The following is a 144,179-nucleotide window of genomic DNA, read 5'->3' as shown; positions in this document are numbered from 1 at the left end:
ACACCACGCGTAGCGGAATTAATAGGTGTCCACGATTTGTGATTGGAAAACATACCTTTGAGAATCAGTTTAGATAACTCTGAGAATCCAAGCTTTATCAAATCCGAAATCAACCCCTTGATCTTCTGTTATATTCCTTTAGAACATATTGGACGTTGTGTGGACAATGATCTACCAATCCTCTTCTTTCTCTCAAGATCATAAACGATTTCAGATCTACTTTTCTTGCCTCTTTTTCAGAACAATGAAAATAGTCAATTTCGGCCAGAGAGAAAGTATTCTATTTATAGGCTACAACAGGGACCATAAGGAGAAATTAGGGTTGGGCCTCCTGACGGGCTTGGGCTTCCCATGTTCGCCCCGAACACACGGCCCAAGTCCATCAACAAATGGCTTATTCCACTAAAGGCCATTGTTGCACTACCGCCCTAATCCCAAATTACGTGTCAGCGTTTATGGGTTCCATATTATATGCTCGTTGATCTCCCCGTGTTTAAGATATCGAATGTCCATTGATTAAGTCAAGTTACTGACAACTACATTAATCAACTTCTTACGTCCTTGAGTAGTACCACTTTCGACCTCATTGTCATATTGGAATAAATCCACCGTAGGGTTTACATGACAATTTTTTGAGCTCCTCAAGGGGACATCATCAACCCGACTTCTTGCGGGACCGCAGTTCCTTCTATAATCAAAAGACACCCTTACATACAATGTCATTACCCAATCCATCGAGTTTGTTGATTCACTAATGAATCTCACTCATTGATGATTTAAAGTAATGTACAATGCACGTAAGTGCCCGTTATTATATCCGGATTAGGAGGACAAGCATCCATAATAACAGAGGCGTTAGTTCTCTTATATAGTTAGTATAAGGAGAAACAATCTCACTTAGTCCTGTTCAATACACACAAAGTGTACTAGTGTAATCCTATAGTCAAGATAGACTAATACCAGATTATACTACAACCGTACTAATGGTTTGTTCAAAACCATCTAGGTTGTGAACGATTACTTATACTTTATAAGGTACTGATGATATGATCTTCTGTGTGTTCACACCATATCATCTACAACATAAAGTATTAGACTCATGCATATAACTAATAACATATATAATATGCATATCATTTGCCCATATGATTCTCATTCAAAAAATGAAGAATTAGAGTTAATACAAAAGTAATGTTTTTAGTATATAACCCTATCACCTTGTGATCTAGAAGCTTTGACTGGGTAGAGAAGGGATGAGATGATTGTGAGTTCAGGGTTGAACCGCCTGGTGGCTACCTATGTATCTCCTTGTTTATTTAGGAGTATCAAACCTATTTTGCATAGTTCCTATGAGCGAATCCCTATGGTTTATATAGGAAGAGCTACGAGAGTCTTAAGGTTAAGACTGTTCTCACCACTTGTGAGTTCCCTTCCATCTTTGGACTCTACATTCCTATTAGGATTCCTCTTCTTATGGAAGTCTGAATCTAGACCATATCTTATGAGAGGTAAGTTTCCTTATTGATCATAATGTCCCATCGTGTATGAGAAGATTATATCTAAAAGGTAACTCCTAAGATATGTCATCATGATTCCTTCCTTATCATCAGAGATCGCCATCTTCAGTTTCCTTCTGTTTAGGAACTGTCTATATCATTTCCTAACGACTTGGAGAACTGTCATACTTAGAGGCGGTCAGCCACGTGCCTAGCACATGTCCACTAAACACTCGTGCTAAGCACGAGATCACTTATTCACAAAATTGATCCAATGGTCCTTGTCTCATTCTGGACATTTATGGTCTTAGGTTATTTCCCATACATGTGTCATCTGTTTAATGACGGGAAATCCCCCTTATAGGTACCTTGTTCTTGTTTGAACTAATTGAATGTATTTTGTGGTTTGACATGATTTGTGAACCCTAAAGGTGGTTGATTTTGTGGATTAGTATTTCATTGAAAATTTGAGTGTTGCCTCCATGGTGCATTTGGTATATTGAAAGTACAAACTTCTTGTGGTTGAAGTGATGCTATGTTGTTGAGCAAGGGACAATGGGTAGATATGTGATTTAGATCGAGACAGAAAGTGCATGGTGCTATATCGATGTTCATGACTGGTTGGGGAGTATGTTCTTTTTGTTTGGTTTCAAGAGCATCTATCTTTCTTGTGAGAGTTTCGATTAGTGATTTCATCTTTGGATCGGATTTTACCTCAAAGATACCATTGGCTTTAGAAGTACTGGGTTGGGATGTTCTGGAATTGTTTGTGTCGCCCCAATAAGTATTCTTTTCTGCTTGGTCTTCAAGAAAGGTTAGAGCTTCTGTAGCACCTTTATCTAAAAAGTTTCCATTACTCATGATATCTAGTGTGACTTTGTGTTCTTAGAGAAGACCTTTGAAAAAACATTTGACAAGAGTGGATTTTTCTAGTTTATGGTGAGGACATGAATGGAGCAGTTTCGATTAGTGATTTCATCTTTGGATCGGATTTTACCTCAAAGATACCATTGGCTTTAGAAGTACTAGGTTGGGATGTTCTGAAATTGTTTGTGTCGCCCCAATAAGTACTCTTTTCTGCTTGGTCTTCAAGAAAGGTTAGAGCTTCTGTAGCACCTTTATCTAAAAAGTTTCCATTACTCATGATATCTAGTATGACTTTGTGTTCTTGGAGAAGACCTTTGAAAAAACATTAGACAATAGTGGATTTTTCTAGTTTATGGTGAGGACATGAATGGAGCAGGTCAGAGAATCTATCCCATGCTTCGGAGAATGTCTCACTTGGACTCTGTCTAAAAAACTGTATCTTGCTTACTATCTCCTCTATTTTCTTCGGTGGAAAGTACTTCTTCATAAAGGAGAACACTACCTTTTCCCATATATCGAAAGAATCGGGCATCTGCGATAGAAGCCATGGGTGGCTCTTGCCAGCTAGAGTGAAGGGAAACACTCTTAGTTTAACCTGAACATCAGAAACGACCAGATGATTGATCGTACTGCATACCTCATGTATCCGGCATATGTGTTCGTACGGTAACTCATGTTCAACACTGTGAAAGATGGGTAAGAGATTGAACATGTTTGGTGGGATGCGGAAATCACTATTGAGTTGTGTGAGTCGTATACAAGATGGAGGGCCATCTTGTAACGGTGTGTAGAAACTAGAAAGAGGCTCTTCAGCTTGAACTACTTCATCCGCCATCTAGTAGTTGGGGGGATAAGAAATAGGAGTATGTCGAGATCAACGTGCTCTCCTACGTGGGTAAGTTTTAAATGCACTAAGCTTTATATAGTCTGAGCGTAGTCTCATGCACGATTGCGAGACTATTTAGAATCTACTTATATGTGCACACAAATGTATTGGATGCTCAGACAACGAAATTCATTTGTAGGTTTGAAGTTTTTGAAAAGTTTGCATGCAATGTCTATAGTTTAGAAACTATGCCTTATTTGAATTTAACAGTGGGCACAAAACTAGGTTTTGGGAACTACACATGTCAAGGGAGAAGATCGCTACTTCACCAGATCAATCCAAGCATTAAGCCGGACCACTCCACTTGTTAAGATGATCTAGTGAAGTAGATGATCTAATGTAAAGATGGCTTAATGCTTTGATGATTATGTGATTAGCGTTAATGTAAAGACGAGACTGGAACATAAATCACATAATCATCCAAGCATGCTTAGTAATACATAAGTATCCTCTTACACTTTGTAGTGAGGAGGTTTAGAAATTACAGCCCAAAGTGTGCGTACACGACCCTTGGGGTGAAGACGACGTGGTAGGGTTGACGAAGTGTTTGGTGTCTTGCGTGTCTACCCACCATTCGAGCTTTTCCTTAAGGTTACAAGTTTAATCTAACTAAGACCCACAAGTCGGGTCGAAATGTGGCAAAGCCAATAAGATACAATTGGTTGCCTTCGTGGGCCTAAAACAAAGTTGCCTTCGTGGGCTTAAAACTATGAAAGCGGTAAACACAAAAATTTAACTACGTTTAGCTAATTAACTAATGATTAATTAAACAAAATACATAAAAACTTAGAAAGTATTCGTCAAAGATTTGAACTTCAACCCCAAAGTTGGGTTGAGATGCGCGAGCGTGATGTTACACTATTCGCCTCGCACATTCAACCGGTCCAAGTTGGTTGAATCTCCAACTCTTAGTAAGTAAACTTAAACCAAAAGACTAAACTTTCAAACTTAAACTATTTTGTATTTATCCTAATTAATTTTTTAGTATTTTAACTTAACTATATGATATTATCTTAATCTAATCATGCATAAACAATAATTAATAGAAAATAAAGCCTAAACATGCTACTAAACTAATTTTAATGTTTAACTTTACTGATGGATTACTAATTCATTTTAATTAATAAACATTTTTAAATTTTAAATTCATTTTTTAATTGAATTTTTGGTTTTGAAAACTCAAAACTTTGCAAATTTATCTACTTTTTATCTACTCACAGTTGAATTAAAAAGACTAGGGGGAATCAAAGTTGACTTACACATGAAGTCGAAATGATTGGTCGAGGTGCAGCGTGGAGTGAGCGATGTGCATCTGCGCTTTGTTTTACGTGGCGTGTGTCCGACATGTGGGCCGGCGTGTGTGTATGCGTGGCGCGTGGAGTAACAAAGCGCGGCGGCGGTTGAATTTTCTCCGTTTGCGCTCATTTTTCTCCAGCAGTTTCCGGTGATTCGTCTCATGCTATACTTGGGATCCATTTGCTCAGACGTGTATTGGAAATACGCGAAAAGAAACATCGGTAATGAAATGAAAGGAAAAAACTAAAAAAAAGAATTTGAAAATAAGATTGAGAAGAAGAGTTCAATGAGTGATTTTTTTCTCCATCTTCCTCTTTCCATTTGGATCCATGATGACAGCGCCATTTGACATGTTGAGAAAGTGGGATTAGGTTTTGTTGTTCATCTTAAATATTTTGTTTGGAAGAATGGATTGATGGTTGGAAAAATCTCTTTCTAAACTCTCTAAACTTTCTTTACTCTTGTTCTTGAAGTTTTAATGGTGGAAACACTATTTTTTTATCTAGAATGGGTTGAAATCTTGAATAAACTATTAATTTAATTGCAAAACATGTATGGAAATGGTGTTATGGATATCTTGCTCACAAAATTATACTCATTTGAACTTGTCAAATGAGTATGACTAGTATTTTAAGGATTGAATCAAAGATTAGAGAAGTAATGAAAACTTGTATTGAAGATAAGATTGAAAACTAGTATTGAAGATAATAAGAACTTGATTTAATCACTAAAGCTTGAAGAACATAAAATTGGAAAACAAGTAAATAACAAATTACACTATTAATTTAAAACATATTATCTACTCTTAATTACCAAAGATTAGCTCTAGAGTAATGTTCTTTCTCTACTACTTTGGTTTATATAGGACACCAATTACATATTTGCCCTTTCTTCGATCTAGAAACAACCTTTAAGCTTTGTGGGCTTTTGACTTTAGCCCATATAATTGAATTCTTGATTTGGCTTTAAGTCCTTGAGTCCATAGCTTTTAGTCCTGAGTCCTTGGGTCTTCAGCTCTTAGTCCTGAGTCTTTGAGAGTTGACTTTGACTTTTCGGCACTTTTGCTCTTAAGTTGGAATCTTCCCAAGCAGGGTAAATAGCAATCGTTTTTGCGCTAAAATGCACGTATTAGGAATATACATCCTAAATGGCTTGTATCCTGCAAAAGTTATAAGTTGTCTATTCATTAAGCATAAGAAGGGTATATTTGAAGCATTATAAAGGTAATAAAATGCACATTTGGGGCCTAATCAGTACACCCTACTGGTGCTACCATTTCCAAGCTCGTTTCTATGGTACTCTCTATCTTTTATTTTCATTTCATACTTTGGGGACAAATCATGATTTTATTTTGGGGTGATATAGAAACACCCTGTAAATGTTTAAGCACATATTAGGTTGTATATTACATATTCTTTTTCGTATAAAAAGTAGAAAATCATAAAAATAGTTTATACTATGCACTTAGGATAATGGTATTATTTCATTTTCCATGATGATATTAGTCTAGAAATCTCAAATAGCAATAGAATTAAGCGTAGTTCTTATAAACTTAGGTTAATATGTAGGTAATAGTCATTGCATCTTTTCATTAACATCTTCCATGAGCATGTAAGCGTGTACTTGCCAGTATTTTTCTGAGACCTAGGTTAGACTACTTAATTCTACATATCATGTGAGAATCTAGCCTAAAATCCTCATATGAGTGAGTATCTGAGTGATGACACAAAGGAGAAGTATAATATGAGTAGAGAGATCACACATCCACTTGCTTGATCATCATACCAATCCTAAACGAGAATTTAGGCCCTCTTTGGATCGATATAGCTAAAAATTCATACCTATAAGCAATCATCTGCTAGTTGCCCCACTGAGCCTTTCATTTAGCCTTTTCACAACCACAAATCCTTTACCCATCTTTAAAACCAATAAAAATAAAAATAAGTTTACCCATCTTAAATGAGTCTAAGAAATAGGATGAGTAAGGAAAATAAATAGAAAGACCTGTGGAAAACCAAATTTAGTTAGTTGCTTCAAAAAAGAAAAATAAAAGAAGTTTATATCTAAAGAAAATGATAGAAATAAAAAATATAAATATAAATAAAACAAAAACTCTAAAAAAAATAGAATAAAAGGAGTCAAAAAGTCATAATAAAAAGACTAGGGATAGAAACTAAGTATAGAAGCAAAGTAAGAACAAGGTTTTCTCTAGTTACATGTAATTGAAGACCCTATTATCTCAAACTTGTTTATTTGAATATCCATTCCGTTTCTTCTTAAACCATCACCTCAGCCCCGTATCACCTAATAAAGACATCTAGCTCAATTAAGATTAATTTGGTGTGATAGTAAGTGGTAGATGTGATTGATCGACCTCGGCTCCCTTGGACGTCACTGAGATTGTGAGGAAACGTGTGCCCACTACACACTGGAGTGAGCAAAACTTGAGTGGAAAAATCATAGGATTTTTGTCTTGACAAATTGTGAGAACCTACTTAAGGACGTTATTCCAAAAGTTTCAGAAACGGACCTGCCATTTCATTTCATAACATAGTTCATAGCATGCATGTGTATCTTTAGATGATTTGATTATTATGTGTGTATTAGCTTAGATTTCAAAAGAATTGTTCTTATTATATTATTATTAAGATGTATAGATATCTTAGATTAATTAGGAAATATTACTTTTATCTCTTAGTCGTTGTAGTATAAATGAATTTTGTAAGTATCTTCTTTGGAAAACTCTCATGAGGTTGTAACTCATCCACTAGGGAATTTCTAGTAGTTTAAGGCCTTATTGCATATGGTCAATGGAATCGCACTCTGCAAAACGAGATTAGTTAGGACCACATTTTTGGCCACTTATCTATTTTTATTTCTCATATTTGCTTAAGGACAAGCAAAATGCTGTTTGGGGATGGTGTGATAAGCACCCAAAAGTGTAGTTCAAACCCCTTAATAGTATTCTACTTAGGCCAATTATGTTTATAATAAACGGGAGTTAGTATTGTTTACGTGTTTTTGTGTATTTCAGGACTTGAAGCTGATTAGATGACTAAAAACACCATTTTTGTATGGAAAACGAGTCAAGATGATTGTTGAGGAAGTTCCACGTTTAAAGCCCAAGAATCATGAAGAAAAACCTTTTTCAAACCTAGTCAAAGTCAATTCGGGTAGAAAAAGAACAGAAAAGTCAACAAAACTTCAACAGGCCGTATCTTTGCACTTGGGCCTCAGAATTGGACCTACTTTATGTCAAAACAACCGGCTCGGAACCAATTTTCTAATGGACCCAGCATTGCTCAAATCAAAGATGTAAAAATGGATAAAAAGAGCACTGAAGTAATTTCCAGCAATTGTGGCCTCTTTAGACTTAACCTAATAGATTTTAATCTCACATTAGAGACCCAAAGTCCCCCTTTTTGGCCCATGCACAAAAATATAACTCGAACCCTCTCTTATATAAAGAGGGTTAAGGCTAAACACTCCTCTCTCCCTCCTCCTTACTCTTAATTAGTGTTCTCTCATTAGTTAGTTTAGCTTTTAGTTTTTAATTAGTGTTAGCATTGTAGCCTCCATTAGAACCTATCAATAAAAATCTTAGTTCTTTAATATTCAATTCAATTCTCTTAACATTATGTCTTCTATTGATTGTGTAGTTAGTATGATTCTGATGACACAAGGCTAAACCTCCATTAGAGGGGTTTATGAAGCCATGTGAGGATGATTAGTTCTTAATTTATTATTATTTTGCATAAAGAACTTCAAGTTATTCGTTGTGAGTGTTTAGAAATATAGCTCATCATAAGCGAGAAGTAGAGATTAGAAACCCCATCAAAGAGATTTGTGGGGGTGTTAATCTCTCTTGCTAGTTGGACAATGACTATAGAGATGTAGGTTGTTTACTAGGGATCAAAGAAAAGTGATTCGATGACTAACTAATAGCCAATCGAATCGCGTGGTGGATTAAATCTTCTCTATACCTTTTACCATTCATAAATCTACTATTTTTATATTATTACTCTCTCATAGTGAATTAGTTCAATTAATCTAGACAAGCATTTAAGTACGTACAAGCAAGAGTGAAACAAGCGCGACTACTCCTCTATATCAACATGATTTAGAGAGTATTATATCTACTGTTTTGACATCTTTATCTACTGTTTCTTCACCTTCAATTCACTGCCCTTCAATATATATTAAAATATTTCTCGTCAGTGAGTATATCATATCCACAAAAAATTATGGTTAAATTCATTTTCTAGATGAAGTTTTACCTAAGTACTTATTTTACGTTAACTTAAGTAGTTACTTTTTAGAGAATGACTATATATATATATATATATATATATTTGAATGAGCCTATAACACCCATATTTTTATTTTATTTTTATTTTAATATATATAATTTAAATAATAATAATAAAAGAGGATAAAAATAAAAGATAGACAAAACGTGGGGAGAGAGAAGGAGTTACAACCGAACCCTCTTTTGCTCCCTCTTTCCTATTCTTCTGGATTTTTCCCAAAAAAAATCCAGGGTATTGTGGTTTCTAATGGTCCTGGCTTCGGTGATTTACAGTGGCGTTTATCGACACTCCCATTACGTCTAGGCGGTTTAGGTATTTATTGTGCCACTGATGTATTTACATTTGCTTTTGTGGCCTCCCGCTGTCAGACTTATGAGCTTCAGAACCACATTCTTAGGAGTTGTGGCCCAGTACCTTTGGATGAGATTCTTGATGTTGCTAGCAGTGCATTGAGTCTTTGTCTACCCGATTTTGACCTCAGTTCTATGGCTGTGAGTGCTACCGTCCCTTCAAAACCACAAAAAGTTTTGGCGGAAGCGTTCTATGGTAAGATTGTTGCTGGTCTTGAGAGGGAGTTTGTGTTATCTGCTCGTCAGAAAGTAGTCATTGGATGCTTACAGTCAGAACATGCAAAGGATTTCCTACTTGCTATTTCGATGGAGGGACTTGGACAGCGTATGTCGCTGGTAGAGTATCGTTCTATTCTCCGGTACCATCTCATGATTCCTTTGTACTCTGATGGTGGTCTATGCCCTGTGTGCAAAAAGAGCAGACTAGATACTTTTGGAGACCATGCAGCACATTGTAGATATTTCCCAGGCTTCAAATACCGACATGATCATGTCAGAGATATTTTATGTGATGCATTTTGGAGGGGTCACAGTGAAGAAGGAGGCTCCTGTGAATTTTCTCACTGATCCGAATGAGGGGAGATCGACACTTTGGCCTGCAGATGTATTGATCTACAGTTGGTCTGAGGGGAGGCATGCGTGTGTTGATGTAACTGGAGCCTCTCTATTAGTAGGGCTTGGGAATGGAGTCTTTGAGGTGGGAGAAGCAGCTAATAGAGCAGCGGTAGGGAAAATTGAGAAACACGAGGAGGCTTGTGGAGCTAACCAGTATTGTTTCATTCCTTTCAGTTTTGACACCTTTGGTTTCTTGGCACAACAGTCTGTTGAGCTCCTTAAGAGATTGCAGAAAGTTATGGACTGCAACGTAATGACAGTTAGTTCTAACGAGTTTGTTTTTAGGAGGATAGGTTTTGCTATTCAGAAAGGACTTGCGGCGCAGCTTGTTGCATGTTTGTCCTAATTATTTGTAAAACTCGTTATCATTAATAATAATAATAATAATAATAATAATAATAATAAAAACATAGAGAAATGTACAGAAAAACAGAGAGAGAGATAGCTATTGCTTGAGAGTGCTTGAAAGAGAAACGGGTGGAGGAAGACAACACCTTACCGTTGGTTTTCGAGCTAACCGGTTATTTTGCTTTCACTAACGTTTTCGTTTTTCAACTAACTTCAGGTGAGTAGTACCTTATTATTTTTAAAATTTAATTGATTGGTTATTGATCATATGAATTATATTAGTGATGTATTGAATTTATTTATTGGAAATTTGAAGTGAAAAATTGTTATGTTGATCAAAGCCAAAAAAAAATGGTATATTGTGTTAAGTTACTGACGTTGAGATTTCTTTTGATATAAATGAGTTTATATGGTCGGTGGTGTCTGCATCACTTATTTGCTTTTGAAGTGGCTTACAGATATGAGAATAAACATTTGAAGTGTCTATGAATTAGAAATGGTATGTATGTATGCATGAGAACATATAGAAATTTGAGAACATATGAGAACATATGAGAACATATGAGAATTAGAAGTGTCTATGAATTAGAAATTTGAAGTCGTCGACCATATATGTATGTATGTATGAGAACTAAGTAGTTGAAACGTCTGTATGAATTATTTGCTACTAAAGTGTCTTATATGGTCGGCGATGATCTAAGGAATATTTGATTGTAACAACTTGTGCTAACCTTCATGATATTTAAAATATGAAATAAGTGGTGATGATTAAGTAGGAATATGTGGACTTAAATTATGTAAGTCCAAGCAGGAACTGTTTTGACTACCTAGGAGGTACACCTTAAATTGTTGCTCACCTAGTTATAATAAAGTTAAACTAAACTAAGTCAGACATTAATGTGCATGTGCCTTAACCGATATATTAGTTTTGAATCTCTTTAACTATTGGTTCTTGATCTTTTGTATAATGAACCTACCAGTCAGACTTATACAAGGCTATAAGCCTAACCTTTACATCGGTTTTAAACTTATCTCTTAACTTTCTTTTAGTATGAAGGACCTACCTGAGCAATGAACTCTTCTATTAAATTAGATAAGTATTTAAATGGGCCTACATTTAGTTCCAATATTGATGTTGTTTTGTTCCTATTCAAGTTAGGAATTTTGTCTGATTTGTAGATGATTTTCAGTGTCTTTAGAATTTGATATAAGTTTTGATTAAAGCATGTTAAATAAGTTTTAGCTGTCCTCTTTCAAACTCAAAAAGCCCCATAGCATTTCGGTTTATGTAGAAAGAGTTACACTCTTTGGAAGTTAGCACATCAGAATTTCTTACTGCAGAAATCAGGATATGTGTCTATTTTGGAACCGTGTTTTTACCTAGTTAGGGTCAGATTCAAACTCTAGCCAAAACATAAAAAAGTGAGTTTTCTAAGTCTTCTTTCCAACCCAATTGGACTCGATGCATTCCAAGGTCTATGGATATAGATAAATTTTATAGAAATTTGGGGTGTGACAGAGCCGAAATTTTCTATGCATGTTATTCATGGTGAGGAGATCATATCTACAAAAAAATCAGCCCTTAATTCAATTGGTAGGATGAGATATGGCTTTGTATGTTTTGGGAGTGGCTCTATCCCTCCCCATAGATATGATGTCCCCACCATGAATAACATGCCTACAAAATTTTGGCTCTGTCAAATATGTTTAACCTAATCAAATATTATTATGAAATCGGAAAATTCTGAACCATTAGATAAATGTTCAAAATTGAACACTAGTTTTCGCAAGGTTAGACATGAAAATTTGTAGGCATGCTATCTAGTGTGAGAACATCATATCCACAAAAAATCATCTCTTAATTCAATTTTGACACCTTATTTTGATATCCACAACTTACATAATGAACTAAGAGCTGATTTTCTGGAAATATGTTATCCATAAAATAGATATCATCTCCACAAAAATATCAAGACATTTGAACGTGTCTAACCTTGTCAAAAGTTGTGTTTAAGTCCGATATTTATCTAACAGTCCACAATTTTAGCAAATTGATTTAATAAAGCTAGACATATCCAATTAAGACAAGTTTTGGTGGAGATTCTATCCATGGGTAAGAAGATCTTCTCTACCAAAAATCTTCCCTTACTTTAATGTGCAAGTTCATTTTTAGGTTTTGGATGTCAAGATAAGGTGTCAAAATAAGATGCCAAGGTAGCCAATATATATATATATATATATATATATATATATATATATATATATATATATATATATATATATATATATATATATATATATATCCTTCTCTAAAAAATAACTACTTAAGTTAACTTTAAAAATTATAATAAGTACGTAAGTAAAACTTCACCTACAAAATAAATTCAAACCTATTTCTTTGTAGATATGATATACTCAATATTAAGATCATCTCTACAAAATTTCAGCTCATTTGGAAACCTCTAACATTTGCAAAAAACGATTACAAAAACTCAACATTTCTAGACCGTACCGTTAGATTTCTTTTTAAAGATGACAATATTTTTTATCTATGTTAGAGATTTCCAAATGAGTTGAAATTTTGGGAAGATAATCATTATGGTGAGTGCTTCATAACCACAAAAAAATTAGGTTTGAATTCATTTTGTAGATGAAGTTTTACGTACGTACTTATTTTAAGTTAACTTAAGTAGCTACTTGTAGACCCGTCCGTGCATACGCACCGGCTCTTTTGAAAACATTTATATTTTTTTTAGAAAATTGGAACTACCGTTTTAGTCGCTAACCCGTTTTAATTTTCTAACAAATTATTTTTAATTAAGTTTTAAAAATCCATTTTTTCAATTGGGAGAGACATTCTATTGTAATAGGAGAAGGATTCCGCTTTTGTTTTAATAGGAGAATAATTCCCGTTATGATAGGAGAGGAATTCCCATTGTAAAAAAGGATTTCCGTTTTCAAATAGGAGAGAAATTTATGTTTTAATAAGAGATGACGAGGAATTTTAATAGAGCTCGAAAAATACCCCTTGTGGGAGCTTTAATATTAAAACTAGTTTATAGGCCCCGTGCATACGTACCGGCTTTTTTGAAAATATTTAGATTTTTTTTAGAAAATTGGGACTACCATTTTAGTCGCTAATCCGTTTTAATTTTCTAACAAATTATTTTAATTAAGTTTTAAAAATCGGTTTTTTTAAATTGGGAGAAAGATCATGTTTTAATAGGAGAATAATTCCCGTTTTAATTAGATATGCTAAATTTTTCCTTTTCAATAAGGGACGAATTCCCATTTTAATAGGAGAATGATTCCCGCTTTAATTATAAGTGCTAGAATTTGTTTTAATAAGAGAGGAATTCCCGTTGTAAAAAAAGATTTCGGTTTTTCAAATAAGAGAGAAATTTCCGTTTTAATAGGAGATGACGTGGAATTTTAATAGAGCTCGAAAAATACCCCTTCTGGGAGCTTTAATATTAAGACTAGAAAGTAGGCCCGTACATATGCACTGGCTCTTTTGAAAATATATTCAACAATCATAACTATATACATATAGAAATTTTCTAACAAATCGTGATTCCCGTTTTAGTCGCTAACCTATTGTAATTTCATAACAAATTATTTTAATTAAGTTTTAAAAATCCGTTTTAATTTTCTAATAAATTATTTTAATTAAGTTTTATAAACCCATTTTTTAACCCCGTTTTAATAGTTGACTTAATTTAGAAATATGATTTCCGTTTTAATAGGAGAATGATTTTCGTTTTAATTAGATATGTTATATTTTTTCTTTTCAATAGGGAAGGAATTCCCGTTTTAATAGGAAAAAAATTCCAATTTTAATTAGAAGTGTTAGGATTTTTTTTTTTCTTCTAATAGATGAGAATTTATGTTTTAATAGAAAATTGATTCCCGTTTTAATTAGAAATGTCTAATAAATAGGAAAGAAATTCACGTTTTAATAGGAGATGATGATGTGAAATTTTAATAGAGTTCGAAAAATACCCTTGTGGGAGCTTTAATATGGGTTACCTTTAATATATATATATCGAGCAGGTTTTGTTTACCATATTTTTTATATCATAGTTTATACCATGCCCCACAACAAAATGAGTTAATTACTAATAATTTGTAGATATGATCTACTAACCATTGATAACATACTTTATTAGCTTATAACAAAGAGTTTCATACAATGAGTGCCCAAGAGATTTGGACGGTCATAGGAAAACTATATTACAACCCAGATCAATATTAGACTTTTCTACGTCAGCTAGTAGTGCGTGCTAAATCATGTCTCTGGGACAAAAGACAACTCTACAAGACTCAAAAGACTTTTGCATAGTGACCAACTCTAACAAAAGACTCTGTAATTGCCATGAAGTATCATCAGTAGACCCATTTACACCTTTCACCAAAGACTGGCAATCAGAACATACGATTACATTTTTTAATTCCTTCCTACAAGGCTCTTTGAAGTGCCCGTCACAATCATAAAGTGAGTGCATAAAGAATGAGTCGTGCACTGGCTACCGGTTCACATATGAGCGTAAGACCACAACTTGCCTGCGAAAATGATTACAAAGCCCGAAACCATAGTCAGACCTGAGTCCATAGTGTAAAACAAAGCCCAAACAATATTATTACCCATGGGCCAAACGCGGACAGTTGAATAACTAACCAAATAACAGTTTATACACACGTAACGAACTCTCTCAGTCGTTAAAGAGAAAAAGTGCATGTGGTGCAAAATCTTCAGCGCTTCTTTTCAACGGTCCCACTTTTTAACTTCAATGGAGATCCCCTCGAATCTCCCTTTTCTCTTCTCTTCACAAAAACATTCATTTCTTCACAACTTCACACCTCTTCTCTCATTGAGTTTTTTTTTTTAAAATGAGAGCTCTAAATTCAAGTTTCTTCTTACTTGATATCCACGCAACATGGCATTCATCCAATGAACTTCCCATTTCTTCCACTTTTTCTTATTTCCAAACAACCACTCATTTTCGTGGTCGTAAAGTTATCTCTTCTTCATCGTCTTCGATAAGAAGGCCTACTGATAGATTTTCTAATGGGAATGGAGTTGTTTCTAGTAGTGTTCAATCCCATTTACTACCAAAATTGAGTGGTGGGAAGGAGTTGGAGATTTTTCTTGAGTTGGTACCTTTGAGAATGAGGAATGAGTTGTTGGAGCATGATGAGATTGGGAATTTGATTGAGGTAGTTATGGATTTGGGGAGAAAGCCGATTGCGAGGTTTCCTTCGGGTGATTGGGTTGTTTCTGAACAGCCAGTTAGACTAGAAGATCTACGTCATGCGGTATCCAAGGTAACATTTGAGAAGATATATAAGAAGATAGGGACTGAATGACATTTTAATAGAGTTTGAAGAGAGGACTATTGTATAGGCAATTTGGAAAGTAAGCATTTTATATTGTTTAGATGTGCATAACTGTAGAAAGATAGAGACATATAAAAAGTTTTTAATAAGAAAAAAATACATAATTTATTTGGAAAGATGCAAATTTTGGTTGTAGTGGTGAGTTGATTATTGTAAACATGACCAATAAGGTAACTTTTGGCTGTGGATTGGGTGATTTATTAATGTGAAGGTATATGGTTTTTACAGGTTGGGGATTTTTCTGATGACAACCGTTCTGGTATTAATCATTCATTACACCGTATAAGTGCTATCCGGAATCGTAAAATGCAAATAATTGGGCTTACTTGTCGGTTTGGTCGAGCTGTATCTGGAAGTGCTGAGATGATAGCTGACTTGATTGAGGGTGGAGGTTCCATCTTAGTCATAGGACCTCCTGGGGTTGGTAAAACAACCTTGATCAGGTACACATTCTTTCCAGCATTTCGGAAGTGTGAACTGTGGAGTTAGTTGTTGTTAGTTGTGTGTTAAATTTCACTGTATTCTGGAATTATCAGTGTTTTCTGTAAAAAGGATATGCATGTTTTGCTTATGCCTGATGTAGGGATGTGTATCATGGAGTTCCTTCTCATCTCCGAGTGACCTGTGTCACATGTGAAGTTTGCATCATACAAACTTTTGTAGTTTAAAGTTTAAACAGTTGGATATACCGATAACAAAAAGAAACAAAGAATTGGAGAGGTAGCTTCTTAATAAAACACAGAACAACTGATTATTACCATTTTGAAGGAATTCTTGTAACATTTCATACTAGATGGGTTTTACTTGACGGACTAGGAATTCTGTTTCTAAAGATTCCAAACTTATTTAAATAACCTGTTTTTGTTTCGTTTTGTTTTTCTCAAAAAATTTCAATCCCATTTTTCTTGTTTTCAAACATAATCTGATTTTACCTCCTGAAGCATCTTTGGACGACAGAGCATGTTTCTTACAATGTAACAATCGCATAACAATAACAGCTTTAAATGTGTGGATCCGTCCTGATGGACACCCTTATACATAAAGTAGCTTCACCTTTTGTTTCATTGGATCTCTATGAAAATTGGTACTTAACAGTTAGTGTTCTTTCATACTTCTTTCTTTTAGGATTTCAAACCAACTTTGACTTTCTTCTTAAGAAGGGAAATTCACTATGTTGATAAACATAACAGAGCCTTGTCTTTTGCAGAGAGATAGCTAGAATGTTGGCAGATGAACACATGAAACGTGTGATAATTGTAGATACCTCGAATGAAATTGGCGGTGATGGAGATGTCCCCCATTCAGGAATTGGCCGTGCAAGGCGAATGCAAGTTCCAAATGTCGATATGCAGCATAATGTGAGCCTTGAACTTATTTTTTTTGTCTTGCATTGCCGAAACTATAAGTACTCGAAAATTTAGAGTCATATATTTCAAAAAAAAAAAAATCCCTAAGGAATATAATGTTTGTACAGGTTATGATTGAAGCAGTTGAAAATCACATGCCAGAAACCATAATCATTGATGAAATAGGTACTGAACTTGAAGCATTAGCAGCCAGTACTATAGCTCAAAGAGGCGTTCAACTGGTTGGGACAGCACATGGAATGACTATTGAAAACATAATAAAGAATCCCTCCCTTCAGATTCTTGTTGGTGGCATAGAGGTGCTAAGCAATATCCTTAATTTTTTACTCTCTTACTTCTGTATAATTGTTAAATCTGCCTCATTTTATAATTTTAAAATATTGAGATATGCTAATTTTTTCTTGGATTGTGCCCATTGTGGAGCTTTGATGTATAGCATTGGTTAGTTGTTCGAAAAAACACGGATGCTTCTGGCTAAGTTTGCTCTTAAGGTTGGGGCATCACTGGCTACTGAACCTAGCTTTTTCTCTGGTCAAGCTTTGAGTTATATCGAGATGATCTTATCAGAACGAATAAAAATGACAATGTATATTCTATTTGCATGTTATGCCTAAAGTCGATTGCAAGAGTGGTATCATGAAAGTTACCTACTACTTGTAATGGCTTTGTATACCAGTAGGACTGTTACATGCATCAGCTTCCTATTGTTAGAAGTTACCATTGGATTTAAGGCACAAAACTGATCCAACCAATTATAACTCTATCGTATTTAGATTACCATAACTTGAGATTTTTGCAGAGCTTGTCTTTTGTTATTTATTTATTTTTTTATTGAAAGAGCCATGTCTTTTAATGTGAATGCTCAGTTGAAAATAGAAAATTTGTTTGGACACTTTGCTGATCCTTCCATTAGATTACTTATTTATTGAAATGGATATTGTGCTTACGTTGTCAAGAAAAGAGATGTTATTTTTATGACAATCACATACGTAGCCTAATTTGATCTTCCGCTCCTTTCAATCATATCTGGCAGAGTGTAACACTTGGTGATGATGAAGCGAGGAAAAGGAAAGTGCAGAAAACAATTCTTGAGAGAAAAGGGCCTCCTGCATTCAACTGTGCCATTGAGATGATATCTAAGACTGAATGCCGTGTCCATCACAGATTAGATGCAACAGTGGATGCTATTCTGGCAGGTAATTGAACCTTGAAATATATTTATTTGCGTTGTCTCGTAATATCAAAGTTTTTGTCTACCTGTTGATCTTTATTAAAACTTCCCCCAACAGGAAAGTTCCCTCTATTCGAAGTCCGTCGCATGGATATCCAAGATAAGGATTCTGTGACCTCCACTCTGCCTCCTAAAAAGCATATACTAGAAGAGTCTGTGATCATTGACAATAACGAATATGATACTAGAGTGGAGCCTATTGGAGATGCAAAGGAGTATCCTGCTAGACGTGCAAAAGAATGGGGTACTCCTAAACCTGAGAGGGGGAGAACTTCACCAGTTTGTGTGTACACTTACAAGGTGAGCTGTTCTTTTTCCCTGACCTTTTAATTCATATTTGAAGGGGAGACGAAGAAGATGGTCAACACTCAATTGCACTTGAAGTGGAATTGTTGGCGTGGAGTGTCTACCAATCTATTTTATGTGATAAAAGTTAACAATTTTTTTAAATTTCCCCATGCATTAGCTTTCACTCAAATGACTTCTATCCCATTGGTTATGTTTACTGTTAGATATTGGAAGCTGATCTACTACAAGTAGCAGAAGTAATGGGTCTGGAGGATGATATAGATGTCACTGATGACATCGGAACAGCTAATGCAATTCTAGCATCAAGTTCTGAGCTGAAGCAAAACCGCTGGATTCGCAGTGCAGCCAAATTTCATCAATTGCCAATATTTGTGATCAAGGTATTTTTTGTATTTTTCATTGACTATAATTGTGCACACTTTAGCTAGAATTTACTGAACCATTTTGTTCTTTAAACTGCAGTCAAACACCATGGCTCACATGGTCAAGGCAGTTCGCATGATTCTTGGAATGGAATCATTTGGTTCTCATTCGAGCCGATCACTCGGTCACTCTGCGACGGACATTGAAATTGGAGATGATGCTCCACAGAGTAAGCCCTCATTGGAAGAAATTGACGCTTTAGAGGTACTTAATCCGTATGGTTTTCCAATTTTTCCTTTTCGTTCCATATTGTTAATTGTGGACATAAAATTCAGCTACTCCTAGTTGGTACATATATACTTTTCTATGCCATATAGTGCTGTTCAAGCAAATTTTTGGGTACCAGAGATTGCATGATTCTAAGGGGCATTATTTGAATATTCATTATGTGTGCCTCAAAATGGTTATGCTATTTGCTCAAGCGGACCTACTTGAATATAGCAATCTATGCGAAGAAATTCCATATGCTGGTGGATACTGGCAGCAGATTGCCATAACAGACTTGAAGTCCGACTCGGTATTATATGACATGACGGATACCATTTATGATGCACACGTATTTGCAATTTACTGTCACAGCAGTTTTACAATTTGTCTGAATTTATGAGACTATATCCTGCTTAGCTTTAAATTTCATATGGAACTATTAAAACTCATTCCAAAACATTTGGCTTTCCTTTAGGAGGTTCGACTTGCGATTGAGTACATTGTAATTCCCGGTGGAGAACCAGTTGAACTTCTTCCAAGACGTTCTGAAATAATTGCTCGACAAATTGAACTTGTGGAGAGTTATCAATTGGCTACAGAGAAGTCTGGTACTGAGTTGAATCCCAGGTTACAGATTCTTCCTCTAAGATTAAGCAAGAAGATTTCTTCAGTTAAAACTTCTGGATCAGGTTCTCAAAGACGAAGAGAACTGAGCTTGGACTCTGACTCTTCAACCATTGGAGGCGGAGGTACTAGTGTTGCTCGGTTACCATTTCTTCCTGATTAGTCATGCCCCCTATTGTAATGTGTATCAGAAATCAAAAGTACAAAAAAAAACTGTAGAGTCAACCTTTTGTTAATTCATATGTACCCCATGTACAGTCATGTAAATTCTGATGTGAATTATATCATCTCGTCAAGTAAAAAAATTATAAAATTATATCCATTGCCTAACTCAAAAAAAAAAACATGGGGAGATTACGAGTCCATTTTTGCTGCAATTTCGGTAATGGTTAGTTTGCTTCCCGCCCAATAGAGGCATGACACGTGTCCAAGCTAACTAAACAAAAAGTGTTTAAAAAATTGGAACCGTTCTGAGTTTGTTTTCTTCCTATTATGCCCTCTCCTTCTCCTTCCCCTATCCCGTACAAAATAAAACACTGTAGGAAAACTTTTATAAAACTCCCACTTGCAGCTTCATCTAGCCAACCTGTCATGTGATAGAAACCAAAAGAAAAGCTTACCACCACGTTTTCTTCTCTTCTAGATAGTCTTCTCCCTTCATTATCATTCTTTTAAAGAAAATTTAAACAAAAGACAACAATCTCCAACAACAACAATGTTTTCTTCTTTCATGCCTGCCTACATTTCAAAGCTAATTGGTTTCTTGTACAGACGGTAATTGAAAACCACTTAGACCGGTTCCTTGTTTTGGGTCATCGACTCTGCCACGTGTATGTTTTACACGGGTAATTAAAATAGGAAACTTTGGGGTTTTTAGGGACGGAATTTGCATTTGTTTTTAAACACTTTTTGTTTAGTTAGCTTGGACACGTGTCATGCCTCTATTGGGCGGGAAGCAAACTAACCATTACCAGATTCCTCATCTTGTCGTCTGCGTGTCCTTCTCGTTTTCTACTCCTGCCACGCGATACTGCCTCAGTAACTTAAATACGAAGCCCATTTCAAAGCCCACCGGGCTAAAGTTTGGGCCATTTGCGGGCTTATGTATCACACGTTGCTTCTCTGGCAAGAATTGAAAACGAGAACAACGGTTTAAAGGTAAGCAGATTTCGAAAAAGTAAACCATTTATCACCACTCGTATTCGTAACAACCACAGACTTCTAAGCTCAGTAATGTACTATTAGTTTTTGGTTTGCAGAGATTGAAAGAATTGCATAACGAGGAAGAATCTACGGTAGGCCGGGAAAATGCTTCGCTTGAGTGTTTAGACTGGTGGATGATCTGGTTTTCAATATGCGTTTTTGTTGGATAACAGAACGAACCCCGATGACTGGTTCTTCATTTTTCTGCCTACTCAGACAGTACTTATGCCTATAATGGTTTTTCATTACGTGGTGCCACTAGAATCTAATTTTTTCTATATGTCAGTCTCATTTATCTTTTCCGATGCTTCTAGGGTGTTTGAGAAAGGAGGAGTTAAGCTTGTATGGGTAGTGGCGACTTTGTCAGAGGTGCAAGTGTGGATTATGTGGAGGAGTTAATCCGCTCTGCTTTTGTAATCAGTTTTATCTTATTTGTAGTTTTTTTTTTGTTCCAAACTTTTGTTTTGGGCTATCTACTCAGTGTCATATCTACAGACACAACATTTTTAGATACTAGGTATTAGGCAATTAGCTATAGCTGAAAAAAAAATAGCTTAAATTTAGTGCATTATGATGACTAAAGGCTTCCTTCCAGTTTCCATGTACCTGGTCTAGTAAGAACTATATACCAGTACTTCAATGCAACCAATGTATATACCCACACTATTTGTCCTCCTTCATTCAAGGCATAGGTCTCCCCTTGGTTTGGTCGGGTTTATCACGCAGATCCTCCACACCAAATTGAGATACGTATTGAAGTTCCCCATATATTTTTTTGACGTCACTTGCAATTATTGCAAGCTTCAACTTGCACTTGCCAAAGGGAACCCATTTGAACAATAATAACTTGTGCCAAGCTATAGTTCTTGATTCTATCAAGAGTGTGCAAGCTCGGCCATCTTCTTATGATAAACTGTTGTGGAATCCCGCTTCAAATGAGAATTTTTTAGTAAAGTCTGTCTATGATTTTATTTGTTCTCTTAACAGGTCACAAGGTCAATGCTCAACTAATCCACAAAATAAGGATCTGCTGGGAATATGGAAACTCAAAATTTCAGCAAGAGTGAAACTTTTCTTATGGAAACTTGCCAAAAAACTACTGCCCACTGGTAGTGCTTTGGTGGAACATCACATCAATGTGGAGAATTTTTGCATTTTTTGCAATGATCGACCGGAAGATTTGGATCATTTGTTCTTTGAATGCCCTTGGAGCAAAAGACTCTGGTTTTCTTCTTGGCTCGGGCTCAGAGAGTGGAGCTTTTATGTCTCAAAGATGGTTTAACTTTTTTAAAGGCAGAGATAGTTTTTCTGAGAATGTTTCCCTCACTACACCAAAACAGCCTTTTTGTGATGCCAAAATGGCGTCACAAATAATTTTAGTGACACCATTTTACCGTCACAGTTTAGCGTCATTTTGTTTTGTGACGACATTTTAGCGTCACTATTATTTGTGATGTCATTTTGGCGTCACTAATTAGTGACGGCGTTTTGGCGTGACAAATATTTGTGATGGCATTTTGACGCCACTATTATTCGTGACGTCATTTTGGCGTCATTAATTAGTGACAGCGTTTTGGCGTGACAAATATTTGTGACGGCATTTTGGCATCACTATTATTTGTGACATCATTTTGGCGTTACAAATAATAGTGACGCCAAAGTAACGTCAGAAAATATTCAACGTCACAAATTTTGTGACGTCGTTTTGGGATCACTAAATATATTTTAGAAATTAAAAAATAATAATAATAATTGTTTGCTATACATACACCTTACAGTTTTGCACCCTATAAAAGAACTCATTCAAAACACAATCCACTCTATAGAATACAAAAGTACACCATTAATCCCATTCAAGAAGATATAATATTTATTCCATCCCTTTCAAAATTATGAAGTCGATCACTTGCAAGACTAAGTACTTAAATTTCCCAATCGAAACTACTATGTTACATTACATTGTGTTTACAACTAGCTACCTAGAAAGAAAGTCTTGTTAGAAAGTGCCCAAGTTGTTGCAATAAAGACCACCTCCATTCTTCAAGACAAGACAAACCAATGCCACATGTTTTGCTTGTTTCATTTAACAAAGTTTAGATAGACTGATCTACTTAAATTATAACGAGAGATAGTTTAGTTCTGACATATTTTACACTAAAGATAGTCAAAACATACTAAACATAGAACTTCTAGGTTTGAAGACGCAACAAAAACCGGTGTTAAAGGCAATGTCATAACGTTTTCACAATTGATTTACACTGGTGAATGCATGGAAGTATTGGTAAGCACAAGGAACCATAAGTTACACGAGAAAAAGAAACAAAGATTTTTCAAACCTGAACTTAAAATATATAAAAACAGTCCACCCCTTATCTCCACATCTTCATGGCCTTGCACATTAACCCTGTAGTTCCCCATCCTTAGAGTCTCAGTTATCACCTATGAAGTAAACATACATTTAAGGTGTCGATAAGTGATAATGAATTGGGATATATATAATACTAATAGGCCAAAAACTTATTTACTTTAATAAATTAACCCATATTATGAGAATCTGTACACATGTGCACACCATCTAGACATTAATATAGATGTTGTGTATAATCAGCCAAGATACTTTGATTTTAATATGGGTATGAGGCATCAATTTTCAGGTTTAATCATAATAACACACGATCAACTATGTGTTTTAGTGAAGTAACACACGCTTGACTATGTTTTAGTGAAGTAAGAGTTCATCTATTCTTATATCTTGTGTAAATGGCAAAGACACATAAGTAGTCAGTCTAGCGCAAAGGTTCTCACTGTTCGATCTTAACACTTTTTCAGTTAATATATATCAAACCCGGGTTCTTGACAATCAATTGTAATGACATCAATACCATTCAAAGCTATAAGCATTACTAAAAGAAAATCATAAGATAATGAGTAAAATAAACTCACCTTCATCTCAAGGTCCTTCAATGCTAATGCATATAGCTTGAGTGAAAGGAATATAAACCAAACTGCTCATCAACTTCACTTTCCAAATTCAAACCTTTCTCATCCTAACTTTTTATTCCAGAAATGTAAATTGACTTTAGCTTTCCTACCCTTCTTCAGTTGCCTATAGGACAAAGCAGAAAGAGCAATTATTTGCCCCTCAATTGTAACGCCCCAAGTCAAATAAATATTTCGAAACGTTAATAAGACTACGTTCAATATTAATAATTTAAAATCAACGATAAATCATCATATTTTTTTTTTCTACAAAAAATCTGCCAGAGTTTCCTTTGTATTTTCAACATTTCATATACCTAAAACCTGTCATAACCTGAAAATCAAAATAACCTAATATTCATATATCAACCCTTCCAAGTTATATATAACTTTACATAGTTTGAAAACCAAAACATATCTATATACAACGCGAACCAAATATATACAACCCCATCAAAACATATACACAACACCTTCCAAAAGATAAAGTACTGACTACACTACAAACATATACATTCTTCAATCTTGTAATCATAACTCAATAATATAGCAAACTACACCATCAACTAACTTCGATCTCTAAAACCAATACCATACATAGCCAATCATTCTACAACACAACCAAGCTATCACACGCATCACATCAAAATATCATACAATATATATTTTTCATAAATGACTAAGAGAAGTAATATCCACCTACCTTCTACTCGCAACTGAAACCCAAGCCTCAGTTAACTCGCAACCACTAGTTCTCTTCCATTCCAAACCACTGAAATAAATATTGGTAACTTATATTAATCATTTAGTCGTCATACTCTAAACTAACAAGAATACTATAGTTTCTAAGCGTAATACCAAACACTACTACACTATACATGATTTAAAATTCATCGACGACAATCGAAATCAACTCCATTGTTACTGTTCATATCCTCAATTCAATATAATCAACTAACATCAACTAACTGATAAGTGCTCAAAAAGTGATATTTAACCCTCGATTATGCCTCTTGTTTAGCCATCTTAGTAGACTAATAGTGTTTGTAAGTTATGTTTTAAGATTCTACAGGTGAAAAAAGAGAGTTTTGTAGAATATTAGAGAAAAAGGAGTAAAACGGAGCAATTCGGAGCATTAAGGATCACATGGGAGGCCCGTGGAAAATCATAGAGAAGGCCAAGGAATTGGAGCTATTAAAGATGCGACTTAGACCTATTTTAAAGCCTATTTGGAAGCCCAAGGCTAAAGGATTCGTTGCTTTAACCAAAGCCCGCAAAAAAGGAAGAACACGAAGAACGAGAAGAAGAAGAGTCGATTTCTATTCACCAATCATTGGAGACCCATCTAGCAGTATTGTTTTTCCAGAGATAGAATCTAACCAGTTTGAGCTTAGAGCATCAGTAATCTCTATGCTTCCAAAGTTCAATGGTTCAGACAATGTTCAACCATATGTTCACATGAACAAATTTCTATCAGTTCTCAGAACTTTCAAGAACCAGAATATCAAAGATGAGAGTATCAAGTTGATTCTTTTTCCACTCTCACTCGAAGGTAAAGCCTCTGAATGGTTAACTACACAGCTGATCAATTCAATAGATAACTGGGAGAAGTTGAGAACAAAGTTTATGAACAAGTTCTACCCACCCCAGAAGACAAATGCCATGCAACAAGCTGATAAGAGCCCAAAACTGTAGTTTTAACCCTGTAACAGTCATACTATTAGACCAATTATGTGAGTAATAATTAAGAGTTAACACTGATTATGTGTTTTTATGCATTTCAGGCTTCAAAGTCCATTATGTGCAGAAATGTACCACTTTAGCGAGATAAAGGGGCAAAGGTCGGTTACTAAGGAGTTCCGTGATTAAAGGTCAAGATTCAAGAAGATAAAGCCTTTCTAAAGCCCGGTCAAAAGATGAAAAGTCGACGCGTTAAAAACAAACACACAAGTCGCCAGAACTTCCGGGCGCCGTATCTTTGGACTCGGACCTCGGAATGGGGCCTACCTTATGTCAAAACGACCGCTCGGAAAGAGCTTTCCAATGGTCCAAGCCTTGACCCAATCAGAGGAGCAAAAGTGGACGAAAAGTCTGTTGAAGCCAACTACAATGAAGAGGCCTTTTTTTTGATCGAAAGAATTGGGTTTTGGGCCCGATTCTCTCGCCCAAAATATGGCTCCAAGCCCATGCACGATTTTGGATCTGAATGTATAAAACCAAAGCTTCACTCTTTGTTAATGGTAGATAGTTAGACCTAGATTAAAGATTAGATTAGTAGCCTCCATTAATTAATTCTAGATCTAGTTTTCCTTAGATTTAATTAGTTTAATTTAATTAGTTTCATATCTTGTTTTTATTTAATTCCTTGAATGATTGTTCGTCATTTAATTAGATAAATAAAATAGTTATTATTATTCAATTTTGATTTTTGTCATTTGCATTTATAGATCTAGTTTAAATTCTTGTTCTTATTTCATTCTTAGTTAATTAATTAGATTTCAATTATTGTTTAATTTAGATTAGTAAAGTTAGAATTTTGATATGATGTGTAGTTATAATTCAATGGGAAATGATGGGTTGATGATTCGAGGCTAAAACCTCCATTAGAGGGGTTGATGAAGCTTTGATGAAAACTTAGTGGTATAGTGTAGAAGCATTGTAGAATCTATTCCACTCTAGAAGGTCGTGATTCGCCATGAGAATGGGTGGACGACCTCACATGCTAGTTAGTATTTGGTAGAAATGCCATGAACACTAGGGATTAGAACTCGAAATTCTTGCCGTAAGAACGTAAGAATCGAGATACAAGAACCTATGCTAGGTTATCAAGTTGGATCCGAGGTGGATTCAATTCCCCTCTAATCCTTTATCTAGATTCAAAAACAATCATATTTCCATAGCATTCATATTTTAAATTCAAATAATCAATTTCATATTGCATCGTAGTATAATTCCCCCTCGTAAAGCTCTCATTAGACTTAAAACCGATTAGTTAACTAGAAAACATCACATGCTAGAGAACTAGAAGTGGAATGAACTTGTTACTCCACTCTATTTCGATAGATTTGAGAGTAGAAACTTTGATAAATATAGACACGTAAATAGTTTTAGTTTTACTTGCGTTTGTAAGTTTAATCGCTTTATTTTGTAGGTAAAACTATTATTTTTACGTTTATCACAAGCTATCAGCAATTTCAAAGGAAAAGTGACTGAAGAATATCATCAAAGCTGGGAGAAATTCAATAATCTGCTAGTCTCATGTCCACATCATGGATACGACAAGAGCACACTGGCTCATTTTTTCTATGGAGGACTCTCGATGATGAACAAGCAGATGATACCGTCAATGCACAAAGGCAAGTTTACATCAATGGATGGAGAGGAAGCTTACAACTTTCTTGAGAATTTAGCTGAAGAAACACAATAGTGGACTACTAGCAACGAGGATGTCGCTAGCATGGAGGGGGAGCCAAAGCAATTTGGTTACCAAGCACATGAACAAATCGATCAAGAACTGAAGTCTACATTGGCCACCGCCACCAAAGATTGAAACTTTGAGTAAGAAATTCAATCAGTTCTCTATGAATCCCTCCAAGATCAACAAGTCTCAAGCTAAATCTCTCCCAGTCATGCAAGCTAGCCGATATTGTGAAGTTTGTTCAGACACTTCCTATGCAACTTTAGAATGTCCTGGTTACTGTCAACATGTATCAGTTGGAGAGTACAATGTGAACTCATTTTAGAGGCCCAACCAAGGTGGTAATAACTTTCAAGGCAATTATTGGAGACAAAACACTTGACCCCCGGTTCTCAAGATCAAAGTTATATTCCACAGACAAGTCAAGCTTCACAGTTGGTCTCTCAACAACAATTATACGCTCAACAGAATTCCAATACAAGTGGAGAGTTAGTGCCTGATTCTAGGAGAAATTATGCCGCACCTGCCAACCTGGAGAATGCAATTACTTTGCTATCACAGAAAAATCAGAATTTTGAAAGTGTTCTAGAGCTTCTTGCACAGTCTCAGCTCAATCTCTAGCAATTTCAGGCAAGTCAATGTTCTAGAATGGAGTCTCTAGAGGCTAAGGTTGACCAACTCACCACTGCTTTGTCTGTAAAGACACAAGCCACTCAACCTAGCTTATTGGAACCAATATTGAAGAGTGAAGATGTATGCCACATTGGGACAACTTCTAGTACTGATCACTTCCATGATCATGTCAGCTCAGTTACTACTCTCAGATTAGGATTGAAAATAGACAACAAGGTTGACTTACCTTCTCATGATGACATTGCTACAGAGCAATCGGTCAAGATTTCAAATGAAGTTCAAAAGGAAATGGGGGAAATCCTTTCCACTCCCATTTGTCAAGATGACCAAGATAAGATATGCAAGAATGCCAAAGAGAGAGAAGAGCGGACACATGCTGATGTGTTTGTACCAAAGGCACCTTTTCCTATGTTTTTGCTCAAAGCAAAAAGGACAAGCAATTTTTAGAGATGAAGGAGGCATTTGAGAAAGATAACAGCAATATCCCCTTTCTTAAAGCGATCAAGCAGTTGCCATCATTTGCCAAATTCTTGAAGGATGCATGCAACATAAAGAGAAGTACTCATGTTCCAAAGCGAGCATTTCTAGTTTGGACAAACAACATCTATTATCCATCGCCAAGCTCCAAATAAGCTCAAAGATCCGTGAAGTCCTACAATATCATGCAAGATAGGAGAAAAATTCACGGGTAATGCTCTTTTAGACCTTGGTGCTAGTGTTAATCTCTTGCCATATCATGTGTACCAAGCGTTGGGCCTGGAGAACCTAAAGCCTACAAAAGTCAAATTAAAGTTAGCTGACCATTCTACCAAGATTCCCAGCGGCATAGTTGAGGATGTTCTTGTTCAAGTAGCTGATTTCTACTATCCAGTGGATTTCATTGTGATAGACACCTAGGAGGCCTTTGATAAAATTCCAATTATTCTAGGCCGACCTTTCCTCGCTACCGCAAAAGCTTTGATAAATTGTCACAATGGTGAAATAAAGATCAACTTTTGTAAGATGTCGATGGACATAAATATCTTTCACCTGTTGCATAAAGATTGTGATGACACCAAAGGTGAAGAGGTGTACTTCCTTGATAGCATGATACAAGAATTCGTCCCATTCGAAGATACAATTGAAAGTGCTCAATCTACAAAAAACTGTGATGAACCTGAGACCCCACCACAGAGGCGTTGCTAGCCATGTTCTTGGAATCTCTGCAGAAAATTCAGGATTTAAGTGAGCAGAATGGAAAATGGACAGAGAGAGTATCATACCTTGAGAAGATGAACTCTACATTTTAGGATGAACAAATGGACTTCTTCCCGTAAAAAATCGGTTGCTAGAGAATCACCTTTTAAAGAAGTTTTGGAAAAACAAATGTAATCTAGAAATTGAAATGAGTCTTCTAAAGCGAAAAGTAGACCATATTGATAAGAAGCATTGCCTTGTTGAAGCCTCTTCTACACCATCATTAATGCGAACGAGAGAAGTATGTGAACCAGTCTACCGCCCACCTTGAGCGCAGTTAGCCAGACATCCATTATCATCACTGTGGTGGTAAAGGGCACATCAGATACTATTGTCCTGTTAGAAAGAAAGATTTTCGTCAATCTTCTACACAGAGGAACCATAAGGCCTATCACACAATCATCAGACCTGAAATATTTCAAGGTAGAGAAGCAACTTCATCAGCAATCTTTCCAGCATATCAAGGAGTATTATTGACAACCCACAAGGTGAGACCTCCTCATCCTCCAAACATTCGTCAGATTTGGGTAAGAAAATCTGATCTCCTCACTCCAAATTGATAATGCATGATATATAGTCTTAGGGATCTGACTTAAAAAGACCTAACTAAAAAAAGTAATAATAATAATAATAAAAATCTAGGTAAAAGGAAATGTTCTTATTTTTGAAATTAATTTTGATATTCGGCATCAATGGTGACATCTTCCCTTTTTCTCATTCATTTCATTTACTTAATTTCTATACATTGAGGACAATGCATATGTTAAGTTGGGAGAGGGTGTACTTGAGAAATAAATTTCGAAAAATAGTTTTCAAAAACAAAAATATTTTTGTTTCTATATCAGTAGCATGAGAAAAATGAATTTTAATGATGAGTCTGGGATATAGATTTTATACTGCTTAGTGTTGAGTTTGATAGATAGTTGATATTATTGATTTCATTACCGCTTAGACTATTTATTATGCTCGGACATAGTTCTTGTTGATAGAATTCTTTATTAAGGCACCACCACCATAGTACTTGGTCAGTTTTGTGTACTTTTGCTAGAAGAGAGATTTAAACCCCTAGTAAACTGGAAGTAGAATTTTTAGACTTAGCCCGTGAGACTTGAGCTTTATACCCATTATTTGGAAAGTTCTTACGAAAAATCCGAGTCTTAGTGACTCAACATCTTTCAGTTATTTATGTCGTTGTAACATAGTCTCATTATTTGTTGATTTGGTTAATCACGAAGTGACATCAACTGGGGAGATATCCATTAGGTCTTGTAGTCTATTCGAACAGAGTATCATACTGATAAGTCAAGTAGTGAACCCATTCAGCCTTTATCCCACCTAGTAGGACCATCATATTAAACCCTTTTGAGCCTTACAATAAGCCATTTTCTTTCATAAAACCCTTTACCCTTTACCCAACTCCAGACAAGGAGTATAGCCAAAATATTTATCAGCCATACCCATATGTTTCTGAGAATGCGAGGGGCATAAAGAGGAAGAAAGAGCACAAAAGGAAGATTACAAGGAAATAACAGAGAGATACAATGAAGACCATCATTCTGTTCTAAGCAAAAGAAGCTAGTGGAAAACAAGCATATCCAGCACTAATCAAGGATATACCACTGAGCTAATAGAAAAAAAAAAAAAAAAAAAAGAATGGATGGAAAAGCTAAGACAAAGGAAGAATTTTATCTGCAATACAAAATTTGAAGAAATCTTCCAAAGAATGAAGCAAAACCCTTAGTGTTTTTCAGAAACAACCTTAGAATCCTTTTTATCTTTCCTTCATAAACCAATACCCAAGCCAAGTTACAACCCATGACTTATTACTACAGTATGGTACAAAGTCTATAATAGGTGAGAGGATGCTAAAGTGAAGGACCCGACACTTCATATGTGATTGACATTCTTTCCATGAGACTACTTTTATTCAGAAGTCTGTTTTTCAAGGTAGTATGTGGGATGTTCGTATGCATTATTCTTTTCCCCACATACATGAGGTAAAATAGTAGACCATCTTCTGAGAGATTTTTTTCTGAGAGTATGACCGGTGAGGATTGAAAGTCGAGATTATCTACCTATGGTAAACTAGGGATTCCGTTTCTTGGATAGGAGAGTATAGGAGATTGACTAAGTACACACATAAGCCTTGATTAAGAATTTTGTCAATTTTTACTATCTCCCATCACAATTTATGAGTCTTTGTAGCAATGTAGTTAGCAATGGAGACTGTCTGTTGGAGTAAGCACTAAGTGGATAAGAAATTTCTCTCTCTGAAAAATACTATCATTCTTGAACATGTTATTGATTGATTTTGTAGGTATATCACCTGAAAACCCTCACGAGACTATAACTCGTCCTTTTTGGGGAACTTAAATGTTTAAAGCCTTGTTGCATATGGTAAATGCAATCGCGATGCTTGTGAAAATGAGTTAGGATTTTATTTTTGTTATTAGGATGTGATTTTGATCATTTATCTATTTTTTTATCTTATTTGCTAAGAGACTAGCAAAAGGCTAGTTGGGAGTTGTGATAAGTGCTCAAAAAGTGCTTATTTAACCCTCGATTATGCCGCTTGTTTAGCCATCTTAATGGACTAATAGTGTTTGTAAGTTATGTTTTAAGATTCTACAGGTGAAAAAGAGAGTTTTGTAGAATATTAGAGAAAAAGGGGGTAAAACGCAAAGAATTCTTCAAGATTAAGGATCACATGTGAGGCCCGTGGACAATCATGGAGAAGGCCAAGGAATTGGAGCTATTAAAGATGCGACTTGGACCTATTTTAAAGCCTATTTGGAAGCCCAAGGCTAAAAAATTTGTTGCTTGGACCAAAGCCCGCAAAAAAATTATATGAGGCACTTAGGTCCTCTATTTATAGAGGTTACAATGAGCTCTAGAAGTATTCCAAACCGTCATTTGTTTCCTAATACAAATAGACTTCTTTCAGAGTCCAACTTTGTCTCCAAAACTGAGAAGAAATTGGTTACAGTGTCGATCCATGCGTCTGGACGCACTAACACAATAAAAATTACAACTAATTAGCTTCAAATTTGTGTTTATACAAATACCTAACAAAAATCCATGAAAAATCATGTCTAAACACTTAAAAACTAAAGAATTTTGTACGGTTCTCATAGCATAATGATAGGGTAGTGTTTAAATCATAAATTTCTACTCAAAATTCGTCACCCAAATCAATACCAAAACCACCCTAATTACTTAGAGAACTCAATTCAATCATTTCTAAACAAAACCCTCTAAATTTTGTTTGAAATCGCAACTTTTCTTTGAATTTTGAATTTGCTCTATTTTAAAACTAAAAACTCTGTTTCTGTAAAAGGTTTTATGTTTATCTACTAAAACTATTAAACAAATAACATATTTATTATAAAGCCCCCCCTTTGTTTCAACTTAAACAAATAAGCCTTGCATCATTATATTAACAACTAATATCAATAGTAATTAATATTAATTCACTCCTAAACCTTGCATCACTACAACAACCATATCCAGCAAGAGGCAATCTAATTCTCAAATGATGTCTCTTAGCTCTGCCTTCGTGGAGACAAATGACTACATATCTTCTTCCATTTCTCTGAGTTTTTGTTCTTGCTGCGTGAAAGATGCTACGACAGTCTTATGCAAAACCTCGAGTTCCTGAGTCAATCTGGACTGGAAACTACGGACTAGAGTCATGTTTCCATCTTCCAATTTATCCTTGTGCTCTACACAAACCGCATAGTGAAAGTAAAAAGTTTAATTCTAGTGCAGTAAGAACTACACAATAATTTAGGAACATGGATACAAACCAATTTTTTAAAATAATCCAGATATATCGGATGCTGCATTTTCTAGTTCCGATCGGAGTTCAAAAGCTCGCTCAATCAATGCTTTCTCTGAAAAATAAACATCACTTTAGCAAATATAAGTATTATAATACAGGATACAGACATTTGATAGGTAAGACTAATGGCTCAAGTATAATACGTTAAGTACATAAAATAATTTCCCTTCCTCCCCCCACCCCCCTCCAATATAGACCTTGGGAGTTGGAATACGTCTATTTTCCCTGGCCGGCATAGATATATGCAGGACATAATAAGAACAACTTCACAAGTACTTCAATTTCGTTTAGATCACCTGATTTGAAGAGATTGGAGATCAAAAACTCCTTTTCTTTAATTGTTAAGTTCGCCTGTCGATATCTCTCTTCTAAATCAAACAGTGAATGTTCAGTGTTTTCAAGTTTTTTCTACAAAAACATACAGAGATAAAATTTCAATTTCTTGCATGAATGAAATATGAGATAAAGAAGGCAATCATGCATAACCATACAACCGTCACCTGAGTTTTTTCGAGTTTTTCACTTAATTCAGTAGTCAACACTTGCTGAGCGTTGTGAAGCTCATGAATCCCCGTTAGTTGTTGTCAAAAAAAAAAAAAAAAAAGGGGTCAAATCTCCACAAGCATGACTCCCAAGAAAGAAATGACATGAATATAGTTGAATTTAGAAACTCCAGATTGTACCTTGTCCTTTGACTCTAAATCCATTTCCATACGTTCTATTTTCTCAGCAATAGCCTAGATAACAAGTTAAAATCACTATGGTTGTGCAGATATAACATGAGAGACACTAATTACTACAAGGAAAAAGTCAAACCTTCTTTTCAGCTTCTTCCCCTGTATATAAATCAAGTAACGATCCCTTGATATATATCGGATATATAAATCCATTTTTTGATAAATGAAATATCATTTTCTCTCGATATATATCGGAAATATATTGCATTTATATTTTAAAATGGTCAAAAGTATACCTCTGATAAGAAAACATAATGCACAATTGTATGCTTCACAGCCTACATTCACAGAAACTTGATTTTTCAGAACACCGGAACGTGAAATATTTTCAGAACCAGCCAGATTAAGCTTTCCACACTTGATGAGCTCTTCCCACTCAGGCGTGCACTCTTTAATGTGGATTGTAATAGAAAATGTTGACTGAGAACATGCTCAAAAAAATATTCAATGCATTACTTTGTTTTGTCCTCAACCCTCACCCAATCACAATAAAAGACCACTTCATGGAATGTTGTGTAGTCCAACTCCAAAATTTGCTTGATAACCCCATACCACATGGTTTTTGAGTCAACCGGATTTTTATATTTCCTACTTGTCGTAAATGAGGTAATAGCCTTCATGCAAACACCACTATCTTGAGTCACAACAGTATCATCATGAGACTTAGTAGCAAAGACAAATCCATTAATGCAATATTTCTTATATGATTTAGCCTTGTGCATTGGCCCTTTAACTAACTGCCACAAGTCGCCTTGCGTGCCTTTAGCCTTCTACAACTATACAACAAAGAAAAAGATAATTAACAAAAAATCAACAAAACTAAAAGGCTCACCCTAGCTTAGCTACTATAAATGCAAAGTAAGAGAATACCTTAACGTATAACCAGACAATGAATTCTGCACTACCAAAAAAACGGGTTTACCCGAGAGACGCCATATAGAATAACCGACGGCTTCTGTGTGTAGGAAGTTCCCTCAAGATTTTGTCCGGCCGGGTATAATTTGGCCATCCGTCGGGTATAATATGGGCATCTCCCTGGTACCCAACGGTTCTACGAGAGTTATTAACTCGCTGGCATATCTCTTACAAATACCGTGCCCAACCAAACTAATTTCACTTCCTACCTAAAATATTTGGTAAAACTAAAAGAACAAAAAAACCCCCTAAAATTGTTATCCCTCTCTCACTCACGCTTGTTGTAGCCACTTCATCGCTCTCTCTTTCCCACTCCAAAAGGTACACCCACTCTATCCAATCTCAAAATGTCAATAATTCTCCCTCCCTCCAATTGGCCATCCGACATATGAAATTAGATTCATTATTTTTCAGAAATCTAGGGTTTTCACCCCTTTTATTTTTGTTTCGTAATTTCCGTTCATTTCAATCCAAATTTTTAGAAAATTTCGATATTGAAACCGATTTTTGAAAATTTCCGCTCGAGCTTCAATTTGTAAAAATGGTTTACATTTGTGAAGACGAGATTCGGTACACGATTTCAGTCTAGGAAATTGAAGATAAGAACTGGTACGGTTATTATTTTCATTTTTATTGCCTAATGTTTATATTATTTCTACTACAAATGATGTTAGTGTTAATTCTGAGAATGATTGTTCCAAACCGATTGTTTTAGTTACTAATGGTGATGGTATTGGTGCTATTGGACTTACTGTTCTTGTCGAGGCATTGGTTGGAGTGGGGCTTTTTAATGTTCATGTCTACATTCCTCAATTGTGGGTTTTCTTATGTTTTGTTTGATTTTATTTGTTTTTAGTATTTTGGGTTTTCAGTTGCTATTGATTTGATGCGCTGATCTATCGTTTGAAACAATGTAATGCGCTTATAGTAGGGAACTTCACCTCTGAATTGGTTCCCATCACCCAAAATTTCAACAGTTTTGTCAGTTTGTCGAGTACTTTTCAAGGTTTTTAATTTTTGATTTTGTGTGGTTTACAAAATTTGATAACAATGATGCCTCCGAATTTAATCGATGTAGGGAGCCATCACGAAGAGAATGATAGCAATAGAGGAAATGGCGTGCATGGATGTGCTTTGCGTTGATAAAACTAGAACTTTGACCCCGAACAAGCTCTCTCAAGAGACGTAAATCTTATTGAGGTTAGACGGATAATACTGGCGGTGGTTTGTTCTTTTCTAACCCCGACATAATGCTCGAATATAGACCGATAGATCTGCATGATATTCTTTTGTTCAGATTTTTCTTGAAGTCGTGTTAAAGGAAGTTGTGGATTTGGTACTTGTTTATCTCTTCTTTTCATGTAAAGTACATTTTTTGGTTTTTTGATGAGTTTTGTGATGTTTTGAGTGCAGGAAAACATACCCATTGAAGAAGTATTTGAGAATTTGAGATGTAGTAAAGATGGTTTAACAAGTCTTTGGTCTTTGAAAAGAGATTAGTCATTTTTGTCATAACAAGTTAGAGGAAAAGAAGGTTTGTTTCATTGACACTCTCCTATATGCCATTTGTTTTATTCATTTTTCTTCAAAATTTGATCTTTATTTCATTTCTATGTGTTTATAGGAAAGTAAGTTTTTGAAGTTATTAGGCTTCATGTGGAACCCTTTGTCTTGGGTCATGGAAGGAAGCAAATGCAATTATGGCTATAGCACTAGCAAATGGAGGGGTGAGCTTAAATTATGTGTTTTATGAAGTTGTTTGTTTGTTTTATGTGATTTTGTTCTCGATTTTTAAGAATTGTGTTGCAGGGAAAGCCTCCCTCGACCGGCGGGATTTTGTAGGGATTATTACTCTACTTGTTATTAACTCAATGATTAGCTTCATTGAGGAAAATAATGCCGAAAATGTCAGCCGCAGCCTCTTATGGCCGCGCCTAGCCCCTAAGGCTAAGGTACTAGATTGAACAGATTTTGCTTATACGTGTTTTCTGTTTTGCATTTAGTTGTTTTCTTCAATCGACCGCTTTTAATTTTAAAAATTTGCATCTAATAATTATAGCTGTTGTTTAGAATCTATTTTAAAGAAGTTATGAACACCATTGGTTTTAAAAGGCTTTTTCAAAATCCGCTTTTGAAAGTAGTTTTCAAGCTTTTGGAAGCCGACTTTAGTTGTTTGGAGTTGGTATAGTTTTCAGTATTATGCCTAATGATGAGAAATTGAGTGTTGGGTTTAGATAAAGAATAAACTAGAATTTGAGTGATGGGGTCATTTAGGTGAAAATAATGATATTTTAGGCTTGATAGTAGTAAGTCAGTGATATTCTAAGTGAAGAGTAAAAATAATAAGTTGAGTGATGTTTTTCGAATTTGTTTCATTTCCATGTGGTATCTAAAATTGTTATGGGTTCATGAAACTAAAATAGGTACTTCGAGATGGAAAGTGGAACGAAGAAGATGCAGCAATTCTTGTTCCCCGGAGATGTCATCGATATAAAACTTAGAGACATAGTACCAGCCGATGCTCGTCTCCTCGAGGGAGACCCATTAAAAATTGACCAGGTGACTCTACTATCTAATGATCATCCCTTTTTAAAACTCATTATGCAATCGAGAATACTCCTCCACCCTCTTAAAATTCTGATATGTTCTCCTTTTGAATTTTCAGTCTTCTAACAGGGAGTCCCTTCCTCAGAACAAAGGGCCCAGGAGATGGTGTTTACTCGCCTCTACATGCAAACAAGGTGAGCTTGAAGTCATTTGTGATCGCCATCGGTGTTCATACCTTCTTCGAAAAAGTTTCCACCATCTTGTTGTAGACTCCACAAATCAAGTTGGCCATTTCCAAAAGGTAAGTAATACGTAAAAAAAAAATTTTTGTTGAAGTGATTTATCTATATTCCTATTCACTTTTCTCGTGCTAGTTTTATATCCTCAGATATACACTACTTCTTAGGTCTTAACCGCTATTGGGAACTTCTGCATATGTTCCATTGCCATGGGAATGATTATAGAGATCATCGCCATGTATCCCATACAAGACCGAAGTATCGCCCAGAATTGACAACCTCTTGGTGTCGCTTATCGAGGAATTCCCATTGCAATGCCGACAGCTTTGTCGCCACAATGGCAATTGGTTCCCATCGCCTAGCTCAACAGTTTGTCATAGTACTTTTCAAGGTTTTTAATTTTGATTTTGTGTGGTTTACAAAATTTGATAACAAAGTTGATACCTCCTCGAATTTAACTAATGCAGGGAGCCATCACGAAGAGAATGACAAAGAATAGAGGAAATGGCGGGCATGGATGTGCTTTGCGTTGATAAAATTGGAACTTTGACCCCGAACAAGCTCTCAAGAGACGTAAATCTAATTGAGGTTAGACGGATAATACTACCGGGTTTGCTCTTTTTCTAACCTAACATACGCTCGAATATAGACTGATAGATCCGCATGATATTCTTTTGTTCAGATTTTCATGAAAGGAGTAGACCCGTGATAAGCGCCGTTCTAATGGCAGCCATAGCTTCTCGTGTGGAGAATCGGGATGCAATAGACGCCTATTATAGTTGGAATGTCGGGCCGATCCAAAGGAGGTAAGTGGACGAAACCATCTTATTGTGAAAAAGATTTTTATTTTTATTTTAAAATTTTATTTGTAGTTTATTACCTCCTCGTTCTTTTCCCCATATTTTCTTTTGGTCGACTTGTCCCTTTCTCCTCCCTCGCCAATAGGTGCGAAATGGTATTCGTGAGATTCACTTCCTTTCATTCAATCCTACGCACAAGCGAACAACTTTAACTTATATTAACAAAGGAAGGAAAAATGCATCGTGTCGGTAAAGTGGGGTGCACTGAAAGGTAAAATTCGCCTACCCACGATTTATTTTGGCTCTATATTGTTATTTTTGATTTTGTGATTTTTGATTTTTTTGTGATTTTCTTCACTATCCGGATCAATTACTTGATTTTATTTATTTATTTTTGTTCTTTTTTTTTTACTTGTGTCGTGATCGGTTGGCAATAGCAAAGGAAACAGTCGCCATCCGGGAATGGGAATGAATATGTACCCTTCATCCGCTTTCTACTAGGTCGAACAAGGATGAATCAATTGCAGCCTTGCCTATTGATGATCTAATAGAGAAAGTTGATGGCTTTGTTTGGTGTCTTCCCCGGTATGGTTCACTATCATCGATAAGGTGTCAAATTGTCTTATGGGGCTTAAAGTTTGCGTCTCATTGCATTTTATATATTGTTTTAGAGCACAAATATGAGATTGTGAAATGCTTGCAAGCGAGGAAACATATATATGGAATGACCGGTGATGGAGTGAATGATGCTCCCCTGCCTTAAGAAGGTCGACATTGGAATAGCAATCGCCGATTCAACCGATGCGGTCGTAGTGTGCTTCCGACATTGTCCCGACGAACCTCGCCTAAGTGTCATCATCATCGATGTATTGACCCGAAGAGAGCAATCTTCGGAGGATGAAAAACTATACGGTGATTTTTTATTCTGTTCATGGTCTAGTATGGATTAGCTATACTTTACATTTATCCTTTCGCCTGCAATTTGATTGCCGTTTTTTGTTTTTTTTTTTGGATAGTAAATGAAATGAAAACTAGATCATGTTTTGTGTTTTCTTTTCTTGATAACGTTTTTAGTGGTTGCAGATATATGCAGTTTCCATCACAATTCATATTGTGGTAAGCTTCCTAGTAGTCTTAGGGTTATTCACTTGCATCATTTGAAAGTAATCGTAATCCGGGAAAAGAGTAGGCATACTAGATAGGAGTCTTTTAGATTTCTATCATCAAGTTATACGGTTCTTGCCTTCTCACCCTGATTTTCATTTGACAGTTTGGTTTCATGTTGCTCGCTCTTCTGTGGAAGTTTGATTTTCCACCTTTCATGGTGCTCATCATTGCAATCATGTGTCATGTGTTGACAATTGAGCATTGCCAGATGGATTGGAGAAATGGCATATTAGGCAAGGCTCAACAGGAAAGGCGATTTCTAGTCGATTTACTTTCATTCATAAGAAATTATGTTTCCCTCCATGATTAGTAGGTAGATTTCTATTAGAGGCATATCAAATACCTCTCCCGGAGACGCTACTAGTAATCTTGTGATAGTCAAGGATCTAGTGGCCAATGTCGAGATCCAAGCTGGTTAGACATTCAATGGTGGCGCTATTATGTGCTTTTTTACAAATGACCAGTCCTAATTTTGAATTTCAGCAGGTTGCTAAACAATTGGTGCTTAGTCATTGCTAGGGTACTAGAGATTACTAGGACTGGTTGCTAGACAGATGGTGTGGTGCTGATTTTTGGTTTCTGAAGGAAGTAATATGTATACTTAGTGAACGACATGTCTTATTCTTGTTTTTTTTTTTATGAACACATTGTTTCTTTATGAATACATTAGCGTTTGTAGCATTTGAGTAGGAACTTGCAAGAATGTAATTGGTGCAGGAAAGAATGTAATGTTGGGATACCTGAAACAATTATTATAAGAAATATATATTTTTTTAAATAAAGAACTAATACCCGACGGATAAAAAACGCCTAATAGCAAACTACCCGACGCCTAGTAGCCGCATATCCGACGGCGGTGATAGTCGGTCTAACCGACGGTTCATAACAAATAACTATCCGACGGTTTTAACAAAGAGGAATATCCGACGGTTTTAGCGGCAGAATATCCGACGGTCTTTGACAAAGCAAAGAACTATCCGGACGGTTTTTGATAGCCGGCATATCCAACGGTTATTAACAGTAGGAATGTCCGTCGGCAAAGATCTTCAACCCCGATGGCCTGTTTTGACCAATAAATACAATTGGAAGCCTATGCCGACCGAGCATTTTCCGATGGCCTTGCGGCAGTTTTGGTCTGTCGGGTAATACCTTTCGCGACAGCCATAGTCAGTCGGGTAAAGTCGTTCTTTTTGTAGTGCTGTCTGAATCTCCACTTCTGACTTCGCTATTTCTTTTCCTCTACCACAAGTAGTGGGCTGCAAGTTCTGATACTCACTGCAATTCATTCATGGAAGTCCATACATGATTCTTCATAAATTACCAAAAATATGAAATTCCAAAACCAGAATGAACAACCCACCTGTAAAATTCATCGAAGTCTTTCAACTTGTAATAAAAAAAATAAGCCATCTTCGTATTTGTATGCACTGTGCCGTTTCTAGCATCACAACTTTGAAGTCAAGCAAAGGCCCTTCATCAATGAAATAGCCATTTTCGTCAAGGTAGCGTTTATGAGTCAATTTTTATTTCCTCCACGCGGCATGTACTCCATGGCATATCGGACAGATTCATAAAATATATAGGACTCCACAATTGACCCTTCAACATATCATTTATTGCTAGGTATGCTTTTACACTCTTTCATCGCTTTATTAGTATTAAGAAATTCAGAAAGTGACATGTTAGTGCAGTTAAAGCTTATCTTTATATAACAAATTGAACTAATATATAAGACACATAGTTGACTTACTGCTCAAAAGGATACATCCACCTAGGCCACACAACTCCACAAACCAACGCATCATCGGCTAGATGAACCATCAAATGGATACTAATATCAAAAAAAGATGGTGGAAGATACTTCTCCAGGACACACAACGCTTCTACAATCATGAATTTGGCACCTTCCATATCCTTACGACTTAAAACCTTTGAGCACAAGAATCTGAAGAATAAGCTTATCTGGTGTAAGGCTCTTCGCAAGTCGCGGTTTTTCAAAAAAGCATGTTGAGCAACATAGGCAACCCATATTGCATTATAAAATGATGGTCATGAGACTACATTGTGATTAAAGAAGGTGGGTTGGAACCGACAATGTTGCTCAGGTTAGACGGAAAACCCGAAGGAAGCTTCAAGTCTTTCAAAATTTGGAAGAAATGTATTTTCTCATCAGCATCTAAGAGGTAGGAGGCTTTTGGTTTTTTATGTTTATCGGTATTTAAGTCTTCTTGCATCCACACACTACTACGGATGCCCTTCATCTTCAAATCCTCTCTAGCAACGACTGTATCCTTTTATTTATTCACATTTAGGATCAGGTTCAATATATGTTCAGAAACATTTTTCTCATCATGCATCACATCAACACAATGTCAAACTTCATGACTTGGCCAATATTCCAGTTCAAAGAAGATGGACCTCCTATAAAAAGCCCCTGTAACTTTAACACCAGTGTTGTTGTTGTTGTCGTCGTCATCATCATCATCATTAGCAACATTTACACTCCCATCAACTCTTAACCGTTTGGAACCTTTTTGGATCTTACCAGGTACATATTTAACGCGGGTTAGCATTTTGTCAATATCTGTTCCTTTAAGATGTGTTGGAGGAAGGTTATGCTCTTGCTCTCCATTGAAGTGCTTACTATACTTGGAGATAGAGAGTGTTAGAATTGCTTACTATACATAACTTGAATTCAAAAAGTTAGCCAATATTTAAAGTGTTTATTATACCTAAACAGGTGATCCGGATCAAGAAACAAGCGGTAGATTGTGTACACAATCTTCTTACTACAAGGTAGACGCTTTGACGGGGTGTTGTCACCACAAACAGGACATGCTTTATAACCATGTGTCACATAACCAGATAAGTTTCCAAAAGCCAAAAAATCGTGTATCCCCCACATTAACATAGCTCTCAGAGTAAAGTGTTCCCTCTTGTGCATGTCATACGCAGGGATTCCTTCCATCCAGAGTTGTTTCAACTCATCAAATAGTGCTTCAAGGAAAACATCAATGTTTGTAGTTGGCGCCTTTGGTCCAGGTATCAACAAAGACATCATTTGAAAGTCGGATTTCATACATAATGAAGGTGGGAGATTGTATGGCACTAGTATGGCAGGCCAACAACTGTAGCCAGTTGATTGAATACTACGAGGATTGATGATAACCATAAAAAGATAGTTTTACTCACAAATAAAGCGATGAAACTCTAAACGCAAGTAAAATTATAAATTGTTCTGATACTAAGCTTATCAAAGATATTTGTTTTCTATTCTCGATCCTATTGACGTAGAGTTGGAATAAAAGATTCGTTCCACTCCTAGTTCTTTAGTATTAAAGTTTTCTATAATTGATGGTCTATCCAAGGTCAATGAGAGAATTACGAAGGGAATTTATACTACGATGTGAATTCAAATAACAAGATATGAATAACAGAATGATAGAATGCTAAGAGTTGAATCTAGATAAAGAATTAGGGGAATTTGATTCTACCTTGAATCCAACTTAATAAACTAACATAGATTTGTTGTAAACCAATTCTTACGTTCTCACGGTAAGAATTGGTCGTTCTAATCCCTAATTATACATGACATTTCTACCAATTCATAACTAGCATGTGAGGTCGTCCACCCATTCTCATGGCGAATCAACGACCTTCTAGAGTGGAATATATTCTTACAATGATTCTCTGCTACACAATCAAGTTTTCATCAAGGCTTCATCAAACCCCTCTAATGGAGGTTTAGCCTTGATTCATCAAACTATCATTTCCAATTGAATTAAAACTAGACATAATATAAAGATTTGAACTTTACTAATTTAACTACTCAAGAATTGAAATCCAAATTAATAACTAGGAAATGAATAACAAACAATAATTGAAATTAGATCTAAACAAATTTAAATGACAAAAATGGAAATTAACAAGAACTACTATTTTATTTATCTAATGAATGAAGAACAATGATTCAAATAATTAATCTAAAACAAGGAATGAAACTAATTAATTACTAATTGGAATTCAAAAAACTAGATCTACAAGCTATTCTAATGGCTACTTTCTATTCTAAGCTATCTAACTATATATTTATTAAGTGCTAAGTCTTGTTTTATGTAAAGAAGGAGACTAGATCCACAATTTCGTGTATGGGCTGAGGTCTCATGTTTTGGGCTGGAAAATCGAGCCCAAAGCCCAATTTCTTCAGTCCACAGAGCCCGTTTCAGCTGATTTTGACTTCAGGAGACTTTTCGTCCACTTTTGCTCCTCTGATTGGATCAAGGCTTGAACCATTGAAAAGCTCTTTTCGAGCCGGTCGTTTTGACGTAAGGTACGCTCAAATTCGAGGCCTGAATCCAAAGATATAGTCTTCGGAAGTTCTACTAACTTGTGCATTGTTTCTGCCCGTGTTGACTTTTCAGCTTTTGACCGGGCGTTATAAAGACTTTGTCTCCTTGAATCTTGGCCTTTATCACAGAACTTCTTAGCAACCAACCCTTTGCTCCTTTATAGCGCCAAAGTGGCACATTTCTACACATAATTGAGTTCCATGCCTGAAATGCATAAAAGCAATCTTTATCAGCCATACCTATATGTTTTTGAGAATACAAGGGGCACAAGGAGGAAGAAAGACCACAAAAGAAAGATTACAAGGAAATATCAGAGAGATACAATGAAGACCATCATTCTGTTCACTACAGTATGGTACAAAGTCTAGAATAGGTGAGAGGATGCTAAAGTGAAGGACCCGACACTTCATATGTGATTGACATTCTTTCCATGAGACTACTTTAATTCATAAGTCTATTTTTCAAGGTAGTATGTGGGATGTTCGTATGCATTATTCTTTTCCCCACATACATGAGGTAAAATAGTAGACCATCTTCTGAGAGATTCTTTGTTGAGAGTATGACCGGTGATGATTGAAAGTCGAGATTTTCTGTCTAAAGGTAAACTAGGGATTCCGTTTCTTGGATAGGAGAGTATAGGAGATTGACTAAGTACACACATAAGCCTTGATCGGGAATTTTGTCAATTTTTACTATCTCCCATCATAATCTATGAGTCTTTGCAAAAGAATGTAGTTAGCAATGGAGACTGCCTATTGAGTAAGCACTAAGTGGGTAAGAATTTCTCTCTCTCAAAAATACTATCATTCTTGAACATGCTATTGATTGATTTTGTGGGTATATCACCTGAAAACCCTCACGAGACTATAACTCGTCCTTTTTTGGGAACTTAAAGGTTTAAAGTCTTATTGCATATGGTAAATACAATCACGATGCCTGCGAAAGTGAGTTAGGATTTTATTTTTTAGGATGTAATTTTGATCACTTATCTATTTTTTTATCTTATTTGCTAAGAGACTAGCAAAAGGCTAGTTGAGAGTTGTGATAAGTGCTCAAAAAGTGCAATTTAACCCTCAATTTTGCCTCTTGTTTAACCATCTTAGTGGACTAATAGTGTTTGTAAGTTATGTTTTAAGATTTTACAGGTGAAAGAGAGTTTTGTGGACTATTAGAGAAAAAGGGGTAAAATGGAGCAATTCGGAGCATTAAGGATCACATGGGAAGCCCGTGGACAATCATGGAGAAGGCCAAGGAATTGAAGCTATTAAAGATGCGACTTGGACCTATTTTAAAGCTTATTTGGAAGCCCAAGGCAAAAAGATTCATTTCTTGGACCAAAACCCGCAAAAGAGGAAAGAAAAATAGACCAAAGGTGGAAAAATAGAGTCTCGTGTTTGAGACGTGACCCGTGCGTTTGGGATGCATAGATCGAGCTTCCAGACGCTTGATTAAGTCTGGGACACATGAATAGTGCGTCCGGACGCATGAATCGACACTGTAGCCAATTCCTTCTCAGTTTTGGAGATGAAGTTGGACTCTGAAAGAAGTCTATTTGTATTAGGAAACAAATGACGGTTTGGAATGCTTCTAGAGCTCATTGTAACCCCTATAAATAGAGGACATAAGTGCCTCATGTAAATTACCAATTCAGTAAATTACCAATTCACTTATATTCTTGTCTCCAGAACTTGATGCAGAGAGAGATTAATAATAAAAGATCGGTTTTAACTAGCTGAGTCTTAATAAATTAGTCTTTCTAGTCTTATGTTCTTCGACTCCTCTTCTTCTCGTTCTTCGTGTTCTTCCTTCTATATGGAAGGCTAATCTTCTCCTTCAAGGGAGGAGATGAAGCCGCTGCTTAAGGTTTAATGATTCTTCCGGTTCATGATGTTCTTCAATCAAAGTTAGTTCTTTATGTTTTTAGTTATTAGTTCCATTGCCCACACCAGGGGGATGGAAGTATAGATTAAGGTTTTATTTATTATAATTGAATATCATGCTAGTTTAGGGTTTTATTTATTGCAATTGAATATTTGCTAGTAACATGCTTTTATTTATTGCAATTGAATATAATGCTAGAATAGAGTTTTATTTATTGTAATTGAATATTATACTATTATTCTCTACTTTTCTTCTAATTGTGTAGTGTTTTAGAGTAAAGGAAGTATTTCTTGTGTTTGCCTTAGATGGTAATTCATTGAATAGCTGCCCAAGCTCACATAAAAGGAAAGAAGATACTAGTAACATGAACATAGGAACAACCTTAGGTAGAGTTAATTGTTTAACGATGTTTCACCCAAAAAGGCATCGGCACTCGCTCGATTACCCGATTGTAGTCTACTTGGAGAACAACATGAAGCAAAAAGTCATTGAATCAAAAGCATTGGTGGATTTGAATCTCTTCAATCAATCTCTCTCATATTCTCTCCCTATTTCCAATTCTTAGCTTTAGTATAAGTTTAGTTAGTTTAGTTTAGTTTAGCATTAGAATCTAAAATCTCTACAATTATAGTTTTTAATCCCTCAAACCCCCTTTCCAGTCCTGTCCTTCATATAAACATACACTTAAAAGTGGAACGATACCCTACTCATCCTTTACTTATTGATGGATAATTAGGTTTTGATACGCTTCTATTTGTTCAACGACCATCATCTATCTACATCACCCATACACCATCTACATACACAAAAGGAGTGAGTGTCACCCACGCCCAACTTCCAGTATCGCAGATTTTCCTTTTGTCAAAAGAGAGCGCGCCCGCCCTCTAACATAAGCCATTCTGAGCGCACCCACGCCCTGACCTCAACATACCTCTAATTCTTTTTTTTTTTTTTCGGGGGTTTTCTATAGTCACTTCTAGGAGTTCAATAGTGTATTTGTTTGCTATGAAATCTCCTCAAATCGTACCGGAGCAATCTTTTGAAGAATTGCTCGGGAGTGACACCTATGGGTACTGGTTCTGCGACTTGATTGTGTAGTTAGGATGGCAGCCTCTAATGGTAAGTGCTGATGAAACTTGTTCTCCTGCACTTACTACTTATTTCTATGATCATTGTAAGTTCTTTTATCGACTGGATGGGGAACAAATGTTCTCTGTCACCATTGATGATGTAACAATGGATTTAAGCAAGTTTTTGTTGGCCTTTGCTATTGGACTTTCTATGTATGCTGCGCAAAACTCATGGGGCTATATGGTTGATAATATGTTCATCTACAACTATGAGTATTTGCATGAGACCTATAGGGCGGGGATTTTTCATGTAGAGGACCAAGGGAAATATAACGTAGCCCTTGGTAGCTTGCCCCTTAACATGGGCACTATTATGTTATTTATCATACTGAATATCTTAGGGAAATGGCATTTTTCTTCTGTGAATAACGTCACTTGTGACGTCTTCCTTGCTCTAGCTAAGGGATGTATGCTCTATGACATTCCCCAGACCTTAGTGTCTAGTTTAGCACAAGCCCATAGTATGAAGCATAAGTACCTTCTTATGCCTATCTTGGTTTGCCGCATAATACTATATTTCCTTCTTGAGTTCTGTACCCATTTCACGGATTGGGTTAGGGTTGACATTGTGAGACCCACCAATTGCATTATATGCTCTTTCCGTGCGATGATTTGGCCGGGGTGGAGTCTATAACCTAATTGGGTTGCACCTTACACCTCATCCGACCAAGTGGCACTTAATAGGTTAGCAAAGGTAGATGATAAATGGCGTGAGACCTGGCAAATTATCATGGCTTGGCAGGACGCAAAGGAACCTCACTTCTTTATAGAAGAGGAGGACAACGTTTAGTGCTGGATATGAGGTAAGTTTTACTTTCTATTAGTGTCTGCTTATGTCTCGAAAGCAATTTAATTTTTGTTATTCCCATAACGGGTGGAACTCATATAGAGTTGTGTCTATTTTTCTTTACCTATATTAGTAAGTTTTGAATTTGTTTTGCAGGTGTTCTAAAATTTTCATGCGTTTCTATGGTATTTTCTATCCTTCTTATTTCTATACTTTGAGGACAAAGCATGTTTTTGTTTGGGGGTGGGGTGTCATAAAACATAATTTAAAGTATTAGGATATATATATATATATATATATATATATATATATATATATATATATATATATATATATATATATATAACATGCACTTGTTTTCTAGTAAAAAAAATTAAAATAATATAAATAGTAAATATTTATACTATGCATTTAGGAATATTGGTATTGTTTCTTTTTCTGTAATGATAGTAGTCTAGAAGTTTCACGTTAGTTCTTAAATTAGAATAGTTTTTAGAAACTTAGATTAATATGTAGGTAATAGTCATTGCATATTTCCATAAATATATTGCATGAGCATCTATGTTTGTATTGGCAACAAGTTTCTGAAATCTAGGCTAGAATACTTATTCTACAAATCCTGTGAGAATATAGCCTAAAAGCCTTATATGAGTGAAATATTTGAGTAATGAGACAAGGGAGAAGTAAATTCTGAATAGAGAAATCACATGTCCACTTGCTTGATCACTATACCATATCCTAAACGAGAATTTAGGCCATTTTTTGGATCGATATAGTCAAAAATTCAAACCTATATTAAATCATTTTTCGCTAGTCGCCCCTCTGAGCCTTTTTTTTAGCCTTTTCATAAACCACAAATTCTTTACCCTTTTACAAAAAAAAAATATAAATAAATAAAATCAGCCTACCCATTTTTTAACGAGTCTGAGAATAGAGATGAAATAAAGAAAAGAAAGAGAAAGACCTGTGGAAAACTAAGAATTTGTTAATTGCTTCAAATAAGAAAAGAAAATAAAGTTTCCTTCCAAAGAAAAGAAAAAATAAATAAATAAAATAAAAGTTAGAACTCCAAAAACAGAATCAAAGGAGTCAAAAGCCAAAAGAAAAAGAAAAAAATGGCTAAAGATGGAAACAAAGTGTAGAAGCAAAGTAAGAACACGGTTTTCTCTAGTTACATATTTTGAAGATCCTATTATCTCAGACTTGTCCTTTTGAATATCCATTTCCTTCCTTCTTAAACCATTACCTAATCCCCGCAACACCTAATAAAGACCTCTAGCTCAATTAGGAATAGCTTAGTATGATAGTAAGTGGCAGATGTGTTTGATCGACTTCGACTTCCTTATACGTCATTAAGTTTATGAGGAAAAGTATGTCCACTACGCACTGGAGTGAGCAAAACTTGAGTGGAAAAATCAGAGTATTTTTGTCTTGACATATTTGTGAGGACCTACTTAAGGACATTATTCCAAAGTTTCAGAAATAGACCTATTATTGCATTTCATAGCATAGTTCATTATATATATATTTATCCGTAGATGATTGATTATTATGCACGTATTAGCTTAGGTTTCAAATTGATTATTCTTTATTCATTGCTAGTGAGATGGATAGATATCTGAGAATAAATAAGGAAACAGTAATTTTATTTCTTAGTCGTGATAGTATAAATGAAGTTTGTGAGTAACTTCTCTATAAAACTCTCACGAGGCTATAACTCGTCCACTAGGAAATTCCTAGTGGTTTAAGGCCTTATTGCATATGGTCAATGCAATCGCACTCGGCGAAACGAGATTAGTTATAACTCCATTTTTGGTCACTTATTTTAATTTCTCATCTTTGCTTGAAGACAAGCAAAATGCTGTTTGGGTGGTTTGATAAGAGCCCAAAACTATAGTTTTAACCCCTTAATAACATTACATATAGACCAATTATGTTTATAATAAATAAGAGTTAGTACTCTTTACATACTTTTGTGTATTTCAGGTTTTAGAATCAATTATTTGAAGAAATATATCACTTTTGCAAGAGAAAGGAGCAAAGGTTGGTTGTTAAGAAGTTCTATGGTTAAAGCCCAAGTTTCAAGGAGAAAAATCATTTTTAAAGCACAATCAAAGTCAACACAGCAGAAATAGAGCATAAAAGTCAATAGAACTTCTGCAGGCCGTATCTTTGGACTCAAACCCTCGAATTGGGCCTATTATATATCAAAACGACCGGCTCAAAAAGAGTTTTCTAATAGACCAGGCTTTGATCTAATCAGAGGAGTGAAAGTGGATGAAAATTCTGTTATAGTAATTTCCAGCAGAGAATCCCTTTTTAGACTTAAGTAATTAGGTTTTATTTAATAGCCCAAAACATAGCTCAAAACCCATGCATGAAATTACAAACCTAGCCCTGTCCTATATAAAGAGGACTAAGGCAAAACTCTAACTCTAACCCTCATTAGTTTAGTTTTAATTTGAACTCCTCTCCTACCTCTTGTCTCTTAGTTTTTCTCTTTAGTAAACCTCGTTTATGTTTTATTAGCCTAGCTACCATTAATTCAATTCAAGTTATTTTTAATAAAGTAGTTCTTTCATTATGTCTTCTTCTTTCTATTATTTATTCCATGATAATCCCATGATTCATAGCTAAACCTCCATTAAAGTGGTTTTATTGAAGCTTTGATGAAGACTTGATGTGTTAGTATAGAATCATTATTTTTAAGAGTTTCAATTCTAGAGGGTAGTTTGTTTACCATGAGAATGGGTTTAAACTTCCTCTCATGCTAATTATTAGTTTGTTAGAGATGCCATGAATAATTAGGGATAAAAAGACCTAACCTTTATGTTGAACCTTGTGTGAAAGCATAAAGATTAAGGTTGTAATAAAAATCTATACTAGCATGTTAGGGATTAATCAAGGTGGATATCAAATCTCCCTAATTCCTTCTTTATATTCACACCTTAGTATTAAATTTCCATAGTTAATTTAGAATATCTTTAATATTAGTTCTCACCATATTAGTTCTATTATAATTATTACTCTCATCATATTGTTGAATTGTTTAAATTAGTGAAACTATTATGTTCTAAGCAACTAGTAGTGGAACAAATTCTTACTCGAGTTATTGCATGATAATCGAGAGTAGAACTTTGATAACAATTGAGTAAAGCATAGTTTTTATTTCTGCCGAGTTTAATTAGCATAACTAGGGTAAAAGTTAGTTTTTAGTATTATCACCAGACTTCTTGGGAACAACGTGTACTGGAGTTACCCAAACACTATCAGAGATAGGGTAAATAATACTTGCATCAAGTAACCTTAAAACTTCCTCCCTTACCACATCCTTTATGGTGGGGTTTAGACGAGGTTGCGGTTCACGCAAAATTTTTGCATTTTCTTCAAGATGTATGCGATGGGTTCACACATTAGGTCAATGCCCTTAATGTCATCGAGATACCATCCAATTCAATAGCAGAACATTATTTTTGAATGACATTAATTAAATGGGATTCCTAATCGTCAGTCAATTGTGATGATATGATAATTGGGTGACTACCATCAAGATCAAGATGTACGTACTTTAAATATGAAGGAATAGGTTTTAAGTCAGGCGTGGGAGGAGTGGGTATCAAAGATTCTTGAGGAAAGTCGTCTTCCATAGAGAAAACATATTGATGTTCGTCCAAATCGCCGACAGCACGTGATAAGAGCCTAAAACTATAGTTTTAACCCCTTAACAATATTACTTTTTGACCAATTATGTGATTAATAAGTAGGAGTTAGTATTGTTATCATGTTCTTACGTATTTCAGGCAGTGGAGTCGAATATGTGCAGAAATGCGCCCCTTTTGCGAGATAATGGAGCAAAGGTTGGTTGTTAAGAAGTTCATTGATTAAAAACCAAGATCCAAGGAAAAAAAGCTCATTTAAAGACTAGTCAAAGCTTAAAATTCAAAGTCAACGCGTGCAGAAATAGCGCACAAAAGTCAGCAGAACTTCCGGAAGCCGTATCTTTGAACTCATACCTCAGAATTGGGCCTACCTTATGTCAAAACGACCGGCTTGGAACGAACTTTCTAATGGTCCAAACCATGACCAAATAAGAAGATCAAAAGTGGACGAAAAAGCTATTGAAGTCAAATCTAATTGAAAACCCCTCTGTGGATTGAAGAAATTGGGTTTTAGGCTCGATTTTTCGGCCCAAAACATGGCTCCTCAGCCCATGCACGAAAAAAAATGGAACTAGTCTCCTCCATTTTAAGACACAAGACTTAGCTCTGAAGCATCTAGTTTTTTTAGTTAGCCATTATCCAATAACTTGTTTTTAGATCTAGTTTTTTACTCGATAGAATTATTTTTCCATTCCAATAGATTTGTTAGAACAAAGAATGAATATTATTTAGAATCATATTTAGTTTTATAAGAAATTATTAGTTTTCATTTCAATTTAGTTTAGTGATTCAATTCTTATTTAGTTTAGTTGTCTTAAATTCATAATTAGTTGTCTTCATTGATAATTAGTTAATTATCATCTTAGTTCTAATTTAGTTTTAAATCTTGTTTTAATTCATTTGGAATCATTATTATTATTGTTCAATTAGATTTATAAGTTAATCATTTCTTCAATAATGGGTTGTTCTATGTGTTCTTGTGTTAGAAATGATAGTATAATAATTCAAGGCTAAAACCTCCATTAGAGGGGTTTGAAGAAGCTTTGATGAAAACTTGATTGTTGTTAGTGAAGAATAGTTCGTATTATTTTATTCCATTCTAGAAAGTAATTAGTTCACCATAAGAATGAGTTTGATTGCTTCACATACTAGTTGTTAGTTGGTAGAGATTACCATGAACAATTAGGGATTAGAAACACCCAATTGTTATGTGGAAGCATTGCAATTCGAATTACGATAATTCTTCGTTAGTAAATTAAGTCGAGTTAAGGTGGAATCAAATTCCCCTAATTCTTTATCTAGATTCGAACCTTAGTATTTTAATTGCCATCTTATTATTTAGAACATTTTGATTACGTTATTTCCCATCGTTGTTAGTATAATTATATAATCTGTACTCTCATTGACTTTGATAGAACTGATAATCTTAGTTAACGTAAATTCTAAAGAACTAGGAGTGGAACGAACTTTCTATTCAACTATATTGCAATAGCATTGAGAGTAGAAAACTTTGAATATTAAGCGTAAATCAGTTTTAGTTTTACTTGCGTTTGAGTCTCGTTGATTATGCTTAGGTAAAACGATCGTTTTATATTATATGAAATGGCACCGCTGTCATCTTAGTTATGTTTAGAATTGTTTTCATTAGTATTGTTAGTCTTCCCAAAGTCCCATTAAACCCACCCACCCTTGTTTGGTTCTAACCGTGATTGTCTGGTTCAGAAAAACAAAATCCAAGAACAAGCCTGAGCGCGCCCCGTGCCCATACAAGGCAAAGTTTGAGCGCCACCTGCGCTAAAGTGCCTGAACTCGAGTTGGACCTGAGCACGATGATAACTATAAAATGAGTAGTTTACCTACGAAATGAACTACGAATCCAAAACGTAAGTAAACTAAACTTGAACTTTTACGTGTCTATTATCAAAGCTTCTACTCTCAATGCGAATTGCACTAAATGGAGTACGAAGTTCGTTCCACTCCTAGTTCCCTAGCATGGATTGTTTTCTAAGTCTAACTAGCCACTCTTAAGTCAATGAGAGCTTTACTTAAATATTATACTACTGCATACTTAATTAAGATGATTACTAGAAATTAACTACAAAATGCTATGGAAATACTATTGTTTGACTCTAGATAAAGGAATTGAGGGAATCAATCCACCTCGAATCCAACTTAATGACCTAGTACAGATTGTGGTATCTCGATTCTTACGCTTTCACCTGCAAGAATTCCTCGTCTAATCCCTAGTGTTCATGGCATTTCTACCAAGTACTAACTAGCATGTGAGGTCAGCCCACCCATTCTCATGGCTAAAACGCCGACCTTCTAGAGTGGAATAGATGCTACAACGCTTCTATACTAAACAACTAAGGTTTCATCAAGGCTTCATCAACCCCTCTAATGGAGGTTTAGCCTTGAGTCATCAATCTAACATTTACCATTGAATCTAAACTAAACATAATGTGAGAATTTGAGAATTACTTAATTTAGCAATAATGAATCTAATTTAATGGCCGGAATAAAACAATGACAAGAATTGAATTTAGATCTAAAATGGAAATGACAAATTCAACTTGATAAAAAATACTACTTTATTTATCTAATCTATCAAGAACAATGATTCAAGGATTTAATCTAAAACAAGAATTTAAATGGAACTAAAACTTAATTTAATTAATAAAACTAGATCTATAATTCTATATCTTAATTTAGGTCTAACTAGCTACCATTAACAAAGAGCTAAGCTTTTGTTTTTATACATCCAGATCCAAAATTCGTGCATGGGCTTGAGCCATGGGTTGGGCCAGCTGAGAATCGTGCCCAAAACCCAATTCTTTCAAATTCAAAAAGGCCTCTTCAGCTGCAGTTAGCTTCCACAGACTTTTCGTCCACTTCTGCTCCTCTGATTGGGTCAAGGCTTGACCATTGCAAAGCTCTTTCCGAGCCGGTCGTTTTGACATAAGGTAGGCCTCAATCCGAGGTCTGAGTCCAAAGATATGGCATTCGAAGTTCTCACGACTTTTGCTCCTTTATCTCGCTAAAGTGGCACATTTCAAAGATAATGGACTTTGAAGCCTCGAAATGCATAAAACACGTAATCAGTATTAACTCTTACTTATTATTCACATAATTGGTCTAACAAAGATGATTATTAAGGGTTAAAACTACAGTTTTGGGCTCTTATCAAACCACCCCCCAACAAAGATTTTGCTTGTCCTCAAGCAAATATGAGAAATTGTAATAAGTGACCAAAAATGGAGTTCTACCTAATCTCGCTTTTGACTGAGCGATTGCATTGACCATATGCAACAAAGGCCTTTAAACCACTAGGAATTCCTAGTGGACGAAGTTATAGCCTCGTGAGAGTTTTCCAAAGAAGGTACTCACAAACTTCATCTATACTACAACGACTAAGAAATAAAACTATTGTTTTCCCTTCATGCTCAACTATCTATACATCTCTATAGCAATTACATAAGAATAACAAGAAAAAACCCTAAGTTAATATATGCATAATAATCAATCATCTACAATAAACATATAACAATGAGTAATACTATGAAATGTTTAGCGTGTTTGTTTCTCAGAACTCCTAATAGCTGCCCTTAAGTAGTCCTCACATAAATGTCAAGACAAAACCTCTCTCGATTTTTCCACTCAAGTTTTCATATCTCCAGCAAGGGCACACTTTACCTTACAATCTCAATGACAACAAGGAAGTTCGGGTCAATCAAACACATCCGCCACTTACTATCACACTAACCTATTCCTAATCGAGCTGTGAGGTCTTTATTAGGTGTCATGGGATTAGAGATGGTTTTAAGAAGGAAGGAAATGGATATTCAAAAGGACAAGTCCGAGATAATAGAGTCTTCATATTATGTAACTTAGAGAAAACCTTGTTATTTTACTTTTTTGCTTCTACACTTTGTTTCCATCCTTAGCCATTTTTTTTTTTTTTTTTCTTTCGGGCTTTTGAATTTTTTATTCTATTTTTGGAGTTTTTTTTTATTTTATTTTTTTTTTTTTTGATGGAAACTTTTTTCTTTTATTTTCCTCAAGCAATTAACTAATTTTTGTTTACACGTGTTTTTCTCTTCTTCTTCTTCACTCATTCTATTCTCGACTTATTCTAAATCGGGTAGGTTGATTTATTATTTTTTTTTTTTTTTTTGTTTTGTTTTTGTAAATGGGTAAAGGAATTGTGGGTTTATGGAAGGCTAAAGAAAAAAGGCTCAGAGTGGCGACTTAGCGAAAAATAATTCATAGGTTTGAATTTCTCGCTATATCGATCCAAAGAGCGCCTAAATTCTCGCTTTTAGATATGGTTTAGTGATCAAGCAAGTGGACGGTGGATTTCTATCCGATTTTACTTCTCCCTTTGTGTCATTTCTCAAATGTTTCACTCATATAAAGCTTTTAGGCTATATTCTCACAGATTTGTAGAATAAGTACTCTAGCCTAGATTTCAAAACTTATCGCCAAACAATCATAGATACTCATGTAATATATTTATAGATAGATGCAAAGATTATTACCTACATATTAACCTAAGTTTCTAACTATTATTCCGATGCAAAAGCTATGAGACTTCTAGATTGTTAAAAGCATGGAGAAAGAAAACAATACCAATATTCCTAAGTGTATAGCATACTTTTTTATTTATATTTTGAATTTTTGAAATTTTAACTAGAAAACAAGTGCATATTATACATATCTATATCCTAACAGATGCCTTAATTACACGAAGTTTCTATGCCCCCAAAACAAAAAGCATGCTTTGTCCTCAAAGCATTTAAATAAAGAGGGTAGAAAAATACCATGGAAACGCTGCGGAAATTCTCGAAACATCCGCAAAACAACGTTAGAACATACTAATATAGGAAATAAAAACCGACGCGAACACTATAAGAGTTCCACCCATTATGGGGTTAATGACTTAAATTGCTTCGGGACATAAACGCATTACTAACTTAACTAAAAACTTACCTCGCACCCCAAAGATTTACTCGCCATCCTCCTCTTCTATATGAGGTTCTTTCGATCCCGCCATGCCATAACAACTTGCCACGCCTTACGCCGTATCATCAACTAATGCTAACCTCTCTAGTGATATTTGGTCCGATGGGTGTAAGGAGCAACCAAATGTGGTTGACTCGCCATCCCGCCAAGTCATGGTTCTAATGATCGTATTTCATTACGATTGGTAGGTCTCATGATTTCGACTTTTTCCAACTGCGGTAATCGCGGTACGTAATACGGGTAGGCAAGCGCGATAAGCGGCAAAACAAAACAGCATAAGAAGGTACTTATGCCTCAAGGTATGGCCTCGCCTAACGTAGCAACTAAAACTCTGAATGTCATACCGACGACGCCCCTCGCCTAAAGCAAGGAAAACGCCACCAAATGTATTATCGGCGTATAAACCGCCGTTTCTAGAATGTTCATCATGATTTAACAACATGGTCAGGCCTACATTCAGTGATAGGCTACTCGTATGCATGTTATATTGGTCTTGGTCCATGATAATGAAATACCCTCCCCCATAATACTCATGGAAATAGGCATATTCATATAGGTATGAAGTTATCCGGCCATATATCCCCACGCGGTGCATGTGGTCGTAATGGCAATCCCAAACCAAAGCTATCAAGTGCTTATCGAATTCCATAGTCGCATCATCAATAGTAAGGGAAAACTTTTGTTCTCCTTCTTGGGTACAAAAGAAAGTAATATTATTATAAAAGAATTCAGTTAGCTTAGGTGAAAAAGAATCGCCATCACTCACCGTAAGATGTCGCCATCCTAATTGCAAGATCCGGCCACGAACGATGCTCCATAGGTATAAGTTCCCATCAAGTCTTCAAAAGACTGTCTCAGAATGACTATAGGTGGTGTCATCTCAACACTACTTTGTAGAATAGCCGCTAAAACCTGAAGAACCTCGAAAAATCTAAAATTTCGTGGTTTATCGGAGAGGCGCTGGCCGCTTATCTTGATAGAGCGCTGGGCGCGCTTTTGGTTTTGAATTATTAGTTTTTTAGCGCGTCGCTTTTACTCGGTATGGGCGCCTGCTAAATTTTCGATTTAGTGTTTGAGCGCTGAAGTCGCGCTTACTTGCGCTGGCGCGCCGAAAGTGATTTTTCAGTTTACGTAAAGTAGGGCGAAGTCGCTTTTGAAGCTGGCGCCGCCGCGGAGTGCGTAAATTGAGTTTCTAAGAAAACAAGAAAAAACAAGAAAAAGGGGTCGGAGGAAAAGTGAAAGATGATCGGGGGGTGTAGCTGGTCAGGAGTGTAGTATGATGGAAGTTTAAATAGGTTCGGGTTTCCAAAACGAATCTAAGTTGCCAAATTGTTTTAAGGCCATTTCCTAAATAGGAAACCGCCAAACCCAAAACGAAACTAACCATGTCTTTGATTTCCTAACAACCCCGGTATCTTTTAAACTTGGTTTAGAATAGTAACTTCTAAACTCTCCTATATATCATACTACCACTACAAAAAATCATAGATATGCCGATATCGGGCCTAATTTCAACTTTTACTCCAAGACAACCTTTCGAAAGATGATCAAAATAAATTATATTAAAATAATATGGAATCCAAATAATCTAAAACAAACAACTTAATATTCAAATCTAACTATCAAGTAAAATTCCACTACAAAACAATAAAGACAATGAAATAAAAGGACATTAATCGATGGTGCACACCTAGGCGCGGTGGAAGAAGATGGTCCCCGATGGAGATCGGCTCAGGGTGTCGAATGGTTTGAGCCATCTGGCCTCAAGGGCGACGACGCCATGCCTCTCGACTCAACCGAGACAGACTCATCAACGAGTGGCATGCGTCCGAAAGCATCTCTATCCCGAACAAGCGCCAGGGCTTCCATCTCGCCTTTGGCATATCGATACCGGGCTTGGTGATTCTTGTGGATAACCTCCAAGTTAAACATTATATCTTGTCAATTCTTTACGAAAGCATTTCAACCGGCCCCCCCAAGGTCCGCTTTGCTTATCATGGGCGTAATTTGTCTATGTCTCATATCTTCACAGATATTATAATCGTGATCGCGAAAACCAGTTTGCAAAGATTATCATTCGGGCCTAAATTAGAAGTATGACTATCAAAATTATCCTCAACCAACCATGTCATATCTTCCCTTCATTATCCGGACTCAACTTCCTTCTCTCGCAGACAACGCCAAGTCTTTTGAATGCATTCTTTATAAATACTTTTGCATTAGAAGGCAATTTGATCTTAATAGAGCAGATCTAGCTTAACGGCTCTAAATGAGAGCATAATCTTAGTGATCAATACGGGAAGAGGCGCCAGGCTCTTTCCCACTCTCTAATCACATTCAAAATTAAATCAAGGATGCAGAAATTATACTCCTTCGCTTGCAAATTCCGTGAACGCGCATTAATCAAGTCCGATGTCGCCGACTTTGTCTCTCCCGAGGACGCTTTTACCAATCCACCGAAGCTACCACCGATTAGTTCTCGTGGTAGTCCGCTTAACGAATGAGATATCGATTGTATTCACCCTCTATGACCGTGATCTTTCATCAAAACAGAACCGCAGATTCTTGATTCCCCGAATGGTCGATCTAGGTCAAGTTACGTGGGTGATTCCTAATAGCTCACCAACAACCGCCTCGTGAACTTCCTTCCGCCCCTCGCTATCCTAATGAAAATCCTATTTCCTCCACTTCTCGCTTTTATAAAACTGTTCTACCAATTCATAGTGATAGAAATCCTCTCAATCAATACCACAAACCGCTCCAATGTCTCTTTAACATCTCCTCACATATAAAATGGCGCTAAACCGCTTAAACAAACGCTTTTCCGCAGAATTCTACGCCGCTGCCATTGAAGCTATTTACTGATTTGGGGTTTGTAGATGGTGGTGGATGCGAAGTTTGATGAAAACTAACCAAACCAACAAAGGTGGTTATGGTAGGTTCGGGCGCAGTTCAAACTCGAATTGGTCAGTGGTTTCGATGGTGGATCGGTTGAGATTGTGGAAGATTGGTGTCGAGTTTCTATTATGGGCGGGGTGGTGTTTCTATTATGGATATATTCTATTATTTATTATTATTATTTTTTTTTTTATTTTTAGGTTGCTGTGGTTTTGATTTATACTTTGTGTCAAGCCGGCCGAGAGGTTAAGATCGCGATCCGTTTTGAGTGGTACTGGCGCTGCCAGATAGAGCGCGAGTCGCCTTTTGGATTTTTCGACTTACAGAGTATGAGCTGGTCGCGCTTGATTGCATGGGCCGCCCAGTTTGTATAAGCCGGTGAAGGCCCAAGCCCAATTGTATTTTTTCGACTTTGTCGATTTTAAATGCAATTTCAAACTAGATTTCCGCTTCGCTATCGGTCCGATTCTTTGCGAATGAGATATGGAAATGATCAGAGAGAATTTCCAATCCAATGATCCATAAAACACTCGATTCCAACCGGGGTGACGAATAAGATAGTGGAAAACGCCAGAGAGCGCGGCTTGACGTAAGTTATGCTAACTAATGAACACTAAATTTGATAACGCCAACCCAAAATGAACTATACTAATGGACCTAAACAACACAACTAGAAAGTTCGAAGCAATCCGATGGAAAGACTGATTTCCACCCCCAAACAAATTTTAACCACAAAATTTGTTTACAACGTAATCGCTTTTAAAGTCGATTCCCAAGACTTGTTGATTGCTATGTCTATGATTTTTATGAATTTTAATTTATTTTATTTGTTTACTATAAGAAACACTTAAAAATAATAAATACATAATTCACTCCATAGAGGAACATGACTCAAAAATCGAAAAAACATGCTAAAGTGGAAAACGGAATTATGTGAACTGTGGACTTAGATCCGTGATTTACATGCCCACACACTCCATAAGGAGGGCCCGGTTAATCATTAATGGTGTACTTATCAAGATAATGAAAATGAAAGTAAGTACACCAAATGACAAGGTCAGTCCCTCATAGATGTGGTCCCAGAAAAGGACTTCCTCCACATCGTGGACAAAAGTTCGCGGAAAATGTTTTAACCGCTGACCATTAACTTGAAAGGTACATCGTTGTCATCGATTTACTAAGGTAATTGCCCCGTAGGGGTGACTTCAAGAACTTAAAAAGGACCGCACTTAACGGGTTTTAGTTTCCGGGAAAATATGTAGACGGAGTTGTAAAGCAAAACCTTTGTCCGACCACAAACTCTTTGCTAAGATATGCTTATCATGAACACGCTTCATGTTGGCTTTATAATCCTTCATGAGATCGTAAGAATCGCCAAGGATTTCTTCAAGCTCATTTAATTGTAACTTGGCGCTTGACACTACCATCAATATTGAAGTTAAGGCTTTTTATAGCCCACAGAGCACGTGCTCTAATTCGACGGGCAAATGACATGGTTTCCCAAATACAAGTCTAAAGGGAGACATACCCATAGAGTTTTGAAAGCAGCTCTATATGCCCATAAGGCATCCGATAGACGCTTCACTCAGCCTTTCCTATCGGGTTTATCGTTGTTTCTAAAAATCTTTTGATTTCCTATTAGAAACTTCTACTTGTCCGCTAGTTTGTGGATGATAAGGAGTTGCTATTTTACGTGTAACTCCATACTTTTTAACTAGGGATGCCACAACTCAAGCAAAATGTGTTCCACCATCACTAATGATGGCTTTAGGAATGCCAAACCGACTGAAAATATATTCTTTAATAAAAATACAACGGTCTTATGGTCATTGCTACGCACAAGCTATGGCCTCTATCCATTTAGATTACGAGTCCACTTAACCAGGATATAAATATAACCGTGGGAAACAGGGAAGGGCCCATGAAATCAATACCCCAAACATCGAAAAATTTCTACTATCAAGATTGATTTAAAGGCATCATATTACGCCAGGATTCCAAGTTGTTGGCAAATCCATCACACGCCTTGCAATGCACTTCAAGCATCCTTAAAAAGGGTAGGCCAATAAAACTCCATTATCAAGAACTTTTAGCGGCTGTTTTCATTCCGCTAAAGTGGCCACCACACTCTTTGTCATGGGCGTAACGATAGATTTCATTATATTCCCACCGGGAATGCAACGAATTTAATAATCTGATCCGCTAGACAATACTTAAAAGGGTGGCTCATCCCAATAGTATAACTCGACTCGCCAAGAATTTCTTTACGCTCATTTCTTGACCAATTATGAGGCATAACATCAGCCGCTAAATAATTTTACACGGCGTCCGCATACCATGGTGATGAAAAAATAGCATACGATGTTCATCGTGAAAAGAGTCGTATGGACTCGTAATCACTACTATCGCCATTTGTAAGTTCAGATAAGTGGCTCAAGAACACGCTTTTCACTCCCTTTTGTCCTTTTTATTTCTAATGTGAACTCTGCGCAGAGAAGAATCCATCGATTAACTGGCTAGCATCCTTCTTGCAAAGAAGGAATAAGCCATCAAAGCAAACCAAGTTTTCAAAACAAATCATTTTTTTTTAAATTCATTTTGAAAACAATGGAAAACAAAACATTTTTATCTACGAACAAGAAACACCACAAATGATTGAATAACAAGTGAAGGTGGGGAATGAGTTACCGACAAGAAGATGAGCATGAGGACGACCATAGGGTAGAAGTACGATCAAACTTGGCACCTATGAATTAGATGATATTCTTTTCCCTTTGATTGCTTGACCTTCACAAAGTAGTGAACGACACCCAAAAACTTTCTTCCAAAATAGATAGAGCATAAAGCATAGGACCAATCTTCTAAAGACAACTTCCTCATACATCGTAATCACTAGTAGTGAATCCTCTAATGCCTTCCATTTTTTTCTTTTCATTCCCGAAAGTACCTCAACTTCTAGGAGATATAGTGGACTTAGAGATCAAGAGCAGACTTTCATAGGACTATAATGTAGGCTTAGGTGATGGGCTCATAAAGAAGGGATAGGATCAAAAATTATTTTGGAGTAGAACTTGTCATATAAAAGGGATGAGTAATTGGAATGATGGTAGTGAGATGATGATAATCTGATCCCAAATCTCAAATGAAACTACCCCTTGTTTAGGTTTTCCATTTTGGACCGGTGTTGATTATTTTATGCAACTCTAAGCATTTTGAGTTCGGGGGAGTTTTTTTTTAGAATTTTCTTCAACATCTTCTTAGGATAAATAACATGGGGGTGATTGTTTCGTGATCAAAGATGGATGGAATGATGCCCTTGGACTATGACAAGTTCTATAAGAGTGGGTATGGGTAATCTATGGGTAGGCTAAGGATTTATTGAGGCTTCATTCCTAAAAAGATATGGGCTTATATTATGGGAAACAAAAGAATATGCTAAGGCTCAAATGGGCTTCAATCGGGAATATATGATATTAGGTGGGCTTATGAGGCTAAAAACAAAACGATCAAAGATGGCATGTTCCATCATCTCTCTAAGATTTCCACTATACTCTTCGTCTTAAAATAAACAAAGTTGGGTAAAAAGTAGTACCTCTTTAATTGGTCGACATTGGTAGGATTTTCCATGTAGAATCTTCATAGTGAATGGACATTCACTGTTGGGTTTGAACTTTCTGGTTCATTGATTCCACTCTAGTTTGGATCCGCTTGCTCAACTTTACTTGCAACAATCTGTCTCTATTGGTATCTAAGTCCCAGTAGAAAATCAATGCCCTCCTTCATATATCTCGGCTCTCAAGAATGTTGATCGTAGATGAACTCCTCTCAGCATTCTACTCTTTGATGTAGTCAGATTCGAGTCAGTTAACTTCTTTGATAGATAGCTCTCATATCTTCGATCGAGGCTAATGATGCAATATGGAATTTGCCCTCTCCACGGTAAGGGGGCTGGTGGTTTGATTGGGTAAATAGTCGTTGATTGATGGAATGCAGAATATTCCCCTTAACTTCAATAGGGTAGTTGATCAAATGATGTTGTGGAGTTTTGCCCTCTCCACAAGGGTAAATGCATAATGCTGAATGCTGATGTTGATGTTGATGTTGGTGATCTTAGACATTTGAAAAATCTTCTCAAACATAACCGCTGAACTTTCTCCCTCCTCAATCTCTTCTTCTCGGTGAGTGATTCTCTCATCTTCGAACAATGAAAATCATGTACCACCTTAAGACAATAGATTGGCATAGATATGATCAACACTTCTATGGATTCCTTCAGCAATTTGATCGGGCTTCAACGCCGAGGGGGATCAAGGTTATACCAATCTACACATAATGTGGTTCATCCTCATGGTGCCAAGGTTAATGGTCTTTGTCTCCACAATGACTAGTGTCTATCAATCCTCGATGCTCATGAGAAAGAATGGACTCAAAGAAGGCTTCATTGTCCATTCCTTCTTCATCGTTGGGGAAGGGATCATAATAATCCGCACAAGTCATTCAATCATCTTGCACTAAGGCAAGCGGGTAAATCGTATATGTGGGATTTTTGAAACTTATATATATATATATATATATATATATATATATATATATATATATATATATATATATATATATATATATATATATAAATTTAATTTTTTTGGGTTTTTGAAATATCATGATTTTTTTAAATTTTGGAAATATTTGAATTTTTTTGGATTTTTGAAATATTTGAATTTTTTTTTTTTTTTTTTGAAATATTACTATATACAAAAGGAGTTAGAACAAAAAGTTTCACGGCCTTTGAGCCCTATCAGATCATCCGGTGGCTCAACCGGAGTAATATGATGGCTGGGGATTGGATCAATAATGACTTGCGTTCCCCAATCATCATAGTCTCCATCAATGGAAAGATCCTCATCAAAATCTAAGGTCTCTAAAAACCTTTCCCAAATCTTATATTGCATCTGGGAGTCAGAAAGTGGCATGTTCTCAACATCTACTGGAACTAGGTCAACAATAGATTCCATATTCAACAAATCATCCAAATCAAGTATGGTCTGAGGGTCCAATTGGACCTGATAAGGTGTGATAGTCTTGTCCCCTGGGTCAAATCCTAACCCTGGGGAACTGGCTAAAGTAAAAGATGGAGTATAGTCCATACCTGACGAGGAGGATGTCGATCCAACCTCATTTATCCAACTAAACTGCCTAGCCTCCTGATCCAACCTAAGCTGGCGATATCCTGAATAGGAATTAATATCTAGCTCTGAAATAGTAATTTCTGAGTTTGGATCTGGGTCATCGTCTTCGCCCCAAAATATGTCAGAATCAATAATAGCCTCAATCTCTGCCCCTAGATTAGGTAGAGCCAATCCGAGACAATTCACCGTGGCACTAGAATTGATAAACAATTCTGACAGTCCTTCCACAACCTCCTCAGTATATCCTAGCCCTTTTCGATCATCTTAACTAGGAATCTGTAGTGATTCTAAGATGTCATTTTGGTTTTTTCCCAATCCAAGTCCTGGAAAATAGTTCTACTTACGAACCGAAATATCTTGGGATTTCCATTGCAAAGCGGGTAGGAGCTTCTCCTTGTCGGTGCTCTAAACTCCACAATCCCTAATGGTTCCTCGTGTAGTTACACTTTCCTTCAATCATTGGTATTACCTTATGCTCTTTCCCCGAAAGTCCCGATCATCCCAATTACGGTGATGCGGATAATCTTCCCTTGCCATAAAAACTTGAGCTTTACGTGAAGTGTAGATGGAATTGCCGCCCGGCCTGTGTAGACATGGTATGCCCAAAAGGAAATTTTAATTAGCCTCGATGTCCATAGCCAAGAATGTGACTTTGAACGTGACTGGACCTATTTAGACGTCAGTTGTGAACTTGCCAAGGACTTCTCTTCTCTGATTATCAAACCCATGAACTGCTCTAGTTGTATCCTTAGTGAAAGTGAAGTCTTCCGGCATGATTCCAATGGCTTTCGCAGAATTGACCGGGCAGATATTTAAACCGGATCCGTTCTCAATCAGTACAAATGGCACCTTATGGTTGTTGCAATGCACCGTAATAGTCAATGCTTTCGTGTAGGTTATTCCATCTGCGGTCAAATCATCATCATAAAATATTATGGAGTTTGTCTTCTTGAGGGAAGCGACTGTACATGCCAAATCGTTCGGCTGGATAGAAGCTGGAACATGAGCTTGGTTCAAGGCTTGAAGAACTGCTTGCCTATGTTGGGGTTATATCATGAGTAAACCCCATATGGAAATGTTGGACTTGGTTTTCTGCAATTGTTGGATTACTTCATTACTATCCTGCTTCTCTGGTTCAGTAGACATGGGCGGGTCAGGCTGTTGGGCCAAAACCTGATCCTTCTGTAAGTGTCGTGGCTTGTATATCCTTCCTCCTCTTGTCAAACCGTGAGTCTCAACACATTCCTCTGTCAAACTAGGTTCTAATTGCTTCAACTGATGTAGTGAGATTGCCGAGTCATCTTCACTTTTCTCGTGCTCAATCAACTTCTTCTCTAGAACCTCCTGTTATTGTGACTCTTAGCTAGCACAACCCGGACCTTAGGGATTATGATAGGAGTTGGGATTACCCGTTGTTGAGTTGGATTATGGCCGAATCCACGGGTCCTTGAGGTTCACCCAACTTGTGATACAGCGGATTGAGATGTATTCAAAGGGTTTACCCATTTAAATATGAGGCCTCTGCATCATAAAGGATTTGAGATGCTCTCTAGTTAACCTAAACGGCTTTTGAATATGTGGAGTATGTTGAAATGGTGTCACCACCTCATTTAGTTGGATGCCCCTAGGTTTTATTTGCCCAATGCATTCTCTAACTGCATCATGAAGATTGACTGGCCTTGTGGTGCTAACACTGGACTCTTGCTTGATAAGAGTAATAAAAGAAGCTGGATCTTTAGTCTTGACCGGCTCTAATGTGTGAACTCCCCCATTATGTTATGGCAATGGATTTGTTGTCACATTCAGAGTACCAAGATGTGAAACATTAATTCTTCCCGAATCAATCAAATCCTGGATCATATGTTTAATAGCACCGCACTTCTCTGTAGGATGTCCTGGAGATTGATGAAAATCACAGTGTTTTGAAGTATCATACCAAAGATGGGAATCGGATTTGGAGGAGGCGTGGGTCGCACAATAGTGTAACTAGGCCTTCTTTGGATCAAAACCTTGAGAATGACCCGACAATGGGTACGGTAGCTCTGGAACTCACCTCGGTGCTTAGGGAACCCTCTATTTTGACATCCTTGTTATCTTGGAGGATATGCAATTTGATTGGAAGAAGGGTTGTTTGCCACCTCCGACCGAATTTGGCGTATGTGGGCTGAAATTTGAACTTATCACGGCAAACCACATTGGCTTCTTTGTTGTTCACTATTATCGTGGGAGGCTTCTTCTTCCTGTTGGTTAGATCCACGTAGGCGTTGAAATGATGGGAGAAATATTGCCAGATGATAACCTATCTTTAATTTGTGATCCAACGCAACTAAGGCTTGATATGTCGATGATAACTAGCACTTAGCACGGTCGATACTCTTGGTTCAAACTCTTCATAACCATCCTAATTTGCTCCTGCTCCATGGGCCTATCAATGATTTGGGCCGCTTTTGTCCTCCATCTTGTAATATACTCGGTAAAGCTTTCATTCAGACCTTGCTTCAAAGCTTCAAGTTGCCTTTGGCCCATTTGGATAACAAGTTGTTGGAGAAGTGAGCTCTGGCGTTTTACCGATTCGAGGCCAAGTCTTAATTTTTTTGTTTAAGATTCATCCACCAAATAAGGGATGCACCCTTAAGACTCCTCCGGAATAGTTGAACCATTAGTTCCGCTAGATTCCCATCGGTTGTAGATAACTTGCATACATACAAATGTGGGCCTTTAGACAACCGGGTTTCCTCATATCGCTCCATCTTTGGAAATTCAATCCATGTGGTACTCTACTCTGTGGATATGGACACAGATTATCAAGGTCCAAGTCTTCACCTTTCATCTTGGTCATTGCTTCTTTCAATTTCTTAATCTCCTCCATTACGGGGTCAACCTGTGGTTGGATTGGGTTTTGCACTTGGTATTGGGGGTTCATGTAGAATAGTGGTTGTGGAGTTTGTGGGAAATAGGTTAGGGTTGGTAACATGAATGGGTTGGACATCATGGTTGTAGTTGGAATTTTGTTTAGGCTTTAAAAAGTTTGATGAGTGGATGGTTGAGGCATGTAGGTTGGGTTATCCTAAGGAAAAAATTAGGACGGAGTATAGGTTGGCATAGGAACATGCAATTGGGTTGATCTATGTGTAGCATACGGAGTGAGTAATGAGGTTAGTAGAATGATAGGGTTAGGACTAACCATGGGGGTAGTCGCGATACCGTTGTTGTGGTTGACCCGGACTTGGAGTTATTGCAAAACCTGTGATATCATCTTGAGAAACATCTTTTCCATCACCTTCTCCATTAATTCCTCTTGACTGGTAGGGGTTGATGATTCGCGAGAGTCGTTTGTTTGAGGAGTTCAGATGTTTAGCGATAAAATTTGTCCCTCGGATGGAGGTGCTAGTGGAGAACTTCCTTATGGCACATACATCCGCGTGATGAAGATATAGGTGGTAGCGATAACTCTTGAGAAGAACCGTGCGGTAGATTCTCCATTTCAATCAGCTTTGTTAATGGCTGCACGAGATAACATTAACCCTGGTCTTCTATTCATACTAGCTTCGGATAAGCCTTCTTCTTTCCTATCTTAACCAAACACCTCAAAGAAAATGTAAGTCCGACTCTCTAGGGATCTCCCCAAGAAAGTCGCTAAAAACATGTAAAATGCAAAAAATGTGTACCTAGGTCTATGCATTTTAGAGTCGCCAAGAACTTTATTAAGGAAAAGTTGAGTAAAACCTATGTGAAGGACTAGCCCTCGAAACTAGATGATTATTGGGTTTGGGAGTCAAGGTACGATGTGGGAAGGTGTTAGGCACCCACACTCGCCTCATAAAACCAACATTACTTCTATTGAGGTGTAAAGTTTTGAGATAGGAGAACAAAGAAAGCTTGAAAATTAACCTACCAAGTTGGATGATCTTCACTAAATTATTTAAAGACTAATAACTATATGCTATATAAAACTAAAAAATAACCTAATATGCAATGTTAAATGAAACAAAAGAAAAGAAAAAATATCACCTTGTTTGGAATGTTGCCTCATACTTGATTGTAGATTGATTGACCGATTGTTGATCTTGATTGATTGTTGATGAATGATGATGATGAATTTGATTTTGAATTGAAAACTTTGATTTTGGATTGAGGCGTGATTTGGGAGAATAAACAACTTTTGGTGAAGTGGAGCTTACGCTTTCGAGGATTGAACTAAGAGAAAAAGAGACTCAAGATGAAGAACACGAAGAACTTCATTAGAAAACCTCAAAGTTGAAATTTTAGCTTTAACTCAAGATTAAACTAAAGAAATTATACCTTAAAATAATGAACTAGAAAAGAAAAAAAGCAGAACAACACTTTCGAAGAGAAGACTACTAGGCTATTAGCTCTGAATAACTAGTTTCAAATTATTAACTCCGAAATACTAGCTCCAGATGATCCTTTTGTGGGTGAAAGAGACCTATATTTATAGATTTTTGGGATGGATTTCAATATAGTAATGAGTTTGATCCAATGGCTGAGTATTGATTAAGAAAAATCCAATGGCTTGATATTTTTTTGGTTACACCTCCTAAATCTGGTCCTTGATTCAAAAGGTGGGATAAGTGGTGCGATCTTGGCCCTTAGTTTTTGGATCTTTTAGATGGATTAGGGAAAAAAATCAAACCCTACACGTCCTCAATGAGCCCATAATCCATGGTTTCCAAACATGGCTCCAAAATAGCATATTCTCTAGAATATTCTTGATTTTTGGGATCAAATCAAACAAACAAGGAAGGTTCTCTAGGTTTTTGGAGGCTTGAGAATGGTCTAGAAACCCTAATGAAAAGATTTGACACGAGCTGGATCCACAGCCCACGAGCGCGGGTCCAAAATCCACAAAAAAAGCCCATTTTGACCATATTTTCAATGCTTTGCAAATTTCCTTTAACCGGTCAAAATTAGGCAAACTCTTCTTCATAAAAGTTGTTCATGAATCTATTAGGAAGGCCCATGAACTCTTAAAAATACCCTTGGGTAGAAATCTTACTCCAAAAATATATTGCACCTAATTATCATACAATAATCTGGTCGAAACCTGGATAGGGTAAGATTAGGGTTTTTGAAATCCAAAAGGAGCCTAGGCAAGCTTGCACTCATTTCGAAGGATTTTTCAAGGGGAATTCAAATATGAAATAATCTCATCCAAAGAAAGAGTGAAAAAAAAATTGGGTTCCAAAGGGTTACAGGGGCATTTTAGTCATTTTCAGCTCAAAACTCAGAAAGCAACGAAACTTCAGCCATAGCTATAACATGATGAGAAGAGTCTAAAGACGCTAAAAGAAGATGAAAAGAAAGAATTTTGATGTAGAAATGAAGACTCTAGAAAGCAAATCACCTTATATGATCAAATTTAATTCAAGGCAAAATCGTGAATGAATTATGCCTGGGGTGCAAAAATGGGGTGTCTACAGAAAGCATATAGGAATTCTAAATTCATTCAGGTAGTTAGAATTCCATTCCTAGTTCATTTTTAGTATAGTTTTAGAAAGCTTGTATTAGTTTTTAATGGAGTCTTCTCCACTTATGTAAAACTTCTTTTCTTGAATAAAATCTTCTTTATTTCACTGTAGTTCTCTTCATTCACCTCTTGTAGTTATAAATCTTTCATGATCATGAGCTAAATCCTCACTTGTAGAGGGTTATTGAAGCTCATGTGAGGGAAAGCTCCATTAATTGAGTCTTTCATTGTTTTAGGTTTTCATAAGCTTATTGTCACATCAAACTCCAAAATAGTTGATGATGATAATTAACAAGCTATGACTTGTTAGGTTCTCCTAAAGATAGGGTAATTTAACAACTCCTTGTGCTAGTCTTCTTCTTGGTTTGTCTATGAACCTAAGACAAAATGAAGAGATGCAATGGAAATTGCTACATTAATAGAGAATAAATCCTTATTGGGTGGATTTAACTCTCCACATCTCTCTCTCTCTCTCTTTCTCTTGTTAGTATTTTCATTTAATCAATCTTTGTATGTAATTACTTGCATTTCAAGCAATCAATTAGTTTAAAGTAGTTTAAAATCAATATCAAACATAAATCATTCTCTCACCATAATCCTCTAATGAGTAGTCCAGTAATTTGATTAATATGCTCAAGTGTGTAGGCATGTGAACAAAAATCTTACTCGAATTGTACTGGCCTCAACATGAATTGAGAGTAAGGTCTTGACGTAAGTGTATGTTAGTGTCTGTTTTGAGTCACATCATACATACTCAAATTTGCACTTATCAATGGTCAAGATTTCAGGAATAAATATCGAAATGTCAAATCCAAGGGACAAAATATCTATGGCATAGGAACATTTACACTTTAATTAACGGCATAAATTCTAAAACAAAATGTTGGAGAATAATGTGAATTGGGATTTTAGGATGTCAATGAAATACTTGCTTTCGAATGTGAATCACCTAAAGTATCGCATGTATTGACATTTTAGATAATATGAACACTTTATTTGTATACACGATAAAGCTAACAATGCAGTCTACCCACACAGTGGGCAAGGAAGGATTGTGTTCTCTCTTGGATAATGCATATTTTTTCAATTCTTAAAAGGACCAAGGACGACAATTGCACTCTATGTAATGGTTAGAACTTAAAATGCTTTTAGTTAATTATGTGTGCTCTTAATATAGAACGAAATAGTGATTTGGAAGAAAGAGAATAGGAAATCTCGATTAGTAGAGAATTGAGGTGAAGAAGAAATTAATATAAGAGATTTAGATGAACAAGAACAATAAGTAAAAAAAATATGAAGTTTTAGAGTAGAAAGATAGATAATAAGCGAAGACAACTTAATTGAGAGAATTCTTGATTGTAATTCAATTCATAATAATCATAATGGGTTGGTTCACAAAATACTAGATAAGCCATATTTATAGATATGGTTTCTTGGACTCTAAACAATACAAAATATAAACTAATACTAATTCTAATTTGACACAAATTAATAAATAACTTAACTACTAATAATAGTAATCTAGAATCATATCGAACATAGGTACGGTATTCTATCCTACATCATTCTCCTCTTCTTTGAAACAACGGCCCCTCGAGTTGAAAATTATATTAGAGAAAAAACACACTGCGTGTTTAGAAACTAGGTTCCCCATGATATTTTTCTTTGAAAGAACTCGCCCTTGAGTTATGCATGGGAATTATGAGAACTTCATTTCCAAAATCCTTTAAAATTATGTCTCCTAGAGCTTTCCATCTCTTCTTCCCGACATCTTTTCTTTTCCTTCCAGGACAGTTTTCCATAAAGTTCAGAACACACTGGAAGTGGAATTTTGAAGTTTTGAATTTGAAATTGTGATCTTCCAAACAACTTCTTGATATTACCACTAGTAACAACCAATTTGTTGCAGTATTCAACAAATGGGTCTTCAAATTCATGATGTTTCGGTACAACTTCAACCATTGTAGTCTCCTCCTCTTTAAAAGAACTTGTATTCGAATTGTCTTCATGAGGTGAATCTCCTTGTCTATCAATATCCACTTCAAAAATTTTATTCTCAACAAAGTTTTGATTTTCAATAAAGAAATTATGGACATCTTCCTTAGCTTCAACAATGACTGCAATGATATATTTGGTGGGTGGAGGAATTGGGTGAGGAGGGGTTAAGGTTTTGGGTTGGAAATTTCGGTGGTGATGTAGGTGACATAGGTATTGGTATTGGTGGTGGTGTAGGCAATATAGGTGTTGAAATTGGTAGTGGTGTAGGCAATATGGGGAGTTGATATTGGTGGTGGTGTGGATAATATGGGTTTTAATATTGGTGTTGGTATTGGTTGTGGTGTAGGTAATAGGGGTGGAAGTGTTTGGGGAAGCGGCGGTAAAGGCTTAAATATACTAGGATTTTCAACTCTAGGAAGAAAAACACACCTTAACATATTTTTCATGCAATGCCAACAATAAATAAAATTATATCAATTATTGTTCATGTTAGTCCGAGCATGATATACTTCTCTAACAAGAAGTTTATCAACAAAAATTGTTTTGGATTTATCTGTATATCTATGCTTTGAAAAGTATTAGGGTGAACTAGTGTTACCCCCCCTACTAGATGAGCCAATTAGGATTTCCCCCCCACTAGATGGGAAATTAGGGTCTCCCCCCCAAATGCACACAAAAAAAAATTGGTCAACCCAATTTGACTTTTTTTTTGTGTGTATTTAGGGGAGACCCTAATTTCCCATCTAGGGGATCCTAATTAATATTGGTTAACCCAAAGTATTATTCAACTAAGTGAATCTAATAATCAATATGATATTAACCTTCAAAGTATGAAAGCTTGAATTTTGGATGGAGTTGAAAACCATTGCATTGATCTTCCTTGAATTTTGCATGATCAGGAACAAGATCTCTATGAAGACAAGGTTTAGTTACAAGAGCATTAAAAATCATAACTTCACCCTTAGAGTACCATAAATCAGGGTGTGATAATAAGGAGTGGGTAGAAGAACTCATCTTTATTTGTTTTTCTTGACAAACTCAAAATTTGTCTAATTCTGACACCTTAGACAAAAACTGATGTTTCTTTTTACTCCGATATCCAAACGTGTATCCCTTTCTTTTAGAGACTAGATTCAACAAGCTTCGTATTTATATATGGCTTGCAATCTAATTCAAAGTATTCTGATCTGGACACTTTTTCAAAGATGACGCTTTTTTTTTGGTGAAGGGGTGGAGGATGATCAGCTCTCAAATGTGTGTTTTATGATTTTATCACATTTACATTACTGCATTACATCCCGTATTACGCATAATGAAAATACAACTCAAAGCTTTTACTGTCTTTTTTAAGTTACAGGCTATTTCAAATCACTTATCATAAAAGCTGGATTTTAGTGCCAAAAGGTGCCTTATTGACGCTTATTATGAAAACTCAAGCTGCTATGAAAAAGTGTTGAAAAAGTCAAAGTCAAAGTCAAAATTAAAGTCAAAGGTCAAAGGTCAAGGACTCAAAACCAAATAACTGAAAGTCACGTCCTTAACTCAGAAGACTAGAGATTGACGGTCTTGCTACAAAAGATGACTTGCTCAAAAACCTAGCTTGCTCAAGAAGATATGAAAAAGCAAAAGGAAAAGCATAAAGCAACATAGTGAGGTGTCTTAATTGTAGAAGGAGACGGCAAATCAGTCTTTGGCAAAAGGTGTAATATAAAAGCCAAAAAGTAGGAGGATAGAAGGCACCTAGACTTAATCTATGGTCATGTAAGAGTAGAGTAGATTTTAATTTCAAGTTCTTTATATTTTCAAGTTTTATTGCTTTATTTACTTTTTGTTCTTCAATTCAACTTTTCAATTCAAGTTTGTTCTTCAATCTTCAATACAAGTTTACATTCAAGTTTGTCATTCAATCAAGTCAATACAAGTTTCATTCATCAATCCAAGTTTTTTCATTCAAGTTTTAGTCAAGTTTTAATACAAGTCATGAACTTTAAGGATACTACTTTTTTTCACCTTCATAAACTCTCATTAATCCATCTCTAAAAATCTATGGTGAACCTCATCAAACTAAACTTTGAACTTACCACAATACAACTAACTTCAGGATGACCTAAATTTTTATGTGAGTTGAAAGTGAAAGTGAAAGTGGCGATTTGATGATAAAAAAAAATGATGGTGATGAGGTGGTGGGGAAATAAACTTAGGGTGTTGATTGATCGCTTTGTAGATGGGAATCGAGAAAGTGTGGCTCTGATACCAACTAATATATAACAAAATAGTAATTTGGAAGAAAGAGAACAGGAAATCTCGATTAGTAGAGAAGTGAAGAAGAAAAATAAGAGATTTAGATCGACGAACAAGAACAATAAGTAAGAAGAAGATCGATGAAGTTTTAGAATAAAATGATAGATAATAAACAAAGATAATTCTTGATTGTAATTCAATTCATAATAATCATAATGAGTTAGTTCACAAAATACTAAAGAAACCATATTTATTGGACTCTAAGCAATACAAAATAGAAACTAATACCAATTCTAATTTGACACAAATTAAGAAATAACTTAACTACTAATAATAGTATTCTAGAATCATCTAGAACATAGGTTATCTATCCTACATCAGCTCTTTGATCATGTATCACCATATGTGGCTGCAATTGCAGGTTGAGTTTGAACTTTGGACAGAGGTTTGACTGATTTTCTGGTCTGGTCTAGTCTAGTCTAGTCCAAGTACCATTGATACACTACTAAAAAAACAAGTTTTCGCCGCAGTCAGAACCGGTGGCTAAAAGTCTAAATTTCGTGGCAAGAAGCTTTTTGCCACAGGAAAACATTTAGCCACGCCCGAGGCAGTACAAGGTGTGGAAAGAAGTTTTTGGCCACGACATTGTGCCACCGCGGCAAAAGAGTAGACATGTTGCCGCGGTCATGCCGCTGCTAAATGTTTATTAAATTTGAATTAATTATTTCGATTTTAAATATCAAAATACATTTTGCCGCAGTGGTGGCCGCTACAAAAGGATGCCTAATTGCCACAACAGACCGCGGCAAGAAATGTTGCTTCAATTACTCACTAAATTTTGTTTTGGCAAGAATCGGTCGGCAAAGAAGTGTTGCTTCACTTTCTTTTTTTTTTCTTTGCATTTTTTTTTTTTTTTTTTTTTTTTTTTTTAAACAAAATTTAGCATAAACAAACCAGACCATACCAACATAAAATTACGATAGTGAATACAAAGTCAAATTTCATTCCACATTGAAACAAGTAATTATGAAACATAAAAAACCACAAAATAACTTCACTAAAAATCCAACAATTTTTTCCTTATATTCTTAAGAGTAATTAGTCTAGCAAAAAACATAAAAAACCACAAAATAACTTCACTAAAAATCCATCATGAAGTACAAAAGTCAACCAAGTACAACCCTAGCTACTATATATCCAGCCAATAGTACGTTTGGACCAAAATAAAAAAAATCCCCGTGATGTCGAAACTGATCGTGCATATGCAGCCCTACAATATTTAGCCCAGCCTCCTTGATCATCAATTCTGCAAAAACAAAAGGGATACACATGAAAGAGGGGGAATTAGCCATCTGTTAGACAATTAAATGGAAGAAGAAGATTAACTTTCGAAATGTCTATGAAACAAAGTTCTGTAGATCAGTGGTTTACAAGGCACAAGTAGAAAAGAAACATCCATAGACAAGAAAGCATGTTTACATACCTGACTTATACCGCCTTCGCAAAATTGGCCATTTGTTACCATATATCTTCTGAGCCTACACATACCAATCAATGATTAGATTGTAGCCATGTCCAACATGTATCAAGCCATGAACAGAAAAAAAAATAATAAGATATATAAACTAGTGGCTTTAACTCATATTCCCTTTCTTTGCTCGAGAGCATTTGGTCCCCTGTACAAAGCTTACATTAGAACCAACACACATTCTGAATGATAATCAATAGGGTGATATCTAGTGCAAAATGAAGAAATGAATTTCTCAAAATTCAGATATGTTGCCCAAAAAAATAATGCCCCAGTTTAACTTTTATATATTCAAATTTCAAAAATGCATCCACTAGAAGGCAAAAGAACATAGGCATCAGTGCATCACATATGAAAAAAGAATTTGAATTACCAATAATTAAGTCGAGACATAAGAGGATTATTCTAACGTCTCTAAACAGTCCAAGTCGTCTGACAAAATAAGACCAAAATATAGTGATCATGATATAGTGATCATGATAAAGAAGGTAATGATCATGATAAAGAGCTACTTGCCTTAAAGAGTTAAAGGAATGAGATATCAAAAACAAGCCTCATTTGAGCTAGTGTTGCTTAAGTTCAGTGCCATTCCACCTGAGCTACTTGCCATATATGTGTGTGTGATAAAACTTCAACATCCTCACTACTTAAAAAAATTCTAAAAAAGAAAGTAGTTGCCTAGCATAGTGCAAGCCCAAGGTAGACAACTGCTTCCTGTGGACCAAGATCCCCATCCATGAGAATCCAACGCCCATGAAAATCCCTTATGTGTAGACCTGGTCTATCTGACTTGACAATAGTTATCAAGTTTTTATTAGCTTGATGTTCATGGTCAGAAAACATAGCCAAATGTCCATCTTCTTGTGCTGCTAGACTATGGTGTTGTGCTCCCTGATATGGTGATGGTCTCAAATGACAGCAAACTAACAAGACTGAAGAAGAAATTTCCTGAACTTTAAGGGGCACATTATAAAGTATTCCCGTGAAGCAGACAGACCTGACAATTCGATGCATACTTCTTAACAAAAAGGATAAACATGAAAGAGGGGGAATTGATAAAACTTAAAATAGGATTAGACATATAAACAGGAAACAAGCAAGGGACATATGACAAAGGACAGGACAGATGACAAGTTAAGGATTGGCTTACTTAATTGGAAGAAAGACGCGAACGAGTTGTAGTCATCTCCAAGAGCTTTTGCATTAGTCGTGCGTCCATGTCCGCATCTCGTGCATTGAATTGTCTCTTCATCTCATCCATTTCATGTTGCCTTTGCTCATCTTTATCCTGTGCTTGCCTCCTCATCTCTTCAATCTCACGTTGTCTTTCCTCCTCCTTTTCTTCCGCTACTCTTTTCATTTCAACCACCTGGTTTTCCAAGTCATTCACCCGATTGTCCGAAGATAATCGGGAGCCAAAGTAGTTGGTTGGTGTTACACCTCGTCCCCTCAACCTCACACGTCCATGCCGCTCTGGAGGCATCACTTCCCTATAAATCTCATTTGTGAGAGGTAGTTGTGTCCCATGTTCATCTCTACCTGCTAGGTGATTCATTTTCTCCTACATATTCCAGGAAAAAGATACACATACTATATTAAATACAACCGAGTAGGATATTCAAGTTGAAGCAATTACTAAGATCAAACTGATACATACAATGTAATCTCTTGATTGACCATCAAGAGCGTCATGCATTTTTTAACTTGTGTGAGTCCTCACAAAAAGATCTCCGAGGGAAGGGGGTGCTCCATGCTCCTCACTCTAACCAAACATAAAGAAATTTACTAATTATTACTAATCTAATTCAATACCATATTAGGAATATAAAAATAATAAGCATGCGTACCATTATCTCTTCAAACTGAGGAAAACTTATTCTTCCAGCAGCGTGCTTCGCTATTTGCTTAGCACGATTAGCCTTGTTACGTTCAGAAATGGCCTACACATAATACATAATGCATACGAATTGAACTTAGTTAGTATTGTACTATGTAAAAATATATAAGTTAAATGTTACACTTTCTCTTACTTGCTGCTCCGGAGTATCCCAAAACTCCACAAGCTGAACCCACTCTTGTTATGATAGTTGGTGTGGCCTATGGCTTACACGCTCTTCATATGTGGTGTAGGGGGTATAAAATTTCCTTTTCCATTTACTCTTTTTGTTTCTGAATTCGTCTAAGGAAATTGGACCCAAAGTGGGCTCTTTCCGGGTCTCATCAAGTTCCCATGAATCCTAAAATGAGAGACAAAAAGCTTAAGCAATGCTGCATTATGTATATACTACGAGGAATCATATTTCTACTAAGAAATGAAACAAACAATGTTTTTCTATTAACAAGTATGTGCAGCAACTCCAAAAGTCCATACCTTAATGTTATCCCATAACCACTGTTTGTGGCCTACATCTTGGAGTTCCTAATTTTTTGTCCAGTTAAATCAACGTGACGTTGCCATTAATACTCCAATAGATTCAGAGAACAAGCTTGGATGTTTTCGAGGCCCCACTGGTTGTTTGTCTTTCCATAGCAATTCCAACTTTGAGCCATTTGGTTGGTCAAATACCTTAGGAAGGGTAGACGTGCCTCTAACCCACGTTCCAGCTGTCCACATATGCCCCACATTAATTACACGTCAAGCAATAATGAAATTGATCGAAGGTCAACGTAAATTTAAACTTACCGCCACCACTCGATCTTTTTTGAGTCGTTTTACCATTGCACTGTCTAAATCGTCACAAAAAGCAATTCGTCAAATTAAATCCATCAAGGAAGACAGTAGAAACTGATATATATATATGACATTGTTTAGTGATACCATCTTGAATTGTTAGTAAAAAGTTACAAAAAAAAGGTCACTACTGAAAAATATTTGTATATATATGACATCATAGGTGACAAGAAACAAAGCAAACTAAAATCACATAATAACCACTCCCAAAACAAAAAACAACATAAAAAAATGCAAACTACATATAATCTTCGTCACTGTAATCAATGATGTCTTCATCACAATCACTATCATTGATGAAGTCTTCATCAACGTCAACGACATCTTCATCAACAGTATTTGCAACAACTTCTACTCCATCAATCTCACTCCTAGTCCAACCGTTAATGTCGTGTGTGTTGTCAACTATGTTATCTACATCTTGTTGCATGCAAGACATATTATCTTGAGTCGGCTCAACTACTGAACCCATATCATACAAGTCCCTTGGAAGAGTCTTCAACACAACTCGTCAATTATCGTCCAAATTATCCTGGAGATAAAAAAACCTGTTCAGCTTGAGATGCTAGAATAAATGGTTCATTTGTAGCTAAGCTTCGTGTAAAGTTCAGAGTAGTGAAACCATATTCATCTACTTTTATTCCTGCGTGAGTCATAACATCCCACCAATCACATTTGAACATAAGCACTCTATTCTCATTGCAATAATGCAACTCAACTATGTTATTCAGCACACCATAATAACCAACACTACCAGTCACCAGATTCATGTCTTTCGCATTTGCAAAGCTCGATGTTTCTACCGATACAAAAACTCCACTATTCTGAGTTTTTCTTCAAGACTCACGAACTTTTGTGTGAAATCTATACCCACTTGCAATACAACCCATGAAACAGGAAGCAAATCGACTGGGACCATATGCTAAACTAAGAAGTTGCTCGCTGACCAACTCCCCATCCTTTTTCATTTGTTGGACCTATTCAAATAAGAAGAAATAAAGTTAATATACGCATGGATACATCTTATTAGTTTAATACCTATACATATTTGACTTTGAATTAAAAGAATGTTGAACTGCTAGATGGTACATCGACTTGAAAGAATAAAGCAAAATAAGAAGAGGAGCAGTCCAACTAAAAATCCTAACAGGGGGGGGGTGGGGGTGTTGCAGAAAATTTATAACATATGTTTTACTAATAATTTACAAAAATATATAGGATGCCCCGTCACTGGTGAGAGGTGGTGCAGTGAAGACAGTTGATCACGATATAGTAGGGTATGTCTGCTCCAGTCGATGACCTACCGTTTGCTTTGCTAAGCAATACGCCTAAGAGAAAAAAGATAGGTGGTGCCCCTCTTCTCCGCATGTGGTGCTCTTCTTTGAACCTAAATGGATGGAGGTTAGGAACCAATACAATATGGTGCTGAATGCTGAAAGGTTGAACCAGGGGATTGAATCAGCTATATGTTTGAAACAAATGTGGATCCGAGGTCTTGGCCTACGAAAAATTCAGCTCCAACTTTCAAGCAGAGTTCCAATTGAAGCCAAGAAAACAAACTCATAAATATTAATATGTTTCAGATACTGGGCCACCGACCTCGAAAAAAATATTAGTGAACTTTCACAGAGGTGACTGTTTTACTAAGTCGATTTTAAGAACCTATAGTTAATGAAGCATGAAATGAAGCAAGCATTATTAAAATTTTGTACAAGCTGACCAACAATAAATCTGATTCCCCCCTCCTTCCTTACAAAAGAAAGTATGTTGATACAAGAAAATGAAGTTTTCTAGACAAGTACAGATGAGGTTGGTATTTTGATTTTTCTCATCTCACATGCTAGTAAGAGTGTAAGACAGTGAGCAACTCGTCTCACGAGCTAGTAAGACGGTTAGCAAAGCTTACTGGGACCTAATTCTCATTAACCATTGCAAGTAAAGCTGAAGTGACTCTGAAATTCGCATGCGAAAAGATCCTTCTCAAAATAGTGTCGCCAACAGACTGATAAACATAAACACACCTTTTATCAAAAATAAATAACATAAATGCACCACACGAAAGTAGTTCTACAGAAAACCAATAAATCAAAGTCGAACAATATAAATGTAATAGGAACTCAAAATCAATCAGTTAATGCAAATTCAAGATAATTTTTTCATATTTCAGCCATATAGTTTAACAATCTCTTACAAGGGAAAACTATGAGAACCACAACTGATTAAAAGTTTACTTGAAAAAAACGTTAAATATCCATAAAAAAACATAGATAACCACCTCACCTCATCTTCGATGAACTACAACAACAACAAGAAACTCCCACCTCTGATTACAATAAACTTAAATCTCATTCAGTAAAGAATCATTCCTTGCGACCTTCAAACCCGGAACACATAAGCTTCTTCTCCCTCTTTGCAATTTTCTCTGCATCTTCTTATCATTTTAGCTCTCGGCCAATATTCCCGCACCTTTTTTCAGCTGTTTTTTCAATCCTAACTTTATCTCTACTCTCAACTCTCACCTTCCTAAACACTTTTTGCCATTCTTTATTTATTTTTCTCATTAATAATTAGCATTGGAAGAAGCGGTTGTTAACCGGAATTTAAGCTATCAAGAAGCAGTTCAATAACTGGAGTGCTTTTTAAGCTAAATAACTATGAGAAGTCTATTTAGAAAATTCTCAATGTTCAATCTGCAGGTATATCGCACCATCAATTGAGTTAATTCAATCACCCATTTCCTCGGCTTTCTGTGTGGAACACCCTCACCGAGATGTCTAATAGTAGGCTACTTTAAGCAATATTAAGCAATGCATATATATGAAATAAATATGGACGAATAATGGAAATGGATGGAAGCTAGCAGTTATGATCTTAGGATGGGGTTGAAAGCTAAGATGACCATTAAATCCTCAATCTTCGCCTCACAATATCCCATTCCAATACTGTTATGCTCTTCTTTGAACCTGCTAAGCTAACATATGTTTTACTAATAATTTACAGAAATATATAGGATTCCCCGTCACTAATGAGAGGTGGTGCAGTGAAGACAGTTGATCACGATATAGCAAGGTCTGACGATTCTGGTGCGACAACACCCCCCGACCTAGGGCCGGTTTAAGTCGCTGACTTGAGTGCTCAGTTGCACCTAAAGACTTATGGTCACTCGTATCCGCCTACCCGCCGGTAAGGCTCCCAAAATCTTGGGGCTTCCTGGCCTGTATAGGTTGTCAATCTATACAGACATAGCTGGAGGTGATCAAGAAGCGGGAGGATCTCAACTTAAAAACTTAGACTGCTAGTAATGAACCACGTCTTTCGTATTCATTCCTAACGTCAGGGGCTGCAGTGTACAAATAACTCTGCAAAATCTACATAGACAAACAGACTACCTAGCAATAACAGCCCGCTATGCTATACAGCCTAAAGGTTACATAGAGAAGACCCCACGCAAACGGTTGGCTCCTAGCCAACTCCTGCTTGTCAGAATACAAGTGTAATCACTACATTGCCGGTATCGAAACCGACAGACTGCTCCCCTTTCTTCCTCCCTATAATGCACTACCGGTATCGAAACCGAAACCGACAGAAGCGACTTCCTGATGGCACCTACTTCAAGCTTATCCTTATCAGTCTAACTCTCCTTTCTGTCTGTCACTGATCTACACTACTTGACTTGCGACTTGAGCTAGCAGACTGAGCTTTAGCTTGAGCGAGGCAAACATTAACAGCATCTTGAATTAATGATCGATATTTATTAATAAATAAATAAATAAAAACTACATTAACAACATCTATTTTACTAATAATTTACAGAAATATACATAAACTGATATACGTACACAATCTAACTACGTACATACAACTAACACTTACTTGATTTTCAAACCATTTACCAAATCGTTCATTATGAATACGGTCCACACTCCTAGCACTTGACCGCCGCCCGAGCTCATCCCTAATCACTTGTTTGTGCTTCCTATACAAAATATTGTTTCATTTATAATGAGTATATATGACAGGTTTATAAATAAAATTTCTTTTAATAAATGAACGATTTCAATAAGGTGGACTTACTCAACAAACGGTACCACTTCCTCACAATTGATTAGCACATACAAACGAGCTTGTTCCCACTCATCTTCTATTATAGTCCGAAACGTTCCTTTCCCTAAAGCATGACTGTTTCCTGAAAATATAGAAAACTTTCCATCTGGTCCAACAACTTGGATCTCTTCATTCCTCCCTGGCCGGTTGAACTTAGTCTCAATCCCATCATTTAAGTATCTTGAGCAGAAAGTTAAACATTCATCAGCAAGATACCCTTCAGCAATAGATCCCTCTGGTCTGCTTTTATTACGAACATACTTCTTCAAGGTGTATAAGTACCTGAATAAATATAAAATATAAACAAAATTTTAACAAAATACATACAAGTGAGTAACCATTCCTATTATCTTATATACTGACCTTTCAATTGGGTACATCCAACGATAGTACACGGGTCCAGTGAGCTTAGCTTGACCAGCTAAATGAATAGGCAAGTGCACCATAACATCAAAAAATGATGGAGGAAAGATCATTTCCATTTTACATAGTGTGACAGCAATCTGATGCTCAAGACGTTCCAACTCTGCAACCCATAATACTTTCGAACATAATTGCTTGTAGAAATTAGAGAGCTCAACAAGAACTAATGTAACTTCCTTAGGTAAGATTCCACGTATTGCAACTGGAAGAAGTTGTTGCATTAGAACATGCCAATCATGGCTTTTTAGGCCAGGTACTTTGCATTCTTTCACTTGAACATGACGCGAGATATTTGATGAAAAATTATCTGGAACTTTAATACCTTTCAAGAATTGGCAAAGCTTTCTCTTCTCAGTCAAGGACAAGGTATAGGGCGCAGGGGGGATATAGTATTTGTTACCCTCTTTAGCTATTGGATGAAGTGACTTTCGCATACCCATTAACACCAAATCTTGCCTTGACTTCAAGTTATCCTTTGATTTCTTCTCTAAATTCAGCAATGTCCCAAGCCAGCTCTCACCGTTGTTCTTTTCAATGTGCATGACATCTAGATTATGAAGTACACGAAGGTGTTTCCAATAAGGGAGATCAAAAAATGCACTGATCTTCTTCCAATTATGTGGTAGATAATTATCATCTCGACTTCTCTTCTGCCCAACCTTATCATACTCTGCCTTACCAAATGTGATTTGGTCGTACCCATCTAATTGAGCAAGAACATCACTTCCAGTAAAGGGACTTGGGGCAACTCCCATTTCATTATTGTTATCAAAAGAACTTTTATTCTTTCGATATCTATGATCAAGTGGCAAGAATTTACGGCTTCCCATATAACAAAACTTTTTCCCATTTTGCAACCATTTTGAGCAAGTCTCCTCATGGCATGAGGGACATGCAAGTTTTCCTTTAGTGCTCCATCCAGACAAATTAGCAAATGCTGGGAAGTCATTAATAGTCCACAAGACAGCTGCATGCATTTTAAAATTTTGTTTTGAAGAAGCATCATACGTCTCAACTCCCTTTTCCCACAACTCCTTTAACTCATCAATTAATGGTTGCAAGTACACGTCAATGTTATTTCCAGGACTGCTAGGGCCAGGAATTAGCAATGCCATGAAAAGAAAAGGTTGCTTCATACACATCCATGGCGGCAGATTATACGGAATGCATACAACAGGCCAAGTGCTATGAATAGAACTAAGACTACCGAAAGGATTGAAACCATCACTAGCGATACCGAGTCTAACATTGCGAGATTCTAAACCAAATGAAGGATATCTTATGTCTAGACTTTTCCATTCCTTGGAATCAGCTGGATGCCTCAAAGCACCATCTTTTGTACGATCATCTGCATGCCATCTCATATCTTTAGAAGTTTTTTAGCACATAAATAATCTTTGAAGTCTTGGCTTTATGGGAAAGTATCGCAAAACGTTAGCAACCTTTTTCTTAGGTTTTGCATATGAACTAACTCCGTTCTCTGTACACTCCAATGAAGTCATGATCCATCTTGACTCACCACATATATCACATTTATCCTTGTCCATGACCAGTTTATTATCCTTCCAATACAACATACAATCATTTGGACATGCATCTATCTTAATGCACTCCATCCCAAGATCCCAAAGTTGTTTTTTTTATTCATAATGATTCTTGGGCATATTGATGTCATCTGGAAGTGAATCATTCAATACCTCAAGCAACACGTCGAACGAATGATTACTCCAGCCATTAAGACACTTTACATGAAGCAATCGTACTAGGAAAGACAATTTTGAACTCTTAGTACATCCCGGGTACAAGGGTGTATCTGCTTCCTTCAACAACTTGTAAAACTTTTGTGCTTCTTCATTTGGCTCATCCGTACGAGTGTCGCTGGAACTAGACTCATTTGAATTCAGACCAGGTGGTATGTCATTGTCTATACCAACCATGTTCTGAAATCCTAATGCATTTTGCAACATTGCATGCATATCATCACCCTCATTGGACTCGGTATTCACCTGCCCACTCTCCCCATGCTTTGTCCAACGCACATAACTCCGTAGTATACCCCGATTCTTTATATGATGTTCCACTACATTTTTAGGCCATATCAAAAGATTAATGCATCTAACACATGGGCAGTAAATCTCACCACTGAGTTCCTCGACTCGATTATTCCAAGCAAACTCAATAAATTTCTCACAACCAAGTATATACCTATGACTACATTTTCCCACAGTCGGATCCATCCAACTTTTATCCATTAAGTAGCCAGTACCGAACAAGAACTACATGAAAAAAAATAAATAAGACAATAGCTTGTTCACCAAGAATATCATATCCTACATTAAGTAACAACAAAAAAAATGCTTAGGCACAGGAAAATGATCAAACACAAGAACTCATAAAGATGGCAAGAACAGGACCACTACCTAATCAGTAAACCAAAACACTAGAAAAGGTTCTTATTATTACATGTTCTAATTCCTTATATCCTCTTCTCTTTAACCAAATCCCAAAACCTATTGAAAAGTTGGTTTCTACTAATAATCGATTTGAATAAAGAATATACTCAAAAATCTATTCAATGAACTGAAAAAGCCTCACAAATTCAATTATGTAAAGGCTTGGTACTTGCTATTTTTCTTTCTCAGGCACTCGCATTCATGGCGAGGTGAGATCGGGGGTGAACTAATATCTAGGCGTCCTGGTACATACGTCGTTTTCTAACAAACTAATAGACAACATCAGTTAAGCATGTGATAACCATAAACATACCTAAGTACCTAACCAATACTCAACTAAAGTGAGTGAGCACTAGAAGTAACAAGAAAGTAGATTTAACTATCATAACCCAAGAAGCTAGATTTCACACCACCAAACCAACAACCACAAAAGAAATCATTCCATTTAGGACAAAATGACATTATGCTACTGAAATTTTCTAAATATGCCATCAACACCTAGACGCCTAGATGGTATAGTATAAAAATTATGTTAGACAACAAGCTACACAAATAACACAATGATATAAATTAATTATGTAACTTACTCTAACAAAGAAACTAGCTGGATTCCTCTCTATTGTTCAGTGCCCAAACACACAACATTTGGATAATAGAATTTCAGTTGGACTCAAAACCAATTGAGGCCCCAAAAAAGGACTGAATGTCTATGAAGTTTGATAATAGGAAGCTTACCAGACAAGCTAGTTTAACATAGATGCTCTACTTAAGGATAATAATCATAATATACAAGAGCCAAAAATACTAAGATATTCTAGAGGTGATAGAAGTTCAGAATGCACCATCTCTGCCTAACCGGAACAATTGACGTTAGTACTAATAGTAAAGAAATTAAAGATAAAAACAATTCAACATTCGAGCACTATGCAAAAGTGATAAAATTGACACAAAGCAAGGATATATGAATAGCTAAGGGTTCTTTCCTAAAAAAATGTACTTGAGCGCAAACGAAATCGCAAAGAACAAAGAGCAAAACGATATAGATATAATTCTCATCTAAATGACCGACATCAATTTAAATATAACTAGCATGCAATCACTCACACTTGCTGACATTAACCCAACTTCATTAAACATTCAAAGTATATAATTATGATCTAGGCATACAATTTGTACAAACATAACTAAATTAAACTTTCCAATTTGACAACAAAAATCATCTATATAGAAAAACGAATATAGGAGGGTTAAAAATCATCTACAACAAGCTAATCTAATAATATAAATGCACAAGGTATGAACTTTACCCGCTAATCAAATAAAGGCTAAAGTTTTAAACTTACAAAGTCATACTTTTTACCCACATATAACATAGAAAGGATTAGAAACTCATATATACATCCAGTTTATGGAAAGATTGAATGTTACATATCTACAAACACAGTAAACAAAGGGATCTATATAAGACTGCAAGTTAATTTAATTACTTTTTCTACATGATTTAGATTTGAAATAATGAACCACAAAACAATTTTTCTTAGGACTTTCTAATAATTTATTATATTCAATACCCAAAACATCAATTAAGAATTGTTAACAGGAAACAAAGAATTATTATACCTGAGAAGCAACGAAGAAGGATGCAGAAGTGAAGGAGCCGGAAGCAGTGAAGGAGTTTCGGGGTTCAATTATGATTTCTATTTTTGTTATATTTCAGAAGTTTTGGGGTTCAATTTTTTCACCAAAATAAAAGGAGGGAAAGAATAAAACAGACCGCGGGAATGTGTTTTCTTCACGTTTTTTTTCTTTCAAAAAATAAATATTGCTAACTTAAAAAGCTTCTTGCCACCATCGTCACAAAATGCCCACTTGAAGTCGCGGCCAATACCCACTCGTGGCAAAAGGTATGACTTAAAGCCACGGTCAAATTGAATTGGTTGCAAGAAAGCAGCTTTTTTGTCACGGAAAGGCACAGTCGAGGCAAAAGGGAACCTCTTGCCACCAATTCTATTTGTCATGGCAAAAAGTGGGAACTAGCCACGACCACACTGGCCGAGGCAAAATGTTGAACGCTAAAAGTCACTTTTTTAGTAGTTGTATATGTATATATATTCCGTTAATCAGGCTTCCAATATATCAGAGGATGTAAATTTTTTAGGCATCCAAATTCCAAGATACACATTGCTCAGAAAGGCAGCAGCAATACATTTTCGGAAATGGGACTAACAACCAAAGCCGTGGACACCATTATCCATTCATTTTACATTATCTTCATACGATGCTGTTATTGACTAAATTTGTTCATGCAATCTCAGCCAAACGCTTAATTTGGTTATTATTAGCCCATGCTAATCGCATTCTGCTCACCCACCCCTATATAATGGGATACCACCAAAGTCACCTTTCATTTTTTTCTCCCCCATGCATATCATGTATGCAATTCAATTCTCATGATATCCAAACACAACGCATTCCAGAGTATATATATCTTTATCTTTTTTCGTTTACTTTTGAAGCAGTTCCCTTCTCGTACACATTTTTGTTTTAAATAGTCATTTAACCGCATAAGTTTGGATCAATGAACATTTCCCATCTAGCTTCGTTCTAATCCGCAACGCTTTGTAGCTTCCCTTCACGTGTCTGACTCTATTCATATTTCCTAATTGCACAAACATATTACAGCAATGACTAGTGGTGGTGGTGGCGGCCCCGGTATGGAGGTAGGAAGTTTTGTAGCACATCTGTTCAAAGGCCGTTGGTTCATGGTCTTTGCGTCATTCCTTATAATGTCCATGGCAGGTGCAACTTATCTCTTTGGAGTATATTCCAAAGAAATAAAAAAGACCCTCAATTACAACCAGGAAACTCTTAATTTGATAGGCTTCTTTAAGGACTTAGGTGCCAGTATAGGTGTTTTATCTGGTCTAATAGGTGAGGTTACACCACCATGGTTTGTCCTCACCGTTGGAGCTGCATTGAACTTTACAGGATACTTCATGATATGGCTTGCAGTAACCGGCAGAATACCCAAACCACAGGTGTGGCATATGTGCCTCTACATTTGCCTTGGTGCTAATTCTCAGAATTTTGCCAATACTGGTTCACTTGTTACTTGCGTAAAGAATTTCCCTATGAGCCGAGGCATTATGTTGGGTCTTTTGAAGGGGTTTGTTGGCCTTAGTGGTGCTATCTTGACGCAACTTTACCTCGCTATCTATGGTAATGACGCCAAATCTCTCATCCTCCTCATTGGCTGGCTCCCTGCTTTTGTTTCACTCTTCTTTGTCTATACGATTAGAACATTGAAGGTCGTTATGCAACCGAACGAGAGGAATGTCTTTTATAAGTTCCTCTATGTATCACTCGCACTAGCTACGTTTCTCATGGTTGTCACTATAACTCAAAAACATGTCAAATTCACCCATGTAGGCTACATTGTAACGTCGACGGTTGTGTGTGTCCTGTTATTTCTCCCTCTAGTCGTATCAGTCAAAGAAGAATTTTCTTTATGGAACCTCAAGAAACAACAAACTAGTTACCCAGCTAAAGTAGTTGTGGTAGGACATCCAGATATGCAATCAAAACCAGCACCATTGCCGCATCACGAATCCACCCAATTAAAAGAGAGAGCCAAAACTCCTTGCTTTGCTAGCATGTTCAGAAGGCCAGATAGAGGTGAAGATTACACAATCTTACAGGCTCTTTTTAGCATTGATATGTTGATTATCTTCTCTGCTACCTTCTGTGGACTTGGTACTAGCCTAACAGCTATAGATAATTTAGGACAAATTGGAGAGTCAATGGGATATGATACTCTTACTGTCAGCACATTTACGTCGCTTGTAAGTATTTGGAATTACTGTGGAAGAGTCTTTGCTGGATTTGTCTCTGAGACCCTTGTATCGGAAAAAGGATTTCCCCGTCCCCTTATGATGACAATTTTTCTTGTCTTATCCTGTATCAGTTACCTCCTCATTGCCTTCCCAATTCCAGGTTCTCTCTACTTCTCTTCCATCCTCATGGGCTTCTCTTATGGTGCGCAATTAACATTGCTTTTTACCATCATATCTGAGTTGTTTGGCCTAAAGTATTATGCAACATTGTTCAATTGTGGCCAATTAGCGAGCCCTGTCGGATCTTATGTATTCAATGTGAAGGTTACTGGGGTCCTTTATGACAAAGAGGCATTGAAGCAACACGCACTTAAAGGAATTCTTGCTAAAGCAGGGCATGATGTGACCTGCATGGGGAAGCAATGTTTCAGAGTATCATTCATAGTACTAGCTACTGCAGCAGGCGTTGGTGCTCTTGTTTCCTTCATTTTAGTTTTGAGAACGCGCGCGTATTACAAAAGTGACATCTATAAGAAGTTCAAAGAAGAGGCAAAGGAAGCAGAAAAAGAAATGGCTGAGCACCAGGGCTGATGAGAGTGACTGAGTGGATGAAACAGGCCTGAGAATCCAAACTCGGAGAGTAAAAGGAAAACAAAGTGCTCTGATCATTGTAATATTCAAAATTTTCTTTCCTGTAGGAGATACTCTCTGCTTTTTGTGTTTTTCTTGTGTATGTAAAAAAAAAAAAACCCCATATATATATTCTTGTGTATTTCATGTGGAGTATACGTTCTGTGGCTGCATTGTTTGACGTACTCCATTGCAGAGTTTGTTTTTCCACATTTCATCAAAGGTACCTTCATTGAGCTTCGCTCGATATATGTTGCATTTGTTATAGATGCTTCAGATTGATTTTTGTAGGTCATGACAAGCTGCCGTGGGCGTAAATGCCCTGCCACTGAATTTCCGTTAAATGTTTGTCAGGCATGGCTCCTAATTAAGTTGCTGATATGAAGTATGGTTCGTGGTATAACAAATGTTTATCGTAATCACACATTAACACCTCACGCACATCTCATATTTACACCAGTTAAATGTAAATACTCTGGTATTACGCAGGACTCAATTCCCAAGGAACATATCGATCAAGCGTGTATTTTTGGGGAGGATGATCTCGATGCTAGGTTAAACCTTGACATTGGCAAATTAAAGTTAAGAAAAGGTTTGTTTACTACAACACAAAACGTGATTACTTGCTATAGAATCTAAAATTTTCAGATTACCATATTGTATTTATGGTCTAAATGATAATAAATACAATTAAGCTTATATTGGTTTTAGGTCTACCATTAAAGGTTTAATTAGGCCCCTTCTGTTTGAACCTTCAGGGTGTTCAAGGTTGGTAACGAACAACTAAAAGGGCAACTTCTAGAATCAAAATCAAAATATACCTACAGTAGAAAAAGAAAACAAAGTGCTGCATAGAAAATACATCAAATTGGAGTTGTACATGTTGCGCAGTTATGTCCAATATTACCACAACGACTACAACGTAAAGGTCGTACATGACGGCGTTGAGTTGATGGTGGCGATGTCAGGTTTTCTTCTATCGCAGACTCATCAAAACTCTGCTCAAGATTCTTATCAGCAACCCCCATTTCACCACCATGTATTTCTTCCAGCGCCTTCTGTCGAGCAATCCAAGCTTTCTGATATGACACTGTTGCTCCATGTTCATGCAGCATATCCTTTACTATGTCTACCGGAGAATAGGATTCGTTCTCAGCTAAACGATCTTTAATTCTATCTTTTATCCAATTACTAGTCTCTAAAGGACGTTTAATTTTCTCCCTCTTCTTCCTACTCATGCATGTATGGTTTAGCTCAACATCTTTAACTTTGAGCTTCATACCATTCCTTTTAGTCTTAAGGTACACATGCCATGAACAATTCTTCTTATAACAATCAGCTTTAAGTGCATAATTTTCATCCACATCATACTTCAATGCAAAATTATGATCATTATTACCCGCAAAATCTTCAATATACTGGCGAAAATGATTTACATTTTCAAAAGTCTTGCCAATAGCTAATTCAGACAAATCATTATCACTAGATGAAGTAACGTAATCAGCTCTAATATCCTCCTCGTGTTGCATAACCGGACTATGATCATTACCTCTAGCTCGTTTCGATGAACTAGACCCACCATGACTATGACTATAATTCGATTGTTGCATAACAAAATTTGTACCTTCCTCAATAGACGTAACAAAAACTTCCAAATTCTCAAAATTCTCATTCTTTTCAAACAACATTTGTAAAGACTTATCATTAAAAATATCAATAACATATTTCGAATTAAGCATAAGAACTGACCTTAAATCGAAATTTTCCGAAATGCCCCATTGACTAGCAATTTGTTTACGCAATTCGACTAATGTAATATTTGGTGACACAAATAATAACCGTGACGCACCACCTATATACTCAAATTCTTCTAATCTACCTCCATATCGAACCACAATTATTTTGGACTCCATAAATAACGAGAGCACAAAAATAATTGAATTTGTTTATTTAGTAATAATGTAGTGAAAATGAATAGTACTCTAATAACTAACTTTGTATATATATAGTCCAACACTAACTCAAAACGGCTACATTTGACCAACGGTAAAATGAAAAGCCCAAATACCGAAATATGCACTTTTGAGACACTTCAAAAAAAAGTTTACACACTCAGCATTTCTCGAGATGCGTATTTGTCTTTTTGCAACGGGTAAAATTCCCGGGAAATTTAAAAACTCATTAACTATTTTATTTGAATTTCCCGCTTTATTCAATTTTGTTAAACCTCTTTCTTCATTATCTGTTTTAAGTCTAGATTACTATGAGGATACGAAAAAAAGCTTGAAAATGGATCATGATTTGTATTTTTCGTTTCTTTTTGATAGATTAAGTGATAAAAGAGAACTGACCCAAGTTCATTCTCAGCTTATTGTGTCAGGATTGAAAGAAAGTAAATTTTTAGCCACTAAATTTATTCATGTTAGTGTAAATATGGGTGAAATTGATTATGCTAGGAGAGTGTTTGATGAAATATCTGAACCAAATGTGTTTCTTTGGAATGCGATTATTAGAGGGTATTCTAGGCATAATTTGTTTAATGAGGGTCTTGAAATGTATATGAGAATGCAAGTGGAAGGGGTTAGTCCAGATAGGTTTACTCTTCCTTATGTGTTGAAAGCTTGTAGTGGGGTGTATGGAAATGCGATGGGGCGAGCGGTTCATGGGCAGATATTTAGACATGCGTTTGAAGTTGATGTGTTTGTGCAGAATGGGCTAGTTGCTTTATATGCTAAATGTGGGGAAATTGAAAAGGCAAGAGCTGTTTTTGATCGGTTGTATGGTAGAACAATAGTTTCTTGGACTTCGATCATTTCGGGTTATGCACAGAATGGGCAACCAGTAGAAGCTTTGAGAATTTTTAGTGAGATGAGAAAATTGGACATGAAACCTGACTGGATTGCTCTTGTGAGTGTTATCAAGGCGTATAGTGATGTTGAGGATTTGGAACAAGGAAAATCAGTCCATAGTTATGTGATAAAAGTGGGGCTTGAATTAGAATGTGATTTGCTCATTGCACTTACAGCTATGTATGCAAAAAGTGGGGGTATCTTGTTTGCAAAACTGTTGTTTGATCAGATTGAGATGCCAAATGTGATTCTATGGAATGCCATGATATCCGGTTATGCAAAAAATGGTAATGCCGATGAAGCTATAGAACTCTTCCGGAGAATGATCTTGAAAAATGGTAGACCTGATTCAATTACAGTACGATCTGCCATCATAGCATGTGCCCAGATAGGGTCGCTGGATTTAGCTAGATGGATGTATAACTATATTAATAGGAGTGAGTATCGAAATGATATATTGGTCAATACAGCACTCATTGACATGTATGCTAAATGTGGAAGTGTGGACTGTGCACGAAGCGTATTTGAGCGCACGTCAAATAAAGATGTAGTATTGTGGAGTGCCATGATTGTTGGATATGGGTTACATGGTCGAGGTCATGAAGCCATTGATCTTTTTCATAAAATGAAGCAGGCAGGAATGGAACCAAATGATGTAACCTTTGTTGGGCTTCTCTTGGCGTGCAATCATTCGGGGCTTGTAGAAGAAGGATGGGAATACTTTCATTGCATGAGGAGAGATCATGGGATTGAACCTAGGCACCAGCATTATGCTTGTGTAGTTGATCTTCTTGGTCGTGCTGGATATCTGGACAAGGCCTTTAATTTTATCATGAAAATGCCCATGGAACCAGGTATAACAGTGTGGGGTGCACTCTTGAGTGCATGCAAAAACTATCGTAATGTTCCATTGGGAGAATATGCAGCAGAACATGTTTTCTCTCTAGATCCATATAATGCAGGGCATTATGTGCAACTATCAAATCTTTATGCTTCAGTTCGAAGATGGGATGGTGTATCAAAGGTTCGGGTATTAATGAGAGAAAAGGGGCTGAGCAAAGATCTTGGGTACAGTTTGATTGAGATCAGCGGTAAACTCCAGGCCTTCCGTGTGGGAGACAAGTCACACCCTAGATCTAAGGAGATCTTTGAAGAGATGGAGAGTTTGGAGAGAAGGTTGAAGGAGGCGGGGTTTATTCCAAACACGGATTCCGTCTTGCATGACTTGAACAGTGAAGATAAGGAGGTCACCCTTTGCAATCACAGTGAGAGGTTAGCTATTGCTTTTGGGCTTATTAGCACACCCCCTGGGACCGCTCTTAGAATAACAAAGAACCTTCGTGCATGTGTGAACTGTCACTCAGCAACAAAGCTAATAACTAAGCTTGTTGAGAGAGAGATTGTTGTCAGGGATGCAAATCGTTTTCACCATTTCAAGGATGGATTTTGTTCTTGTGGAGACTACTGGTAAACAGCAGTTTCAATCATTTGCATTATATTGTAAGGTTGAAAAACTTTGTACTACTAGATTAAACAGAGATAAACAGAAAGAAAGTTTCTTTCAATGGATACAGAGCGGGAAGCAGAAGCTTCAAAATGCCTTGTATTCAAGGAACAGTTTTTTGTTATACTCTCTTTTAATTAATTTGTAAATTACTCTCCTTTTTCGATGTGTGAATTTTAGTAACTTGGATACCTCAAATCACTAGATGAAACAATAATGTACGTTCCAACAGGAAACAGAACTCCGAACAAACAAACACGCCTATGATCCTATCAAGTGGACAAGTGGTGATTCCAGCCTTATCATAAGTAGTAATCTGTCAACACTGCATGTCGGATAACTGAGGGACAGTAGTTCTGTATATATCTTGCAGATGCACCGGCAGTGAATTTAACTTCATGGGAGACATGCATGGGATATTCTCTTGCTCCTGGTACTACTGCAGACTTTTCTCCATCCCTGCAAAAAATCTCAGTGGCACATTGACTCTGTTAAATGCTTCTACAGCAGCGGTAGAGTCTGCTTTCAAACCATAGATGTTGCCACCTATTTTCAGCTGGAATGGTCATAGACTTCACCAATGCCGCTGAAAACTCCTCAAGTTCCACGTATAAATTCCTGAAAAAAATTCCCATCCTTGCATTTCCAGGATCCCCAAAGAAAGAGCCATCGTAATTCGTCTTAATCTCACGCATGTGTGGAGGATATCAACTATTCATGGGATGACCATGTATACCGAAGTGCAGCAAGCCGTATCAGGAAGATTAACCAGGTGCTTCCCGCCATTAATCAGTGGCATTCTCTGCATAATCTCCGTGGTATAAAAATTAGCAGGGAACACCATACTGAATGATAATCTATGCTTATTATCTCCCTGGACCAAATATGATTTTAAATATGGTAAATCCATTCTTGCTCTGAAGATACACAGATGTGAAGGCATCATCTGTGACGCTATTGTTCTTTTCAGATGGCCGTCCCTTGATGACACAGATTTAGAATATTGTAAATTCAGGACAGTGTGCCAATGTCCAAGAATCTGGTATAGGCTGCAGTAGGAATGTAGGATGATTAGAGGTTGTTTCAAGGGGAAAAAATAGCTTGGTGCTCTGCAATCATTCGATCATCAGTAAAACAAGGTTCAGTCTAAGAAATTCAAATCTAGTATAGCTAATAAACATCTACGACTCAATGGACCATCTAAATCGTATTTATGTGACCTGATGTCGAACAATAAAGTAAAGGTGTTTTAGCTGAGCTGTGAGGAAAATTATGTAACCAAATTATGTCAGACACTCGGGCCTGTGAAAAACACATCATCAGAACACTGCCATAGTAACAAATTTGAGATGACATGCCACTGTAGTTCGACAGTGTTAATTCTCAAAGTGAGCATAACAACTTGCTCATAAAGAATTGCGTTCTATTGGATGTAAAAAAGAGATAAAAAATTCGGTCCAAATAAGATACACTCTACGCTGTATAATTCGTTCAGGATTATCTTTCTTTGAGATTTAAGTTTGTGTTGCGGTCAAGGAGCTAGTCACAATGCCCTTAAAATGTACCAGGTCAAAATGATGAGAAAATTCCTTTGGCATAGCAGATGGGGCGCCCTGACAGATATATTACCATGTCAGAGTGTCTTCCATAGTTCCATGTTGTGTGCTAATCAATTGGACCCAGGCACTCAGAGTTAGCCAGCCTTTAGGAAGAGAAGATACTCTAAGATAGGTCCGTAAGTTTCTGAAATGGAATTCCCACCAGAAAGGGGACATGATTAACTACAATTGCACTACACACTTCTTGCTCTCTCTTTTTTCCCTCGTCTTCTTATTCTTATCCTAACTTGAGAAAGACTTGTGAAGTCTATTAGTCTTATCTTTCAAGTTTCACCAGAGATGTCAAAATCAACTCGACCGATATCTATTGCATCTGGACCTATTAATTAAGCAACCACCTCATGATAACAGAGATTACTTGAGGACCAATTCTAGCTTACAGGAATGAAACTAGTAAAAAAAAACAGGCCGAGGACCACTTTTGAGAAGTCACGCAATGTACCACAATGAACTTCTTAAGACGGGCTGTGCCTAATTAATGGTTATCTTCTTAAGACTGATTCCAGCCGCACTTATTTAAGCATGAAATTAATATTACGGCAAGGCATTTCAAGAAGGAATCATGCATGCCTCTAAACCATATAAATTTTCACTAAAATGTCTAATATTTTGGACGAAGTTCTTACTTATCCTGCAGGTACAAGCATCCAGCTTGCACGATCGCGTATTAGCTCAATTCTCATCTAATCTTCAAACCGAAATGCTAATCCTTCTTTAAGTCGTAAAGAATTACAAACAGACAGGTAGACAGGTGGTCCTACCAGCACAAGTAATCAAGTATTTTGGTCCATCATATAAAGTCTAAAATACCAAGCCCTCCAATTCTCCAAACCGAAAAAAAATAATTATAAAAAAAGCTCTCTCACCATTTCTCCTTTTCTCTCTTTTCTCCATAAACACGTATTCCCTAATTAACTACGCAACTTATTTTGCAGCATCATTCATCAAGTTTACCTGTGTGGAGACTGATTAGCTATATTTTTTTTGAGAGCAAATGAATTTGTGTGCCAGAGATACACATTACAAAAGCAGCACCATAAAGGCGACAGTTTATATCAAAGTCAAATCTGTCCTTGCTCTATAAATAATTCTACTCCTAGATTAAAAGCCAAGGAAAAAGGAAAAGATGCATTTAAGTCCATTTTCCTCATCTGAAATTTCATCTTTGCCATTGATATGTGTTTATGGATGAAATGATTATTTTGAGACTTTGATAAACTATACATACCGATTCATGAAATAATTGCATTGGTATTCTCAAATATCAATAAAATGTTTTTTTCCAAGAAAATATATAAGGGTATGAAGTTTTCTTTTGGAATTGGAATTGAAAATATAATTCCAAAACTTCCAATTTCAAATGCTTAAAATTTTTAAATATATAGATATCTCAAGTTTTACTCCGTATGCAAATTTTCAATTCTTTAATTGTGGGGTTTCACTTCAGGGCAGAAATTTTTGTCAAAAAGATGACTCTTAATTTTCATAAATATATTCTAAATTCCACCTTAAATTTTTAGTTGCTAAACACACCTTACGTGATTGCTACAATTTTGGTAATACTTAATTTGCTTCCGGCCAAAGAAGTAGATGCCACGTGTACAACCAATAAAACAAAAGCTGGTACTATTTTGTATGAATATTCTCCCCATTTTGCCCTCTCCTCTCACAACCCACCAATCCACCACCACCTCTTTTATTCTTCTTCATCTCTTTTTATCTATGTTAAGTATGTTTCCAAATCAATTAAATTATCGATTCAAACAAAACGACCTACGACTTCATTTGCCTACTCCATCAGATTATAGATTGTGAAAAACTTATCGGAATTGCAACAATAGTGATGTTTAGTCAATGAGTTGTTCTATACTTCTATTTAATAAAATAATTGAAAAGAGAGAGGGGTATGAAAAAATGGGTGGTGTTGGATTGGTGGGTTGAGATGGAGGTAGAAGAAGAGGGTATTTTTATAGTAGTGGGTTGGATTTGATAATTAGAGAGAGAAAGAAAAATGGTGGTGGAAAGAGAGGGCAAAAGAGGAAAAATTGTAATTAAGAACAGTAACCCATTTTTGTTTTACTTTTTGTACTGAGCATACAAATATTGCATAAAAAATAAGCAAAAATGAGCCCTGCGTCAGCTGCGTGATTATAAAAGAATCTATAACTTCTCATCTCCAATCACATCCAACTCTAGTCATTTAATGTGACACCAATATTATCCAAAAAAAATAATAATAATTATTTGTCTAATTATTTTGCATGTATTAGTGTCTGAAAGTAGATAAACAAAATTAACCTACAGAAAATCTACTTGTCACAGCTAACCTCATCTTTTCACAAAAACGATACTATATCCTCCTCATCCATATTCCTCGAGATTCACAAATCTAAATTTATAGAATCAATAAACGGTCAGAAACTAATTAATCAGTTATCCTAAATTAAACAAAAATTAATTAATCATTTATTATTTCTTATCTAATAAAAATCTGTTCTTCCCCATTTCATTCTCTCTCTGTTTTTTTTTTGCCATCCTCATTTCTCAAAAATCCCATGAATCAATCGTCGTCGAAAACCAACTTTATTTGATCCATTCATTCCAGTCAACAATATAAAATTCCCAGCAGATGATTTCTTCTTCTCTAAAATCAATCCGGACATTTCGGCAATCTGTTTCTTTAAAAAAGGAGCTACCTTTTTTGCCATTGGTATTATTTTTCCAATTCTACACTGTTTTAGACATTCGAGATCACTTTTTACAACAATTAAAGGTCTAATAATAAATGTGTACCTTTTAATTTCTTGTTTTATGTACTAGTTTGTTAGAATTTTAAGGTTTGGGCTATAATTTGAAGAAGGGGGTAATGTTTAACAAGATAATAAAACGTGGGCATAGAAAAATATCAAAAGCAGATGCAAATGAAGCAGCTGTTTTTGGATTTGGGCCACCTGGTTATAGGAATTCATCTGGGTCAGTTTCGACATCAAATGTTACTGTAAATCACGCTTCACGAACCACACCCATTGCACCTACTGGTCACAATTCACCTACTGGTCACAATTCATCCAACCAAGCTTTGATTGCTACTAGTCCCCCTGGTATTGTTGAGACATTGCCTTTATTTAGAGATGTGGCTGTATCTGATCGACATAATTTGTTTATTCGTAAGTTACAAATATGTTGCATTTTATTTGATTTTTCGGAGACGTTGAGATTAGTAAGAGAGAAAGAGACTAAAAGACAGACATTACTTGAACTTGTTGATTTGGTGCAGTCTAGTTCTGGGAAATTAAGCGAAATATGTCAAGAGGAATTGATAAGGATGGTATCGATTAATATATTCCGGTGTCTGCCACCGGCTTCACATGAAAATACGGGGTCTGAAGTTACTGACCCGGAAGAAGATGACCCGTATCTTGATCCATCGTGGCCACATTTGCAGCTTGTATATGAACTACTTCTTAGATATATTGTGTCGTCGGATACTCACACTAAAATTATAAAACGGTATATTGACCATTCGTTTGTGTTGAAACTACTTGATCTTTTTGATTCTGAGGATCCGCGTGAGAGGGAGTATTTGAAGACGATACTGCATAGAATCTATGGGAAGTTCATGGTACACCGTCCGTTTATAAGAAAAGCGATAAATAATATATTTTATCGGTTCATATTTGAGACTGAGAGGCATAGTGGAATCAGTGAACTGTTGGAGATTTTGGGGAGCATTATAAATGGATTTGCCCTTCCAATGAAAGAGGAACATAAACTGTTTCTTGTGCGGGCTCTTATTCCACTTCACAAGCCTAAATCTATTGGTTTGTATCATCAGCAGCTGACATATTGCATTACCCAGTTTGTCGAGAAGGATTATAAGTTGGCAGACATTGTAATAAGGGGATTATTGAAGTACTGGCCAGTCACTAACTGTCAGAAAGAGGTTCTTTTTCTTGGTGAACTAGAAGAAGTGCTGGAGGCAACACAGTCTGCAGAATTTCAACGTTGTATGGTTCCTCTCTTCAGACAGATTGGGCGATGCCTCAATAGTTCTCATTTTCAGGTTCGAGCCATCTCTAACATAGATACTGCATTTACTGTGAACTTGTATATGTTTGTGTGATCTTTGAAGCATCGTACCTAGTTCGCATTTGGAAATTCATAGTTGAGGGTTCAAACTCAAGAGTACTGTAAACTCGAGAAATTCAGCATATCATAACCCGGGTTCATCAAAAGATGTATGTGTAAATAATAACCAAGTGCATGACCATTTGTGTTTATGTCTTCATCATCATAATTCATGATGTGTAAATAAGGATGTCCAGCAGCTTATCGTTAAATGCAAGTCACTTGTGTGGGATTGGGTGTCAGTTTACCGATTTGTTGGGGAAGATCTTGTATTTAGGTGGGATTCTGTGATTGAGGCTTAGCCTATGTATGCTTGTACTATTTGTAGTGTGAACCTCTCACACTGCGTCACTATTATTAATATAATATAAAATGTTGTTTTACTGATAAAAAAAAATCATCATCATAGTTCATGACAAAGAAAATTTCGAAGCATGATTTAGCTGTTAAATTTTTCTTTGGTTTAGTGTGCCCTGTTTCATTACGTGATTCCATTTTCTTTAGAACGAGCAATTAATTCTATTACTGTAACTGAAATCTTAGATTTCTCCTTTTCTGTGATTCTCCATGGTTTTAATCTAGGAATTCCTACAAAAAAGGCATAACATTGAATGACACTTTGTTGCTATTGTTTACTGAAGCAATATATTCTCCTCTAGCAATCCTTTAATAGATCAAATGGAAATCTATAGACCTATTTTTCGTGTTAGCTCATTGATGGAAATATTTTCTTGAGTCTTGACCCTCAATCGACGTGGGCTTCCTATGTTGTTGTAGAGCAAGTGTTGTCCGACTCTATTGGTTCTTAATGATGCTAATGTGATGTTTGCATGAGAATGTTGCCAGAACTATGAGAAGAATATTATACACATTTGCATTTGATATTTTGACAAAAGGCGACAACTTGCAAAGTTACCAGGGCACATGGTAATAGGACTACATAAAATATTGTCTCTTATGTATTCTTCCACATGATGCTTCCATGTGTTTCTGTGTATTTTACGATCACTACGAGATCCCTTTTGGTCTTTCCTGGGGTTTGGATAGAAGTAGGACTATATCGTTATGTTGAGCATTTCAAAGGCTAGTAAGATTTAATGTAGTAGTGGCATCAACTTGTCACACTCCAATTTGGGGAAGATACAGTTTTACGGTAATGACCTGGGCCTATTAAGAGGCCTCAAGGTTTGTATGTTTCGATCTTGTTTGTGATAATGACAAGATGTATTTGTAAATAACCAAGTGTGTGACTTTTTCCTATCTGTTTTCATCATCATAATTCATGATGAAGGAAATTCAAAGCGTGATTTAGCTGTTAATTGTTTTTCTCTTGTTCCGTGTTCCCCTGTTTTGTTACATAATTCTATCTTCTTTAGAAAGCGGAGTTAATTCTATTACTGTACCTGAAGTGTTGGCTTTTACCTTATCTGTGAGTCTTGATAGCTTTAATCTAGGAATTCCTAGGAAAGAGGCATAATATTGAATGAAACTTTGTTGCTACTGATTACTGAGGCAATATATTCTCCTTAGTGCTCATACAATTTTTTTTAGTATTGTTAGCTATGTCAATAACTTATTCCGTTGATGGGTTTTTTTTCAAGTCTTGACCTTAACATCTTCCATTGACATGGGCTTCCAATCTTGTGGGAGAGCAAGTGTTGTCGACTCTGTTGGATCTGAACAATGCAATCTCATGTTTGCACTTAGCAGAGCTATGAGAAGAATGTTATACGCATTTGCATTTGATATTTTGACAAAAGCCCTTAACAACGTGCAGAGTTACAAGGGCACCTGGTAATTGGACAATTTAAAATAGTGTCTTTTATTTATACTATGTTTACATGATGCTTCCGTGTGTTTTTTGGTATTGTGGAGATCTTAGACTATGCAATCCCTTGTGATCTTTCCGGGCCTCCTGGGTTTGGGTAGAATGAGAACTGTACCCTCATGCTGAGCATGTTAGAGAATAATGAGATTCAATGTGGGGAGGGGCATCAACATGTCACACTCCATTTTGGGGAAGATAGAAGACTTTTTGTGGTAATGACCTGGGCCTATTAAGAGGCCTCAAGGTTTGTATGTTTCGAGATCTTGTCTGTTTTGAAATTTATCAGGCTACGGGTAAATGTTGAATGCTTCTGTGGGAAACAACTACGTGCTTTTGTCATTATATTGTGGTGATCTACTGTGAATGGGGGGCTTGAAGTGGAAACTCCTTATTTCGCTCTCTAATTGGGAAAGATCATGTGGATCTAAATTGAGAGCTTGGATGGGAAATTTGCGTGACAAAAAGAAGGTTGGTTTTTTCGTCTCTGAAGAGGGCAAGATTGACTTCATTGCTAGCTAGTTTCCTGCAATATATCATGTCTTTGTTTCTTCATCCAATTACTTAGTCTAAAGGAATAGGCAGTGAGAATTTTGGGGTTGTACTAATATAACTTTTTTTTGGAGAACTGGGATGGTGTGTTTGTGGATGACAAATGGAGAACTTGGAAGGTGTCCAGTGGACTACCGGTCGAGACTTGAGAGGTTGGGCCTAAGGTCTTTGGTTCGATTCGCACCTTCATAGGGGAAATGGGAATTCAAGGGATTAGGGAATAAAGTTCTAATAATAATAATAATAATAATAATAATAATAATAATAATGATGATATTAGAATAATAATAATAAAGACGACCCACACTAATTCAAATCAATAAAATGTAAAAAGAATAAGAAGCTCCCAAATAATTGGTCTGGAGATGTGAAAATGAGTTAGTAGCATGTGGAAGCAGTTTTGGTTTCTAGATTTAGATCTGCATCTTTTTCGAGTGAGGAAGTATCTTGGTATATGTAGGTCCCACACTTGAACTCCATATAGGTATGAAGTTTTGAAAAAGACTAGTATCAGGTTTATGTAAGTCAGTAATTTGCAGGACACTGTTTCTGTGTTTTAAAACAAATACAAGTCCATGTCATAATTGCATAGTTTAAGATTTGTGACTGTTGGTGTTGCAGGTTCTGCTCTTCATTCTGTACTTATGTGATTTTAAATTAGGGAAATTATTGGAGGTGTGTTATTTTTTAATCTTGTGATATCAGTCACCGTTAAAGTAGTTACTATTGAGTAGGCTATCAGATTTTGTCTTGGAAGTTCTCATATATAAAAATCTAAGGGAATCTCAACTCCCCTTGTGACGTATTGGTGCGGGCGTCTATGTAAAAATATTTGTATTACTGTTCTCATAGTGACATCTTGTAAGTGAATATGTGTTGGTTTTTGTTTCACTTTTTAGGGTAAATCAATGGAATTAAAGGATTGTTATTGTACCCATGCTCATGTAGTCTGATCAAGGATTCTCATTAGTGTCTTCATTTGTTAATGTGTTTTATGGGTATTCATGTGTAAAACTTAATTTCTTAAGAAAATTGATGACATGGTTTTATATTTAAACGCTTATATTCGATGTAGAGGAAAATTGCTGAAAAAACTTAACAACCCATTGTAAGTTATACTATAATTATGATCCATTATACTTGTAGATGGAGCCATGTCCTTACCTCTCAAATTGTATATTTGTATGTATGCATCTGTGTTGGTATGTACGTTGAATCAAGAGTTTCTGTTTATACTTCGTTAATCTGTAAAATGACTCATATTTTATTTGGAATATAATGAGCGGTCGAGTGGAGCAGTTGAAGTCAGCAGCAATCCTTTGGTGTAAAATTATTCCATGAGTCTGAGTGTATCAGCCAATGTATTTAAGTTGTTTGAACTGTATGTATGTACAAGTGCTCAAGGTTAGGAGAAAACTGTCTCTTTACTGCTCGTTTGGAAGTTAAGATACTTCTGATGTTTTCTTGCTTTTATGGTTTTGCCTTGAAATATGTATCGGTAAATGTTCTCTTCATCAGTTAAGGAGAGTCTCTGGTGCAGGTTGCAGAACGTGCCCTGTTCTTTTGGAACAACGACCACATTATTGGCTTAATTGCCCAGAACCGCAATGTGATATTACCAATTATCTTTGAAGCACTTGAGAAGAACGTACAAAGCCACTGGAACCAGGCAGTTAATGGTTTGACTGTCAATGTACGGAAGATGTTCTTGGAGATGGACACTGAGCTCTTTGAAGAATGCCAGAGGCAATACCAGGAAAAAGTGGCCCAGGCCAAAGACTTAGAAGAGCAGCGAGAGTTGACATGGAAGAGATTGGAAGCTTTGGTGGCAGGAAAGGATGAAGCAGAGGATATGGTGGTAGCCAACTAAATATTTTGGAGTACGATGTGCCTGTGGAAAGATGGATAACAGGGATATCATGCCCCACCCTGCTTTGCATTTGGTTTGCTTTTTCTTCATTTTTTGCTTGATCTCTCATTTGTCCCAGGGAACTGAGGAGATCCGGGGGGGGGGGGGGTGGGGTGTCAGTGTAATTTAGAAATGTATCAAAGATACGTGCTGCAGATTACCAATGCCTGTGAAAAAGGTCACTTATTTTTTTGTTCTCCAAGAAATCTATTAGGAAAGGAAGCATTACATTTCTTCTCTAATGAAGCCCGATGCAGAACTGTTCCTTCCAATGAAGAATGTTTTAGCAATCTCTGTTGGACACAAAGGCTCCGGCTCCCTTTGGAATCAAACCAACATTTGGAAATCTTTATAGTATACGTTATTATTATTTTTTGGTAAATTACTGTATTCATTATTAGAGAGACGCCATCAAATTTGATCGAAAACCTTGCCAGTTTGACAACATCACATTTGTAGAAAGCAGTTTACTTAAAAGAATCTTATAATGAATTCGCCTTTTGATTTTCATATCGCTTTTTTCTTATTTATCACAGAACCACAAAATCAAAATTGTTGTTAATTTGTGTTTTCCCGCTCGCTTTCTCCATCCTCAAAATCCAAAATACCTCATTCTTCTCAGTCCTTCAACTCAAATCAAGCCAATATCAAATAACTATTCATCCCTCTACTCCTTGTTTAATTTGTTTGTTGTTCAAATTATTGTTCAGATATATGAACTATTGTTTGAATCTAGAGCACTTGTATTGAGACTAGAGACTTGTTTGGCTGTTTTATTTTTTTCATTTGCTACAACATTGCTGATTTGAAGCTCAACTATTATATAATGTGTTATTACATGCTCTACATGTTGCTTTGGTTCTTTGTAGTGTTGACCTAACTCTTTTTCAAAAACTAGATTTCTTCAGGTATTCCTTGCTTGTAAATTGTAGGTTTCCACTTGTTTGTACAATTGCACATGTTTTTTACATTTGCTTAGGATTTTCTTTGTATTCTTCAAAGTCGATTTTCTTCACCAATTTTCAATTCTTTGTAATGTTAGATATCCATTCACGACCTTAAATTCCATACTATTTAGGTCTCATTTCATTGGTTATGGTGGTGTGTTTGTAAGATTACAATCATCATTTTGTAAAATCTGTTTGGCAGTGAGAAGTTGGAATTGTCAAATTTCTTGCATATATGAATAATAATATGATAAAAGTAATTGGAGCAACTTATATTGGGTTAAAATGAAAATTAACTTGTGAAGGAGTTGTCATTTGTGTCTTCTTTCCTGGTATTTATTTATGAGGCCAGATCTTCTCCACCCGGGTGTAAATCCCGCCCCTACACCTCACAAAGAAAGCATGACATGTGGACACATATTTAACAGCCCCAAAATTAGGAACTTAATGGAGAAAAAAAAGGGAAAAAGTAGTAAGTTTTCCTTCTGGCAAAAACAAGATAGAAAGGAAAACAAAACGAAACAAAAAAGAAAGGAAGCCCAAGAATAATGTTCGTGATTTTAATCTATTAGTTTTGTCTCCAGCGACCAATCCCACTATCTTTCTTTTAATGGTGTCGAAGAAGAAGGAATCTTAGAGTTCATATAGAGTTTTATCTTCGTTCATGCTTTATTTTCTCTCATCGAAACTGGATTGGGATTTCCCTTTTAATTACAATCATGAAGTCTTTTTAGACTTGATAGCAAAAGATCGTATGTAGTAGACTAATTATCTTTAATGAGACAACTTATAGTTTTTTTGGACTACAATTAAGTGAATTAGCTATATGATTTTTGTGCTTAACTTCAATGGGAGGCAGGGCATATTGCAGTCACCAGCTATTAAATGAGCTTTTTACAATGCCTTGTTCAATATTGAAATATATTATTTCAATCATAGTTCGTGATTCCGAACCAAACTTTGGAATTCCGTTTGAAATTTCGGTTTTTCAAAAAATTGGAATTCCGAATATAGAGTCGAAATATCCAAAATCATCCGAAATTATCTAAAATTCCTTAATAAATTTTGGTTTTTGGATTTGTCGGAATTTCGAAAATTCCAAGATTCCAAACTATGATTTCAGTAGAAACTAGAAAACAAACGGAGTCACTAAAATTTAAGTATGTATCCACATGTCATGTTCATGTTTTCTTTATAAGGTGTAGTGGGGTGGGATTTAGAAGATCCGGACTCTTTATTTATTACCAAATCTACAGTGCGCACAACTTTATATGCAACTCAATGTGCAGTGATTTGGACCGTAGATTGTCCATCTGCGGAAGGAAAGATGAATGGATATATAAAGGCTAAAACCGGAATAAAACCGGCATAAATATTTTTATTATATTCTGACTTTCTCTATACAGCTCGACTCCTTCTCAAATAAACAGCTTCCCAAATTTTCAATAACAAAACCAACATCTCTTCTCAATTAAGTCAAGAGATTACTGCCTTGCAAAGTTATATTAATACGACTTTTGGTAGGGTTCTTTGGATTCATCAAATGGGGAAGTTCCATTCTGGCATTTCTGGACGATTGACCGTGGTGCAATAGCTGCTGCCAAAGACACTATGTGAAATAGCCTCGTATGCACATTCTCAACGTTGGCCACTAATATGAAGACACTTCAATGGTATTAATATTGGTAAGTTATTTTGGACACTTTATAAATCTTAGCTTAGACTTTGTTATGTGTATAATGATTAATGGTGTTCATGGCCATTCATTATGTATTTTATTTCTTAGTAGTTAGTACTAAAGGTTTTATGTAATTGAATCATATGTCAGTGGCCTGTAATGGCCTTGTGATGGCCTGGTAATGACCTGCAGTGGCTTGGCAGCAGCCTGTTAGTTTCCTGTAGCAACTTGGGTGTACACACGATTAAGAACCAGATAATGACTATGATTTTTCTCATGTCCAATGTGAAGTGTCTCTCTGTTATGGGTACTCTGCGTCCTCAGTCTTCCGAATGTAAATCAATCGGGTTTTTATACGTCGACATCTGTTGCAGGTTTGGAAAAGATGGTGACGTTTTCAATATTGTTCACATGCTATTCAGGTGTATTGGTTCATTGTTGTGGTTATTTTGTAGAACTCTATTTTTGTTGGGGTATTATTACCTGACTTCCATAAGTACTCACTGCATAGTAAGTACTTACTGCATAATAATGTCGTGCCACTTTTTCTGTTTTACCATTTATATTGTTATGAATCATGATGTAATCATTTCTATTCTCATCCCATAGGTATTACCGTATTAGTGAAACTATTGCTCATGCTTAAGGAAATTTTGATATTATTTCTGCGTTGCATGTGTAATTGCACGTGTAAATACAAGTGGTTCTTCTTAATGATGTTGATGGGTCGGGTTCCCGTTTAGGGAGGTGCATGGTTCAAATCTGGAGTAGATTGGTGGATGTATTGCCAATATATGTGAGGTTGTTGGAAACCTATACAAAGTCTAATGCATTATAAATTGACTAATATCTCCATTATTATCCCGAAAAGCCAATTCTTCTCTAGCCATATATACTTATATATTGTGTGACACATAAAATGTGATATGTCACCCATTTGATATGCTGATTTCAGTGTTTTGGTCAGGGAGAGGTTAAAGTATACATCCAATATATGAAGTTTATTATCAGATTTCATCCAGTGGATGCTTTTAAGTACTTTTGTTAGTTACTACACAGTTCTTTACTCTCAGATACTTTCTTGTTCGAAAATTGTTTTCTTATGTCATTTGATATGCCAGGGTTTCTGAATTTTGATGATGAGGATACAATAGAAGAAGATAACGGTATTCCTAATGCTGAAGAAGTTGGCATCCTTGATAACAGTGGGTGGTCTTCTCACACCAGGTATTCTGCTCTCGAGTTTAATTTACATTGTGGAAGTTGGTGAAGTTATGCGTAGCTTAAACCCATATTTTTCTGTTACTTTAACATTTTAAGGAAAGTAAACGCTTTGTTAGTGAACGAGATTTTCTTACTGGACAGAAAATACATGTGTCTGTGTTTGACACGATGAAATACCAAAGATTGAGGTAATATCACATGCAATATGTGAGTGTGTTGTGTCAGACAAGGATACGTGGACACGGATCCGACACCGATTATTTTTAAAATATGGTGTCCATGTAACATAGGTTGGAAGCTGGAATTCATTAAATTGGGTTGTTCCTGATCTATTATGATTTATATTGACAGGAAGGACATGCCTTCTTGCTTTAATGCTTCCCCTGGATGCAAACATCCACATCTTTCCATATTATAATTTTTATCAGACTCTTCTCTACTTATGTTATCACACTTTATGAATTCTTTTTTACCCTTGCAGAGGTGTTGCAAAGTATCTCCAGACTCTTTTCGATACTGAATCTGGGCATGGAGGGAAAGTTCTTTCTATGGATAACCTTTTGTCTGGTAAAACTCGGAAGGAAGCATCAAGGATGTTCTTTGAGACTCTTGTATGCATTTTGATCTTTCTTAGTTTCTAAGATACAATTGTACATAAATTTACTAGTTCTTTATGTTTTGATTCATGTTGATTAGATTTGTGGTTACATGGATTTTACTTTAACTACCTCTTAGATGATATTATCATCCAATTAGACCTGTTTGTTGGAGTGCTTTGAGTTTGCTTATTGAAGTAATTTGCAGGTACTGAGGCAGGATCACTTCTATCTCAAATCATCAAATCCAAAAGGAAATTTTTTGATGCATTGCCCAAAGTCAGTAAGAACGCAATGTTGCCAATGGTTCCGTGTTCAAAAAAATCTGCACAAATTAGAGATGCCCCCGAAATACATTTGGATGTCCAACCATTAAAAAGAGTAAAGTTGGAACATTTTTGTGGATGTAGTACGGGTGTGGTTGAAAATTTCACATCTGACCAAACAGGACTAAGTGGTGGCCTGGTGACAGCTGCTGGTACTAACGGAAGTAAGTCGCAGATAAGACCAAAAGTGCTTTAGGTTGCAGAGAAGAAAAACTCATTGGAGGCTACTGGATGAGCAACTCTAAGTCACCCTTTATGCAGTGCCTTCTTTGCTTGTGAATGGTAGTGACAAGGCTAAATACATCATAAGGATTGGAAGTTATGACATTTGAAATCAAGATTTAGCAATTCATCTCTTACAGTGGGATATTGTTGTTGTTGCAGCAGTTCTTGAATCTTCGAAATACCTCCTTGGGTTTATCTAAGATAGGCTACATTTGTCAGTAGCTTGTTCCAAATAGTTTTAGGAACCTACTTCATGTTCTGTATTCTTTGAGTTGTTTCAGGAACATCCATATGCTCTTATTTGTCTTAGTCTTGAATAGTTAATGTAAGATGGTAAGTGACTGCAACCTATATTATGAAGTGCTACCTGTTATCTTATCTCCTCGGACCAAGGACTGTAACGTACAATTATGAAAATCATGATGGGTGCTCTTTTTGTGAATATTTAGTATAATTTTTGGAACTATAACCCAGTCCCAACATTTTCTATATGCGATTGAATTTGCAATACTAGCCTTAGTTTTAGCATTCTATTTGGAAGACCACTGGACAAGTCGTTGGTAAATGAAACCAGCATGGTATCTTGAACGAATCTAGCAACAACAGCTAAAGAAACATATTGGTGGAAAATTTACAAACTTTTGGATAACCGGTAGTCTGGTTATATCAGTTAGCAGTAACCATACAATAGAGAAACAGGAAAACAATGTAAGAGATTCATAGTCTTAAAATTTTGAAGTTCATGCTGAAGCAATAGAAGCTACATAAAAGCAAGACATTACTAATCTAACATCAGGAAACTTTGATTGCCATGGATAGCAACTGGGTGCAAAGTGCAGAATCAAAAAGCAGAAACAATTACAATGATACATCAATTGTACAAGAAGTATTCCTACTATATAGCTTGCTTTGCAGCTTTCCTCTGCTTACCTACTCAAAATTGGGACCAAAGCTTCTTATCAAGCAGCTTACTCTCTCCACTAATCTTCATCGAAGTTACTGCACATATTAGAAGAATGAAAATCCTTTTTAACATAATAGGACCATCCGTCTAATGAGATGTAAGTGATCTGTAACTATCCCTCTAACACACTCGATGTCCTCTTTTGCTGCACGTGAAAGTCTTTTGAGCTTGGAAGCAGCGATGACATGAGAGTTTGAACCATCTAACTCACTCCAGGTAACTAGAAACCAATAGGCCCAGCACCTATATCAAAGTCATTTGATTTTTAACAACTGATAGAAAATAAGTGTTCTTCATGAGTGTGTGTGTGTGTTCTAACCTGGACCCCATTTCTTCAGCCAATGCTCTTCTGCCATGCCCTAAATTACAGTTGATCAAAATGATATTAGTATGGTCAAAAACTTCTTTCAATGCTTTTACTGCATCTGCAAAGGCAAGCTCAGCTCTTTCTATGTCTTTCCTCTGGAGCCATATTCGACCGAATTCATTACACACCCATCATTTTTTTTTTAAAACAGACTGAAGTTCCGCTGAACCAGTTTGAAGTCCAGCCAAAGCTTTCCTGACCGCATTATAACAACTTAAGGCAGCTGAAAGATTGTAGTCTGTGTCTCCAGCAATCGGACCCTTAAGAAATTTAAAAATCCCACCAATTCTACCATTAGATACTTCTTTAGTACCATCATCAGACTTAGTTGACATTGTAGACTCATACATTTCTGACGTGCCATCATGTCTTCTATGATTAGTATCCAAAGTGGTTCTCTCAACAGTGTACATTTTGTCCACAATAGAAGACTGGGTGTTAGCATCTCTTTTGTTTAAATATGCACTATCAGAACCATTCACATCTCGGACTCCTAAGTTTGGATGCTCATCCTCTGTTCCCAGAGCTAAGAGCGACAACTTCTTCACATTTGATTTCTTTCTACCACAAGCTAATGCATGTACAGCTCCACAATTACTGCTACTGCTATTGCTAGCACACTCCCACTACTTGCACGATCACTCTGGCAACTGCAATTTATCAAAGAACAAATACTGCAGTTCTGCTTAAACTGGCCCAACTTTTTCTTGAGTCTCTTACCCTCTTTCTCAACTTCAGTTGATATTCTCAACTCGCTGCTGGAGACTTTTCTTTCTGGTTGGACAGACGTTTCTGTACTCCTCGTAATCTGGTGCTCAATGTATACATCCCCAACAAGTGTCCATGCCTTGGCCTAGAATAGATGAGTAGAAGACAACCGATCAACACTATCTTCTGAGGAAGTCAAACTCAGCTATTCCCTTTGAGGAATCTGGAGATTCATCTTTCGCATCTGTAACTCTAACTTCAGATTCTAGAGGAATATACTCAAATGCTAAGTCCATCTCTTCATAACATCTTAAAATTAATCTCGCAAATTGTTCATGAGCTAATGCTCGGACCACCTATAGCAACAAAGAATAAATGTAAATGTAATTCTTTCTATGAGTATCAAGACTTGTACCAAATCAAACAACCAACACAAGAAGGGATTTTAACGTGAAGTTATACCAGATGTTCCTGTTCATCCAAGAAATCAAAACATATTTTGAAATGCCTTGCGCACTTGGCCTTACTATTAGGTACCTACAGAAGAGCCAGTAACCATTAGCCAAACACATTAGAAGAACTAAACTTAACCGATTCAAGTACTTAATTTCATACCAATGAAAGTGACAGCCTGTGAGCCAGACGGAACAGAAGGGTCCCCAATGAAAATAAGGAATCTCTTCTTCCTCAATGCATCAGAGATGGAAGTGGGCTAGAACTTCCATTATGATCTTCTGATGAATGGCTCTTGGGGATGACAGGTAGATCAAAAAGTTGAATTACATTCTCCCCTGCATTTTTATAGAGCTGAAAATGAACCAGAATCAATAATTATGTCAGTCAGCATCTATAAGAGATTAGTCAAACTTCCATATCTAAGTAGAAGATAAGTTTCATGCAAACAAGTACCCAATAAGCACCGGGATCGTGCTGGCAGTTGTCCTGAAGGAACCTCAATACTGAATGACCATTTTGTTGGACGACTTGAGGATGAAATGCAGGGGTGCCATTTTCTGAAATTCCTTTCAGCAGGAATATATCGTCAGTTTTCAGGAGCTCATAGCCTTGAACAACGCCATTTTCATTTTGACTTGCAATCAAGAAGGTGCACGAATATATGAAAATTAATATAGCAAAATTTAGAAAACAATCAAACTGGGCTAGTGTTTGTGAATGCTTAAGAAAGGCTATATGTCGTCTGTTACCAATCTGTGACAGGAAAACTAGCTAAGATTAAAAATACAATACATAAACTCACCTAGGAAACACTCATTAGCTAATATAAGTGAAAACACCCATTAGTGAGTAAGAATAATAAATAAATCAAACAATTAGGAAGAGAACCGATTCGTAATATTGAATGAAAGTAAAACTAATACTGTAGTATAAGTTTCCAATAAAACTGGAAGTAATAATGCATGCACAATACCACATAGCAAAAGAAGATGCAACAAGAGAAAACATGACAAGAACTCAAGAAGCATAAGATGCTAGAAGTGACCTCCAAGTAAACGACACATACCTTGGAAGTTAGAATTGGGTCGGGTCAATATGATCATAATAAGCCTTTCACAAGATTAGCATTTCTATTACTTCTCAAGAAGAAGGTACCGATATCATTAGAAAATACACAAGAATTACTACTTGGTAGGCATAATGAAACTAAGCACAAAACAAATGAACAAAAAGAAAAATAACATGAAAAGCTAAAAACTTCTAAGCAACGGGAAATGGATACGTGTATACCTCGGAAATGTGAAGTCCAATGATATCCTTTAATGAACCAATGCTAACAAAATTGTCACCTCTTAGGGTAATGATCGTTGAAAACGAAACAAATGAAGAAATGACTAGAGACGTGGGGGTTTGAACCTTGAACGTGGGGGTTGGGAGTTCCGAAATACCTCCAAAATAGCCTAAGCAGTTTCTTTTTAGCCAGCGTTTGTTTACCTTGTCGACGTTTTAAATATACGGATTCGTGGGCTTTTCTCTTTCTCTTTTGGGCTTTTTGGTGGACTTAAATTTGAGTAGTGCTACACAAACCTACTTTTTATATCTACTATTGAACTCACTATTTGGATAACGTTGGTGTGCATTGCATACACACAAACATAATACCAAATATCAAGATATGGGAATATATCGACTTTTGAAATCTCGATATATTTCGTCGATATATCCCCTTGTGTGGGGATATTTTACATTGGAGCATTTGTTGATATCGTGGATATATCGATAGAAATAAAAAAATCGTCGATAATTGGTGATATTTGGGCGATATTTAATGATGTTATCGTCGATATATAAGCCCAACAGAACAATGACGAATAAAAGATTGTTGTGTGTTCTTCATACCCATTTTCACTTGTTCTTCTTGCTACTCATATTCAACTTAAACCAAACCATGATCCTTTAGCTTTCAATTTTTTATTTGTTTCCTTTTCTGTTTTGCTTTCCTTTTCATTCTCTTTGTTTGCTCTTGTTTTACAATTCAAATTCCCCAATATAACCAGATAACTCGAACAAATTGGAATTGGGTTTTCTGTCCTCACCTTCACCTTTACCATATCATTCACACTTTCTTGCAATATCAGTTGGGAACTTCATAAGTGAGGAAGATGACAGATTTTATAGTTTTAGGTCTATTTTTTTTTTCTTAAGATTGAGACTTGAATATGGAGTCTATACTCTTGAGGCCTTTGTGGTAAGAAGAAGAAATAAGTCCTGCTACATCAAGTTGAAGTAGAAGGTTGTGGTTTTGTCACATCGAAGGCTTAGCTTGCTGGAACTTTTTTCTTGCAAGAGATGACCAATTTCTTGTTTCTGGGGATATTTCGTAAAATATCAAAATATCGTGATTATATCGCGATATATCGTTAAATATCGGCGATAATTACAAAAGAATGACAAGTTAATATCCAAAGCATATCCTGGATAGTTTTATATCGTTTGGTGAAAACTCGATATATATCACGATATTTTGTACTATGCACACAAACACATATCTCTATGTAAATCAATGATTATGACTTTTGACACATCAGTAGGTTCAAATAGTTTTAAAAAAAAACAAAAAAAACAAACAAAAAAAACAAACAAAACCTACAGACATATTAAGGCGCGTTTTTTTTATACCGATTTCTCAAAAATTGGTCTTAAGCGGCGATTAATAAGCACTTAAACTACCCAGATTTAACCTCATCAATTACCTTGTTTACCTCTTAGAGTCCGTTTGAGACCTTGAGTATTACCAAACAGCAATTGACTTGATTACATAATGAGAGTCAAATCAGGTCAAACCAAGGCAATATATTCTAAATACAATAAATTAGCCCCAGGGCCCAAGTTCGTTTCAAAACAACTCTAGAGGATATTATTTTTTTTATAATCACTCACAAACAATGAGCTATGAGTACAAACAATGAGCTATACATCAACTTAGCTATGAGTACGAACAATGATTATTCATACATATAATGATTGTTCATACCTATTTGGGGGGGTTCATACCTCAACCTGAGCTATGAACAATCATTGTTTATATGAATACTCATTGTTTATACCTATTTGGGATATGAAATGATTGTTCATACTCATTCATACCTTAATATGAGTATAAACAATCATTGTTCATACCTTAACATGAGTTATGAGTAATCACTATTCATAATGTATAAGTTCATACCTTAACATAATGTATAATCAGTAAGAACACATATTGGAGTATGAACAATCATTGTTCATAAGTTCATACCTTAACATAATGTATAATTAGTAAGAACACATATTGGAGTATGAACAATCATTGTTCGTACATATTTGGGTATGAATATACATCAACATAGTGTATGAAGCATAGTACAAAATATTGTGATATATCGTGATATATATCAAGATTTCAGCAAAGGATAAGTAAATATCGCGATATGCTTAGAGATATTTACAACTGCAAAAATTAGTGATATTTTGAGATATTTTGTGATATTTATGGATATTTGACGATATTTTGTGTATGTAACAATTTTATTTAATATTTACCATTATATTTCAAATAAATATAAATTATATATTATGATATATCAATAACTATCCATAATATCCATGATATATGTCGATATTTTGGATATATCCACGATATTTGCATATGAAACAATGTCAAATATCCCCAACGAAGGGGATATATCCGCGATACATATCCATAAATCAAGAATCGATATTTGCCATATCCTAATATTTTGTACTATGGTATGAAGTATGTTAACCTATTTGGATATGAACAATCACTATTCATACATCACATAAGGTATGAGCAATGACCAAAACGACATAAAATACAAAATCGGAAAAAATTTATTTCAAATCCAGGATATTTGTTATTACAGGAGAGATATATAAAGTCTTTATCTGAGCTTCAGTGGACAACATTTAATTTGGAAGGAAAAAAATGCTAGAAGATTTCAACAAACATCTATGCCAGTTTCAATTGTCTATAACAAGAAGGTAAGAGACATAAAGAACTACTTGCAAGAGCTAAAAGCTATTGAAGTATATATACTTAGGTCAATGTATTGAAGAAGGCGATAAAGAGGTTGAATTGGAATCTGACTCCACCAAAGCTAGCAATGCAATCAACAAACTTGAGAAACCACCATGATACTGTCTAGTCTTAAGGATATGATTTTTTTTTTATAATCACTCACAAACCCAATCTCCACATTTAAGGACAAAATGAGCTGTAAACACTTATTGTTCATACTATACATCAACATGAGCTATGAGTATGAACAATGACTGTTCATACCTATAATGATTGTTAATACCTATTTTGGGGGGGGGGGGGGGTCATACCTCAACCTGAGCTATAAACAATCATTGTTTATATCTATTTTAGGTATGAATAATGATTGTTCATACCTCAATATGAGTATGAACAATCACTGTTCATACCTTAACATGAGTTATGATAAGCAATCACTATTTATATTAACAATCATTGTTCATATCTATTTGGGGTAATTGAGCAAACACATAAGCTGATTTTACTTCCCTCCTAAACCAAAAATTGTAAAATAAAAACATTATTAAACCCCTAACTTAGTTATTTTTCTCTTCAACCAAGGTCAAAATATCGTCTGATATATTAATATATCGGAATATGGGTACACGATATGGAAATAATGTATATCGATTGACTTGGATCGATATATATTAGCAATATGTCTGATATATTTGATATATATCGATTGACTTGTTGACTGTTTGACCGATTATATTTACTGTTAATAGATAATTCTGACATATGTCGTTATATATCAGCGATATATCAGATATATAATGATTTATATCAAAATTTTAACTATTTCAAAAAAGTTGGAATCTCTGAAATATCAATATAGACCGTTATATTTCAGCTTGGGGTGGGGCAGAATATCGGCAGATATGGAAAAATTGGGCCCTGTGGATTTGCCCCTTACCCACATTTTGGATGAAGTACAATTTTCAATTTTGTTTCAGTTTATCGGAATTTTCAAAATTTCAAAACTTCAAAAAATTCGAGAATTTATCTTCCCGGCTTCCCCACACACACCACGTCCAAGCCCACGATCCCCACACACCACGTCCAAACCCACGATCACCATGTTTTTCCCCTCCACTTTCGAATATATCTCCACTGCACATCCTTACCTCCCCTCCCAATTGGAGACATCAACCATCAACAGCCAACAGTTGTTTTATGCTCTGTTTCTTTTTCAGCTCTCGTGTCAACACTAAAAGGTAATATTTTCTACGTTCTATATGTTCTATGCTTTAGTTTTTCATGTTTAGTTAATGAACACCTGTTATCAATTATTCTCTGCAATTATTCTGATATTCATGCATGCAAGACCATAGCATATTACCCAAAAATGTAATCTAGTTCAGTAAGTGTTTTTTTTAGTTTGTTGTCTATGTTATAGTGACCAATTTGACAAGAGACTTTGACCATGGTAATTGGTTCATATGCTTTTGAGTTGAGTTTTATATGTTGTAGTCTCTAGTCTGGGAACCGATCTTATGTCAATGAACCCTTGGGAATTCAATCGCCTGTCATGATAATTATGTTATGATGAATCTTGTTCCTTTTGGTTATTGATTTGAGAGAATGTGAGTAGGACTCTTGTAATTTGTTTAAAGAGAGCCTTTATTTATGTTAACATACTGCTCACTTTTAAACAAGTCCTGAATTTATATTTGGATGGAAGGTTGTTTTCAGTAAGCATGATTTGAGACTAGAAAAGCTGACCAGAAATCAAGCAACTCTAAGTGCAGTGTATGTTCGTCCCTGACATAACTAATCTATTCTAAGAGTGAAAGATAGACTATACTTAGCTCACTATTCCCGTAAAAATTTCAATAAGGTATGAAAATAGAGTAATTAGTTAACTATTTTACAGTGGTAAAAATTTGCTAGATAGTATATGCAATGCTGATGTTGTCCTAGGTCTAAATGTTTATTTATTTATTTTTTCTCTTAGATTTCCAAGTTCCAATGGATCGACTAGAGGAGGAGGTGGCTGGTCTGAAGATGAATTTGTATGCAATAAAAGAGTACCTTGATGAGGCTTTTATTGGCATAGTGTCTCATATCAACAATATTGAGAAAAGAATTCAGGTGATTAAAGAAAAACAGAAATTTGCAAATGATGCAAATATTACAGATCAAGGAGCTAGCGATGCTTCACCCATCACTCCTGGACTGATGAAGGAGGCAATGAAAAGAAAAGAGAAGGTAAATTTGTGTAAAGGTTTTTATGATTAAGTAGGAATTAATAAAATAAAAAATTGTTGAATAGTGGGATGTTTTTTGTAGGTAGAGTATCTCGGGGATGTTGAAATACCTTTCCTATACTCATTGCTACTTTCACTATATGGATAAAGTTCCAGAAGTTGTGAGGCCATTCACTTTGGATATTGAAAAACCAATGGGAGATGAAACCGGTGGTTTTATGGCCTTGGCTTTAGCATTGGGTTATCGTAAAGAGAATTGGATAAAAGTACAAACAGATCTGTTGGTAGAGTTGAGTTGCTTTAAGCAAGAGTATGTAAAGATGTTCAGTGTTCATGGGTTTAAAAATTGTGGGGAGAACCTTTCAAAATCTGGTACGGATGAATTTATGAAGATGCCTGAAGCTGGTTATCTTGCAGCTTCAAAGTATCATACTGCCGTTGTCTTTTTCTCAGAGGCAAAGTCCGTCACTTTTCTCCCACTGAGGTCAGCTATCCCAAAAAATGGCCTTAAAGTTATAAGTATTGGGCTTGTCGAGAACAAAATGTTAAAGCTCAAGCTCAAAACAAACTATCCGATGCCAGAAATTGCGAAGCTTTGGTTTGACTATCATTATCCTACTAATGGTGATTGGGAAACGTATTTTCAATCACACTTTGATGCATACAAGAAGGTTGTTGGTACAAGTCCTGAATCCCGAGGGAAAAAACGTGGTAGTGGTGGAGTTTGATGGACTGGATAGGAGCAGTTTTATTTCTTTGTTTTGGTTTTTTAAAACTTATTTCGTTGGTGTAGAGAAGTTTCTAGTTCATGTTGTCTTTATTTCAACTAGGTGTTTGGACAGATAGTCCTCTTTAGTGGTCTTTCATTAGTGTCAATAAGTACAATATTATAATTTTCGAATTTGAGTTATTTTGTTTGTTTATAGTCTTTCTTTAGTGTTGATGTATTAGAACCCTGTTTTCCTTGTTACTATATTTTCTACAGGTTGTTGCCTGCTATCATTCCTCCTGTTTCTACAGGTCCATTGTAATAGAGCCACCATTACTTGCTAGCACTGCAGCATCTGCCTCCAATCAAATCCTAGTCCAATTGCATTCCACAAGTTCTCAACGCATGTATAAGGCTAAGACCTGAGGCCGGAGGCGTACTATAGGAAAGGAGTTGCATGGGCCACACTAAAAGTGAGTGAATTTTCTTAATCTTTCCATCATCCTTGAAAAATATGTGCTCATATCTCAACTGGGGATTTGCTAATCTATACTGCGGAAGTGCAGAAATTCAAATTGGCAGCAAATGCATTCTCTGAGGGTTTGAGGCGGGATCCTGAAGACAAAGAACTCCAAATTGCTTTGAGGTTTAAGTTTTATCTGTACTAACACTTACACCCTCATTCTTGATATTGCTAGCAGGGATTTGACCTAGGAGTGCCCTGTACTTCACTGCAGGTTTCCAGGTTAAATAAACTCTAATGTTATAATTTCCTTGAGAAATATTTTGTTTGTTAATATGTTATTTTGACAAACCTACAATATGCGATTAGCAAACAACACAGTACAACTAACACCTACAACTAACTACAACTAACACAGTACAAATTTCTTCTTTCCAAGTTTTGTGGGTAAGTACCTTAGTGTGGATTTAATTTTTAAAGGAATAATGGTCTTCAGGCAGCTGCTGTAACCCTTTCAGAATTAGGAGAATATGGCCAAGCTGCTTCTCTACTTGAAAAATTGTCCAAGGTTTGCTCTGCTCTTGTTCTCAATTATCAGTGAGTAGAACCCAAGTAGAATTTGCTATATATATCCAGTTGTTTGGACAGTTCTGGAGGTTACTTTCCAAAAAATTTACTTTTGTATTTTAGGAAAAGCCAAGCGATCCTGATGTTTATCGTTTACTTGGCGAAGTTAAATATGAACTCAAGGATTATGAAGGGAGTGCTGCTGCCTATAGGAGATCTGCATCTGTCAGTGGTTTATGAAATTTGAGATTAAGTTTACAAATCTTGCTTTCGCTTAAATCAAAAGTACTGGCTTACTTCTGAATTCTGACCAGATCCCACAAATGTATTCTCACTTGTGCTAGGTGTGTGAATCTATTAACTTTGAAGTACTGTGTGGTCTCACAAATGTGCTTCTTGCAGCTAACAAACCAGATCCGGCTTGTTACTAGATTGCTACGTTTTTTTGTTTTGTTTTTTTCCCCTTAGTTTTTGCAGTGGCATATCCACTTCTTTGCTTCCGCCTCCTCATGTATGAAATAACAAAAGTTGATCTTAAGCCCGATCTTATCACCTACAATATAATGAAATGGGGGTTAAGCCCGATCTTATCACCTACAATATACTGGCCGGTGGGTACTCGAGAAATGGGACCGCACAGGAAGCAGTTGATCTACTCAGTGATATGGAATCCCAAGGTTTGAAACCCGACACTAGTACATACAACATGATAATTAGAGGTCTGTATAGAGTAGGCAAGACGAAAGAGGCCAAAGCTTTTTTTGATAGTTTGGAAGAAGAAAAGTGTGTCGTTACTTACAGTGCTATGGTCAAGGGGTATTGTGAAGCAGGCCATACAGAAAAAGCATATAAACTTTGTCTGCGCTTTTTGTCTAAGCATCAAAACCTTGTAAGTAAAAATGCTTGCTCAAATCTCCTGAGTAAACTATGTGAGGAGGAAGACACCCAGAGAGCTTTTGTATTGTTTAAGAAAATGTTTGCCATGGATTGGGACCTGGATGAGATATATTACTGCAAAATTATTGCTGTTTTATGCAGAGCTAAAAATGTGGAGATGGCGCGGCATGTGTTTAACCTTATGGACTTAAAAAAGTTAACACCGGATGTCAAAACTTACACCATAATGATGAATGGATACTGCAAGGCCCATTGCTTGCAGGAAGCTTGTAATTTACTTGATGACATGCAAAAGAAGGGACTCAAGCCTGATGTAATTACTTATACGGTGCTCATTGATGGGATCCATAAAGAAAATCGAAAAAGACGCCACTCCAGTCATAACTCTGAGGGAACCACGGGGAAATTGTATGATGCTTCTACATTGCTTAGTGAAATGAATATCATGGATATTACACATGATGTTGTTATGTATACTGTTTTGATTGATCGGAACTGCAAGGCAGACAACCTTCAGGATGCTCGTCATCTTTTTAATGAGATGATAGACAGAGGGCTAACCCCTGATGCCATCGCGTACACAGCTCTGATGTCTGGGTATTGTAGTAAGGGGGATGTGGACAAGGCTGTAAACCTTGTTGATGAAATGACTAGGAAGGGATTAGTGCCAGATGACCGTACTATATCTAAGTTACAGGCTGGAAAAATTCAAATGAAGAAAGTACAGAAAGTGAAGTTTCTACGTTGAATGTTTGTATTGCCAATGGATCAAACCTAGAAGTTTGAGTTATTCAAGTTTTGTTCAGGGGTAAGTGAGGAAAGAATTCAACGGATTATTTGTTGTCATCTTTATTTGTTTTTTAAAGTCATAATTTTATTTCTCAAATTTGTCATGATGTTTTGCAGGCTTCAAGAAAGGAAGGTTCAAAATGAAAAAAAGATCCACCGTTTGTAACATGCACAGGTATGAAAGCGAAACAATGTGCTTTCTCATCTTTGTTTCCAGTTATTGTTACTGTCATTTATTTCAGTTAAATATATGTTGTAGCTACGTAAATTTCGTTGTTTGTCATAACCAAACAAGATGTCCAACTGAAATCTCATTATGGAACAGTGTAACTGCAAATAAGTTGAAATTCACATATCATACGTCTTGTCCTTATTGCATGAAATTAGACCTGGCTGCTGAAGTGAGATGGTGTCGTATTTGTAAGATTTTGACAGAGGTTCTTTAGCTTTGTTCTTTGTGATTAATATGGGAGTTCATGGCATTGTACACTCCCCGGGTGAATCTTATCAAATTTAGTTTAGTAATCTTCAATTTTTATTTCTGTTTCTTCAGCTGGAAGAGTTTAAAAAGAAAAAGGCAGAAGGAAAAGTGAGAAAGCCTGCATCAAGTGGCCAGCAGTGGTCTACTGAGGTTAGCCAACATATGGCACCAACAAAGGAAAGTGGATCTAAGAGACCTGTTGCTTCAAATGGAGCTGTTACCTCAGAAGGAGATGAGCCTATTAGGGTAGTTTCAAATAGTAACAACAATGCAATTGAATTGTCCATTAACAATGAATTAGGTTCCTCTAGTGAAACACATGATAATCTTCGTCAGTTTGACAGTAGCCACAATGAATTTTATACGGACTTCGGGCCGAAATTTGGAAAGGATGTGGCATCTAAACAGTATCATGGATCAGAACTTGATCATCAGGAAGAAGAGAAGAATCGTTATTCTAGTACTTATAATGGAACTCAAGAGATTGAAACGACTTTAACAGGCCATTCTAATGGGAGTGGATATGATGATCGGAACATTTATCAATCTAGTCGGTACTCCGTAAGTGGATCTCAGCTCACAGAAGACAGGAGTCGTCTAAAGGAAGACTCTACTACATCACATGCTTCTTTTACAAGCATTTCACCAGAGAAGCATAGTGATCCAGTGCAACTTGATACTGGATTTGCCAGCACATCAGCTAGTGGCAATGCATCTGTTTATCCAAATGAAGGTAATCTATCTATCTATATACATATATTATTATTATTATTTTTATTATTTTGAATTTTGATTTACCACTTTTTTCAATTCCGTTGGAACAATATATTGGAGTGCATATAGTCCGATTTAACGTTTGGGGATTTTTCATTTACTATCTTGTAGTCGGTTATTCTGGAGATTCTATTCCTTCTACAACCAGCTTAGCGGAATCTTTTCCTAGAGCTTTGAGCGGTCTAATGGTTCTATTTTTGATATGGGGCGAATGAAGCTTAGTAGTTCTGTTGATCAGGAACCCAGCACAGGTAGTGAAAGGTGGAAATCATCAGATTCCTCACTCTCTTCAGGTTATAATTTTGATCTCAGAAGTGACTCCAATCATATCCCACTTAACCCTGTAACATCATAAACTGGAACCCGGCGGAATCGTCCATCTTTTCTTGACTCTCTTAATGTTCCCAGAGTCTCCCCTTCCTCCCACTTGCCATTGAGTGAAAATAAAACCGAACCATATATGTCTAGAAGTTCTATATTTCAGAGTGCAGATACACCAGCCTCCTCTGTTTCTGGGCAGTTATTTGACAAGTGGAAAACTCCAAATATACCTGATATGCATCACAGCGGGAACAATTCAGTTTAGTGAGCACTGAAGAAGAAATGCAAGGTGCAGGTGTCAAGGACAGTGGTATAAAATGGAATCATGAGTTTGCTACAGTGAAGCAGGACGAAAACTTTGCTACTCTGGAACAGGTTTACTTGCTTTCTTTTTTGGGTTCACTTCATAAGTCTTAAACAGTATCTGTTGTGCATGCTCTCAGTACAATATCTCTCATCTCCTTGGTAGCCCTTAACTTAGCAGCTATGATTAATTGTTGGATCTATTGGGCCCTTCATGTGTACAACATCTGCTATAGGTTTTATCCAAGGATATGGGTTATTTTGCAGATTGAGGAACCACTTAATGTTCATTATTCTCTGTACCCTTTTCTGTTGAGAATCAATAAAGTTGACTCAATTTGCTTGTCTTGAGATTTATTCTGGTGTCTTTTGTTGCAGCATATTGAAGATCTGACACAAGCAAAGTTCTCTATGGAGCGAGATCTAAATGCCTCAAGAGCCTTAGCAGAATCATTAGCTACTGAAAATTCTTCACTCACAGATAGTTATAACCAACAGGTAATCATAAAGTTATAGTAGATATATTTTGCTACAAACACATCTCGAATTTTTTACCCCTGATCATCCATCAGAAATTTCCTGAAGTTTATTTTCCCACAAAGTTATAGTAGATATATTTTGGTATCTTTGCATTACTTAATAACATCTGTGGTATATAACCTACAACTTGATTTTCTTGACCTTCCAAATGTGCCAATTATTTTATCTTGTGAACAATTAGTATTATTCATAATGTTTATATTACATTCCTTTGAACTTTAGCGCGTATTATTTGACTCATTTTTGCTAATTTTGTATTGATCAGTGAGTTGCTGTTAACCAGCTAAAGTCCGACATGGAAAGTTTACAGGAGGAAATCAAGGCCCAGATGGTTAGTATAACTGCAACTTGTAAGCGATGTGTACATAGCTATCTGTATTTCTCTGTCCCTTGTTTAAATGCAAGTTCTTTCCAATATTTTCTGTCTTCAACTTTTCACATATGTATCGAGCCCTATTCTTACTGCATTGGATCCTAACACTGAGTGTCGGTTATTCTTATTCTCTTGTTCTCTAATTCTATCTGATGTGTGACTTGGGACTGAACTTTATAATTTTACAGTAGTAAGCAAAGCAACATCTGGCAAAGCTTAAGGAATAAGTTGTGTCGCTGACAAGCAGCAAAGCTTCTAGGCATTGCATAAAGCTATTACTTTTGGATTATCTGAGCTGTTGGAATCATGGATTTCCAGAGCTGATGGCAAAGTCATCTTGAGCAATTCATCTGGGAATTTCACCTAGCTTCTTGCTGTGGACATGTGGTTACTACTCTGTGACGTTCAAATGTTATCCCAAAATTTAGTTCACGGGTTAGTTCAACGACATATAACTTCAGAACAACAGATGGGTCTCACTGCATCTACCAGATTCAGTGGTTTAAGATCTATGCGCTGCCCCGAAAGGATTTCAGAAGTCGAGTTAATAAAAAGAGAAACTGCAATGGGAGGGATTTGAGTGCTATTGATTTTGGCCAAGGGATACAGTGGGAGGGTTGTGTGTGAAAAGAGTTTACAGAAGTTTTGAATGCACTTGAAATATAAGTTTGTCAAAAATGTTTTAAGTTTCATTTGTATTATACCAAGCTCTCCCACTGTGGATCAGTAATGTCTCTTGTTATATGTTGCCAGTGCATATACAGCACTTTTGTCAAAGAATGTTGAGATTCTTTTGTATTTTTTTTTATAATATGTTGTGTTAATCATCTCATTTGAGTGCTCCTCGTAGTGTGTCCTGTTAATACATATTATAAAAACATAACCTTATTTGTACTGTCCTAAGTAAACTATATTTATCTTAATATTTGAAACTTTATCGATCTTGTTCAACACCACGCCTCCTATTCCTAAGAATGTAAGAATGGTACAAGCTGCTGGTTCCTCCATGCGCTGCCTCCCTATTCTTTTAATTCCCGGGTGAATCTGATGTCATGGGACACGACGTGAGCTTCTTAGACCCCAGGAGTTTAAAACATTGTCAGCATCATCAATAGAGATTGAGCAACGCCTCCCAGCTACTTGCTTCTGGTTCTATCCCTTACACTGGCGGCAAATGCTCAAATTTCTTGTTGCAACAGCAGAAGAATGACTCAAATTTCTTGTTGCAACAGTAGAAGAATGATACTCTCGATCAGGTGAAGTGTGTCATTCATTATTTATGCATCTAACTTGAATATGCATAAGGACAAGAATGCAAGGACAAGAATGCAGAGGTAGAGGACACAAAGGCAGAGGAAGAGGACACAAAGGAAGAGGGCATTACCAATTAACAGAATGTCTTATGGTAGAAACGCTCCCCTGCATTCCTAAAATAATCAGTGTATAACGGAAGTCCTAAAGTAATTAGTTCGATTTTCACCAAATACCAAAATAGAAAAGCAAAAACTTGTGAGCTCAGTATTATGGCTATTTTTTAGTTTGTGGGCATTCCATGCAATCTGAAGTTCAGAACCCTATTGTCTCACGCTGAAGGATAATTTAGTCCAAAGAACAAATCCAACTGAGCTAATATATGAATGCAACCATAAAACTCTCTGTAGGTTTGCAAAGCTATTCTGGAAGTAGCAAAAGTAAATACATTGGCAGTCAAAAACAAAACACTTAAAGCACAATAATAATCCATCACGAAAACTCTGCTAAACATTGCTATTCACCAGAAGCTATATATAAGAAAAACTAATCAAAGAGTGAGAAACCCATGTCATCATCACTTTCTTCCTTCTCTTCCTTCTTCTCCTCAGCTGCAGGTGCTTCAGCAGCTGCTGCCCCACCACCAGAATTTGCGGCTACAACAGCTCCACCACCTCCAATGAAGCCACCACCACCGCCAACAATAACCTGAAAGACAGCAGAAGGAGTGACAAGAGAAAAGGAAGAAGAAACACCACCAGATGAGTCAGCAGAAATAGCAGCTTGAACAAGTTTCCTCTGCAACTCAAAAGTTGATGAAGCTGATGCTTCTAAATCTCCTGAATACTGCTTGCCACTCCATACTTTCCCAGAACTCTTGCAGACAAAAGTGAACACTCCCATTCTTTCTTCTTCTTCTAAAAACAGAATTGTTATTATGACATGATGGTGAAATTCTCAAACCTCTTTTGTTATTATCACTGCTCTTAGCCTTAGTAGATAGTACTCTCGCTAGCACATTTAATTGCGGATTCTGATGGCATCGGTGCATTTATATAGAGGAAACCATGATATATGTGTGAAAGTCATAAACAAGCAAGAAAAGCAAACCATTGAACCAAAATATACATGTATAAAACTTGTGTTTGCCATTGAATACCAAGCACCACCATATGTAAATAACATATATTTTGAAACTAGATATTAATTCACTAATCAATCCATAGAAAAATTTCATGAACTCAATTTAGTGGAGATGAACCCGAAAAGAGTATGAGAGTTTGGCGCTAACTGTTTTGTTTTTTTTTTTTTTTTTTTTTTTTTTTTTTTTTTTTTTTTTTTTTTTTTCGAACCAGCCCAAAGTAAATAGCGAAGTATTTATTTTACTTTCCAATTTCCACCATGGTTATTAGGTTGGATTAATTTTTGGATAAATTTGGTATTTCATGTATTTGTTTTTTTTCCAAACCAGTTTATCCGGTTAACAAGTTTGTATTTGGATCATAGATTTCCCAACAAAAATCAGATGTGGGGCTGAGATTAGTGCACATTGGAATGCCTGCCCGCACATTGAGGTTTGCTTCCATGCACAGGCATTCCAATGTGCACTAATCTCAGCCCCACATCTGATTTTTGTTGGGAAATCTATGATCCAATACAAACTTGTTAACCAGTAATCCAATACAAACTTGTTAACCGGATAAACTGGTTTGGAAAAAAAACAAATACATGAAATACCAAATTTATCCAAAAATTAATCCAACCTAATAACCATGGTGGAAATTGGAAAGTAAAATAAATACTTCACTATTTACTTTGGGCTGGTTCGAAAAAAAAAAAAAAAAAAAAAACAATTAGCGCCAAACTCTCATACTCTTTTCGGGTTCATCTCCAGTGGGGGTGAGCGGAGTGGGAGAGGAAGATGGAGGAGTGGAGATAGAGAATGAGGAGTGGAAATTTAGAGTGTCTGGAGAGGGAGAGGAAAGGAGGGAGAGTGAGAGAGACGAAGAGAAAAAACAGAAGGGAAGAGATGAGGACAGACAGACAGAAACCAACTAAGTTGGTTTTTGTCCGCATAAACCCCCCTCCCCCTTCTCCCAAAATGTTCGCTCCGCTCACGGATAAAAATATTTATGCCGGTTTTATTCCGGTTTTAGCCTTTACCCATTTTTTTTATTTTTCCTTCCGCAGATGGACAATCTACGTTCCAAATCACTGTGCATTGAGTTACATATAAAGTTGTGCGCACTGTAGATTTGGTATTATTTATAACTCACGACAAAATGAAGGAATTTTTTTATTTCTTTGTGTTACAAAGTTTGAACTTCTGCAAAGATATTAGCTGAGTGGTGGACAGGTGGTTAAATGAAGCACGTGATACAACATATTCCTAAACACGCTTCTAGAACAAAGTTTGGAGCATTAGCTAATGGACTAGGAATTCACTTTAGAGTGACTCCAAATAACTCGACCGTGATCAGTGGCTGACGGTCAAGATATGTACAAGTACTCTTTAGTCATGATTGCTTATGGATAGGGGATCTGTGTCACTTCCTAACGTAGTTCGCATGATATTGCGATCTGTATGTAGCGCTCTACTGGCTCATGGATGCGACCTGTATCCATAGGTCGATGTGTTATTTCCACCATGTTAGGCGCGTGCTGGATAGAGAATATCACTCCCCTACAATTACATTGATCATAAGTTGAGTATATAAAATTGTCCCCTTTATTTATTAAAAAACTTGTATAGCCACATCTTCTATGGCTAATAGATTAATGGAAAACCTAGTGAGTACGTTCTACCCAATTATGGCCAATGGTCATAGTGAGTTGCTGACTTAATGTCCCCTTTCTTTAAGGTGGAATTCGAGCTAAATGAGCCGAGCGAATTTTAAATTGAGCTCGAGTTCGGTTAATATAGTTAAAAACGAGCGAACTCGAGCTTAAACGAAGTTGAGCCCGGATAGCTCAGTTATTTTACACTACAAATAACAAATATGTTATTCTTGCTAAATGAGCCAAGCTTCATCAAACTCATTTATTACACTAGCTTTAATTTGAGCTCAAACTCGGCTTATATAATTAAACGAGCGAGCTCGGATTGAACTTAAATGAGCCGATTCCACCCTTATCTTTCTTGTTGTTCTTTTTCAGCTCTCATGATTACAATTAACCTTCATTTATTAAACGCATAAGAATCGGGGCATCAAAATTCACAAAAAAAAAAAAACAACAGGATCATAATTAACTAATTAACCTTGAATTTGAAAAATAAAACAAAATATATTGAGAGAATGCGGTGAGCGTGGATCGAACACGCGACCTTCAGATCTTCAGTCTGACGCTCTCCCAACTGAGCTATCCCCGCTTGGTTGTTCACAGAGGCGTACCATATAATATTAAAGTATTAAATCATTGAAAGCAAAACGAGATAATCCTTTAAAATAAAAGTCGAAAAAGCTAAAAAATTCATCCATTCAACCACTCACAAGTAATAAATGTCTAAGAAAGCACTCCAAAAAGACGTACCCTGGAGAGCCACACCAACAAATGCAAATAAACCACTCCCTAAAATCCACCACTCCCCAATTCTACGCCTACCACAAAACTCAAATTCCTTATATGCCCTTTCAGTTATGAAGCACCCTGACCCAATTGGCGACGGTTTTGCTTTCGAAGCTACACTTGAAGCTGCTGGCCCGGATTGTCTCGTCCCTGGCCAACTCACTCCCATCATGTTACTTGGCCTTAAGGTCTGTTTTCTTTCCACTTTTTACGCCTTTATATTATATACTATTTTATTTTAATTGCTCTGTGTTTTATAGGTTTGGCCTATTAATGTTGATTTGAAGTTTATTGAACCTGTTGGTAAAGAACTGAGAAATATTGGCAAGGTATTTTAAGTTTTTTTTTTTTGCATACATAGGTTGAATTGTTTCGCTGTTTTAATGTCCAGGGAGGAAGAACTTGACTGTTGTAGCGAGTCCCATTGCAAATACCTAGAATCTCTAATTATATGCCCAAGATACTAGAGATCAAACAGAAAAAACATGACATGTAGTTGCTTCCTAAGTAGTTTCACTGCTCCACACAAGCTCTATGACACTGTCCACGTGGCCAGGGGCGGATCTAGGATTTTAGATAAGGGGGGGCTGCCATGGAGTTAACCTTTAAAGATTTTTTTAGGAACCAATAAACTAGCATTGATAAACAAAAGAATTATCGCTTTTATTACCTTACCCAAAATGGACAAAATAGTGTTTTCACTATAGACCTAGACAAATATAACAAAGAAATGTGCACGAATAACATAGCACATTAGCATCACACTAGTGAAGTTTTGACCTGCGTGGATTCTTATCAAATACATCTATTATTGCATCCAAATCAACTTCTTTAGCAAATTCCCGTTCAATGTAAATAGTCATGCAATCTGCAAAAAAATTCATCCCCCATCTTGTTACGGTCGTGTTTTGAGCAATTTCATAGCCGAGAATACTGCTTAGTAGTTGCCGGAAAACGAGGAAGTGTCAAGACAAGACGAATCAATCTATCAATCAAATAATAGATATTGATCTTTCTTGTTTCAACTAGTCTTTGACATAATTCGGAGATGGTAGACAACTTCTCAAAAAGAGGATGCTTGAGCACATCAAGTTTGTAATGTTGCGTTGACTTTTCAAAAGATGTATCTCTTGTTTCGTGAAGTCTCCACAATAAAACTTTTCTCAAGAGTTTGCAAATGTCATCAATCTTTGAAGGACTTAAAAGCATCTTTCGGATCCAAAGCGAGAACTAAGATAAAAAGAAGCTCTATTGTTTCTTACGGAAATCATTATTTAATTCCACCAACCGGTAATCTATTACAACATTAAATAACTTCGACGCGGTAGTGGTGCTCAACCGTAATGTAATCTTTCTGGGCAAGAACGACTGCATACCGCCATGTGTCGAAAGCACCCATATCGGGCATATCAATGTCATGTTTTTGCAAAACAAAATCACATCACTAAGGAAAGCGTCCCAAGAAGATCCTCTTAATTCTTGAAGAAGTGCTTTTCGTCTTTGGAGACTAAAGCCGATAGCATTTAAAATGTCTTGGGACTTTTCTTGCGGGGGCTTTACACAAGACATTAGTAATTTCCATAGTCTTATGCAATAAATGAAAAAGAAAGACAAACTCAAAACTTTTCATTGCAAGAATAGCACCTTTAGCTTCTCCACGCATAGAGTTGCTTGACCCGCTTCTTCATGACGCTTTCAAGAACTATACAAATTGAATCAAACATCTCTTTTCGGGCTACAAACCCAAGCAAAATGAGAACTCCATCTAGTATCTCCGCTTTCGTTGCAAAGTAGAAACTTGATTAGCTCCTTTTCCAAGAATAAGTTCACCACTAGCTACCAAAGATATCAATTTCATTTTTCCGAAAGTATCTTCCAACTCCCTGCTTTACGGCAGGCAACATGAAGATTAACAATAGAAGCCAACTTGGAAAAAAACAACCAAACATCGAAACATCTTTAGAAGCCGCGAACTAGAGCAAGTTGTAGGCGATGTGCAAAGCAATGCACATAATATGCATATGGACACTCCTTTTCGAAAACAATGCCCGTAATCCATTCCATTGACCACGATATTGCTAGCACCATCATAACCTTGACCTCTCATATTTATAATATGCAAATTATGGCGAGCAAGGATATTGCATATAGCTTCTTTCAAAGTTAAAGCACAAGTGTCTTTAATACCAACAATACCAAGAAAATACTCTCTAACAAAACCACCTCTATCAACAAATCTCAGGACAATCGCCATTTGCTCATTGTTTGAATTATCTTGTGCTTCATCAACAAGGACACAAAATTTTGCATCACCAATTTCCTCATGAATTCTCTCTCTCACTTTATCGGCATAGATATGCAAAAGTGTCTTTTGAATTGAATGTGAGGTATATGTGGCATTTCTGAGCATCTTTTAATAATTCTCGCAACCCTTGTCATTCAACATCAACAAATCCCAAAATCCCAACACTTTGAAATTTTCACCATTTTTTTTTGACTTTTTGGACTCGTCATGGCCTCTAAAAGAAATCCCTTGTAGTGCAAGAAATTGAATACATCAAGAATAGCTTTGACTAGCAAACGGTTCTTAACAACCTCTTCTTTTTAGATAATGTATTTAACACATTATCTATATGTCGAAGGATTCATGAAATTTTCACAAGCTATCATCGCCACCTATGAGGGTGAGCATGGACCTCCTTCATGTTGCAAAAGGAACACTTCTTTCCATTATTAATCTTCTTCCAACATTTAAAACCTTCAACAAAGTGAATGCAGGACGCTTCATGGATTTGTTTCAAATATAAAACATGGAAAACAATAAGCTCTATCCGTATGGAGTGAGTACTCTAGCCAAGGAAATAGTGTGAACCAAGAGGAGTTGAACCGGGCGAAGTTTGCTTTCGAATATAGTGGATGGATACTCTTTCTCACCGAAGTTCAAGTAACCAACGCCCCTTTCCAAGAAAAGCTCGTCGAACATCATCTTGTTGATTAACCGGGTAATTATATATTGGAGTACGTTTACCCGGATCACGTTCAAATAAAGATGTGGAGTCAACTTCTCCAACACTAACTCTTTGGGCTTGAGGAGAAGGTTCAACTTGCTCAATTTCAACAACTTGAACTTGTGAAGGAGGTTGGCCATCTCTATCAAGTCTTGAAATATCAAGACTAGATGATGTAGAAGTTACATCATTTTCCGGGGTGACATCTTTGGGTTTAAAGAAGGAAAACATGGTTTTCATTTTCTTACGAGCTTGATGTTCAGACATTCTTACCTAAGATAGATCATAATAATTTAAGTAATCAATAGTTTGCTCTATACTAAAAACAAAAAAAAAATATCACAATAATAACTACAATAATATTCAACTAATTAAATAAGACAAAAAATTAAATGACAATCTAATACTCCAATATAAACTATAAGTTAACAAGACAATAAGTCAAGTAGAGAATACATTAGAATTTGAAAATTAAAAAACAAAAACGAAATAAAAAATATAGGCATAATACAAAACAATTTACCTTAGTCCTTAGCTAATGAATAGCCGAATATGAAATAAAATGATAAATAGGTTAGGCGCAGAATTGGAACTGCCATTGAAAAGAAGATAATAATAGAGAACAAAATTTTCTCTTGTAAACAAGATCATTCGAGGGTAATGCGACCACGAGTACGTTTCCGTTTTTTTTTTGGTTGACCTTTATGTTTTTTTTTTTTCGGTGTTACTGTTTTTGAGAATCTTAAAGTGTGAGTTGTGAGAAATTGTGATAGAGAGATAGTGACTTGTGGGCCCTTATTGTGAGTTGTGATTCCCTTTTTTTTTTTTTTTTTTTTTTCTAACAGAGTAATAGGAAGTTAGAAAGCAAACGTGACAAGACCAAATTATAAGTGATTGTGACTTGTGGGCCTATCATCTATGGGCTAGTGTAGTAGTGTGCATACTACTAATTTTTTTTTTGGGGAAAGTTTGGGGGGGGCTGTAGCCCCAGTCAGCCAACCTTTACATCCGCCCCTGCACGTGGCCCAACGGCTAACGTAACCAAGCCCCGTAGGGCCTACATACCTTCTCTAGGACCTAAGTTATTGCACGACTAAAAAGTAAAAAACTAACTAAGCAACACTAGTGAGCTTTGAACCTGCACAATCATGGAGCTACTAGCTCGTGAGCCCCCACTACAGTATAGTTACTGGAGTATATAGTAAGGTAGTATCGTGTTCTACAGATGGCTACATGATATTTGTCATTTTGGCAATATAATAGACGGGTCAGTTTCAGCAAAATTTGGCATTCATAATATTGCTTTGATGAATTTTTTCTTATAATTTTGTCTCGTCACTTTTGTCATTATATCCGTTACACCGTTACACCCTAAACTTTACGGCTTTGGTTAGTTACGGGCTCTGACATTCTAGTCTTTCCCTAGCCTTACAGAACTTTCTATCTGTGTCATATGGATATGCACCATTTGTTGAAATGGAAATTTTTGTAGCAACTCTTTGCTTACTAATGAATTAAACTAGCAAGTACCATGTGATGAACATACTGCAAAACATGCTCGGCCGATTCTTTTGAGAAGTCCAAAGCTTTAGTTTTTGCATGTATGTGCTATATACGCTGTTGAATATTGCGTAGGAACAGTGTGGGGCTCCCACAGTTATTTTAGTCAACCCCTTTTTTGCTTCCAAATCCAAAAGTCTCTTTGCAGCCAAAAACAAAAAATCTCCATTATAAATCTCTTGCAGGGATTCTCTCACTCCAGGGTTGCATCAGTAAATATCTATTTTCATCTTTTGCAGTAAAATTTTGATATATATTTTAAGAAAGGAAAAAAGTTGTGTGAGAGTGGTCTTCAGAGTGAACCATTAAGAAGACATGATGATAGTGTCTACTGTCTAGAGACCTTTCCCAAAAACTATATCATCATATCTTTAATGAAATTAATAGTTATTTAGAATGGTCCATACATAAAAAACATTGCATGCTATTCTAATGTAAATTTGTGCATATTGCCATTAGATGGGACAAAGTTGAGCATATATAACTAATTTGTTGTAAAGTTACATAGTGTTACAAGAGGTATTTGGGTTACAACTTTTTAAAGCCTGATAATCACTTAAACTACGAGTAGTATAGAGTATTATCTAAGCAAACTAATACTGTGCCCTGTGAGTGTATTCTATGGCTTAGACACTATCATCATGTCTTCTAGGTCCATCCTTGAACCCTGTTTTGCTGCTGCATCAGCTGCGAAATTGGCTTCCCTCCATGCGTATTGTGTGGGTAAGCTTCCAGTCAATTTTGCCTGAGCTGGCTCTAGTCCATCTTGCTCTATACTGGCCTGCTGTTGTCTTGTTGTTTAAATAATTCCCGCATTGTTCCAGTATAAATGTATAATAATAATAATATATTTCATTTTATAACTGGGAATGCCGGAAAGGTAATAGATGAATGATATGGTAAAACTAAAACATTTGCATGCCTTAACTTAATAAATGTGTATTCAGCTATTAGTTTTCTACCTGATTGCTATTGTGTATCTGAGTCTAATTTCACTGTTTGCCTCAGTTCATGGATTCAGCTGTCAACCTCATGAATGCGTCATTCCAAGATCGTTAGTACTGGGCTTCAACCTATCAAGTGGAGATGCTAGAGTGATTATCAGAGAGTTTTAGTGTTCGTTCTAAGAGTTATAGTTGGCAACAAGCTTTATGTAAGGTCAAATGAGATTTTCCATAGAGCTCATAGGGATGTATTTAAAAGTTGAGTTCTTTGTTTATTTTTGCCCGTAATATTTTCTTGTACTTGAAAGGAAATTGTTGTGCGGATCAAATCATATTTCAGTTGCGTTCATGGTTTGGAGAACTTTACCTATTAACCTTATTACCTAGCAAAAAAAAAGAGAACTTACCTAGCTTTAACTGAAACTCTCACTAGTAACCTTTTATGTTTTCCTACATGTATGAATTGGCTGGGTGAACCAGTTGCTAGTTTGCTACCCAGCAGGCAGCAACTCTTTTCTAAGTTGCGCATATAGCTTAGCTTTATAAGATAGCATGAAGTGGTGTATGACTGCAAGTACCCAATTGACACGTGAGAAAATTTGGTACAAGTTGAAAGGTTGAGGACTTGAGGGTGATTCTTAAAGGTGATTCCATTGGGCACTCATCAAATTGGATTGGGCAACCCCTCAAAAAAAAAGAAATTTTACAAATTTGCCATATTACAAATTTGCCATAAAGCCCAAGCCCAGCAACCAATTCAACCGGTATTGCCAAAACGAACCCTCCCGTCGCGTTTTACGTTTAAATCAAGCGACCCACGACCATGTCGTGCATGTACAATCAAACGAAACTTGGCGAAGTGTTTCTTTTTACACTCAAACGACATGGTCAAACGACACGAAACGAAAACGGCCATGTGTCGTTTGAGTGAAAATGCGAAACGACTTCGCCAAGTCGTTTGAGTGTACACTTCGGGATACGTGACCATGTCGTTTGAGTGTTACTTTGAGTTTGAGTTACACTCAAACAAGATGGCCAAGTCGTTTGAGTGTATACTCAAACGATATGACAAGTCGTTTGAGTGTTACTCACACTAACATCGAAACTACGTGTCCATGTCGTTTGAGTTTACACTCAAACTTCTGCGGCCACGTGTCGTTTGAGTGTACACTCAAACGACATAGGCGTAGTTTGAGTGTACACTCAAACGACATGGCCGCGTAGTTTGAGTGTTAGTGTGAGTAACACTCAAACGGCGGAGTTCATGTAGTTTGAGTATACACTCAAACGACATGGGCCCGTAGTTTGAGTGTAAACTCAAACTACTACATGGCAGCGTAGTTTGAGTGTACACTCAAACGACGGCGGCCGCATTGACACTCAAACTACATGGCGGCCGCGTGGTTTGAGTGTTAGTGAAATAACACTCAAAACGACGGGTTCATGTAGTTTGAGTATACACTCAAACGACATGGCGCGTGGTTTGAGTGTACACTCAAACTACATGGCCGCCAGAGTTTGAGTGTTAGTGTGAGTAACTCAAACGACGGGTTCATGTAGTTTGAGTATACACTCAAACGACATGGCGAGTAGTTTGAGTGTACACTCAAACTACATGGCGCCGTAGTTTGAGTGTACACTCAAACGACATGGGCGCGAACGATATGGCGGCGTAGTTTGTGTGTTAGTGTGAGTAACACTCAAACGACTTGTCCATGTAGTTTTGAGTATACACTCAAACGACTTGGACATGTAATTTGAGTATACACTCAACGACTTGGTCACGCGTGTTTGAGTGTACACTCAAACGGCGATGGACACGCACTCAAACGATTCCAAATGCACTCAAACGATTTCAATTGAATTAGAAAAATTGAAATCCGATTTAAAAATTGGGTTAGAAACAACACAATTACATCAATAAAACTACATGCACTCTACACTCTTTATCCATTATGACATAGTATCTTTATAACCAAGTTAAAACATGTAATCAAACATGCTATAAAATCTAAAATAATAATTTGTTTTATATCTAAACTTGTTATTATTATTATTTTTTCATTGTGAATCATAAACTAGTTTGGGGTTTAGAGTTCGAGAGTTCAAGGTTTAGAAATTTAGTACCAACATATTTCACTTAATTATTTGAAATAATAATTTGTTTTATATCTAAACTTGTTATTTTTTATTTTATTTTTAAAATTGTGAATCATAAACTAGGTTGAGATTTAGGGTTTAGGGTTTAGAGTTGTTTACAAATTTCGTGCTAACAAATTTTACTTAATTATTCAAAATAATAATTTGTTTTATTTATAAACTTATTATTTTTTATTTTCTTTTTCAAATTTTGAATCATAATCTAGTTTGGGTGTTTGGGGTTTGGGTTTAGGGTTTAGGGTTTACAAATTTAAATTGCCGACATAAAAAAAATTTAATTTCAAACATATTTCACTAAATTATCCAAATCTAAAATAATAATCTGTTTTATATCTAAACTTGTTATTTTCCATTTTTTTTTATTCAATTGTAAATAATAAACTAGTTTGGGGGGTTTACAAATATATTTCACTCAATTATTCAAATATATCAAAATTTCAAATATATATAGAATGCTCATTCACTTTCGGTTTTAGAGTTTAGGGTTTACATAGAATACTCAAGTTTCTCTACATACTCAAGTTTCTCTACACACTCAAGTTTTTCTCTAAATGGAACATGAAGATGAAGAAGAAGTATTTGAGGTAATGTTTGATGTACAACAACAAATTAGAGAAGAACAACAAATTAGAGAAGGAGAAAATAGAAGATATGTTGAAAGTGAAGAAGTGGAACAAAATGTTGAAGGTCAAGGTGAAGAATTTGAAGATCACGACAAGTCGAAAGCAAATGAAATTCGAAAATCGTCGACGACAAAATGCAAACCTAAATAATGAGGTAACACTTGATTAAAATGAATGCAAAACACTTGATTGATTGAATGAATGAATGAATGAATGGATGCAAAATGAATGAATGCAAAACCGAGCCCAAACGACATGGTGGTCGTTTGGGAACACTATCAAACGACATGGGCACTGTAGTTTGAGAACACTACTGAACGACATGGCGGTGTAGTTTGAGAACACTACTGAACGACATGGTGGTGTAGTTTGAGAACACTACTGAATCGACATGGTGGGTCGTTTCATTACACTATAGAACTACATGGCCGTGTCGTTTCATTACACTATAGAACTACATGGCCGGGTCGTTTGGACTCTTGATGAAACTACATGGTTTTGGTCGTTTGAAACTAAATGCATTGTTTGAGACTCTTGTTTTATTCTTCTATATGTAGAATTCTTTGCCGCTATCCGGGAACCGATCTTACGCAAACTTCGAATGATGTGGATTGTCAACCCGATTTTAAGTGATACAACGAGAAATTTTACTCTGAAGAGGTATGATTGAGTAGGCATTGATTTCATTTTTTTTTTTTTTTTTTCTAAATATAATTTTATTAGTGTATTAATAATAGTTGTTGTTTTTTATGTGTTTAGGTCTTTCATACACGTAGCGAGGCAATCGATTGGGCAACCGCTAGAGGAAGACAAGTTAATGTTGTTGTGGTCATTGAAAAGTCGGAGTGTGCCAAAGGAAACCGAGTAGCAAGATTGAATTTGGCTTATGAGAGTGCTCGGGTGTGTATCGGTCACACAAGAAGGAAGGCGAAGAGAAGGCTAATAAGAGAAGGTCGGGAACCAAGAAATCGGGATGTCCATTTAAGTTAAAAGGTATTTTCCAACGCGGCACTGTCGATAGTTGGAAAATTGTCGTTCTTAATGGTGTTCACAACCATCCATTGGCGAAGACCCTTGAAGGACATGCATTTGCTACTTTCGACTAACCGCTTCGAGTTTGAGTATTTGTCGAGATGAGTAAGTGTGGAATAAAACCTAAACAAATATTGGATTCCATCAAGAATAGGTATCATGATAACATCTCTAGTATATCCCAAGTCTACACCGCAAGCGCGGCGGTGAGGAAATTGGATATGAGCGGTCTCACACAATTACGAGATTGCGTGAGTTGTTAGCAAAAGAACATTATTTTGAGGAGTTGAGACGGGATGAGAATACCGAGGAGATAACGGGATTGTTATGGGCCCATCCAGAAGGTGTTAAGTTGGCTCGGACTTTTCCAACAGTTTTCATGTTAGACGCTACCTACAAAACTAACAGGTATCGGTGGCCTTTCGTACAGTTTGTTGGGGTGACTTCAACATGGAAATCTTTCACCGTGTGTCGTCTTTGCCGATCACCAAAACAACGATCGACTATGAGTGGGCCCTGCATCATTTTAGTGGCTTGCTTGGTGACATAAGTCCATCTGTGATCGTGTCTGACAGGGACTTAGCCCTGATGAGTGCCGCTGACAGAGTTTTTCCTAATGCACACAAGCATCTATGTAGATGGCATATCGCTACGCGTCGTCCCTTTCAAAATGTTACGATATTTTTCCAACTACTGTAACTTGTAGAGAAGGCCCAGTTCTCGTGGAACAACAGAGTCAAATCGAAGACGAGGTTATTTTCCAAACGTAGATGGGATGATTTGGAAAAATATTACGGGGTTGAGTACTCCAATTTTGTTTGTTATTTGCGAGAGACTTGGTTTCCTCACAGGGATCGATTCGTATGTTGTTGGACTGACCAACACATTCACTTTGGGAGTACAACGACCAATAGAGTTGAAGGGGTCTCATGCTTTCGGTGAAGCGTGTACTAGGAAATGCAAACTGTCATGATTTTTTGAGTATGTTTAGCTTAATCCACCCGATTCTAGAGATCCAGATGTCCGAAATTAGAGCTACCTTCGAGAGAAGTATGATTGTAACTCAGCCACCACCGGATTCCTTTGTTTCGTGAACTCAGAGGCCTTGTCTCACGCAAGTGTTTAGACTTGTTATTTGAAGAAATAGATACCCGCGTAAAGCGTGTTAAAGATGGAGAGATAAGGTGTTGGTGCTATTTGCGCACGAGCCATGGACTGCCATGTGCTCATGAATTAATTGAGTTTGAAGAGCAAGAGCGGTCCATCCCTTTGACTGCTATCGACCCCTTTTGGAAAACATTATGTCCGCTTCTCCCAACGTGTCGGATGGGTGTTGGTCCCGATGTTGCACCTTCGATGGACTTGTTCATGAATAGGTTTGCAATGGTTTCGAAAGAAGAGCGAGGGGTTATGATTAGGAAGCTTATGGAGATTGCCGTACCCGAAAAGTACATGGCTAGTACCGCCTTGTGAGGAAGCAAAAAACCAAAGGTCGGCCGAAGGTAGCTGCAGCGAAAAAGCTTCAAACGGAGATGATAACTCTTCAAAGCGAGATCCATCTCATTTTGAACATTCTCAACGTGACCATGAAGAGTGGGTCTCGTCCACAACCAAACATTACGCCCACCCAAAACATCCACACTACACCAAGAAATAAGTCTTCTCCAAAACTACCAACCCAAAACATCCACACCACACCAACAAATAAGCCTTCTCCAAAACACCAAAACAACCACACCAAGAAATAAACATTCTCCCAAAACACCAAAACAACCACACCCCGCGAAATAAGCTTTCTCCAAAAACGGTCCACACCACGAAATGTGAGAGATGGCTTAGACTTTGGAAAGACGAAGGGTCCTAAGGATTACGGGTTGGATATTCCTGAAGAAATGCATAAATACATTGTTAGAGTCCATGACCCTGTTGGCGATGGCAACTGCGGTTATAGAGCTTTCTGCATTGCATTAGGAAGAAGTCAAGAAGAATGGCCACGATTTATGAAAGGGAGTTGTGCGAAGAGCTTCTCGACAACCTCCCCTTTATTGTACTTTGTACAATCAAAGTGAGGTTTTTTATTCGATGAAGGAAATCTTACATGAAGAAGGTTACGCACCCTTAAATAAGTGGATGAGCATGCCTTTTGCTGGATACTTATTTGCTTCAAGATTTAATGTTGTCCTTATGCATTTAGGAGCTCGTCAGTGCTTCCTTCTCATGCCGCTGAGAACCCAAGCAAATCCTGAGAGAGTGACCCAAGTGTTGGGTAGCGCACATGTTGGTGGAAATCATTTTGTCAATGTTGAACTTGTTGAAGATTGTCCGGTTCCTCGATGTCATGAATGGCAGAGAGCTCGATATGATATTGCTGAAAGTTGGAATTTGGCCTTGACAGTAAGGCAATTGCAATTTATGGCATTGAACATTCCCAATTTAATATGGGAAAATGAGCTCGTTGAAGACCCAACAGTACATGTTATCGACTAAGTTGTTTGTATGTTGTCGATATGATATTTTGATGTAATTTGTATTTTGATGTAATTTGGAACAAGTGTAATTTGATTTGATTTTTATGTTATCAATGTTAGGGCTTTTATTTGATTTGATTTGGAAATCGAGTAATCGACTAAGTTGATTCGGATGGCAATCGAGTGATTTTGAAATCGAGCGATCGACTAAGTGATATATTGATGTAATTTGATATTTTGATGTAATTTGGAACAAATGTAATTTTATTTTATTTTTTTGTTATTTGGAAATAATGTTAGGGCTTTTATTTGATTTGATTTGGAAATCGAGTGATCGATTAAGTTGATTCGGACGGCAATCGAGTGATTTGGAAATAGAGCGATCGACTAAGTTGATTCGGACATCAATCGAGTGATTTTGAAATCGAATGATCGACTAAGTTGATTCGGATGGCAATCGAGTGATCGACTAGTTGATTCGGACCTCAATCGAGTGATTTGGAATAACGTTCGTATGTTGTCAATAATGACCGAAACTACACGGTGAAGTCGTTTGGCTTTAATACAAAACGACCCAGCCAGATCGTTTGGTCTAAAGGGCAAACGATGTGGCCATGTCGTTTGGCCTTTAGACCAAACGATGTGGTCATGTCGTTTGTCCTTTAGACCAAACGATATGGTCATGTCGTTTGGCCTTTAGAACAAACGATCTTCGTGGGTCGTTTGAGATTAAAAGAGACCGATCTGCCATGGTCGTTTGGCTTTGATACAAAACGATCTGCTGAGGTCGTTTGGCCTTTATGCCAAACGATGCGGCTGGGTCGTTTGGAAGCAAAAATTTTTTCAAAATTCGTTTTGTTTTTACACAACACTTTCATATTCATCAAATTCCACTTTTTCCATTTAAACATCAAATATCAAACACTCTCATTCATCAAATTCCACTTTTCCATTCAAACATCGATATCAAACATTCATCCATACATAAAATTCCATTCATACATTAAACCCTAAACCTGAAACAAATTACATTCAAACATTAAACCATAACCCTAAACATTAAATTCCATTCAAACATTCATGCAAACATCATATCCATCAATGTATGAATTACATCCATCAAACTAAACTACAAAGTTACAAACCCTAAACCCTAAAAGTGAAACAAATCAACTATAAGCCCACCAATGTACTTGCACCTAGTCAAGTTGTACGCCTGTTCGAAGGAGGACCTTGCTTCCTCTGGCATATCATTCCCAGCCAATTGCAGACCTCTCTCTAGCAAACGACTGGTTTCATCGATGATGTCGTTCTGTCGAAAAAAGAAAAATCAAGATAAGTTACCAATCGAATGCAAAAAATCACAGTTAGAGAAAACTCAATTAAAAATCACAATACTTACAATCGGTGAACAGTTAGGCAGTGTCTCCAGGGAGGGATGAATAGGAAGAAGCTCAGGATTCACCAAAACTACATGAGAATTCCTCGCATACCAAGTCATGTAGTTTTGATGACACTCCCATGGATAAGATGAAATAGGTCCTCGGTTGCAGAGTTGGATCACGTGATTCTGCCACGACTCCCAGTAAAGTGGCCCAATATTGGTCCAGCTCACCTCATACCCGCGTCCTGCCACAGTTCTTGTTCTCCAATTTGGCATTGGAGGATCTTTAGGTACAAGTTGCACGTGACCCAACTGACGCACCACCCTTGCGACAGTAAAAGCTCGACAATGTTGAAAAAACATAGCAATCCCTCAAAAAATGCAATGTCATCGATCGGGTTTGTATCTCTGATATTTTTGTAGGGATGCCAAACAACCTGAAACAAAATCAAATGTGTCATTAACAACTCTAATGATCAATTACTAAAAAATAAATATAAACAAACTTAAATACCAAATTGTCATTGAATTTAATACTTACATTGAACTCATTCAAATCATCAATTATCGCTCGATAAAACTGCAATGCATACGTTGTGTCGTAATAGTGTGGAGGCGGCGGGATGTGTCTATGAGCACGCTTGCGGGCCGAGACGAGATATAGTTGAAATTTGGGACTGTCATGAATACCGGAAAATACTCATAGATCCATGCCTAGATATACACAAATAGTTAACATATTGATAGAGTAATAAAATTAACATTAAAAAAAATAAACTCTAAAATACTCAAATTTTACCTGTAGAAGAGTCATATAGCCAGTAACCCCTTTCACCTTCGCACATGTGGCAGCCCGAGACCTCTATATAAAAGCGCCAAAATTGCTGCACCCCATGCATACTCTTCTATCTCACTTTGAATTTCAACAACGGCCTCGGATAACATATAGGCACTCCAAATTCCAGACTTGTCGATAAAAAGCGGCACATCCAAAGAAAAACGAATAAAAGCTCTAACGATCCGTTGAACATCCACGGAAACTTCGAGGCCTTCTCTACCACATTAGCGTCACATATAGGGCTATCATGAATCTTGTTCGCAAAATGCTTCCGGATGAATTCTAGCCTTACTTTTGAAGTGAACTTGCTAGCTTCCATCTCCGCCCTAATCAAATCAATAGGGAGCCCCAGACCAAGATGTAAGAGATTTATCGATTGTTGTAAGTTCACTCTCAACTTTGTCCCCTGCACCGCTCTTCCTCTAACTGTGACTCCACAGATTTGGACAACATCGTCCAAAGTCACAGTCATCTCCCCAACTGGCATATGGAAGGTGTTGGTCTCCGGATGCCATCTCTCCACAAACGCCGAGATCAATGGTGGATCCATATGCTCGTGATAACCTTCCACGAGATCAAACAACCCAGTCCTTCTCAACTGCACGGCAAATCTCGGAGACCTTTCACATTCATTTTTGAAATTCCATTGGGATAACTTCGCTAAGTGTGAAACACACTTCAACGCTCCGCGATCCTCCTGAAACAACCGAGCACGCATTAGATATATATGAACAGAAACAAAATATTTTGTAAAAGAAAATCAAAGTACACAAGAAAAACAAAATATTACCCTTCTCTCCCAAACATCGCGAGCGACATGCACCGCATAGTCATACAACAACTCTGACTCATACGGGCCTCCCCATACACACCTCTTTTGAAACTCCAAATCATCATTGGATTTTCTTACGAAATCCAATACCGGAGGTGCTTCTTCCACCGGGTGGTACGCGTCTTCTACCACATATTCTTCAACATCATCATCCCCGCTCATCCTCCTCCTCCTCTCCTCCCTCACTCTCACTCTCCTCTTCTACTATACTCTTCCCTTTGTCTAAACCTACATCTAAACCTACATTAGTATCACTATCTACACTATCTACACTATCTTCACTAAACGAATCAACCTCAGGAACCTCAAGAACCTCTTTTTCCA

The 144,179-nt window shown here is 36.4% G+C and overlaps 7 protein-coding genes, 3 long non-coding RNA genes, 1 other non-coding gene and 4 pseudogenes across 13 annotated transcripts; 8 read left to right on the top strand and 7 right to left on the bottom strand.

The window, feature by feature from the left end:
- Positions 1–14,925: 14,925 nt before the first annotated feature.
- Positions 14,926–20,008, top strand: SPD1 (P-loop containing nucleoside triphosphate hydrolases superfamily protein). The gene is made up of 9 exons (XM_086571938.1): positions 14,926–15,493; positions 15,794–16,008; positions 16,773–16,923; positions 17,040–17,231; positions 17,966–18,128; positions 18,222–18,463; positions 18,676–18,852; positions 18,935–19,099; positions 19,578–20,008. Exons 1-9 carry the CDS (start codon positions 15,059–15,061, stop codon positions 19,887–19,889), a joined length of 2,052 nt encoding a protein of 683 aa, XP_086428064.1. The 5' UTR covers positions 14,926–15,058; the 3' UTR covers positions 19,890–20,008.
- Positions 20,009–20,918: 910 nt separating this feature from the next.
- LOC147487402 (uncharacterized) lies at positions 20,919–21,497 on the top strand (annotated as a pseudogene).
- A 1,644-nt stretch (positions 21,498–23,141) lies between these two features.
- On the bottom strand, positions 23,142–24,684 carry LOC147487401 (uncharacterized). Its single transcript, XR_015202838.1, has 3 exons — positions 24,612–24,684; positions 23,873–24,035; positions 23,142–23,333 (listed from the first exon to the last, which is right to left on the bottom strand). It is a non-coding gene; the product is annotated as an uncharacterized LOC147487401 (long non-coding RNA).
- Positions 24,685–32,557: 7,873 nt separating this feature from the next.
- On the bottom strand, positions 32,558–34,191 carry LOC147487400 (uncharacterized). Its single transcript, XR_015202775.1, has 5 exons — positions 33,853–34,191; positions 33,537–33,773; positions 33,333–33,444; positions 33,002–33,088; positions 32,558–32,917 (listed from the first exon to the last, which is right to left on the bottom strand). It is a non-coding gene; the product is annotated as an uncharacterized LOC147487400 (long non-coding RNA).
- Positions 34,192–35,229: 1,038 nt separating this feature from the next.
- On the top strand, positions 35,230–39,776 carry LOC147487399 (ATPase 11, plasma membrane-type-like; annotated as a pseudogene).
- A 39,399-nt stretch (positions 39,777–79,175) lies between these two features.
- Positions 79,176–82,925, bottom strand: LOC147487398 (uncharacterized). Its single transcript, XM_086574024.1, has 5 exons — positions 82,807–82,925; positions 82,414–82,725; positions 82,196–82,315; positions 80,267–80,360; positions 79,176–79,316 (listed from the first exon to the last, which is right to left on the bottom strand). The coding sequence occupies exons 1-5, from the start codon at positions 82,923–82,925 to the stop codon at positions 79,176–79,178; spliced, it is 786 nt and encodes a 261-aa protein (XP_086430150.1).
- Positions 82,926–87,643: 4,718 nt separating this feature from the next.
- LOC147487397 (protein NUCLEAR FUSION DEFECTIVE 4-like) lies at positions 87,644–89,930 on the top strand. The gene has a single exon (XM_086572672.1). The coding sequence runs from the start codon at positions 88,004–88,006 to the stop codon at positions 89,741–89,743; it is 1,740 nt and encodes a 579-aa protein (XP_086428798.1). The 5' UTR covers positions 87,644–88,003; the 3' UTR covers positions 89,744–89,930.
- Positions 89,931–91,909: 1,979 nt separating this feature from the next.
- Positions 91,910–94,296, top strand: MEF22 (mitochondrial editing factor 22). Its single transcript, XM_086572671.1, has one exon. It carries the CDS (start codon positions 91,910–91,912, stop codon positions 94,100–94,102), a length of 2,193 nt encoding a protein of 730 aa, XP_086428797.1. The 3' UTR covers positions 94,103–94,296.
- Positions 94,297–98,211: 3,915 nt separating this feature from the next.
- LOC147487395 (serine/threonine protein phosphatase 2A 57 kDa regulatory subunit B' beta isoform-like) lies at positions 98,212–104,678 on the top strand. Its single transcript, XM_086571096.1, has 2 exons — positions 98,212–99,817; positions 103,800–104,678. The coding sequence occupies exons 1-2, from the start codon at positions 98,621–98,623 to the stop codon at positions 104,127–104,129; spliced, it is 1,527 nt and encodes a 508-aa protein (XP_086427222.1). The 5' UTR covers positions 98,212–98,620; the 3' UTR covers positions 104,130–104,678.
- A 1,838-nt stretch (positions 104,679–106,516) lies between these two features.
- On the top strand, positions 106,517–109,633 carry LOC147487394 (sister chromatid cohesion 1 protein 4-like). Its single transcript, XM_086572758.1, has 4 exons — positions 106,517–106,800; positions 107,168–108,020; positions 108,499–108,628; positions 108,822–109,633. Exons 2-4 carry the CDS (start codon positions 107,896–107,898, stop codon positions 108,987–108,989), a joined length of 423 nt encoding a protein of 140 aa, XP_086428884.1. The 5' UTR covers positions 106,517–106,800; positions 107,168–107,895; the 3' UTR covers positions 108,990–109,633.
- Positions 109,634–109,884: 251 nt separating this feature from the next.
- Positions 109,885–113,770, bottom strand: LOC147487393 (uncharacterized; annotated as a pseudogene). The gene is made up of 5 exons (XR_015202790.1): positions 113,714–113,770; positions 112,113–112,430; positions 111,819–112,010; positions 111,666–111,740; positions 109,885–111,559 (listed from the first exon to the last, which is right to left on the bottom strand). The product of XR_015202790.1 is annotated as an uncharacterized LOC147487393 (transcript).
- Positions 113,771–125,770: 12,000 nt separating this feature from the next.
- On the bottom strand, positions 125,771–126,747 carry LOC147487392 (large ribosomal subunit protein P3z pseudogene; annotated as a pseudogene). The gene has a single exon (XR_015201670.1). The product of XR_015201670.1 is annotated as a large ribosomal subunit protein P3z pseudogene (transcript).
- Positions 126,748–128,736: 1,989 nt separating this feature from the next.
- On the bottom strand, positions 128,737–128,809 carry TRNAF-GAA (transfer RNA phenylalanine (anticodon GAA)). Its single transcript has one exon. It is a non-coding gene; the product is annotated as a tRNA-Phe (tRNA).
- A 95-nt stretch (positions 128,810–128,904) lies between these two features.
- LOC147487390 (uncharacterized) lies at positions 128,905–134,867 on the top strand. The gene is made up of 3 exons (XM_086573143.1): positions 128,905–129,194; positions 129,267–129,335; positions 134,583–134,867. The coding sequence occupies exons 1-3, from the start codon at positions 128,940–128,942 to the stop codon at positions 134,631–134,633; spliced, it is 375 nt and encodes a 124-aa protein (XP_086429269.1). The 5' UTR covers positions 128,905–128,939; the 3' UTR covers positions 134,634–134,867.
- A 6,836-nt stretch (positions 134,868–141,703) lies between these two features.
- On the bottom strand, positions 141,704–143,356 carry LOC147487389 (uncharacterized). Its single transcript, XR_015201789.1, has 4 exons — positions 142,985–143,356; positions 142,727–142,899; positions 142,204–142,622; positions 141,704–142,113 (listed from the first exon to the last, which is right to left on the bottom strand). It is a non-coding gene; the product is annotated as an uncharacterized LOC147487389 (long non-coding RNA).
- Positions 143,357–144,179: the final 823 nt, after the last annotated feature.

The sequence above is a fragment of the Coptis chinensis genome, chromosome 7 (assembly GCF_015680905.1).
Source record: "Coptis chinensis isolate HL-2020 chromosome 7, ASM1568090v1, whole genome shotgun sequence".
Lineage (NCBI taxonomy): Eukaryota > Viridiplantae > Streptophyta > Magnoliopsida > Ranunculales > Ranunculaceae > Coptis > Coptis chinensis.
This window is presented reverse-complemented; position numbering and strand designations above follow the sequence as displayed.

Coding starts and splice junctions, on each gene's coding strand:
- LOC147487398 (XM_086574024.1), bottom strand. CDS start 82,925: ATGGAAATGATCTTTCCTCCATCATTTTTTGATGTTATGGTGCACTTG. Junction 82,726..82,806: donor TGGATGTACCCAATTGAAAG/GTCAGTATATAA, acceptor ATATTTATTCAG/GTACTTATACACCTTGAAGA. Junction 79,317..80,266: donor CTTCAGCTTTACTTGCAATG/GTTAATGAGAAT, acceptor TTATTTGAATAG/GTCCAACAAATGAAAAAGGA.
- LOC147487394 (XM_086572758.1), top strand. CDS start 107,896: ATGTCATTTGATATGCCAGGGTTTCTGAATTTTGATGATGAGGATACA. Junction 108,021..108,498: donor GGGTGGTCTTCTCACACCAG/GTATTCTGCTCT, acceptor TTACCCTTGCAG/AGGTGTTGCAAAGTATCTCC. Junction 108,629..108,821: donor GGATGTTCTTTGAGACTCTT/GTATGCATTTTG, acceptor AGTAATTTGCAG/GTACTGAGGCAGGATCACTT.
- MEF22 (XM_086572671.1), top strand. CDS start 91,910: ATGCGTATTTGTCTTTTTGCAACGGGTAAAATTCCCGGGAAATTTAAA.
- LOC147487397 (XM_086572672.1), top strand. CDS start 88,004: ATGACTAGTGGTGGTGGTGGCGGCCCCGGTATGGAGGTAGGAAGTTTT.
- SPD1 (XM_086571938.1), top strand. CDS start 15,059: ATGAGAGCTCTAAATTCAAGTTTCTTCTTACTTGATATCCACGCAACA. Junction 17,232..17,965: donor TTCTTGTTGGTGGCATAGAG/GTGCTAAGCAAT, acceptor CATATCTGGCAG/AGTGTAACACTTGGTGATGA. Junction 18,464..18,675: donor TTTGTGTGTACACTTACAAG/GTGAGCTGTTCT, acceptor GTTTACTGTTAG/ATATTGGAAGCTGATCTACT.
- LOC147487390 (XM_086573143.1), top strand. CDS start 128,940: ATGTCTAAGAAAGCACTCCAAAAAGACGTACCCTGGAGAGCCACACCA. Junction 129,195..129,266: donor TCATGTTACTTGGCCTTAAG/GTCTGTTTTCTT, acceptor TGTGTTTTATAG/GTTTGGCCTATTAATGTTGA. Junction 129,336..134,582: donor AACTGAGAAATATTGGCAAG/GTATTTTAAGTT, acceptor TGTTTGCCTCAG/TTCATGGATTCAGCTGTCAA.
- LOC147487395 (XM_086571096.1), top strand. CDS start 98,621: ATGTTTAACAAGATAATAAAACGTGGGCATAGAAAAATATCAAAAGCA. Junction 99,818..103,799: donor TCAATAGTTCTCATTTTCAG/GTTCGAGCCATC, acceptor TCTCTGGTGCAG/GTTGCAGAACGTGCCCTGTT.